Source organism: Triturus cristatus, chromosome 1_2 (genome assembly GCF_964204655.1).
Source record: "Triturus cristatus chromosome 1_2, aTriCri1.1, whole genome shotgun sequence".
Taxonomy (NCBI): domain Eukaryota; kingdom Metazoa; phylum Chordata; class Amphibia; order Caudata; family Salamandridae; genus Triturus; species Triturus cristatus.
The window spans coordinates 480,948,455-481,092,633 of record NC_140580.1 but is presented as its reverse complement, the minus strand read 5'-3'; positions in this window follow the sequence as shown (position 1 = coordinate 481,092,633).

Here is a 144,179-nt window from a genome sequence, read left to right as displayed (position 1 = left end):
TCTTACATGTAAGAAAAGGAAAGGTTGGGGCCGGGCAAGTGGGTGCACTTGCCTGGTAACATGACAGTTTAGAACTACGCATGCAGGCACTGCAGTGGTAGGTCTGAGATACATTTACAAGGCTACTCTCTCTTGTGGGTGGCACAACAAGTACTGCAAGCCCACTATTGGCATTTGATTTACAGGCCCAGGCACACACAGTGCACGTTACTAGGGACTTACCAGTTAATCAAATATGCTATTCATGTATATCATATCACAATTTATACAGCGAGCAGATGCACTTTAGCACTGATCAGCAGTGGTAAAGTGCCCACAAAAGGCAAAATGTTTGGGAAGAACCCTGCGAAAAGGGCCAATTCTAACAGCCCCCCCTATCAGGATATAATGCCATCCAAGGCCGTAGGGAGTCAGCCTTAATGGGATAGTTACCTTTCGTGCCAGGGTTTCCTGTTGACACCTTCCTTTGGAGGATTTCCACTGCTCGGCCGGGCTGGCTAGTGTGAAACATTGGGTGATGGGATGTCTCCCCCCACATGTGAAACACTTGTGTTTGAAGTTGCAACAGTGGTGGGAACAGAACATTCCAGCATGCCCCAAAGTTGGGTCCAGCTGGTTTTGGCACATAACCTACTCACTGCGGAGCGGGCTTGGGATGAAAAGACCAATAGGTGATGAGCTGGCAGGTTGCAGTGTGCATAGAGGCCTTGGACTGCGTGGACGACATCCACTTTATCCACAATTCAGAGTCTGCCCCCCCCCCCCCCCCCCCATGACTTATCCAGATTCAGAAGTACCCTCGCTAGGAAATCCTTGTCACAGCTAAGACAAGCAAAACCCCAAAAATGCACCTGGACCTTCTGAATGAAGTCAATATTTTTGAATTTGGCTATCTCCCTGTCACCATATTTCTCACAATATATGCTAGCATATATCAAGAAAGCGGATGTCCAGTTCTCCATGTTTATTGGTATCCTGGGTCTCCTAGTCAGCTCTCATTCCTCCACATCATTTTATTTTTCCCTTTTCCACTGCTTTGAGGAGAGCAGTGGGGTGATGCTTCACTGACTTAGAGGAGGAGCCGGCCCTGAGCTCTATATTTTAGCAGTGCACCATTCACATATATGATGTAATAAAAAACATTTCACCTATTAGCCCTTATGTTGTCAAAATATAGCCCTATGCAAAACACACATAAATAGTTCATTAAAAAAAATCATAATTTTGAACATTGTGGGGTAGATATAAGAACTTTACATGCAGCCCAGGAAACTCTCTCCATGTGTTGGCGCACTTTAGGCTGCCATGCACCAGTGCATACACCCTTGCCCCATGCTCCAAGGGCATTACTTCTATGGGAGAATTTGCGACTTCTACCATGTGAACAACATTTTTAGCTTTTTGGGAATATAACTTTAAGTATGAGTCCTTTAGCAACTGTTTTAAAAAGTTTTTTAAAGTTTCAAAAGCAAAATATGAGTGAAATATGAAATGTAGTTAAGCAAATTGAACATGATATTTGATAACAGATAAACATATCTCTTTATTAGGATAATTCTTCTTTGCATTTCTCTCCATGACCACCGGGAGGGTACAACAAGCCTTATGATGTCTTCGAGGTTTTTTCAACCAGCTTAGAATGTATCTATTCATTACAAATGCAATAAAGTACTCACAGCTGTAAAGGATAAGTATATTGACCGCCATGAGGTGTCATGAAAATACTATAGTGGCCAAAGTCACAGGCCAGGTGTCTTTATGAGGTCATGGAACTCAGAGGAGACTTGACTATCCTTTTAATGTACTTTTAAGGAGACAATCATCTATAGAAGAACATTTGAATGTTGAGATCTCACTTAAAGATAAATAAGTTTCACAGGGCCAATAATGACCTTTAAAAATTAATATCCATGCATTCTAATATTTGTCATTTTGTTTCTCCCCTTTCATTTTATGATATTTCTATTAGCATTATAGCTCTGCTGGCTTGGCCTACACCAGTTGTAAAAGTTACTCATCCTCATAATAGGCTTTAACTCAGTTTCAGGGCCTTTAGCAACCATCATTAGGCTATAATGTTACCTATTAAGTTGGTCTTCGTACTTCATCAGCCCCCAAAAGAGAACTCACAAGTTGTCCTAAAGTGAAAGTAGTTCATCCCCTCCTGTTTTGCTTTGAATCATGAAACTCATGGATTGGGAGTTTCAATTGTAAAAGCAGGACTACATGTTCCAGAATTCAAAGTGAAAAATAGACTAGGATTAATTGCAAACACCTACGAACAATATGAGAGCTCTGCCACCAATCAAAAGAGTGGCTTTAGTATATGACATCCTCTCTGCAACGTACTCATTGATGTTTCACTGTGGGTTTGAATGTAGAACTCACTGTGTGAGGGCATCAGCTATACTAGAAAGATGACCCCTGGCACTTTTGAGAAGTTGGGTGTGAAGAGGCTTCAAACAGTGCAAGAACCTTGAGAGGCAGCAGGAGGCTTTATGGAAAGACAGTCAAACATGACATAGTGAGAGTTTCTTAATTGCTGCAAAGGTACTGAGTGAAGTGATTGGGCTTCCTCCTCCTTATGGAAGAAGGAAGTTAGGGGTCCAGAAAATCAAGTGCAGCAAGTAATTAGGAGCCACAATTACACCAATAATTGCTTACTATTACAGACAATTAGTGGCATCATTTCGGGATTATAGGTGAGTTCTGAAATTAGATCACACTTGCAGTATAAAATAAAGAGGTCGTATTACACAAGGTGCTCCGGGGGTGCAACAGGCATTTGTGTCCAGTTTGCGCACCCCTGGGCAGTTTTGTATTACAGAAGGGGCTGCAGATGCTTCTATCATACTGAAAGTGCTGGAGCACATACAGTGCCAGCCCTTCCTCAAGAGGGTGTTCTGTCATTTGCATGGGAGCGTGGCCCTGTGCAAATGAGGAAATCCCATTGCCACTGCGCCCGCGCCAAATTACAGACATGGGCACAGAGGCAAAGAAGCTCTTAGGCGGTGCACTGACAGTGACCCACCTACTGGGGCCATATTATAGATGTGGCGCATTATCCTTGATTGCGCCAGGGGCACCTTTTAAAAGGTGTGCCCGGCACAAATGCACCCTATTATAATAAAGGTGCTGTCCTGGGGGCAGCTGCGAACTCGCACTTCCCTGGAGGCAGCGCATTCATGAGGAAAATGGAACGTCTGCTTTGAAGCCGCTCCGTGTTTTCACAGAGCAGGCATCAACCCACCTGCACTTTGTAGGGGGAATAGAGCTACCCTTCAGTCGGGTGCAGTGAGTGACTGCACCCGTCTGCAAGGGGATGTCTGGGGGTACATGGGACCCAGTTTCCCCCCCCCACCCGAGGCACCTTTTAGGTGGCGCACTGTCTGTGCTCCTCCTGAGAGCTTCTTTGCCTCTGCGCCCTCGTCTGTAATACGGCACGGGCACAGAGGCTAAAGTATTCCCTTATTTGCATGGGGCCATGCCCCCATGCAAATGAGGGAACACCCTCTTGAGAAAGCACTGGTGCTTTCTGTGCATCAGGGCTGTCAGTATTACAGAAGGGGATACACAAGCATTTGCAGCCCCTTCTGTAATACCAAAGTGCCCCTGGGGCATGCAGGGGGGCGCAAATGCCCGTTGCGTCCCCTGGGCACATGTATAATGTGGCTCCAGGTGGCGCACTGTCAGTGCATCCCCTAGTTACAGACCTCTGACGAGGGTAAAGAGGGTACCATGGATGCCCCAGACAGCCCCTTGCAGACAGGTGCAGTCACTGACTGCATCCGCCTCCAAGGGGATCTCTAATCCCCTTTAAAAGTGCTGACAGGTTGCTGCTTGAACAGTGAAACACGGAGCAGCTTTGAAGCTGCCACTCCTTTTTTCACCTGAATGCGCTACCCCCAGGGTGTCGCAAGTTAGTGGCTGCCCTGGGGGCAGCTCATTCACCATAATGTGGTGCATTTTCCTGGATTGCGCTGGGCGCACCTTTTGAAAGGTGTGCCCAGCGCGATCCAGGAAAATGTGCTGCATACATAATATGGCCCCAGGAGTTTACATAGTTATTAGTATCTCCCACTTAATTTAAATCAATAGGAGAAGGTTGTGGTCATATAAAGGCAAACCCAAAAATGATTTGAAAGCTGTGCACACCGAGGCCTAGTAGTAGGTGCACACCTGCCAATGTCTGGTCTGGGCAGAGGAATGCAGAGGAAACCCTAAAAAATAACAACCATCATATTTACTCTTCCAGGGTTTGGATTACTTTGCATTACTTTGGACTGTTATAGTGATTTCTTTAACATTATAATGTGCATTATACAGTAGGCTGCTGTACTCTTGTCTACATCTGTTCAATGACGACTATATTTACAGCTGCGGGGCACAGATAAAAATTCAGTTAATTTACAAAACATCATCTGGTCATTTTGATAACGCATCTGCAACACCGTATTTGTCTTTTCAGGGTCAGACATGTGAAGCATTATGACCAGGTATATTGCCAAATTGCCATAATAGATTATCAAAGACTGCTCTATATCGGAAAACAGAAAATGATTGTTTAATAAAGTGTGTACCGTTTCTTACACCTTTGACTGACATACGCGCCTGCGCTTCGTGAAAGACACATACAGGGGCTAATTTGAAGAACAATATGGCATTCATTTAAAAATGGAAATCTGCAAAGTGCAAACATTACAGTGTAAGGGGCAGATTTACAATAACTGGCGCATCCCTGCATATCAGCAGAGATGCGCCAGTTATTGTGCGTCACGGCTCCGCCACCATGGATGCGCCGCATTTACAATGCGGCGCACCATGGGGCAAAAACGAACAGATGCGTGACGCATCTGTGCCGTAAAGGTGGCGCATTGCTGGAGTTGCGTCGCAAGCGTGACGCAGCTCCAGCAAGGCTCTGGGGTGCCCTATCTTTACAATGCTGCATTAATCCTTACGCCTGCTTCAAGCAGGCGCAGGGTTTTGACGCAGCATTGGTTTAAAAGTGACTGAGTGAAATCTTGTAGATTTCACTCAGCCACTTTTAGGAGGCGTTCCTGTGCCGGAACGCCCCCCCCCCCTGCGCAGGAACGCCTACTTCTGGCGCAGGGCTTCACAACGTGACGCATCTCCCAGATGCGTCACGTTGTAAATGCCCCGCAGCATGGCGATGGTTTTGCGCCGCCGCTGCGTCACAAAAGTGACGCAACGGGGCGTAAAAGAGGCGCAAGGGGCTTGTAAATCTGCACCCAAGTGCTCAAGTTTAATGAATGGATCAAAACAAAATTGTTTTTTGGAGTGTACTTTGCTATTTTTCCACTTCACCAGGTTAGGAAACACCCATTTCCCCATGTGTTATACCTATTGGAGAGATAAGTGAATGATTCCACTAATCTGAAAGGCCAGTTAGCAAAAAACTCGCTACCGGTGAGTCTCCAGTTTTATAGTGCCCTTTTCTGATTTTCTGCACTGCTGCTAGTTTGCACTGAGACATGCACAGCCTGCTAGGTGCGAACATGTGACTGAGTATTGCACCCCAGAAGGATGGCTCTCGAGTGGTAGGTTACATGACTGCCGATTCGCGGCATACCCTGAAGCAGGACTGTTTCCTCCCAGGGTAAATTACTGTTGTGGACTTTTGGGAATTGTTACACATTCTATACGTTAAGAATCTCACAAAGTAGCTCTCCCCATTTATTCCGTATGCGATTATTTTCATTTAGTACTAGTATTCCACGCAGTGATACCTCACAATATTTTTGGTGACTTTTGTAGGTATGGGTGTGACGCAATGCCTTTTAGCTCCGCACTAGCAGAGGCTGTCGGTTGCAAATGTTTTTGACGCTATACTTTGCATCGAGCTGCATCTAAGGAAATCTCGGCCCAAAATGTAGTGTACGTTGGCCCCTTTTGTGCTGCTAAAGAAGGAAGCATATTCTGGATCCTAAGCACTTACCAGTTATAATTACGCTTCCACCAAAGTCATATTTATACGTTTATGCAAAGCAGAAGAAATGTTCCTCTTTCTATTTCTCGCAGATTGAAGAGAGTTTTAATTACTTCGTTTACAATAAGCAAGCAATTAACACTGCCAGTGGGTTTTAGAGCACTAATCATTTTGTTGCATGATTGGCTCTTTCCTCAGACAGGTCATAGTATATAAAGCAAAGTCACATTCATTAGTTAATCAGAACTATGAGACAAGCGACTTTCCTGTTACATTTTCAGCACTGATGAGGATCAACCCCTCCTCACTTTTCACCGGGGTCTTGATCTGGACAGGACAATCACATACATTTTCTATTGAATCTCATGTAACTTGCGTTCATTAAACGAAAATTTCAAACATTCATGGTATTCATAAATAAAACCTAATTATGACTGTCTATGACGGCCCAGCGGGCTACTAGGGCACAAAGAACTTAAAAAAACGTTTTTTCAGGATTCCCAGTTGCCCAGTCCCAACTGGTTGTGCACTGTACTCTGCACAAGAGTTTTTCTCGATCAAGGTCTAAACTCGAAGTGCCTCCCCTGACGTCTGGGAACCATTAGCGAAAAGCAGAAGAAAAAAGGTATAGTTACTTTATTGACTTTTGGGGTTCACACAGGAAGATTCATGTTATTATTCCCTGAAGGCCGTCCACCCCAAAGAATATTCTATTTGCTTTCATTGGTTTTCAGCAGCCTGGTTCTAGGATTTGTGTGTTGTAGTACCATGTAGCAATTAAAGTTGAAATTAAAAATCCCTTCCTAAATTGACAACGAAAATTGACTTTTTGGATTTTTAATTGGCGTTTGGTTTTGATTGTGTCATTTTTATTATTTCACTCTTGCACTCAATGTCTGCACCTTAAGTCTTTGGGGAACATGGAGCTTGATCTGGATGTCCCTTCTACTCCCACAGATGTTGAAATGAAGGCCCTCTGCAAGGACTGGGATTTTGAAGTTAGTTTGAATGTCGGGGGTGTTGCGGGAGGTAAAAAAGCCCTCACACCCAGGTGAGATGCCCCAAATGTGAGGAAAGAGAGGAAGATGGACTTTCAGTACCAGCGAGGATTCGAGTCCAGTGAAGATGATGGCAGTGGTTCTGAAGTGCTTAGGGGAGGTAACTATAAGGTCCACATACCAAAAGACCCGGTTCATAGTTATTTGGTGGAGGTGGCATTGATCATTGGTTTGCTACATATAAGGTGGCTTTGCATCTGTACAGAGTACCAGAGAAGGACTAGGGAGTTAATCAATGGAAGCTCATGCCCGCTGGTAAGAGGGGCATACTGTTGGGCCGATTTGCAGCTGACCAGGTTAGGAATGTCCCATAAAAGAGGCCCTCATGCACCATTTGAGTTTGATCCCAGAACAATATTGTCAGAAGTTCGGCAATGCCCAGATATTGTCACACCAATCTTGAGAGGAATTTGGAGACTTGTCCAGTAAGGCACTGGGTAGCTGGGTGAAGGGCAGTAAAGTAAAGGATTATCATTGTCTATATATTTTGAGTTGTGCAAGCACCTGCTAGACTCTTAGCTCACTATTCCTAGGGAGCTTGGGTAGGAGGCAGAACTCTGGCTCAGCATCAGAGTTCCAAGAAGGTGCATGGGAGCATAAGGGGAAGGATTCCCACACCAATTCCGAGCAAAAGAAGCAGGTTTTAGTGTGAAGATACCTATGGTACGATATTACCATTCCATGAGCTATGAATGTATAGAGAGGGCATAAGAATGGAGACTCTGTGTGTCCTATGATGTGCCCTACAGGTGAGCAGACCATGGGGGCTGCCAGTGTAGGATTGGGGGAAGAATGTGCCTCGGTTGGAACTGTAGGGTGGACATAGGGTACCATAGTGTTGCTGGGTTAGAAGGAGATGGAACTCATTGTCCACATGTCTGGTAACACTCAGAAATAAAGGAAGCGGCCTTCCACCCTATCAATGGGAAATGGGAGGAGGCTCTGCGAGACACAGGAGACAAAATAACTACAGTCAGATGTCATTTGGTATCTATAGAGCAGATCATTCCCAATGTACTCCATTGTTTGGTGAATGCTGACAATCAGGTCAGTCACCATCTTGTGTTCCTGGAGTAGGGTGGGATCTCTAGTCCTTTGAAGTTAGCTGGTACTCCTGCCATACCTATAGACCATCTGCTTTAAACAACCTAGAGTATACCATCTGGATAACGATAGTGCTCATGACCATGCAGAGATGTCAGGATTGCCTGATGGGTGCTGGGGAGCACACAGTCTATGGCAGCAACAGAGGCTCAGGTTTCTGCCAAGAAGAGAGGGGCAAGTGGTGTGGGAAACCAGCCCAATGGGGCTGAAGGAGTCCATCCCCGAATGGGAGGACCCAGTACCTACAGGGATGGTGTTAACTGCTCTGGTTGACCAGCCTGAGCTGGCAGAGTAGCAAACTGCATGAAGACCATCCCAGGCAGGGTACAGCAAAGCACAGAGTGAGTGCCCCACACTCTAGGGTCTTCAGCAACTGATGGGTGGTGGTGCCACTGGAACTTCCTTCTGCAGCTGATTCAGGACATCTCCTTGGCAGGATCTCTGAAGCAGGCCAAAACTTTGATCTGCCTGTTCACCCATTTTTACTGGTCCCAAAGGTAGATGCCTTCTGCCTGACTTATCATACCAGTGGCAAGTCAGGAGAGAAGCAGAGAGCTTCCCTCTAGAATTTTCCTGTCATAGAGACCCCCTTTAAATGGGTAGGGGTGGACATTTTTGGGCCCTTAAACTCCATAAGACACCCCAAGGGAACAGGTTACCTGGTGTTGGTGGACCCTGCCACCTAGAACACTGAGGCCATGCCCCTGTGGACAGTAAATTCACCCTTGATGGTCAGGTCACTGATGGGAATCTTTACCTCAGTGGGGTTTCCCCAGAAGCAAGTGTCTTAGAGGGGCACTACTTTTATGTCAGTGTAAGTTCATGTGGGATAAATGTTGGGTTACCTACAAGTTCTCCACACCCTACAATCCAGACCAATGGACTTATTGAATTGTTCAATAAGACCCTAAATGGCATGATTATGGGCCTCTCCAAGCCCTTGATAAGTAAGAGGGGCATCACATTTCTATGCATTCTGTTTGCCTACAGAGAGGTCCCTCAGGAGAGTGTTAGCTATAGCCCATTTGAATTTCTGTTTAGCCACCCTGTGAGAGGACCTCTCCATCTTGTGAAAAAAAGGTGGGAGGGAGCTCCCAAGAAGCCCTCACAGGATGTAGATGACTACATGTTAGCCCTCACATCCAAAATGGGGAACTACATGAAAAAGGCTAATCTAAACTAGGGGTGGGCGATAAATTATGCTCTGCTGGTGGAGTTGGTGGATTTTCCACAGAGTTCCAACAAATTCTGCTGTCCGCCATGTGACAGAGTTTTTCCTTGTGCGCAGCTCACCAACAGGAAGTTGGCAAGCACACATGAGATTTAGCATCTCCTAGCACAATTTTCAGTCACTAGAAGGGCACCCGGTGGGATTTCTCCACCACGGGCGGTCATGTGCAGTCGCGAACGTTAGCAGTCAGAAAGCTGCAGTTTGAGTAGATTATGTACTTGAGCAGAAGCAAAATCAACACAAGAAGCAGGACCCTCTGGAAAACCGCTTGGTGCAGTTGGCGCTGTTTTTTCAGTATGGAAAGAGCACCGAGTGCTAAAAATGAACATTATCATTGTGACGTGCCTAATTCCGCCCATTCACAGAACATCATATAACTCCAAGGAACCAGGTCCAGGCTGAGTTGGAAGAGATCAATACCCCATATCTAGATGACATTGCTGTCTTCAGCTCCAGATGGAAAAAACACCTAGCAAACCTGCAGGAAGTGCTTCAGGCCTTGCAGTAGGCAGGTATGATTATCAAGTCCAGTAAGTTCTAGAAGGGAGTTCAGTGGTGTTCTTGGGCCACCACAATAGCCAATCGACACGTGGTTTCTCCAGCCACATATCTAGACCATTATGGCCTGGAAACCTTCAAAAACACAGCCCTAGGTGTGGGTCTTCTAGTGTCTCAAGGGCTACTGCTATAGGTTTGTGAAGGGTTATGGGAACATTGTTGCACCCATCACTGAGCACACCTCTAAAAAGCAATCAAAGAAGGTGATCTGGACAGAGACATGTCACAAGACATTTGATACTCTGAAGGAGGCACTGTGCACTGTATCAGTCCTCAAGACAGCCAACTTCAGCAAAGAGCTTGTGGTACAAACAAATGCTTCAGTTAATGGCACTGGGGCAATTCTATCACATCTAAATGAAGAGGGACAGGACCAGACAGCAACATTCATCAGTAGATGGCCACTACCCAGGGAACAACAGAGGAGTACCACAGAGCCAGGAACATTTGCAGTGTTCTGGTGTATGAAAGAAACTCAGACTAAACTTGCTTATTACACATTTGTTGTTCAAGCAAACCACACGCCCTGAGGTGGCTGATGCAAATGCAGGACGAATATCCGAAACTGTTGAGGTAGTCAATCTCTTTACAAAGTACAGACTTTATGGTGGAACATCGACTTAGAACTAACCATATCAGTGCTGCTGGTCTTTCCAGGTTTTTCTGCCATAGTGACAAGAACTCCCATGGGGGTGAGTAGTTCTCCCTGCCTTCTGATGGAAGGCAGGGAGGAAATGACCATCTTTGGCATGATCTCCCCCCCCCCCAATTGTTGCCCTATCTGTTTTAATGAACTTAGAACCCCTTTTACTTAACCCTGCTAAAGTAAAGTACCTGTGCACTCCCTTTACACAGGGTTACTTTGGCTTATCTCTGATTGGCATAAGCGTCCCTAGTATATAGTGTAAAAAATTCACCCACAGCCTGGAAGTTAATTACCACCTGTAAACTTCAGAAGGCATTGTGATATTCATAGAGTGAGTCTATAAAACAGGGCTTCAGGCTTACCATATATAAACTGACTTTAGAAGCCTAAAAACCCGCTATGGAACATGGCAAAACAACCCTTTCTAACAGGCAGGAAATCCTGTTTTAGATATTGATAAGGATCCCTAAGTATATCTTATTACTCACAAGGTAGGGCACCTGATATTTAAAATGGAAAATTGTATGTGGTTGAAGTATGCAAGTTCTTTCAGCAACTAGCTTCCATAAGAGATTTTTACTGGCAGGGCTGTAGGTGGATCCTAGAAAATGTCAGACAAGAAGTTATAAACTTTCATCACTAATGTTAGTTGGGAATACTTATTTAAAGTCTATTTTTCATAATTCTAAAAAAAACTATTCATCTGTGAAGTTATATTTTAATAAATATGTAGGAAAAGTAGCTTTTTATAAAATTGCCTTTTCCATGCTTGAAGCGCACAGAGGCTAATTTGCATTAGCTTGCAAGCAGCTGCCCAGCTTGTGATTGACTGCTACTGGAGCAGGACAATGGCTTAGATCTGGTGAAAGGATGGTCTGGTTGCAGGGAATCAGCCAAGGAAGAACAGCTGGGGTTGTTCCAGCAACTTCATCAACTTTAAAAGGAACAGAGTTGAGGCCTGACCATTCATAGTTTGGTGTAGATACCTGGGAGATGGAAATACTGAGCTCCCCAGGCCCTCCCCTTCTCTCTGCTCCCCTCCCTCCGCTCCCTGCCCCTGCCCTCCCCTCCCCTCCCCCCTCCTATCCTCTCTTCTCCTCTTCTTTTCTCTTCTCTTCTCTTCTCCATGCTAACTGACCAAAATATAATAATGGCCTGTTAGCGGCACATTGTGGTATTATAGTGGACAAGCTGGCTGACCCTAACATATTGATCACCCTTACTAACAAATCCCTGGAGACATACGGGCTAAGCCTAACAAAATATTGGCCCATCAATGACATAATGACAAACCCTGAAATGGTGACCAGGAAATATTCTGATTAACCAATGCATGTGCACATCTGACATAATACCAGGCCAGCCAAGCCTTTTTATTTCCAATTTATCATAATTTACACTGTCTCTGGCATAATGGCAGTGAACATCTTTGCCACATGATGAATATAGTTTGTATATAATAATACCAGGACACATTAAACAAAATCTGTCTGTGAATATCCTTAATATACACAAGTGCTTAGTTGAAAATAAAACAATGGTGAGTGGGGACGGAACATGCATTTAATGACAGTAAAATAGTAATACTTTGCGATAAATATGTAGTTGTTTCGGTTCTGATTGGCGAAGTTGACAACATTTATCTAAAATAAAAAAAATATGTATATTACTGTAAAATCTCTATTTTCAGAAAGTGTCAAGCTTATGTTGTTAGGGAAATTGCTTCATTTTAGAAATATATGTTAAAATTGTTAGTTCCTGAACTGTTTTGCAGATGTTGGTGTTCCTGCATGGTTTTATTTTATGGTTTGTGTAGAGGAATGTTATCATCATTAATGATAAAACTTATCTTGTATTATCCCTAATACTGTCTGAGCCCTAGGCATGTAATTTGTCTGCTAACTGTTCTTGTAATCCCTATATAATTCAGCAGCTGCATTGCCCTGTGAACATGAAAGATTTGGGTAGCTCTGATATCTAAAGCCTATGATTGAGTGAGTCATATAATCATTAATTTGTTCACTCTGTCTCCTTCATGTAGATTTTCAGAAATAACATGTGATTGAGAATCTGCTTGAGACATGTTTACCAGGGAAAAAAAGCGAAAGATGCTGTGAACATCTTGAAAGTGGAGAGGCCATGTGACCTTTCATAGCCAGATTTTCCCAACTGCCTGCAATGCATATAGATTTTTAGCCAAATTTAAGTGGGCAGTGTGTTGAAAAATTCGACCTTTTTTCACTATTGTTTTCAGTAAAGGGTCCTCCGCTAAGACGGAGAAGCATCGCCCCACTGCTTCTTAGAAATGAAATAAAGGAAAAATAAAATGATAACAACTCGAGGTTATTATCTTTTTATTTGTTCCTGCTGTGGCGTCTAAGTGGGGCTGGGCTGCTCTGCTATCAGAGCAGGGGGAGGAGTGGTAGGCAGGAACACTCTGAACGCATGCATAAATGTTTGTCCGGCTCTCTCGGGCCGGCCAAACATTCATGAGCATTGCATGTTTTCCACCGAGGATGTATTGCAGACTGGGTGGAGAACATGCTCAGGCTCCCATTGTTTGTCTGAGCACTGAACTGCGGTCCGCAGACCAATCACAACGCTGTATTGAAGCATTGTGATTGGCTATGGGGAGCCTGGGTGTGCTTCCTGTTCTGGCTGGAGCATGGACCACCCACGGATGAGAGATTGGCTAGAGCATGGGATTACGGAGGAGAGACGCTGCAAGAAAGTGTCAAGAATGTATGTTTTTTCATTTTATTTTTATTTTACACCCACTTCCTCATCCCCCTTGCACCCCACCCCACCATCCCTGATTCGTAATGGCTGCTACTGAGTGTTTTCAAGTTTATATTGTAAGAATGAATCGCAAACCCTGGGAAAAGGTAGGCCTGCATGGAAAACAACAGACATATTAAAATATTTCATTAGTGCAACTTCAGAGCCTCTCTCGATTTGGCTTCTTAGGAGAACCTTTCATGAATCCTATTCAATGGGTTTGTGCCCTTTTACTCAAATTTTGCAAAGACCCTAAGCCTCAGCACTTTCTGCGTTTTACAGCTGTTACTCATAACGAATACAGAACTGCATAATTGCTATTGTGATGATACAAAAAACTGCTATTCAGGTTGTTAGAACTATCAGCCTTAGGGTGGTCCTCCCCCAAACTGTTTGCCCACTTACTTACCTCATTTTTGCTCACCTTAGGATTCTGTGCACTTTGCCACTGTTAACCAGTGCTAAAGTGCTTGTGCTCACTCTCCTAAACATTGTTTAATTGTGGTACATCTGATTGGCATATTTTATTTTATTTTAAGTCCCTTGTAGAGTTGTATACCATATACCTTGGGGCCTGTAAATTAAATCAAACTAGTGGTCCTACACCACTTATTGTGACACCCACTTAAGTAGTGCCTTTAAACATGTCCTAGGCCTGCTATTGCATCCTGAAGGCAGTTTTAAACTGACAGTTCGACTTGGAAATATAATCAGCTGGCCAAGCATTAAATTCCCCTTTTGTTGCATATAAGTCAACCCCTAAGGGGTAGCACATATAGCAGGGTGCATTTTAATTAAAAGTTAGACATATACTTTAAGTTTTGTATATCCTTTAAAGTTTTTCCTGTCCTTAGCCTCTTTGTGCCTGCAGTCTATCTTGTCACATGATTGGGTGTAACTGACAGTTCGACTTTGTGAATTCCACCCAGGCAGTCACACAATAGAGGTATTAGGTGTGCCTGAATGGGCCATCTGCGGGCAGGATGGGGGTGTAGGACTGAACACAGCCCCTCTTGCAACTGAATAGGCTGTTCTCTACCTTAACACAAGGGACTTATTGCCTCCAAATTGTCATTGAAGCCAGCTTGGAGACAGGGCAGGGGAACCAGGAAATTCCACGCACTTCAAAGAAATTTCCAGAAGCTTCTATTACTTTTCAGAGCGAAGGCACCAGCTACGAAAATAGAACTCTCAATCTCACTCTTCAGTTCACTTCTAGAGCTGAGGTGGAACACGCAGAGGACTGGCTGATGCTGTGATCTGCTGTGTACTCTGTAAGACTACTTTGCTGTACATGGAAGGACTTCTTTGCTGCCTAGAGCCTGCCTTGAACCCTCAGTGGCCAGGTCTGCTGTTGATCCCTGCATCTTCACCTAAAACCAGGACGGTGGAAGTGACTCCAACAACTAGTTTGTTGGCCTCTTGTTCTGTGTCACAGGGACGTAAAAGGCTCCTGTCATATTGAACCCACACATGGACCCATCCTGAGTGAATCCTGAACACCCACAAGGTGCTACACCAGCCCTGGACCCTTGGTTGTGGTGCCAAAGGTGCCTAGATAACCAAAACCCAAAACGGAAAACTTGGAAATATTTGGCCAAAACTTTCCCTAAGAACCAGGAGGAGAACAGATCCAACCTGCTTGCCTATCCACCCAAAGTGCATCGCCAGTCGAACTGACGTTGTGGCTTCTCCTGCTACTTTCTTCTCCACAGCAGCAAATCATGTACAGCAGTCCTATATCAAAGGGGTATCTGAGCCCCCGGTACTATCTTCGGCTACAGCCTTCTGCCTTATCCCAGAGGAGACTATTAACTTTCAAAAAAGAGACTAAATCCAAACATGGAAATCTTCACTGTGGCTTCGACCCAAGGCACCCAGAAGATGATGCACCCTCCTTGAACATCGCCTCCAGCCTTGCCTTGCTGAACTTTGCATTCTGTACGCATTTTTCTCAAAATGTCTTCTACGTTTTAAGGTGCTTCCTGGTTCTAATCCACTTCTTGAATCCGAACCACACTCCATCACGGTCGGGCATATTTTTCGACTTTGACCCAGTCTCACCTGACTAGATGTATGCGGTTGGAGCGTGGACCTTTAAGGCATTCATTTTTACTGAAAACTTAAATGTACTCTGTTTCTCTAAATTGGTGTGAACGTTTTTCTTGTTTTGTTTTTTCACTTTATTGGTGTTTGTAGGCTGTGTAAATAGTTCACACATTGCCTCTAAGTTAAGCCTGACTTCGTTTTGTGCTAAGCTACCCAGGGTTAAGCACATGTTAATTTAGTCACATTTTTTGGTTCACCCTGCAAGAGATTGCGGTGATTGCTTGACCATGGTTCACACCCCAGTCAATTTACAATCCAATTTCTCACATGAGTGGCTTACACGAATCAGAATTAGAACTGAAGAAAACTGCACATGCTAATACTTAACAAATGCACCACAATATACTTACTTTTTAAACTACACCGCTGTTAATTTTAGGTAGCTACCTTTCTGTTAGATTCTTCATAGAATATTCTTTAGAAGTATTATCACATACATTACAGGCAGTAGACAATACGTACATAAGGCTGAGATAACAGTAACTTATCCTAATCCTCTTCCCTCTAGGGATCTTTGGGATATCTGTCTCCAATCATCTTGTGCTGCCCAAGTCAATGGGACCTGTGCCAATTGTGTGCAAAGCAGGGCCTTACATTTACAAGACCATCCACTTACCTATTAATCAGGTCCTCAATGTTTTGCATTGTAGCACCTATGGCAATAAAATCAAAATCTCATTGAAAATTACTTTAACAGTTCTCATAGCTTATATAATCATTTCCAGATATGCCTGAACATATTAATATCTGCCATTTACATTTTTGTACTTTAAAAATATATATTTTACAACATTTGTATATATCTAAGTAAAGTATTAGGAAATAACATATATTTTTTTGCATTGTTCTCCATGAGCGTTATTAAATTGTTATGTTTATTTACTGCCTTTTTTTCCACTTTATTAGTTTTGTAGCATATGTTTTTGATTATGGGCTATTACAGCTAGATTCTGTCACGTTCCACATTCCTGTTCACAGGATCAGGTAAGATTATTTTTATATCACCTTTTGGGGGGTATAGTGTTTGGGGGGAGTGTTTAAAATGAGTTTATTTAATCAAGGTTAGTGGTTATTAGTTTTTTGTGTGGTAAATGTTAGAAAAGCGTTGATGTAGTAGTTGTATGTGGTAGGCCTCATCATATTGTATTTATGGGTATATTGTTTTTTTTAGTTATGTGTTTTTCCTATTGGATTACAATGTTTCTGTGGTTTGCCTGTTGTGTGGGGTAGTGTTTTGTGTTTATTTTACAGGTTCCTTATTGGTTCATGGAACATTTTCTTTTTTAGGATGCTTTTTTTTTTTAAGGAAACACATTTTTGGAGTTATTTTTATTCACTATTAATGAAAGAATTTTGCCATTTAGATTATGATGAAGTTTGACGTCATCATTTACAAAAATGTAAAAGTAAAGTTTTATTTTTAATTGTTAACTGGTTAGATATGCTATTGTATTGTACTATGTACGATTTATTGTTAACATTGTTTTTATGCACTAGATCATTTGCACTGAATTAATATTAAATGTTGTGGTTGTTAGAGAAGGCATTGGTGATATTTAGCATTTATTTATTAATATTTTAGGTTACAGTTCCATCTTACTAAATAATGCTGCTGGTTTATTTCATGTTTGATTTATTTGTAAGTAAAATGGTTATTATTAGGACAATTTGTAAAACGCATGGCGACCCGAAGGCATCCCAGCACTGATTGAGCAACACAGACTGTAGCCACAAGCTCCATGGGGGTTAGTTCACAAACAGAAAGGTTTTGAGCCATTTTCTGAAGGACAATTCATTATCGATTCTCCGCAAGTTTAGTTGCCACATTTTACCTGAAAGATCTTCCTCCCTTTTTAGCTCTCTTCACGGGCGGAACAACGGCCGTAGGGTGATAGGGGATCAGAGAGCTCTGCCAGGTTTATAGGGAGCAATCAGTTGTCAGGAGATGGAGGGGCCTTGAGCTCAAAAGGCTATGTGTGAAATGCACAGAACCTTGAAATGTATCCTCTGCATTTCTGGGAGTCAGTGGATGTCAACCAAGGCCTGGCATGCTAAAAGGTGTCTTGGGATATTTAGCAGGGTCCTCGCCGCCACGTTCTGCAACACCTGAGGTTTACCAATCACAGCTTTAGGAGCTCCCAGGAAGAGGGAGTTTCTGTAGCCATGGGAGAGAGTCATAGTCTGGGCTACTAGCCTCCTAGAAAGAGGGGGATCAGTTGCAGAATATTCCATAGCATTTTGAGGATCCCAAAGCAGAAGGCTGAAAGTTTATTTGATGGGGTCTCCATAGAAAGAGTTGAGTCAAGCCATACCCCCACATGTTTGACAGACGTTTTGGGAGCTGGGGGCCTAGACAGTCGGGCCAGCCAAGTGGCTTGTGAGTGTTTACCTTGCTTCAAAAAATCCTCAGCTCGATTTATTTCTATTGAGTGTGAGACAGGACTTGTCCAATCAGCTTGCTACCCTCTCGAAGCAGGACCTAAGGGAGGGAGCGATGTGCTTGCCATCCGAGGTAAAGGAAAACACCAACTTGGTGTCATTCACATAGGACACTAATGAGATCACAAAAGGTAGTATAATGTTAATAAATAATATTAATAAATAAATGAATTACTTAACTTTGAGTGTTTAGGGTTGTATCTGTTTGATTTTGTTTTGATCTGAGTTTTTGATTAAGGTTCCTGCTATGCAGTCTCGGTATGCTAGGCCTTGATTATTAGTAAAGAGTTTGACTTTGATGGTAACATGCTTGGATTGCAACATGTTTTGACTTTGAGTTGTAAAATGTTGGCGAGGGCAGCTAAGATGTCAGGGATCGATTTGTCAGAAAGCCACATTTCAGATATAATAAAGTAGATCTTGTTTGTTTTGGTTTAAAAAAATTAATATTTCAGTTTTATGCTTCCCATGCAAATGTACATTTAAATAGATGACGTGCAGAGGTTCTTTTCACCTTTTAGGGGTTATACTCGAGTCATGTATTAATGAGGAATTCACAGAGGCTGAGGCCATTACTGAATTACCCAGAGAGGTTTGTTGATGGAACAGATTTGGACTTTTAAGGATGTTAGTAAGTTCATGGCTTATAGCAGTGCTCATCTGTTTAAGAACGAACTTTCCAATTTGATATTAAGTACATTCTCAGACCAGCATAACCCCTGGCCACTGGTCCCATACTTTTGCGGACAGTGGCAGATGAGCTTGCCTCTGGTGCACCTTTGAGACACCGGCAGCACACTGGCTGAGTTAATCGAGTTATATAGCCCCCCAGTGGTTATCTCAAAAGCATGGGTGCACTAACCTCCCAAAAATGCCGCTGAAGGAGGACTCATGAAAGAGACAAACATACTTATTGTCACTCACTCTGTAATGTTTTGGTATTTCGGTTACAGGGACATATGCTAGGGTAGTTCTTTTTTTAATTTCATGGGCAAATTCAGCATTTGTTGAGTATTTTGCAGGTGTCTGCAGATGGATTGTATTTGTTAGGAGGGATTTTATTTCATTTCATAGTTCTTGATATGTTGCACTTTGTTTAGAAAAAGTGTATAGACTGTTGTTATGTTGCTGTTTTGATAATCTCCATGGATTGTGTAGATATGAGCGAATGGTGAAGGGCATGATTTGAAGATGCCATCCATCACCCACATGTGCTCTGGGTAAGATTTAGCAGCTTGGTAGGTTATTGTTAGTAGTATATATAGCTATTCTTCTCACAATGTTACCATTGACATCTAGAAAGAAATTGTCTTGTATGTGTGCTCAGATTAAGATATGTATATCCCCAATTCCTTTTGGAGCTACATGTGTCTATCTAGTTTCTTTTCCTCTTCCAGCTATGAGTCTTTTAATATTGAGACTTTTAGGGAGCCAGCCTGTAGTATTATCTAGATAATTGGGTATTATATTTTTTACATTGTGTGAGTAAGCTCTTTTGAGCTCATAGTAGCTTCTCTCAGATCTTGCAGTACCTTTCCTACTTTGCAAAGTTTAGTGTTTCTTCAGTTTTATTTTTAATATTTAGGTATTTTAGATATTTTTTAAAGTGATAGTTTTTGTAGTCGATTTTCTTTTTAAGTGTAGGATTGTGGTAGTGTGGTAGTGGATTGTCATAGTAAGGTCATAGATATTTTTGGTGATGTTTTCAGATTTTGATATTTTTTTCATAGAAGCAGTTTCTTTAGGAATAGTGGATGTTCATACAAATCTGTATCAGAGAATCTGAGCATAACCTGATCTTCCTATAAATGTGGATCAAAGCTGTGAATGTATGGCTCTTAAAGCAGTAGATATATGAAGACCAAATCATAGAAGAACATTGTTTTTCTAAACTTTTAATAACAGGATTTGAGTGTGGATATTGGATGTTCAATAATGGATTACGTTGTTTCTAGAAAAATAGAAAAAAGGCATTTTTGTGGCAAAGGACATCTCAGAAAAATTGAAAATACTTTCTGCTACCCCAATAAAGCAATATAAGCCCCCAATATAAGAACAGACCTGACTGAATATAATTAATGAAGATCGGTTTTCCAGAATAGATTATCACTTTTCAGAAGGATTGCATTCTATGATGAAGAATTTCTTGGAAGAAGGTATCTCAATTTGCTCTTTGTTTTCCTCCATGTTTTCCCATTTGTTGTGTGTTAATGGATAGCATTGATTTCTTGGTTAATTGTGATTGGACACTACTGGCCTTGTTCAGTGTTTGGCAGATGGTATACTCAGTCACACATGTGGTGAATATCTCTTCCACCATATCACAAGTGCATTGAAGCCTATGCTCTTTTATTACAGCCAGCAGGATATATTTTTACGGAGTATCCTAGCCATCAAATTCTAAATAAGGCCATAAGGAATAATAACTCCAGAAATGAATTTCAGGCTTGATTGTTCATTTCATAACATGTGTGGATCATCTAATTATTTTTCTATGATTCTAATTCAGTATTCTCATTTTTCATTGTGTTAGTGACTTTGTTCTGTTAGATGGATATGTCAGTGAATGTAAGATTTCTAGTTGCTGGGCCCTTTGTTTGGATTCTTTGAGAAAGTTCCTCATCTCGACCTGTCATTCATACCAGCCCTGATGATCAGTGATCTAAGGGTTGTGTGCAAAGCTAAGGGAATTAGCTATAGAGTCACTGCTAAAAAGGAGGAACTTTAAAATGCCTCAGCCCTTATAAAAAAGAAAAACTAGAGAGGAAGATCTTGAAGAAGATGAGGATAATGCACTAACCCAAATTGAAGATAATGGGAAGAAGGTGAAGATCAAAACTCTCCACCCTTTCCCAGACCCCTCCATCAGGTGAAAGCGACAGGAGTTACCATAGCACAACCCCTACTGGTAAGATGGTAATAAGCCTTGAGGAAAAGTTTGGCCGTCTCTTACAAGAGGAGAAAAAGATTGAGCTTGAGAAAAGGAGACTAGCCCTCAAAGAAAGAAGGGCCAAGATGGGCTTGAAGCCCAAAGATAATGGTGGCAGCAACTGTAATAGGGAAAAAGAGGAAACCTTTTATTCTAAGATCCCCAAAGAGATCGTCCCAAACATTAGCGATATTGATAATATTGACAAGGGGTTTGCAGCTTTTGAGATGTCCTGCAAAATTAGGAGGATAGGTCACTAGAAACTAGGCTCTCAACTATGGGAGTTATTGTCAGTGAAGGGCAGAGATAGACCTCTGACCCTTAATAAGGGTGTGGTTGAATCCTATCAGTATATGAAAGATACCTTGATAGAAGGATGTGGACTCACCAAAAACAAACATGGTGGAATTTGTAGACTCTTCAGTCAAAGCACTAAAATGCTGGATAAAAGGCAATGAAGCGGACACAGGATAGGCTATATAATTTAAGTATGAAGGAGCACATTTTAACTTATTGTACCACAGAAAAATTGCATCAGCATTTGGTGGGTTCCAAGTTGTGCTCTCCCAGAGAGCTGGGGAAGATTGCTGACAAATGGTGTCCAGGAAGACTCATGGTGAGAGTGCCCAGAAAAAGGGTGCTCAGACTTCCCAGAAGGGGAAGGAGGTGAGCAAAAACAAAGATAAATAGAAGGAGTTCTCAAAAGGCCCCCAAAGTTCATCTCAGGAGGGTGGGCCCAAGACTTCTCCCATACCAAAAGAAAAGGGTATCAGAGTAAGAAGTGGGACCTAGCAAAGGCTTCTGGGCAATGTCATGACTGATATCAGGCAGGACATAAGAAAGGAGATGCAGAAGGCTCAAACACGTTCCCCTGTGGTGAACATTCCAAGGGACTGGCTAACATAGGAGTGGAGCTGGAAGTGTACTCTGGAGAGTGCAGAGGATGCACTGAGGTTACTTTAGTTTCCCTGGCTGGGGTGGATAATGAATCCCAGGCTGTCTTGCCTCCAAGCCTGGAGAAATATAAACAAAGTCCAAATATCAATGGGAATGAGGCAGAGGCTCTGAAGCATTCAGATGCCTGTGTCACTATGATGGCTGCTAGACTGGTTTCCCCAGAGAAAATGATTAAGCCTGGGCGTTGAACTACGCTCCGTTCGCGGAGTTTGCGAAGTTTAGGCAACTTCGCGATTAGCGTAGAGCGCGAAGTTGCAGATTGCTACACAATCTAGCGCGTAGCGTAGTGTTTTTGCTTCCTCGCGCGCTCAATATTCTTTTTCGCGCACGCGGTAACGTCTCACGGTGTTCTGCGTTCGCCAACTTGCTTTTCTGTCCGTTCGCTTTCGCCACGAGATTTGTAATATGGCTGCCCAAGCCCGCGAGAGTGTGCGAACGCGAACACATCATTCGAGTGCGTGAGCTGACTTCCGGCGGCTGTCTTGGTAAGATCGCTATCCCGAACATGCAAAAACTACAATCTGGCGAAGAATATCTCTCTAGCTTCATAAAACCTTCTCTAAAATGATCATTTTGCTCAGAAAAACTCCTCAGATTGTGATTTTGTTGTAGTCTTTTGTGTAAGGAGTCCTTTAATTTTTTTACTCTTTTTTTCAAGAGGAAGGAAGTGCCCCTGAGTCTCCAACTTCCTGCTCCTGTCCAGCAGGCTCCTCCCAGTGCTTTGTCCATGTGCTGTTCACTTTCATTTGGATTTGGAGCTGGAAAGATCACTTTTTTGTGTCTGTCTGCTGCATCATATACCATTGGATTGGATTTATTTGATGACTTTTTGATTTGTGATTTAATTTACTACAAGTAAGTTGGAGAATTGGTGTGTTTGTTTCATTGGGGCTTGTTTGTAGTGTACCTACATTTTTCTGGGATTTTCATTTTTAAAAAAAAATTATTGTTGTGGGTGGGCTGTACTTTCAATAGGGGCCTAGTTGTTTTTCTCTGCAATTTCAGCCAGTAGGGTACCCATGGGTCCATGTTTCGTGGTGTCTGTTGAATTTCAACATCATGTAGGGCATGGATGGCATAGGATTGAAATGCTAAATGTGGCTGTGGTGTATTTCACTGTTTGTGTGTGTGTGTGAAATACCTTTGTTGGATGTGTGTGCTTGATGTATAACATCTTTCCAATCCTTTCGTAGCCCTGTTGATTTTCATTTTTGCATTAAAGCTGTGATGTTTAGCAGGCCTCCTTTGTCCATTCATAGCCTGATTCAGTTCATTGTTTTCCATGGCCTGTTGTGACTGTGAGTGGGCATGTAGCTTGTGGCAAATTTGTGGTGGTAGTTTAGTAGTGTGTGCTTCTTTTTCCTTAAAGGCCTGCATTTCTTTTCTTTGTTCCCCTTAGCTTATGCTTGTTGTTGTTGTGTCCTGGCCATGTGTGTGGCGACCATTTTGTGAAGGCAGGCATTGTGCTTTTGCCATAGGCTTACATTGTCTGTCTTCCATTTCTTGTTGTTGTAGGTGTGTAGCGGCCATTTTGTGGAGCCATCCAAGCAGTGTGCTTGCTTTTGCCATTCTGTTCCAAGGTTGTGGCCTAGTCTGCCAGTAGGTCCAGAGGTAGTCATCCTCAAATCTTTGGTGCATTATTTAAATTTACAGTTTGTGTTGAATATTTTTTTACACCATGGATGGCTTTGGATTGAATTGCAAAAGGTGTTTTTTGGGGTGGAATAGCAGTTTTTGGGTGTGTGTTAAATAAATAGGGCTTTTCAGCCAGTAGGTAACCCTAGGGATTCAGCAGGCGTACTTTCGGTAACTCTGCACAGCACGACAACACGGACTTACAGTTTTTGTCATTTTCGTGCTCTCAATATGCGTGTTTGCGCACGCGATAAAGCCTTTTTGTACAGTTCGCGATCACGAACACGCAGCATTTGCAATCTGGCAAACAATATCTTGCGAACAACATAAATCCTTCTCGAAAACGCAGATTTTGTGCATTTTGCTAAAAAAACTCCTCAGGTTGTCATTCTGCTGTAGTTTTGGAGCACGGAGTCACTTTAATTTAAAAAAATATATTTTTAGGAGAGGAAGTAAGTCCCACAGAGACTACAACTTCCTGTTCCTATCCTTTTTAATCACTTTTTTGTTATTATTGTGGTGGGTGGCCTGAGCATGTGTGTGGTGGCCATTTTGTGAAGCCACACATTGTGCTTTTTTGCCATAGGCTTACATTGTCTGTTTTCCATTTCTTGTTGTGGAGCCATCCAAGCAGTGTGCTTGCTTTTGCCATTCTGTTCCAAGGTTGTGGCCTAGTCTGCCAGTAGGCCCAGAGGTAGTCATCCTCAAATTTTTGGTGCAATATTTAAATTTACAGTTTGTGTTGTCTGTTGAATTTTTTTTTTGACACCATGGATGGCTTTGGATTGAATTGCAAAAGGTGTTTTTTGGGGTGGAATAGCAGTTTTTGGGTGTGTGTTAAATAGATAGGGCTTTTCAGCCAGTAGGTAACCCTAGTGATTCAGCTCGCGTACTTTCGGTGACTCTGCACAGCGCGACAACGCGGACTTACAGTTTTTGTCATTTTCACGCTCTCAATATGCATGTTCGTGCACAAGATAAAGCCTTTTTGTACAGTTCGCGATCCCGAACACGCAGCATTTTCAATCTGGCAAACAATATCTCGCGAGCAACATAAATCCTTCTCGAAAATGTAGATTTTTTGCATTTTGCTAAAAAAACTTCTCAGGTTGTCATTCTGCTGTAGTTTTGGAGCACGGAGTCACTTTTATTTTTTTTTAAATATTTTTAGGAGAGGAAGTAAGTCCCACAGAGACTACAACTTCCTGTTCATGTCCTTTGTAATCACTTTTTTGTTATTATTGTGGTGGGTGGCCTGAGCATGTGTGGCGGCCAGTTTGTGGAGGCACGCATTGTGCTTTTGCAATAGGCCTGCATTGTCTGTCTTGTATTCCTGACCTTTTCTTGTTTTTTTGAGTGGCCTGGCCATGTGGTGGCGGCCATTTTGTGGTACCAGCCACTGTGCTTTTTCCATAGGCCTCTAAGATTGTGGCCTAGTCGTACAGTAGGCCCAGGGGTACTACTCATCAATCATTACGGGTGCATGGAATTTAAACAACTGTGTTTGTGTTGAGCGTTAAATTTCAACATCATGTATGGCTTTGGATTGAATTGTAAAATGTGGGCTTTACTTTTTTTCGGAGGTACATTTCACTTTTTGGGTGTTGTAAATAAATGCCTTTAGTTTTTATGTGTATATGTTCGTTGTTGTTGCTCCCTGATGCTGCATCCATCCCATAAGATGCACAAAGTTTTATTTAGGGCAAACAGACTAAACTACATTTATGTTTTTGTTCTTTGCTATTCTTCTTCCTGAGTGTACACAGTACAAGTACACCAGGAGCCCTGGCCTTGTCAGTCTCATAAATGGCTATACTGTTGTTGTTCACTGACTTCTTAAAATTTAATAATTGTGACCACCCACCAGACACTAAGAAGTTATATTGTATTATTGATCTTTTGACTGGTGTTCTTCTGGCTTTTTTGCTTTTAGGTGCACAAAAGACGGAGGAGGTGTGTCATCATCGACCGTTGTGGGGCTAGACCGACGTCCTGCTGCTGTACACGACGTGACGTTTGAGTGACCTGACCAGGCATCTCTGCAACTTGTGCAACTGAGTGCTGTTTTGACATCTGAAGAAGATGCCCCCAAGGAAAGCAGGTAGCAGGCCCTCCGGTACCAAGAAAGTTGCCATGGAGAAGAAGGAACAGAAGAAGAAGGAAGTATCACTTAAGTCTGGTGTGCCTCCTAAAACCTTTTTTGGGCCACCAAAAATGACCCCACTTCCCATCCATTCATCAATCGCTAACCCTCTTCCCCCGGGCTGTGTGATTTATATTGAGGTGTGATGTGACTACATTAAATGTACACCAACAATTGATCACACGCTTGCTGGGGCAGATGAGGTGAAAGCAACACTAATTGAATTTCAACTAAGGCAGGGCAAGGATCTTCTTCTGCTTGCCCACCCATGCTGTAGTTTACTTTGTTCTACTACTCCTCCCACAGTCTCTCAGTCATGTGACTTTCGCTTTCTTTTTTCAAATGCTATTGCCAGTGTCTACTACTACCACCACAATAATGGCATCTTCTCCGTTCATTTGGGAAACCAACCATGCAGCCATCAGTGTGCCGAACTTAGTCATCAATCACAGGTAAGATAAGTTTGGTGGGAGGTATGGACTAGGAGGAGAGACTGACAGTACTGTTATGACAATTAAAAATAACTCAGTGAGGGGTACTGCATCTATCGGTTTGTGTGTTACAAAATCGGCAGATTTTTTAAATCAAACACTGGCTGTGGGCATGCAGCAGCACGGAAACAAAGTAACAAACCATGTAACTTAGATTGAATTCGGAAACCAGTAACCCACCACAAAACATTAACATTGTATAAGTAAATAGTATAAAATGTAATATCCCCTAACAAAAATGAACTATCCCACTCTGACTTAACCCACCCCCCTCCCTAACCCCAACCAATGTCCACAACAAAATGAAAGTCCAAGTCCCAATGTTCGAATGAATCCCCAACACCCAAAAACCCACCCACCAACAAAAGGAATTAAAAAAGGGGCAAATGACAAGGTCCTCTATAGCCTGCGGGCCTTCAGGTGTTTGTCCACCAGGATTTTTACCTGCTCCTCTAGGTTCTCCTCTAAGCGGGCCATCTGGCGGAGCAGCTGATGGTGAAATGCCCTGCAGTTACATGCAGGGTGGGGGGCAGCAGTGGTTAAGATGGAGGCGCGGCGGCGGTCGGCTGCCGGACCACGGCACCGTGAAACTGGAGGCAGGGCCTGACTGGGGCCCGGGGCATTGGAGGAGGCTGCAGCTGCAGCCGCCTCCTCCTCCTCCTCCGCCTGAGCCACCAGCCGGTGACATACTTCGCAAATGGCCTCCGGTTTATGGCGCCGGGCCCTGGCGGCCAACTCCTTCCGAGATGGTTTTGGTGTAGATGTGGAAGGAGTATCTATATCAAGAAAGAAAAAGAACATGTTGTAGCCAATACTCTTAGCAAAACAGAAACACTAAAATCATTCAACACATAGTGTCACAGTATCACTAACAAGCACAGTTCATAACATTTGTGATTTGGTGGTAAGTATCTCTACTCCTACTTCCTTGGACTCTAACATTTGTGGGAGTTTCCGACATTATAATCGTACTATGTACACAGGTACACCAGTCGTGTTGTTCTTATCTCTAGTTTAGCGCAATTACATAACCTTGTTGTAGCTGGCATCCCAGCTCAGACGGCTAAGCTTGCACCCAAGAGAAACAGATATGAGCCACATGATGCAGACTCACGTTAGTTTTATTTACTACTACTGTATGCAGGTGGGGAAGCTCATATTTTTGTATGACGCCTTACGGCCGGTGGCACTGGCCATACTGTCTGTTACATGAGGGCAAATGACCAATTTCACTTACACCCTGCCCTGGGTACTACAAAAAGGCTGATTATTTATCTGATCCAATGATCATTGCTTATATTCATATTATAGATGGCGATACGACATCAGGTCAGTAGCGGTCGGTGGTGGGAGTGCTGCCGGACGGTGATGTGGGAAGGTGCATGGTGGGGATAGTAAACTATGGATTAAGGACAATCACAGGTAATTAAACAATACATTAAAAAAATATTAATAATTGTTGCACGCACTGCATCGCATTCGGCGGAGCAGTGCGCACAATGAAAATAATTTTATTTATTTTTATGTTGATTACCTGTATTTGGCCGTAATACATAGTTTACTTGCCAGTGCCACCCACCCTGCCCCTCCCCATGTCACCGCCCACCAGCACTCCCACCACCAACCGCTACTGCAGAGGGTACTTTGCTTTCATTGATTGTGTAACCATAAACAACAGATAGGCCACCCTTTGCAGGCTGGCTGACCCAATTGAAAATACATTAATAGGTAGGGAGTGGTCCCCAGAGTCGGAGGAAGGGGCTTCCGCTTGATAATATATATATATATATTATCTACTGGCGGTCGCCAGTAGATAGTTATAGTTAGGACCGTGTTTCCATAGGAAATCCGCAACATTCTATTTGGAATAACTTTGGCGCCGGTTGACGAATCCTCGCGAAATTTTCAAAATAGGTGGGGCGCTCCGCTCCTACCCTGAAAGTCTCGGGGGGATTCGTCAAGCGGGGGCTGAGAAAAAAGGGGTGTCCCAAAACGCGTTTTCCCCATGCAATTTTCCATAGGGACCTTTAGTCCAAGGTACAGCCCGAACGGCTGGACAGAATTACTTGAAATTTGGCAAAGAGGTAGTCCTCAGGTCAGGCATGTGCCTTTTGCATATATGGTGTCAATCTGTTCAGTAGTTCCTGAGAAAATCAAAAGTAAAATCATATACATATCTGGGCGGAGCCTAACCACACATCTCATCGTGAGATCTGATTGGCTGTCAGTACTTCATCCAAGAAGTGTTGGCAGCCATCTTGGGACCAATATACATGATAGCACCTCATTAAAAAGCATTGCAGTTAATAGAAGGTTTTAAGACATTAGTTACATTACAAATCATTTGTTGATGGTACCATACTCATTTTAGGAATTGTGGTGTGTTCTAAGGTGATTTTACCATGTGAAAAAGTCTTCTGCTGTGATATCACGAACCATGTTTGAGAGAAAACTATTTTCTCATACTTTTCCCACAGAGGCAGGGGTGGGGGAATCATATCGCCCCACGCCAAAACCATGTTGTTTATATTGACGGGCAGGAAGATTTATGGTCTATTTATGTCCGAAGGACATGTAGACATTAATCACGTTTTAATCACGTTAAAACAACAGGCTGTGGGCACTCTGGGGCTCACAGCTAATCCGAAGCTTGCAGAGAGCCTTTGGCGGCATCTGATTGGCTAGCAGCCCATGACTGGGCTCTAGCCAGTGATTGGCTGGGGGAGTGAAACGTCACTCAGCCTCTGCAAGCAGTAGTCCGTGGCCGCCAAGAGGCTTGCAATAAGCATTCAGGTAAAATAAGCAGTTTTGCCCGCTTGAATTGTGTGATATTGTGACGGAGGTGCTGCGATTGTCTTTTATTTATATTTTTAGCAACCATGCGTGGGTAGATTAATTAGTAAAAAAGCCTAGGCCTGGCCTGGCCCGCCTCGGCGCCTCAGATGAGGACGTCAAAAAAGCGTATCGCAAGCAGGCGCGCTGCGCTACCACCGCTTCATGGGGGAAACACCCATTACAACTAATTCAGATTCACGCGCTGCCATCGCAACGCGGGTTTAACATCGCGAGTCCGGAGCCTTCATACCGCAGATGGAAACAGATCTGCAGATTAATGCTTTCAAAAGAGACATCCGTTGGTGACTTGCAATTTATAACTTAAAGTCCTAATATAGAATAGTGAGCTATTAACTTTCAGCCCATAACTGCGTAAACACACCGACAAATATACATTACACAATTGATTAATGTTGCAAAGAGGGTACATTTGGCGAAAAAACGATTCTTATTATTAAAGGAAGCTCCCAACTTTACTGTTTCTTTTTCGATACAACATACCGATTCGCAAGGAACGTAGGGCTCACGTCTGGCCAGCTGCAAAAGTGAGGGGGAAATGGCAGGGGCACGCTGGCTGACACCTTTTATATCCCACCCATACGTTTTTACAAGGGTGACGGTAAATTAGTACATTATGTATGGTTTGAAATGTACGTATTTTGTGGGAATAAATACACAGCCAAGGGGACGGTAAATTAGTACATTACGTATGGTTTGAAATGTACGTATTTTGTGGGAATAAATACACAGCCAAAAAAAATGGAAAAAAAGGGGAATAGAAATAAAAGAATTGCCGTCAGGGTTAAGGGGAGGGGGCGCAGGGGGGCAGGGGCGCGATAATATCGCTTGACAAGTTTTCCTTTAGCATTATTATTGCACAACATTCAATGGTTTACTGATTTTAATAAAGCAAAAATATATTAATGTTTCTCTGTCAGCCGGAGCCCTTAGGTTTGATGTGGAACGGGGGTAGGTGGGACAAGTGGATTTTACAGGACATGTAGATCTCAGTGGCATTTTGTCCCTTGGACAACTAGATTATTTGGAAAATTCCACACCCCTGCAGAGGTTTGGAAGGTGATCTATAAGCTAAACTGAGAGCATATTTTCTGTAAATTCACATTATCTTTCTCAGTCATGTAAGAATGAAGTCTGACATTCTCAGTAAAACATGTACATCCAACAAGGGCAGAGACTGTCAGTTGATTCCTTTGTGTTCTACTGCAGCTTCCCAGAGTGCTCTAAAGAACAACTAGAGCGCTAACAGGCTTACTTATGACAAAAGTATGGCACACCTGAAGCCATCTTGATTGGAATAAAGTGGTAACACTTAAAACATTTAATTTACAAAGGAAAAAAATGAGGGGTTCATTTTGCCATATAAATTATGATTAGTGCTGCAGAAAGAAAAACTAGGGCACATTTTGACTTCTGAAATCCTCTTTTATTTCATAAAAACATTCTGACATGCAGACTGAAACATGCACTTTGAATACCAGCAGCAGACTTGCCTGGTGAGCAGTAGCTTTACTACAGTGATCTAATGAGCAACTAGAGTGCTAACATTCAGAATTTATGGAAAATGTGTGACACATCTGAATGCCTTCTTGATGGAATCAAAGTAAAAAACTGAAAGTATTTCCTACTGAGGAGACTGCAGTAAATGAGGAAATTAGGAAACTTCATAACAAATAAATCTCCCAAGATGGCCACCAGAGACAAAAGAGCCCAAATGTAGCCCAAATATCACCCAGATGTAGCCCAAGTATAGCCCAATGACAGAATGTCCCAGAGTGTTCTTAAGAACAATTAGAGCGCTTACTGTCTTACTTATGACAAAAGTATGGCACACCTGAAGCCATATTGATTGGAATAAACTGGTAACACTTAAAACATTTAATTTAAAAAGGAACACAATGAGGGGGTTCATTTTGCCATAGAAATTATGATTAGTGCTGAAGAAAGAAAAATTAGGGCACATTTTGAGTGACTTTTCAAATCCTCTTCTATTTCATTAAAAAATTCTGATATGCAGACTGAAACATGCACTTCTAATACTAGCAGCAGACTTCCGTGGTGAGCAGTAGCTTTACTACAGTGATCTAATGAGCAACTAGAGTGCTAACATTCAGAATTTATGGCAAATGTGTGACATATCTGAATACCTTCTTGATGGAATCAAAGTAAAAAACTGAAAGCATTTCCTACTGAGGAGACTGCAGTAAATGAGGAAATTAGGAAACTTCATAACAAATAAATCTCCTAAAATGGCCACCAGAGACAAAAGAGCCCAAATGTAGCCCAAATATCACCCAGATGTAGCCCAATGACAGAAGTGTGCAAAACACTTATTTTTTGTGTATTTGCAGTTTTATATAGTGCAGACTTGTCAGGTATTGGAGTGCTTTACATGAACATTGGTTACATCGCACAAGATCAAATTAATTTTGGTTGTAGACATGGGGAGATTAAGTCATTTGACCAGAATCACAGAATGTTGAGCTGAAGCAGAAACTCCAACCTGGTTCCCCAGTTGCAAAGTCTGCAGCTCTGGAAGTAACACCACACCTTCTCCCCTTGGATGCAACATTTAATCAAGTGGTCAACTGGATAAAAAAACTAAGATTACAAATAATTTAAAAGTTCTTTGTCGCTATTTGAAAACTCAGAAAATATGTCCTCATTTTAGTTTTTTAGAGGACTAACCATAATTTTGATGCAAATAAGACCCTCTCATATATGTAATTTCTAAAGTAAATGCTCTAGGCATTACAGTTTTGATTACATCAAGATGACGTCAGGCATTCCACACTTTTGTAATAAATATAGAGGCAGATTTATGTTTCCTGGTGCATCCCTGCAAATCAGCAAGGATGCGCCAGGAATGATGCGTCACGCAAGTTTACGCTTGCGCCACACATGATGCGCCGCATTTACAATGCGGCGCATCATGGTGCAGGAATAAACAGATGCGTGACGCATCCGATGGCGTAAGGTTGGCGCAGTGCTTCAGTTGCGTCGCAAGCGCGAAGCAACTCCAGCACTGTTCCAACCTACCCTATCCCTAACATGGTGCGTCAAGCCTTACGCCTGCTTCAAGCAGGCACAGGGTTTTGGCGCATCAGCGTAGGGAAAGTGACTCAGTCAAATCTTATAGATTTGACTGAGTCACTTTTCAGGGGCGTTCCTGCGACGGAACGCCCCCCCCCTCTGTCGACACGCCCACGTGAAACCTGACGCAGGTTTTGCGTGGCGCAGGGCTTTACATCGTGACGCATCTCCATAGATGCGTCACTATGTAAATATGGCGCAACGTGGCTCAGGGTTTACACCGCCGCTGCGTCACAAAAGTGACGCAAAGGCGGCGTAAAAGTGGCGCATCTCCAATATAGATCTGCCCCATAGAATGTTAGCAATCTAGTTGTTCATTGGGATACAGTTGAGAGGCAGAGGCCAGGGGCACGGACTCTGAAAATTGAAGGCAGGTAGGAGAGTGCAGAGGCAACAATTTGACCACACTAGGCAGGCAGGAAGGGCAGTGGCAGCAGAACAGACTATGGAGGGCAGTGGAAAGGGGGGCAGGGGCAACAAACCAACAATACAGGACTGGCAAGAGAGGTTGTGGCAATATAATAGACCATTGTAGGCAGAAGGAAGAGGCAGTGGTCAAACAACCATAAATGCCAACAGACCCGTTTCAGCCTGGAAACGTCCAATGTTTTTAAGCTCAAATGGGCTTTACTTGATTTGTTTCCTGTCTACAATCTTCTCTTTTTCAATGTAACTCAAAGGGGAAAATCAATACCCAAGTTTTATTTCAAAATCTCCCTCTTACCAAGTTCAAAATGTTCGCAAGTATGGTACATTGGATCATGGTAGGCAGGAGGAATTGGGGTAGGGAAATGGACTCGGATAACAGAGGACAGAAGGGACTTTGAGAGGTGCACCAAACTGACCCTACAGGGCAGGCATCAGGGTTTGCAGCAGCACAATACTCCACACAGAGCATGCGGGACGGGAGTGCAGCACAACAATACATAGAAAGCAATAGGGAGGGGACAGGACCATGCACATGGACAACAGACAACAGAGGGGAAAGAGGCAATGGTAGCTAGCTGACCATGATGGACAGACAGGAGAGAAAGCTGCAGCATAACAGACCATAAAGGGCAGGAGGGATGGATCAGGGGCATTACAATGGAACCGACAAGCCAGGAGGGAGGGAATAGGGGTCTGCACATGGAAACAGAGGGCTGGGGGCAAGGGGGCAGGGCAGGAGCAGCAAGATGACCATGGAGGTCAGGCAGGATGGGCACTAGAAACAAGACACACCATGGAGAGCAACAGTGAGACTATGATGGCATACACACAGACCATGGAGGGAAGGTGGGAGGGGGTCAGGAGCAGCTAGCTGACCACACAGGGAAGGTGGGAGGGGCCATGGCAGCACAGAAGACCATGCATGGCAAGCGGGAGGGTTAGTGGCAGCACAATGGCTATGATGGGAAAGAAGGAGGGTGCAGGGGCATGCACAAAGGACCATGGAGGATAGAAGGGAGGGTCAGGACCTGGGCACAGACAAGAGAGTTCAGGGGAAGGGGCCTCACAACAGACCGCGCGGGGCAGGCAGGAGGAGCAGTTGCAGCACAACAGACCAGGGAGGGCAGAAGGGTGTGGCAGTAAAATGGACCATGGAGGACAGGAGGAAGGGGATAGGGGCATGGCATGTGGACAGGCAGGGTGGAGGTGGCAGGGACAGGTTACAGTCATCTGACAATGCGAGGCAGGTGGGAGGGGAGTGGCAGTTCAACAGAACACTCAGAGTAGATAGGAGTGGCAGGTCCATGGAACATGGTGGTCAAAAAGGATGGAGCAGGGGCATGCACAAAGACATCGGAGGGCAGGGGGAAGGAGAATAGGGGCAGCAAGCAAAGCACAGAGGCTAAGCAGGAGGTCAATGATGAGCCATAGAATTGGGCAATGGAGGGCAGGATGAGTGGACTGGTACATAATGCTAAATGCAGGGCAGTGGCAGCACATCAGACCATGCATGGCAGGAGGGAGGAGGCTAGTCCATGGATTCAGACAACAGAGGATAGGGAGGAGGTGGATGGGGCAGCAAGCTAACTGTTCATAGAAGGTGGGTATTAGGAACTTTATTGTTTTTAAAATGTGTTTGTGCGAACTACTTAAAATATGAACAAGTATGCAGAATAATCTCACTTTTATTCAGGAAGAAGAGGACGTTTGGGACTGTGACTCCGGGCTCACTTGGCAGAAACATCCCCTGACCATCCACCCCCCATCGCAAAATGTAATGCCCGTGAAAAGGGTAGGTGGACGCAGTGTTATATAGAACATAGTCCTGAGAGCACGATTGAAAATGAAAACTAGATATAGTATATGGTATAAACTATGCACCAAAAAGTGTGATATAAGATGAACCGGGGCGTGAAATATAATATGCAATACATTGTGCGCCATGACAGATTCATTGGAGAGCGCGAGATAGCACAGGCACTAGCACTTGCTATGTGATATGCGCCTTGGAGTGTAATATGCACAGGGCAGTGTTGTGTAACCTAAGTAGTCTCTAAAGTTGTAATATAAAATATGTGCTGGGTAGTGTAACATTGCATATGCACTGTGACAAAGATATGGATCCCAGATTGTAATATGTATGGCATAGCGCAGTGCTTTATAACATAGGCATCGAGGAAGGCACGTTAGATGGGGCAATATAACCCGTGCGAAGGCAAGTGTGGCATGACATATTCACGGGGTGGTGTTACAGTGCACATGGGCTAGAGAGTGTCATAGCATACGCACTAGCTGGTGGAATACAACACAGAGGTGTGTGGCACTCGGCGGGCACTGGTGGGTGTAACACAGCATTGGGCTCAGCCAGGAGCACGCTGTGACTCTCAAGTGAGGTTTGTCTCCTTTCCAGAGAGTAAAATAAAAAGTATTACACATCCGGCGGTGGATGTGTGTTTTATTAACCGTGAGGGGGTTTCTTGCATAGTTTGGTCGAATTTTTGTCGAATCCCCTTTGAATGGCTTGGTGTGGATGTGTATTAAATGAGCCCGTCAATAGCTACCCATGTTTGTATAAATAAACGACAAGGGTGTCTACTTGGAGAGTACCCACCAGCGGGGGCGCAGGGATTAGGCACGGTAGGGTGTCAGACATGTCAGAGCTTCACTAGCGGTGTGAATACATTCTACGTGGATTCATTGTATGCATAGTCGCCTTTTAATGAATATCACACAAATCGTCATGGTGATAGGTACATACGGTTTCTCCAGCATGTCCTAGGTGTTTCTATAAATATATTTAAAAAAAAACAAAAAAAAAAACAAAGGCCGGCCCCGGGGGATGGGGTCCCCGGGGCCATAGGTGGCCTGAGGAGGGGGGCAACAGAGCCCCCCTCCTAAAGAATAAAAAAATAAAAAAAGGCCATGTCCTGGGGGTTGGGGTCCCCGGGGCCGATTAAGGCCTTGGGAGGGCCAAATTATTTGTTTTCAACAAAAAGAATTAGGGTGCAGGCCCTGGGGGATGGGGTCCCCAGGGCTAATAAATTAGAAAAAGAAAGTGGGCCACACAGCCTTCCTTCTTAAAAATAAATAAATAAATGAACAGCATCGCGCCGGAGGCCACGCCCCCTCCTTGCAGCACTCTGCAAACGCGCCCCCTGGCCAGTTGTAAGTTGAGGAATTAATTCCCCTTCAATACTGAGGGTCCCTGAGGGCCAACTAGCCCAACAGGTATCTCCAATATGCGCCAGGGAGCTGCGTTGCAGACAGGTGTTCTGAGGCCACGCCCCTTTTTACACCTCCATGCAACGCAGCTCTGTGGCGCTTACTGGAGGTACCTAGTGGGCTAGTTTGACCCTAGGGACCCTTAGGATTCAAGGGGACTTAATCTCTCAACTCAGAATGCCCACAGGCCCTGTGGCGCGTTTTTAAGTTGGGGAAATAATTCCCTTTCAATCCTGAGGGACCCTGGGGTCCAACTAGCCCACCAGGTGCTTCTAGTAAGCACCACTGCTCTGCGTTGCAGAGAGGTGGTGCAGGCCGTGCCACTTTTTACACCTCTCTGCAACGCAGCTCTGTGGCACTTACTGGAGGTACCTAGTGGTCTAGTTGGACCCTAGGGACCCTCAGGATTCAAGGGGACTTAATCTCCCAACTTATAACGGCTACAGGGCATGTTTACACAGTGGGGAAGGGAGGGGACGGGGCATGAGGTGATGTGTTCAAACACGCCCTGTGGTGCATTTTAAGAGGTAGTTTTAATCCCCTGCCCTATTATATACTAGGGGCTTACAGAGGAGGTCATGCTAATCACAGGGGGACCCCAACACATAGTGTGCCCTAGTGTATGTAGGTGTTTTCACTGTATTCTGAGTGTCTTTTAACATAGCACTGGCTCTAGGACTGGTTAGTCAGACTCAGTTACCACCAGTATCCATCTGAAAAAGTTGAGGGTACAGGATGATTTTGCAACAAGGCTTGTTTCTGCTCTTCTGTTTGTTCTTTCTGCACGTTATACTTCTTCCTGCACTTTTCTTCGTCTTTGAAGACTTCTGTTGCTTCTTTCTGCATTTCTTTTTTTTCTTTCTGTGCGTTTTTCCTTCTTTCTTCACATGTCCTATCTCTGTAGGCATAGCTAGAAATTAGCATTTAAAAAACCTTTGAAATTCACTGAAAAAAACATAGGTTTCAGGCACGTTATAGCTAGGAATTAGCATTTAAAAAACCTTAGAAATTCACTGAAAAAACCATAGGTTTCAGGGGCGTTATAGTTAGCTGGACTTTTCACTCGTACAAAACCATAGAAATTCCCCCGTTATTGTTAGTTCAGCTAACTATACCTCGCGCGCCCGCAATGCACTGCTGATGACGTCACATATTACATCACTCATGACATGGTCAGTGACATCACTCATGACATCACTGATGACATCACTGATGACATCATCCTTGTGATAGAGTGGCAGACCTCCTCTCACCCTAATATAACCTTTGATACACACATTCAAAAATAGAAATTAAAATTTTCAAAACAATGGACATACCAATACCAGTTACAACAACCTATTCAGTAATTGTAAGATCCACATCCACTCATTCACCAACAGTCCTATACAGTCACTCATAAATGTACTCACTCATCATATGTACTCATACACCTAGACATCCTGTTACACAACGCCACTCATCCATAAAGTTACTCACACACATAGTCACTCATGCTAATAAAGAATCAAACATCCGTTTACCTGCATATACAGTTATACACACACCACCACACTTACTTCTACAGAAACTTACACATACTTAGTCTTTTTAACAATCACTTATAGAAACACATACTTATTCATACAGGAACTCTTTCAATCTCTCACTCTCACATATACTCACTTATATACACCAATAGTCACATATACTAGTTTAAAACATATGTAGTTACTCATAGAGACACTATTGAGACAGTCATTCACTCACTAACACACCCATGCACACACTCATCCACCCATACAGTCCTGCACACATGCTGTCTTCAACACATACAAACAGTGAGTCACTCATTCATGCACCTATGCACTATGTAATACCCCCCACCGAACCATACAGACATCAGACACTTATACTGATACTCAAAAAACCAACTAATAACCTATATAGACACTCATGTAGCTACTCACCAACCCATGCAGCCACTTATACACAAAGTGAGAGACTGATACAGATATTTACATATTTAAACATTACTCACTAAGCCATGTATTCACTAAGATACACTTAATCAGTCAGTTATACAATCAATTTTTCAAAAACAAATCATCCATTTAGACACTTATATACCCATTTATTCTTCCATCGACCTTGAGATATACATATATAAAACATATGTAATTTTCAGAAAAACACACATTCACTGGATGAGGTCATCAGTGATGTCATTTGAGATGTCATCAGTGATATCATGAGTGATGTCACTGACCATGTCATGAGTGATGTAATATGTGATGTCATCAGCAGTGCATTGCGGGCGCGCGAGTTATAGTTAGCTGAACTAACTATAACGGGGGAATTTCTATGGTTTTGTACGAGTGAAAAGTCCAGCTAACTATAACGCCCGTGAAACCTATGGTTTTTTCAGTGAATGTATATATATATGACGTGCTTGCAAACTACTGTGAGTCAAATGTATTCTGATAATACTACCTATATTCCCCTACGCTTTGCCACTGTGGCGCAGTTTCTTTTACATTTTCTTCAAAGTAAGACTCTCCAGTGACACTTTCCACCTATACTGTCTATTGATGATAGTACATCCAGCCATACATCCATTAAGGTAAACGTTTATCCTTCTTTTTTATATATCTCATACTTAGTTGGTTTCACCAACAACCACCCATGCTTCCGCTCCTTCCTTGCTTGCCTTGGCTTTGAGTTTGAACCAAACACCGCTGATTCTTGCTATCTAGCACTATCCACCCATACTGTGTCACCCACCCAGGCAGGCATTCTCTTTCACCTTCCACCCATCCTTCAACAACCCATGCATCTGATCTGATTACTATCAGCCATCTATGCATGCTTCCAACAACATATCCTTCTCTGCCAGCCAGTCATATTATTTATCTCGCCCGTCCTTCCACCCTTCTTTCCCTCTTTGTTCAACACATCCATCAAGGTCATTTGATCTGAGTTTGTCTTCTCCATAAAACCTTCACAGCTGATTTTGGAGTCAAATAGAAGAGGCCATTGGTTACTCAACTCACGCTGCTAATGCTAAGTAAAGGGTGTCTTCTTCAACCGTTGTATAATGTTCACTACAACTTAATAAGTCGCACAGTACAGTGAAATAGTGAACACACTTCCATCTAGTAGTAATGTCAAGAAGTATTGAATATAACTTACTGCCGCCGGCCACTGCTGCTGGCTCCCCCCCTGTCTCTCCTGCAAGTGCCGCCAGTTCTACTGCCCCCTCCGGAATGGCCGCATCGCTGCTGGCCCTGCCGGCACTGGTGGATGGTAGTGTGCCTAGAAAAAAACATCACAAATTTTTAGATGCCTGGAAACCTCCCCCTATTTTATTAGTGTTCACTTGGAACATTGAAAAAAAAGTTAATACAACATATATCAGCACTAGACAGTAAGTACAGTCAGTAGACAGACATTAGTAGTGATATGGTTCCTAGGGTCATCTAGTCCTACTCTACTCTTTTGAAAGTTAGCCTGAGCCATGTGTAACCCTTTTAGATTCATCATGTCGACTACTACTCTTTTGGCGCATATTTAATTATACCTGCCAGCTTATTGACATGTGCAGTAGTAGACGCCTTTGAGGCCACTTGACTGTTGCGTACAAGTGAAAGGGTCGAAAAACAACCCACTTATTGAGTTTGGATAGTCCGTATTGCTTAGCCATCACATACATGTTACACTTTTTGCCATGACTGCAAAATGCTTGCATTCACCAATATACTATCTAACGGCTAACGTGCAGCATTTTTCTCATATAATAGGTGGAAGATTCCCTTCTACAAACCAGAGATTTACAGAGCTTATGAAGTTATGATGCATGATGTAACCAGAATTTCTACGTTCTACGGTGAGGGGTCTTCCAGAATTCAAAAGCTCTTGTCTCTTGTTCTTGTTGTCATGCACTTGTATATGTATACTGTTTTAATCTTAGGCTTTTTGCTGGCTTATTGACGATGGCTGTAATAAATTAAATTTCATATTAACGATGTACAGAGTTTGTTACTTGTTTCAAATAAACCTTTTGAACTTACACATAGACTCTGTGATATTTGGTGTCGTGGGGTGGACTTACACAAGTGAGTGAGCAAAATGGTGTTATTATGTTCTGGGTTGACTGTCTCAGTCATCATCAACATTGTGTATCTTCTTTGTGGAGGGGGTCGGGAGTGGGACCCTAATGTGAGACACTATAGCTAGTTGGTCAGGGGATCGTGGGTTCTTCGGACTGAGGTGTGATCAGTAAGGTCCAACCTCCCATCACCAACATCCTATTTTGTTGTGCATAGTTCTGTGTGTGGCTCTGCAGAATCACTACAACAATAGTAGTATCATGTACTATCCGATCCAAAATACTAGTCAAATATCTGGTTGGCCATTTTGTTTGTGGTAATTGTCAAAGCCTCAACACTGAGAAGACTAGAAGAGGACAACCCAAAAGACAGGACACAGTGGCTAGAGCTATTGGTCAATCAGAGTTTTATTATTCCAAAGAAAACCTTCAATAAAGAGTGGGCAACTGTGCAAGCTTTGCTGCAGACAGAGTCATAGTAATAGTAGTAGTAGTAGTAGTAGTACAGAGAGTCATAGCAGAGGCAGTTAGAAGGAACTTAGTTAGAGGCAGGGATAAACAGAATTTGGAAACAGATAGTCAAGGTCAAAGAAGCTTTTGTAAAAAATAGAATCAGAAAGTGGAACCCTAATTTATAGTTCGGAAAAAAAAGATGCAGTAAAAGTTAGGGAAATATAAATGTCAATATATAACCACTGGAAGACTTACTGGGGCCAGCAGCAGGAGCCTCGGAAGAGGAGCGCTCCTGTGGTTCCCCCGCCGACTCCGACCCCGTCTTCTTGCCCCTGGGTGGTGCTGATGATCATGTAAAATATAATAAAGAAAGAGACAAACATTAAGGTTTGCTGTGAAACAAATAATAATAAATCATTTGGAAAAATAAGTCAAACAACATTTTAGGAAACAACAATTGCAATAAAATTGACCTATCTAATCAGATGGATCGACTACTGGCTTCTTCCTGCATTCACGGATCGTCTACTTATTTATGAACACTCCAGTGTTCCATAATCTTTCTGATTACAAATACTAACGAAGCCTAGTAAGTACCACCTGACCTACACCACCTATTCCAGACGGGCCAATTGTTCACTAAGTCTGCATTTCCATTTTTTTGAGCCATCAAATGCATAGATGAGATGGAAGACACATGCATACATTTGTGCATACATACATACAACAAATTGAGGGTTGGTTGCATGATTCTGATCTAGTTCTGCTACTGACTGACCATGCTAAGCCTACCACTCACTAAACAAAGTACAAAAGGTTCTACGGAGGACTGGGGTAAGCAGCACTCAGTGACAGAGGAGGCGTCACGCAGACCGCATAAAACAATTATTAACTAATACTAAGAAACTAAACCTACTATCCAATATCCATCCACCACTATTTCACAGTAGGACAATGGAAGGACTAGAGTTTCTCTAGCAAATCGCATTACCTAACTTCAGTTCTCTAAAATAAACTTACATAATCTGCACAAGCTAGCGCAAACTAAGATGCAAACAAGTAAGAGTACCACCGAGCACCTGGGTCCTTAAATCAAAGAAGATTTTGCTTTTTGGAACGTAATTTACCAGCAACGCGTAGCACGCAGCAGTAATCTTGTTGTTCGTCAAATTTAATTTATACACAATAAGTTATAATACTCACCAAGCCCGACGACCTCAACACCTAGCAGGTCCAACAGGTCCTGCTCCCGGTCCAGGATGTCGGACCACTGGTGAGCCAGCTGATTATGGGTGCGCAGGACCCCAGAGCACCGGAACACTGCCCGGCGCAGCTTCGCCCACCGACGGTGCCGGTCCTGGGTAGCGTACCCGGAGCCGGGCCTGCCGCCTGCTGCCAAGGTCAAGGGGAGGTGGCGCTGAATGAAAAACACAAGGGCGGCCACCTCGTCCTCCTCAAACAGTTGCCGGGCCTGCACCCCTGCAGGACGCATTCTGCCGCAAGGCAGGCGGCCCTTGTCTGCTCCTGCAGGTCCCTTGCCCTTGGCACTAGCTGTGCCCTTGGCCATGGTTCTGTGGTGGGTGGGAGGCGGAAAAGAAAAGTTAGAAGGGTAGGTTAGGGGGAAGAGGAAAGAAAGAACTTTATAAAAGTAAAAAAAACAGTAAAAGTAGAAATAAAATGCAAAATATAAACTTAGGCAAAGAGAGAGATAGATGATAACTAAAAGAGTCAGAAAAAATGCTTTAAATACAAAGGATTACAAAGATAAAGGGAGGATAGAAAAGTAGGCCCAGAACCATAGCATAGAGTGAAAAACAAGATGGCCGTGCCAATTCGCGACCGCGTGGGTAAGTTTGCGCGATATTTCTCGCGAACATGCACTATTCATCGTGAACAAGTAAAATGCGCTCCCGAACACGACAATGCGCATCACAAACATGCTATCCACGACCTGGAACAGGAAATAAGGCATCGCGAGTGGGCGGGACAATTGAAAAACAAGATGGCCGCGCCCATTGGCGACCACATGGGTAAGATCGCGAGATATATCCCCTGAGCATGCAAACAGCTCCCCGAACACGCTCACCGCGCTCCCGAACAAGAAAAAGCCATCGCGAACGGGCGTCCCAAGCAACTACGCAAGCTCGCGAAGCTACGCGTAGCTCGCGTAGTGCAAGTACATCTTCGCATAGCTTTGCGAAGCGCGATTGCGCGAACTTCGCCCAGGGTTAAAAATGATAGATAGCTGGTGTTAGTCACTAGGTTATCAAAGCTGACAATACGTCTAAACCCCATCCCCATCCAATGGCCTTGGTAAGCTTAGAATAGGGGCTACTGGCACAAACAATGTTATTGTGTCCCCTGCCATCCCAGTGGAGTGTCTGTTGGGAAATGATCTGAAGACTTCTGCTTGATAAGACTCATGCAGGAATGCTGGGTCTCCCTGAGTGGGTGTTTGTTACCACAAGAGCACAAGCAGCCCATCAGGGAAGTCAAATGAGCTTGGATCCTGAAATAGTGAATCAAGGCACACAAAGCAAGTTAAAGGCAAGAAGTCTGCTAAGACAGCTTCAAAGAGGCCACAGAACCTGAGGGGGGTAGAGGGAGTTCTCCTGAAGGAGAGGGCCTACTGCCTGAGGAGGGACCTGCAGCTGATGGACTCTAACCTCACCTGGAAGAGCTATTATGTGCAGGGGACCCTCTAGAGTGTACCTATGCCAAGGGCAAAAGACATGCCTAACTATTGAAGGCATTAGGCAGCAAGCTACAAGGCAAGAAAAGGGAGATGTCAATGGCACCCAGAGGGTCTACTGGGAAGATGGGCTTTGGATCACTGAGGCCAGGGATCCCAAAACAGAAACAATCAGGAGTGATGTGGTCCCCCAAATGTACAGAGAGTTTATTCTGACCTTAGCAGATGACATCCTCCTAGTTATATAAACCAAAACATGGGCCAGATGTCTGAAAATTGAAGTTGTGTTGCTCCTGTGTCACCTGTCAATCCAGTGGCAAGACAGGGACACAACCAAATACTCCCTTAATTTTACTTCCAGTGGATGCGACTCCGTTTGAGAGGGTAGGGATTGACATTGTTGGTTCCCTTGACCCTCAAATTGCATCTGGGAACACATTCATTCTAATGGTAGTGGACCATGCCATTGGTTACCCAGAGGCAATTCCCCTCAGGACTGTAACTGCCCCTGCAGTGGCAAAGGCCCATCTTGGTATCTTTACCAGAGTGGGGTTTTCTAAAGAGGTGGTCTCTGATAGAGACAAATTTCATGTCTGCATCCCTAAAACCTATGTGGGGTGAATGTGGTGTGAGCTACAAGTTTACCACCCCCTAATACCCACAGACAAATAGTTTAGTTGAAAGGTTCAACAAAACCTGGAAAGGCATGCTAATATACCTCTCTGAAAGACTCAGAAGGAAATGGGATGTCATGTTATCTTGCCTCTTGTTTGCCTACAGTGAGATGCCATAGAAGGGGGTTGGCTTCAGCCCTTTTGAACTTCTTGTTGGCCATCCTATAAGGGTTCTCTAAGTTTGCAGAGGGAAGGATGGGAGAAACCTCCCAAAGAGCCCAAAACAGGACATAGTGGACTATGTACTGGAAGTATACGAGAGCAAATAAACATTTGGAGGGCAACCAGGAGCTTATATAGCACTGATATGGCCAAAAGGCAGCACTGGTTGAGTACCAACAGGTCAGTTGGTGTAGGTGTTGGATCATGTGACCCGTAGAGCCCTGTAGGACAAGTGGACTGGGCCCATGTTGAAAAGAGGGGACAAAACCTACTTGATAATCTTGGGCCCCCATATGAGTCCTCACAGAATTCTCCATGTAAATTGCCTAAAGCCACACCAGTACAGAGCTGACATGATCATGCTCATAGTCAATGACGGAGGCCAGGAGAAGGAAAGTGAAACTCACTCTGACGTACTGTCAAATAATCCACAAAATGATTCAGTTGTGGGTGTTGTTTTATCAGACTCTCTTCCTCTGCAACAGCAATAAGACTGCAGGCAAGTCCGAGGTCAGTTTACTGAGCTCTTTTCTTTGACCCCTGGCCAGACAACATGGTGTATCCATATTCTTTGCCACTCTACCAGGACTGAGCTAAAGATTTATTATTTTAAATCCAGGACCATTTTTAGGATATTGTGGGAGTATTGCTTAGTAAAGCCCAACCAGCATCACTATGTAATAATCCACCTTGCTACGGCTGTAAATTGGTAGCTGCATCTTTTTCATCCATCCTAGTCTACCAAACAACTTCTGAATAATGTTTTTTATTTAATCACTACCGAGGAGACATGTTGCGGGTGGTTCAATGTCAACGTTATCTGTTAACAGTGTCACAAATTATAAAATGATGTGGGGTACGCTTGAATCCTCTGCAAAGAGTGTGTGAAAATGTCCCTCGGCCCAGAATAGATATAGATACTATGTGCCTTGATAAATTGAATAAGCTTGTCACCATATTAATGAAGAAAGAGTTCTCCTTAAACTCATTGGCAGCAACCTTTGACTTATGGACAGCCCATTCTTCTTCAGCGATTCAAAAACTCCTGCAAATCCAGTATCCTACTCACTTTGCAGATTTTGTGCACAGCATCTTTAATTTGTCCACCACAACTTGCATAGTGCACATTTATGTTAGTTCTCCTTAATCTCAATGACTGTAACCGTTGACATTATGCATCAGTGATTTAAAAACTCCTGCAAATCCAGTATCCTACTCATTTTACAGATTGTGTGCTCAGTATCTTGAATTTGCCCATATGGAATGGTGCATGTTATGTTATATCATATAGATTTGTAAACTGCGCTTATCAGCCGAGGGGTATCCAGCCACTGGGCAGGTGAGTAGGCTGATCAGGCTCTTATTTGAATGGCCAGGTCTTTAGTTTCTTGCAGAATTTGAGAAGATATAGGGAGGTCTTGATGTGGTGTGCAGGGTATTTGTGTGAGGTGGAGTGTTACTGAGCACAGTTGCCTGGTGCGTTGATCGAAGTTGAGGCAGTGGTTGAGGTAGGCAGGTCTGACTTCGTGGAGGTCTTCTCATACATGGGTGAGCAGTATAAATTGGTAATGCTTTTAGATTGGTAGCAGTGTAGCTCTCTGAGGTAGGGCTTAATGTGTGCAATTATGGGGGAGGGGTATGTTTAGGGTGAGTCTGGCAGCAGTGTTCTGGGTGGTCTGGAGTATTTGTATAAGCTGATTTGTGATGCTGATGTAGAGTGCATTGCTATAGTCTAGTCTGTTGTTATGAGGGCCCGGACTACGCGCGTTTGGAGTTGGTGGGGAGCCAATGGAATATCTTGCAGAGCATACATAGGATGAAGAAGTAGGAGGAGGTTATGATGTTCACTTGTTTTGCCATTGTTAGTCTGTTGTCTGTGATGATGCTGAGGTTTTTGGCATGGTTGGTGGAAGTAGACGTGGGTCCTAAGTCTGTTCGCCACCAGGAAAAGTCCTAGGAGAGATCTTGTTCCTGAAGATAAGGATTTCAGTTTTATCTGTGTTGCGCTTTAGGCAGTTCTGTTTCATCGAGTTTGTTGCATTAGACATGTAGGTGTTGAAGTTGATCTTGGTGGTTTGGTTATTGTCTGTGAGAGACAGGATGAGTGGTAAGTTATCTGCATAGGAGACAATGTTGATTCTGTGGGATCTTATGACAAGGGCGAGTGGCATCCTGTAGACATTGAATAGCATGGGGCTCAACGAAGATACTTGAGGGACTCTGAAGATGGGGTTCTTGGGTTTGAAGGTGTAGGGTGGGAGCCTGATTTCCTGGGCACTGTCAGAAAGGAAGGGGGCCAGCCAAATCAGGGCAGGACCATTGATTCCAGAGTTGTGGAGATTTGTGATGAGGGTGCTGCAGATAGGTTGAGTAGTATGAGTGCTGCAGTTTCCCCTTTGTCCATGATGGTCATGATGCAATCAGTTGCTGCGATGAGAGAAGTTTCCATGCTGTGGTTGCTGCCGAATCCACACTGCGAGATGTCTAGTAGGTGGTGTTCAAGATGATTGGAGAGTTGTATGTTAATAGAATTCTCCATACCTTTGGATGGAAAGGGAAGGGGTGAGATGGGTCTGTAGTAGGGGTGTGTGGCAATTGAGTTTTTGCTACTCCGAACTCGACTTGGAGTATGGAGTTTGGTAAAAACTCTACCATCCATCGTGAAGTGCAGTTTACCAGTGCTCACCCATACCGGGAGCATGTGGGAAGCAGAAGCCCCTCCATTAGGGCAGAGGAATGCCACCCCCGCCGCCACCCACAGAAAAATGATGATAAAATGGGTTACAAACCATTTTATTATTGTTTTCATTTTAATCACCCTCGACCCACCCCCAGGACTCTGACCAGTCTTGGGGCGGGTCCAGGGGGATGACGCTGTGGTGGGGGAGTGCTAGTGCACCCTTGTCCCTTCACTGCGCATGAAGTGTTTGGCCAGCCATTTCAGGACTGCCAAACATCTCATGCATAGTGAAGCTTTCTTCAGCCCCAGCTGCTTAGCAGGGGCTGGAGAAAGCAGGCACAGGCTCCCAGTCTGTTTGGAGCGCAAAGTCATAGCACTTAGGCCAATCATGGTGCTGCTTTCCCTGCAGCGTCATGATTGACCACTGTGCAATCTGGGAACCTGTTCCAGAAGCAGGAAGAGCACAAGGGAGCGGATGGAGAAGGTGGTGGCGGTGATCAGATAAGTTACTTTTTTTATTTTTAACATTTTTTTTTACTCTGACCCCCACCACCCCACCTTCCCCAGCTCCCTCCTCCGGCCCGCCCCACCACTTTGGCAGGGGTCGGGCCACAACTGCATGTGGTTGCATGTTGGTGCACGCTCTAGAATGGATGCACTCTGAATAATAGTGCACAAACAAGAATTGGTTGTGGCTTGCATTCCAACCCTCATGATCAACAGATAAGGAGGAGACTTATCGATGGATGTAGGCACAGCCACATACCGTCTACAAGTGCTGAGTGATTAAGCCTAGCCAGAGTCACAATGGATTCCAGTTCCAGGTTGCTGCTGTACCCCGTCGCCCCCATGCAGATTAAGAAGCTTAGTTATATATAAGAGGTCAAAGTAAAATACAGCCAAAGTAACTGATGGTTAACTGTCAAATTAACGTGGCTTTGGTTCCATGTAACTTCAAGTCCTCCTGGTATTTAGCTCCCCTACTCAGTTTTAGCATTACAAGACCTCCCTCCTCCTCGCATTTCTCTTAATAATTCATGGGGCATGCGTTTCCCCATCTGACATTTCCCTCTCCCTTGCACCACTATCTGCCCGACGGATAATTTTATAATATGTTTTTACATATTTGCACGCATCGGTGACTACTTAAAAATAAAAGCGACTCATATCTTCCTTGAAGTGCAAACCTGCTTCAGATGTGACTTTTTATTGAGTAGACTCTGAGTGAGTACTAAGAAATTTATGTGGAATGTTATCGTAGCTGGTTGTGTCAAGAGGTATCAGAAGACACCACGCGCTGAACAATGAAAGCATATTAGGCTGGATGTGCGCCGGTAATTCATGGAGATAGTTTATTGCGATTAGGTTAAAAATTGCATGGCCGACTTTCTACTAGAGAAAAATGTCATAAGGGATTTAACACTGTGTCATATGCTGGAAATGCATTGCTTCTCATCAGAGCGTTTGTTAACATATTGGCTTTATGGAGCGGTACTGCTGACTTTCCAGAAACTTTTAGAAAGAAATGGACAGTTCTCGTGTGCGGCAGTGTGGGACATGTTGAGCACAATCTGAGCTTGTGACATATGTGCAAGTCACCCCCTTTCTCCTTGGCCTGCCAAGGTATGGGTAACTGTGTGGGGCAGAGAGTTTCCTGCCTTTTTGTAAAGCGTGCACAGTCCCAGCATGGGCTTTTTCTGCTCGTAGTCTCTTTTTTCTGAATTAATGTCCTTTGTGTAACCACAGTAATTCAGAAATCTTTGTGCCATGAGGAGGGGCTGTCCTGTCATGTGAGGAGGCCCTGGGGATGGCTCCTGATCGGGTGGCCAGTGTGGTTCTGAGCGCTGTTCAAACAAATGCAGAACTGGGCAATGTGCTTACATGAACTTTTGTGACTGTCTAGGGAATGTATATTTTGCTGTTTGCAGAACTCAATGGAATCCCACTGAGTTTTAGTTAAATCTGTGGAAATGTGTGGAGTAGAACTCCGCGAGCTCCACCTACCCCTAGTCTGTGGTTGCTGAGCTTTATTTAGTCTGAGTGGGTTTTTTCAGGAGAGCAGTGATTTCTGCAAGTTTCCAGTTGCCCAGGAAGGCTCCACTATGAAGGGAAGTGTTGATTATGGTGATGAGGTGGCAGCTGATCAGAGTTTCTCCTAGGTTGAAGATGTGGTGGGTTAAGGGTCAATGGGGACCAACTGAGTGGCTATTCTCATGATTTCAGCTGTGTCTTCAGGGATGAGAGGTTTCAAGTTCGTGAACTGGTGGTCCAATTTGGTGTGGTGGGCAGTTGGTTGATGAGTTCAAGTGTCTTGCGTTGGGGGTCCAAGTTGCAGTAGATGTTGAGGATTTTGTTGTGAAAGAAATTGTAGAGGTTGTTACAGAGGTCTTCCGAAGGGGTTGATTGAGTTGGCAGTAGCTGTGTGGTTGGAGAATTCTTTGATTATGTTAAAGAACTCTTTCCAGTTGTATGAGCTGTTTTCGAGTCTAAGAACTAGGGCTGTTTTCCTTGTCTCATTGAGTTGGGTGTGGTATTTGCCTTGCGCTGACTTATTAGTGTATTCTAGCGGTGGTGTCTCAACTGGTTCTCAATTCTCTCTCCAGCTTTGGAGTTTCTGATGTCTTTGATGTACCAGCTGCCTCAGGAGTTGGTTCTTCAGTGTCTGATGTTCTTCAGGGGGTCTAGGGTGTCTGCGCTGGTAGTGATCTAATAAACTTGAAGGCTTTGATGTCAGCATGCAGTTCACCGGTGAGGGTTGGTTTGCGGACAGTCAGGGTATGATCCAGTCTTTGTCCTTAATCTTGTTTCAGCTACATCTTTTGAGGTTGGAGGTGGTCTTGGCAGAGGGGGGTTGAAGTGTGTCAATGAAGAAGTGGATGATGGGGTGGTCCATCTAGGTGAGCCGAGTGAGGTGGCTGAACTCGCTGGCTAGGAAGATGAGGCTGAGGGTGTGACCTGCATTGTGGTTGGGACCCTGAATTTTCTGGGTGAGCCTTGGATTTAGAGGCACTCAAGTAGGGCCATGGAGTTTGGAACTATTCGATCTTCAAGATGGAAGTTGAAATTGCTGAATATGAGTAGTTTGTTCTAGCTGATGGTGACAGGGATGATGAAGTCTGTAAGGAGATTGCTGAAGGTGGTACATGGTCTGGGTCTTTTGTAAGCTAGGGTGCCTTTGATGGAGGTATAGTTGCCAATCTGAATTCAGAAGGGTATGTGTTTCAGGTGTTTTCTTAAGTGGAGGTGGTGCAGGTGATGGGGTCTTTGTGTATGATGATGAGTCCTCATCCTCGTTATTCAGTGTGTCCTGGCAGGAGAAGTTGTAGCCCAGTGGATTGGCTTTGGCAATAGTGGGTGCTAATGTGGGAATTAGCTAGGTCTCTGTCAGGAGAAGATGTCCGGGTGTGCGTCTCAGCAGTGTCCCAGATCTCTATGGTGTGTTTGCTGGGGGATCTGGTGTTGAGAAGAATGCATCCCTGATGGTGTGAGGCATAAGTGGCACATGGAGAGTGTGTGTTGGTGCAGGTGAAATGGTAGTGAGTGCATGAAAAAGGTCCTACCATGGAACAGAGTGAAGACTGGAAGCAGCTGATGTGGCGACTACTGTTGTTGAGTGTGTGCAGGCTGGAAGCTGTGAAGAAGTGGCTTTAAGTCAGTCTAGTCACTGGGCATGGGCCTGGTATGGACAGACACAGATGGGCTTGTTTTTGGCATGTAAATTGTATACAAAGCAAGGGCCCCCTGTAACTGCTAGTGGTTCCTAGGACAGGGAAATAATTCTGAAAGGAAAAACAAATCCTAGGCAACACAAAACCTGCCGAAAATCAGGTAAAAAGCATGCCAACAAGGACTCGGTGTACTACCAAAAACATTTAAAAACAATGCATTTTATTCATTATCATCAATTAATTAAAATAGAGTACCAACATCAAAAACAAATAACAAGACAATGACATGGTAATCAATAAGGCCATACATATATGTTAATGTTGATTTGTATACACAAAGCCTTTTGTTATAGAAAACATATAAAAATACATAATATTATGTATTTTTATATGTTTTCCATAACAAAAGGCTTTGTGTATACAAATCAACATTACCATATATGTATGGTCTTATTGATTACCATCTCATTGTCTTGTTATTTGTTTTTTGATGTTGGTACTCTATTTTAATTAATTGATGATAATGAATAAAATGCATTGTTTTTAAATGTTTTTGGTAGTACACCGAGTCCTTGTTTATGGCATGGTCATGTGGTGGTCGCCATCAAGTAGGTCCTGGGAGAGGGCAACATGGGGCAGAGCGGGGGAAGAGGGTGGGCCTGGGGAAGGGCAGGGTACAGGATGCAAGGAAGGCACACGAGGAGATGCAGGTAAGGAGTGGGGGAGACAGTAGGCAGGAAAGAGCAGAATGGGGAAGCAGGAAATCTCTAGAGTAACTGGCGTGAAGAAAAAGTGGGCACAACAAAAGGGGAAAGAGGGGCAAAAAGAGAGAGTGCAGAGTGGAAAAACAGTCACAAAGAGAGGGAGTGGAGAGTGACTAATGCTAAGAGAGAGAGTGTAGAGTGGAAAACGGACTTGACGAAAGCTGGTGGAGAGTGGAAAAACTGTCACAGAAATGGTCTGAAGGAGGCACAAAGAGAGGTAGTGGAGAGTGTAAAAATGAACACAAAGAGGCCAAAAGCAAGAAAGTGGAAATTAGAAAATGGGCCCAAAGAGAGGAAGTGGAAATTGGAGAATGGGCACAAAGAAAGAAAAAATGTGGGAGAGAAGTGCGAGAGGATGGAACAGAGAGCAAAATAGAAGGAGCACAAGAATGAGGTGGGGCATTGAGTCAGCCAGGCCGTGTCCAAAAGTGCCTTACACTGATCGGGGGAAGATGGGGCCTGGGCACTTGCTCAATGGTGTTGCACAGCGGTCGCCATTAAGTTGTTCCTTGGATAGGGAGGGGGTGTGGGGGCTGGAGAGGGGGACATGGGAAGGGCGGAGTTCAGGAGGCAAAAGAAGGCCCGTGAGGAGATGCGGGTAAGGACCTGGGAGAGACAGGAGGTGGAAAAGCATAGGAGGGGGAAGCAGTTGGGTCAAGGGGCCCAGACTGGGTCTGCTATGCTTTTGTTGTTTCTTCTCATCATGTGCCAAGAATAAGACACAAGACAGTGAACTTTAATGTAAAACAGTGATAGAGAGAGAGAGAGAGAGAGAGAGAGATGGAGACAGAAGACGAAGACAGGGATATACATTTAGTGGCTGAATTTCAAAGTGTAAAACAAGGAAACCTAGAATCAATACTTGTATCCCTGCTTGACCAATTTGTGAGATACTAGGCAAACATTTTATTTTGCAGTCTCCTGTTTTTTATTATCAGAAATAAGCACACTTTTAAATACTTGGGTTCAGGATGTGCACTGTGCAAGCACCTCATATGTTTGATTGAAAAAACTATTATGTTACTCCATCTCTAGTAAGAATCTAGGCAACGTTTAGGGTTTACATGACCACTGACTTCCCTCTTAGTTTACTAAAGACATTGTTGTTGGGGGCGAGACGTTATTGTTTTTGAACTTTTTGTTTAAAAAATGGCACTTTTGATAAATGTCTGTCTATTCAGTGATATAATCTGATGTATTAAGGTGACTCACTTCTGCATCTGAAAGAAATACACTTTTTAAATTTTACATCATGTTTGTTGTATGATATATATGCCAAATCCTTTTATGATTTGGCTCATTCAAGACTGCTAGAGGGTCTGTCTAGACTCTGGTTCAGTTGCCTATTAATTTGCTAGTGAGCCCACCTCTATTGCGACTCCGGTTTAGTACAATGGGCCATCAGCCACTTGATAAATTGATTTGTAAAGGTGAGGACCGGAAACATGGAACACTGCCTATATGCAGTGATATGGTAACTCTACCATCAAGGCTTCTCGTAGGAGAGACAACGAAGAGTGTGTGCGGTAAAACATACAATTAAAATAGGTGAATGAAGGGCAGGGTTTTTGAGGATATTATTTTGCACATGACCATAGTCCTGAGTTCCCAGGGAGACCTACAAGGCCCAGGTGGGACAGGCAGGGGTGCAACTTCAGAGAGGTGTTTGGAGTTTGACATGCTCACAATGCATTCTTCTGTTGGAATATTGGTCGGGGATCCCTGAGTCAGGTCTGCTATATCTGTATCAGTTATTCTTAACATTCTCATTTCACTAAGTGCTTTTAATTTCTTCATTTTTTGGAGTGTAAACTTAAATAGATAATGTGTCTGGTTTACTAAAAATAGTAAATCTGTACCCATAGAACTAATCCTCGAATGGGTGCAAATGTACCTCTTTTTGGGATTCAAAAACAGTGACAGTAGGACACTTGGAAAGCTGTGCCAGTCTCGGGTTTCCAAGCATAATACTGGCAATCAAACAGCCCAAAGGTGATGGGAAGACTGCTGGCAGATAGACTAACCCGTTGCAATCACTTGAGGTTGCATTTCAAACCATCATTTTTCACCCACTGTGCCACTCAAGACAGAGGCTCACCTAGTGCAAATCAGAACTGTGTTCCTCATAGAAACAGTCCATCCTGACCATTGGTCATAGCACTCTTTCGAACTACAGCCCACTGCTTTTTTTAGTTAGGAAAATTGAGATTTCCCCCTGGATCTTCCTGACTAAGCTTTGCCCCTAGGCAGGAGGCAGGAAAGCACAGGAATAATGGGATTGGAGAAAAAGTGAGCAGAAGAAAAAGGGAAAAAGAGGAAGAAAGATAGAGAATTAAGAGCTGAAAAACGGGCACACAGAGAGAGATTAGACAGTGAAAATCGGGGCAAAGAGATAGAGTGGAGAGTGGAAAACGAGCACAAAAAGAGAGATTGGATAGTGGAAAAAAGTTACAGAAAGGGTCGAGGCAGCAAGGCCAGGAACAAAAGGGTCTTAGACTGGTCAGCGGACCAGTCTAAATAAGTGGGAGCTGCATAACTTCATGAGCACTGGATCTGATTTGTTGACTGTTTTTAAGACTGTGTCTAGTTTATTTAGTGAATTTCTAACAATCCTCCTGATCATCGGATGACAAAGAAATAAAACCAGTCCAGTATGAATTTCGAATGGGAATACCTTCAGAGAAGCAATACTGAACAGCCCTATTGTTCTACCTTGGGTATGAATGGCTGACTGTACAGAGCAATCACTGGAATCTACCTTCCACAAATTAGATGCTTCTCAAGTGAGACCAGTCATTTGGCACATACGTTGATTTAAAAACTGTTCTGGATGCTCTGTTAGAACTACTCCCATTGGAGTTTTTCTATGTGAAATAACAGCTATGACCACTAGATTTGCACCAAGCCTATTTCCAAACATAGCAGTTGCTGATTGAAAAGGATGCACAATATAATGTGCAAGGACTCTTCCAACGTTTGAGTCAACAGCCATCAAAGCATGAGCTGTCAATACCAATAAGAACCAATACACAAAAGATGTCAGCTTTCTATGATTTGCTAGACCTTCAAGAGTTGTTCCACTTCATATACCAATCTCCTTCATCGTTTCGTGCCAAATCAAAGGCAAAGGGGCAAGGCAATTAACATTCATATGCCATTTTAGGTGCCTCATCCTCAAAGGCAGAGACTCCTGGAATTCGTGGAGACTACATTACACCATCACCAGCTGAAAATAAATGAACTACGTTTAAATCATGTCTCCAGTGTGAAAGGGAAAAAGACTATTCCTGCTTTTCTAAAATAAAATGATGAGGAGTGTGCCAAATGGCAGGTTGTACTCCCTTTCTATTCTTCTATTTTTATTTATATTTTATTTTGCACCCTGCCACACTAACTATAGGCCAAATACTTTGCTTGGCTTGCTTTTCTATTCTCTATCAACCTGCTTATATGTTTAGTCACTTTTATGCAATATTCCTACTCAATGATTAATGTAATATTTAATGGAATTTTTTTCACTATTTCATGCAGTATTTTATTCACTTAGCTCAAATGTAAGTATTGTGAATTTTTATATACATTTCATATTATAGATGTCTTTAAAATGCATCTATCTCAATTAACACTTTGGGGATGTCGTGAACACTGTGACAAGACCTGTTGAGTGCTCTTCCATTTGAAAGTGTGAAGTTCAGGACACATGCAAAAGTGCCTCCTGTCTAGGCTGACATTTTTCTCTTGTTTGTATTATGGTCTCTGCCGTCACATTATGGGCACTTACAGTGAAAGTTGACAAGTTACAATTGTTTAGTTATAGGGGCGAATCATCTACACGTAAATCAAGAAGACACACTTATTGCCATACATATTTTGTTTTCTGGTGGACTTTAGGTGTTGCCATCTTATAAACAGGAGATAACATTTTCGATCGAGTGTTATAAAAGAGGACCATTAATTGGAGATGCTTTGCAATAGAACTAGCAAGCCATAAGTGATGCCGGTTTACTGTGACAAACCAGCCTCAGTTAAGGGCTGCTCTGGGAGCGGTAAAGAGAAGTGGCTTTCAGCCCAGTACTGCCTGTCATACCCAGGCAAGGGATGTGATAGAGAATAGCTTAACAGCTATTATTTGCTAAGAGAATGTATGCTGTGCAATCCATCTAAAGAAACTTAGGGGCATATTATCAAGAAACTGCATTAAAATGATGGTGAACATGGGCTTCTATTGGATTTCTCTGCGGCATATTATCAAGCCCATTATCGCTGCTTTAGCGGCTGTTTTCTGCCGCTAAAGTGGCGATAATTTTAACGCTGTGCTTGATAATATGCCCCTTAATTTATATGCTTGCTGTTTTCTACTTCTACTAATATTTGGCGCCTAAAAATTGCAATGGGGTATAAGGATGATGGAAAATTGCTATCCATGTGGGAATGTTCATCTGTTTTTTCGCTGGTCATGGCATGCGCTGCCTCATTTATTTTCACATTCTGTGTGGTTACCATTCATATTTTATGCACTAGATGTGGGTTTTAATACTAAACAATTTAAAGTTTTGTGCTGTGTTTCTTAAGTGCTAGTTTGCGTGTGTATTGAATTTTGAAAGAGGGTTTGGAGTCCCTCTGTGTCCGTGAAGTCATCAAATAAGACTAATCATGATCAATATTGCTCAGTGGGTTGTGTATAGGTCGCAGTCCAACTAGATTTCTAATTTGTGTTGGTATAGTGAACTAGGTCCTTGCACCATCGGGTTAGAAATTGAAGCCCCAGTTTGTGACATGTTAAGTTGCTGTGCATTGTAGTGATTCAATGCCCCACAGACATATGTACTGTGACATGTCCATCACATGCAGTGCAGACGTGCATTACCCTTAGGATACAGAATGGAGTGGTAGATTAGTGTCCCTTGGGTACAGTGCAGTGTAACAGGTTTGGGCCATCATAAGGTTACAGATCAGTGTTGTGTGCTAGCGGCCCTGCACCTAGTGCATTGTGATGGGGTTGGTATAACTAAGATAGAATTAAGTTGGCATGCGCCTCTAAGATGCTGTGCAGTAATACTTACGGGTTAGTCGATTAATAATTCACATATATGAATTTTTATTTTTTTATTTAGATTTCCATAAACATGTTTTGGAGATATAAATAACAATAGAAAGGCACAATCCGATGAATACCGCTCGGCGTGCAGAATGGTTCTGCACAAAGCAAATTAGTTGGAATTGTTGATTTAATCTGTGAGGAAGCACGCCTTTCTTGAATGTGTGTCCTCTTTTTGAACCACTGAAGATCCACTCAACCGCACAACTCCTTCAGTATGAATATATATTTTTAAATTGCTTAAAATCTTGCATTTAGGTTACATGTCATTTAGGCTGGATTTTCATAATAGTATTTTGGAGTGATTTCTTTCTGGAGCATACTCTGTTATCCATAGCAATAATTATTAAAATAGGCACATTTTTATATTCGTTTATATTCTCCTCCAGGTCAGGACGCAATTGACTGCAGGGCATATTTTCCAGCAGTTCCTTATCTGTTTTGAACGGCCACATGAATAATAAGTGTAAATATACTTTTAGGCAATACAAATATTTCTGCTTAGTAATTGTTATTCGTTTTTGCAGGAGGGCTTTCAATAGAAACTCGATTTTTATAAGTAATGTATTTGATCTTAAAAGTTCTTTTTTTTAAAAAAAATATAACACTGCTACATTTATTCCAGGGTTTCCTACTGTCTACTAAATTGTCACATAATACATGCTTTGATCCTTTCAAATGTCTGATTGAAATTTCAACTTTCAAACCGTTTGTCCTTGGAGGTTTTCCATACTCATGGTTTGATAGAGTACACCTTTTTCTCTTTTTTAACTCTTCGTTAATTTCGACATTACATATGATAGAATGTATACAGCTTAAAAACAAAGTTCAAAAAACATTGCTGCCCTAGGCCGCATTCTGCATCGGACCCTACGGTGAATACACATGCAGTCCTCACAACTGCAAGCAAACATCTGTCTTTTTCGGCTGTGTTGACGTTTCCCGAAGGTGAACTTGTGCACACAGAAATTTTAAATACATTAGCGTTTCCGACGCATGCAAAAGTTGTACGTGCATGCTTTCCTTCAGTATGAACTATCATCGAGTATGGATGGAAGGTAGGAAGTAAAATGGCTAAAAGGCCTGTCTCTAGCTACCACACCTCTTCATAGAAGCACATCGGTCAATCCAGTTCCATCCTCCTTTTTAGGTCTCGCTGAGCCCCAGCGCTTGCGCTGGCTCGGAGAGACATTTTATAGTTGGGATTTTTAGAGTGCTGCCTGTGGCCTAAAGCTTGAGTGCACGTGAGCATGCACGCGCGCAGCCGCCAATCACTGCTGCGCGCGCACCACTCACGTGCTTGCAGTTGCCACACGCAGCGCTCCCGTCCAAGCGATCGCGATCACTTTCGCTTTGATCGCGATCGCTATTACTTTCATTTTCACGGCCGCGCGGCCGTTACTTTTACATTAAATGTAAACAGTAAATTGTTTACCATTTCTGCCACTACTCACGTTTTGAATTATCTGCTAACAGGTATAACGACCCCAATTTTTCACTGGTTAATTGCTGTTTGACAGGTGAGGACATGGGCATTTACGATACTCATACCTTTGAGCATCACAATTATCAAGTTCCTCATTGACCGTTCCCTTTTTTTTTGTTTGTCACAGTTTCTATTTCAAACGTGTTTTTAACTAGGAAGACCCATAAAGTTTTCCAGATTTCCTATGGTGAGTTATTATTTATCGAGATATTGATGGTATGATCACATCCTTTCCAGTGGCACACTGAGTCTAAACTTCTTGTCGGTCTTTTGGGACGTTTTCCAGAACTAGTACATTATCATGTATTTTTTGTACCTTGGGTACTGATGGTCTCTCATCTTCTTTGCCCCTTACTTTGAGCACTTTTTAGTGACTTTACACACAGGCATGCCACATAAGTTGTGTTTAAGACTGATAATTACAATATTGTGCATTTTATATATCTCTAAATGACGAGGAATGCTGAAAAAGAGATCTTGCTTACGTTACCGAGACACTTCTACCCTGAAGAAGTCAGTACTCATTTTCTGTCACCCTTATTCCTGTTCTCCTTTCCCTGTTGTCCCTCACTCTTTCAGTTGGCATTGTTGTATTGGCCATTATGCTGCTTATAGGTTAAGGAATCGTAGAGGATTTTCAGCAGGTTCGCCTTCCCTGAAACCTGACAACATTAAATGATATACATAGTACATATAATGACATCTACAGTCTCAGCAATGATAACATCAAAAAAAATCCGTACAAAACCTGTTTGTGCTCCTAATTGAACACACGATGCACAAGTGAACAAGCATTTGCAATGCAATAGGTCTCGCATTTATACCAGTTTAAGCTATTGGCATTGTAAATGACAATGCTTTTTCTTTAAGTTTGGATTTTTAAAAACATAAATAAAAGGCACTGTCATTTACAATGCTAATAGCTCAAACTCTCGCAAATGCGAGACCTATTGCATTGCAAATGCTTGTTAGTCTTCCCTCAAGTGAAAGTAACTCCTACAAATGTCAGACGCCTCAGACAGCATCAGGTAGGAAGAGAAAGATAACGTTTTCAGATCTTGAGATGGAGACTCTGCGCTCTTCCGGCTCATGATGCTCAAGACCACCCGCACATCACCATGGCAGGCCATCGCTGAGAGGGCCAGTGCCAAACGCAGTGTCCACCTACCCAAAACAATCACCTAGGGTAGAAACTATGACGATTGGTTGAGCTATGGTGAAGGCTAGACAAACAGCTGAATGCCACCACCACCTTGAGACTCATGCATAAGGGGAGTTCCCTCCCCCTTTCTGAAATGCACCACAATGCCTGACATGAGATCTTGGGGATTTTAAAATATTTGGCATTGAGCGGCGTTAGGGGATTTACTGTGGAGGCTGGTGAATCTCACATACAAGAAACTGAAATGTATCAATAAGTCTTAAAGCAGAAAGAAGAAACCTAACTGCAAAAGAAAGAGGCATTGTCTAAGAGAAATGCTGAATATTGAGGCACGCAAGGGAAAGTAGTACAACTGGGCAGAGCTGGGAGGATGGCACTGCCAAGACCCAGTTGAAGATATCTGTGATTTTGATGGAAGGCAGAAGTTGGCACAAACATTTCAGGAGTGAGAGCGTTGTGGCTGAGAGAGAATGACCTTTGGCTTTCTGAACGGAGCACAAGCCTTGCCATGGATTTCTCCTTTGGAGTTACTCTTTAAAATGAAAGTCAGGATCTCTCAGTGTGGCAAGGCAGCAGGCTGTATTTAGGAAGGTCTCACCGAGGTCAGAGAGGCATTGAGCTAGGTCCCACTGAAGTAATTGATTTTGGCGGTAAAAGCTGCGATTGGGAAAGTCAAATTTCTCACTGAAACTCATCGCATTGGTCGGATACTTTTGGTGCCTTTGCCCAAGCAAGTTTTCTAACTTGCAATTTAATCTTTGTAATGGACCTTGGATTTCTCCTGTGGGACAAGGCAGCAAGTTCTGTCCAAAGAGTGCTGTACAGAGTTGGATACCTTTTTCTCGAGTTCCCAATGAAATTTATTTGCTGCTGCTGAGAAGTTGCAAGCAGGCCAAACCTGTTTCTTCGGCCCAACAAAGTTATGTTTTTGCCATATTGGTTCTGGTGGTTGGTCCCTGTTCCAACCCTTTGCAGTGGAAAACCCTTTTTCCTCAGCTCTTCGCAAAAACCTCCTAGGCTTCCAGGAGCTCTCAGGACTTCAAGGCTTTGTTCAGCAAAGGCCTTGTGGAGGGCCCAATGCAGGTCCAGTTGTAAATGGCTAACCTATTATCCAGCTAAAAGTGGTACTTCAGCTTATTTGTCCTTGTAGCCACACAGGAGGTTAGCCCACTGTCTCTTGGTGTCAACCTCTCTGACCTGGATACAAGAGTGAGGAGACCAGTCCTTCAGGGCTCCTCTCACCTTACAGCGAGCACGGTCTAGTTATCTTCTGTTCTTTCAGAGCCCCAGAAAGTGTTCTGATGAGAGTGCCTTGGGTAGCCGCATTTAGATACTGGATAGTAAGTAAGGGGACCCCTGGCTCCTCCCTAACCAATGGGGTAAAAGTTCCTAGGGGCAACCCTACCTACTTTTTCAGCAGTTCCTTTTGCCCTACTGCATTCAGTTCGACAATTCACCTTACTCCTAACTCCAAGGCAGGGAACCCTTTTCTAACTTGTGCAGAGCCTGTGTGCCCTACCAAAAGTATTCTCAAGGAAATAAGTAGCCCCCTCCTTTGTGGTCACCCAAAACTGGTTCAGGCGGTAGCTTTCCACCCACTGGGTGTGGAGCCAGCCTTACTCGGGAATGAAGGTTTTTCTTCCCCAGGTCTCACCTTACATGTTAAAGGGCAGGCCCTTTATAAGTTAATCATGTTTTCAGATCCATCTTAACTGGTCTTCCTGCAATGGTAAGAAAAATACTTCTTGCTACCCAGGCCATTGTTTCTGAATTGTTTCTGCTCAAGGAACGTTTTTCCCATCTCCCCAAGGACAAACACTGGCATACCAGGTGTTGTGTAGTCACTGGAGGATCAGGCTGATAAAAGGTAACTTTCTAAAATTCAATATTGCGAAATGTTTATTATTAATTAAATTTAACAATTACATTGGATTTTTAATAAATAAAAAAATAGACTTTGAATAACTTTTGTAGCCATTTCTATAAAGAGTTACAGTTTAAACTTTATAAAATGCCCCATGACATTTTCTAGAATGCAACAACTGCCCTGCTAGTGAAAATAGCTTTTGGGGGTTATATTCTTAAGGAACATGCCAACTTTAATTACTTTTCTTTATTCTTTAATCCGTTATTTCCATAACCATAAAAAATTACATAGGCATATACTTAAAATACGATTAAAAAATAACTCATAAGTGTATGTGATATTCCCCCTCAGTGAACTATACCAGGAGAGTTTTTCCAAAAGAAAGCTAACCAGACACGTACTCCTAAAATTGATGATGATACAATCAACAGTGTCAACCTTTGATTGTGGGCCCACCCACAAGACTCTCCGGACATAATTTATCTCCCCAAATAGAGTGATATAGGCAAAACAATTTGTTGTTCTTGAGAGTGGGTGAATTACTTTATTTTTTTGTTTTAAAGTATCCCCCTCCTTTTCTGATTTTAGGGGAGGACCCATTTTCAGCACTATAACCAGTGGTGTGGCTTCTGGTGGTAAATGGAGGACACCATTAGTGCATGTGCTCATGTTTGACAGAATCACACTGGAAGAAACACATTTGTCCGTGAGTAACATTGTACACCCCTTTGCCTTAGATCCGAATTCTGGATTCTGTTTGAGACCTTAGGCAAGGAAGGTTGGGAAACAACCAAGTGGCCCAAGGTTGGTGTATTATCTTGATAGCTAGCCGTTCACTGAAATACCACTTAACCTTGGTTGTGAGCCCTAATAGAAGAGTGGTTTTGCCTATTCATTGAAGAGACCAAATCTGACGAACTTCTGTCACTGCTCCCTTATACTACTTGCTATATGTTCTATGCTTGATGCAATCAGAGTCTTTGATGAGGAATCAATGCTATTAAGAATAGCTATGAGTGGACTGAGCAAAGGTTTCAGGGTATTCTCCAGTATGCTTACAAACTGAGCATGTGTTAAAGGATCACTTGTGTCTATCTTCAGTGATTCTTTTGCTAGGGTCTCCCCCTTTGCTGAGATCTTCCCTGTTAGACCTAGCATCCTTGGCGTGGCTTCCCCAGACGTTTTGCCTCTGCCTCCTCCTGTATTTTTAACACTGTGCTGGAATTCGTTTTTGGTGGTTTGGATGCTTTGGGCACTTTACCACAGCTGATCAGTGCCAAAGTGCAAGTGCTCCCTGGTTAAATTGTTATCCATGATTGGCATATTTGTTTTACCAGTAGGTCCCTAGTAAAGTGCACTGAGTTTGCCAGGGCTGGTGATTCAAATGTTACTAGTGGGCCTGCAGCACTGATTGTGCCACCCACAAGAGTAGCGCTAAAATGGTGTCTCAGGCCTGCCACTGCAGTGCCTGTGTGCAGTTTGTTAACTGCCATGTTGTCCTGGCCAGTGTACACACTTGCCAGGTCTGACCCTTCCCTTTTCTTACATATTAGACATCACTATTGTAGGCCCAAGGTACCTTCCTGGGCAGGGTGCAGTGTATGTGAAACGTAGGAAATGTACCAGTGTGGGTAACATGTCCTGATAGTGAAATACTGCCAATTTAGTTTTTCACTATTGGAAGGCTACCTTGCCCATAGGACGGAATGGGGAATGCTGTGTAACATATTTACCTACATATCTTCCAATAGCAGCAAAATAGAAATTTGGAATCTGTTATAACTGAACTCAGAATTTAATAACACATCTTTTAAGAAGGATGGTTTTTAAATTCAAAGTTTGGAAAAAGCATTTTTAGAAAGTGGCTATTTTCTTGTCCAGCCTTTCTGTGTGCCTCTGGCTGTTTTTGAATTGACTGTCTTTGTGAGTGACAGGGGATGAGGTGGCTCCAGGAGGCTGGGTGAGTCAGCACTAGCCTGGAGAGTCCTATCTGCATGTAGAGTGGTGAGGAGCAGCACCTAGGTCTGAATAGGGCTGTGCCTGCCTTCCACAATGCTGGCTCCACCTCCTGCGGTGCGTCTGATGGCCCTGGCCCACACTCACAAAGGAAGAAGATGTGCACTGGCAGAGTGCAACCAGAACTGGTTTGGACTGGGTCCAGGACCCCTCACACATAAAGAACAAAGACTTTTGGGGTATAAATATCTGAGCTGAAACCCCTAAACTTTAGACTAGGAAAACTTTGTGATCAAGAAGGAATCCCTACCAAAGAAGAACAGCCAAGAAAACTGAGAAAAAGTGCTGCCATTGATGTGTGTCTGGGGGCTGGCCTGCAGTTGCTGTTATTGCTGGGGAAGAGGAGTAAGGGACTTTCTGCTGTGTGCTATTCCCCTCTACTTGAAGAGGAACTGTGTTGTGTGCTTTGTCCCTCTGAGGTGAAACTGTCTCCAAGGGCCTGAGAAGAGCTGGCCTCCTGTTACTGAAACACAGGGCTATAAAAGTTTCCAAGATTTCAAGAAGCGCTGTGTGCCTGCGCTTCTACCCATCTGAAGTACTGTGTGGGGCCCGTGTTGCCTCGTATTCTGAAAAGGGAACTGCGTGTTTGCACTTCACCGCCACTGGACCGAGTTGCCAGTCAAGCGCCTGCGCATCGTGAACAGAGGCGCTGGGTGCCGCCGACCCGTGAGCAGAGGGGATCGTGGTTTGCTTATATCCCCACCGGCCCTGGAGATTGAAGGCACTGTGTGCCCACAATCACCGCCGCCGGCCCAGGAGCCGTGAGAGCACTTTGCTTGCATTCACCGCCGCTGGCCCAAAGTCCGTCTATGTCAGCACCGAGCCGCGCTGGGATTAGCCATAGCATTGAGGGATACCCAGCAACGAGGAGGCTTGTCCAAGTGGAGCCACGCTCAGTTCCGTGAAGCGCGAGGCGTCCCCTAGCAGCCAGGGCTTCCCCACGCTCATCGACGAGAGCGGAGCTGCGTCAAGGCCGGGGAGCGCATCAGAGGAGAAAGCTGCCTCACGGAGATAACAACGCGGACTGCCCAGCCTCGTCCTGCTCTCAGGTGAACGACTCAGATCCATGACCAGAGCCTGCGCCAAAGGCTATTATTAATGAGCGAACTGCCGGCGGGCCGTGTCTGGTGTGCTACAAGCTGTGCTGGCTGACGCGCACTCGCGCATTGAAGCGGGGTGATTTGTAGGACTTAAAAAGAACTGAGAAGTGGCATTTGATTACGCTTTCACACACGGTAGAGAGGATTACCGCATTTGATTTTTAAAGTGAACTTTTACCCAAGAACATTTCTAAGGAGAGACTATCTATCTATGTTGGATTTCTGTCATTATTGTTCTTGCCTAATCAGATAAAGATATTGATATTCTTATAAATACCTGTGTGGTGTCCATTTGTGGTGTTTCACTGGGTTACTGGGGGTGTTGGTGCAAATACTTTACACATTGCCTTGGGGATAAGCCTGTTTGCTCGTGCCAAGCTACCAAGGTGGTGAGCAGGGGTTATCAACAGTGTGTCTCCCCCTTACCCTGACTAGAAGCAAGGGTCCCTATTTGGACAAAGGTACTTACCTCTGCCAACTAGAGACCTCCAGATCTAACGTTCCCCCTTCTCTCCTTGCCAGCAGTGTGAGGTTTTGTGCTACAGATGGCTTTGACTACGGGTTTGATTACTGGAGCTCCTGGCTTTCTTTGACAGAGGTGAGAGCAGAGTATCCTATTGGGGGCCTATTACCTCATTAGAGTCAATCTTTAAAATGCCCTGGTAAACGCAAGGGTTTGTTGCCACCACTGTTTAATTATTGCCCTCTGCTGTGGGAGAGTAAACTGTAGCATTAGCATTAGGTGGTGCCGCTTGAGGGCTCATCAGCAAAGCCTTTTTTGTGACCACCAGCCTCTCTTCCACGCATTCAATCTCACTGTTGATTACCCCTATTGTCGTGGTCAGGAAGCTGGTGATCAAGGCAGTCAATGGGTGCTTCTTTGCAGCGGGCACAACAAATGTTCTCTTACCCATTGTTCTTACCTTATAGTTCCAGCAGTGTAAAATAAAAAAGGTAGATAAAGTAGATAAAAATGAAATCAATACAAGGCCAAGGGGAGTGGCCTGACCCGGCCTCTTGCGGTTGCTGACGAGCGGAGACGGGCCTGCTCTTGGCCCAGTCTTCGCACAGGGATGTCCCGCTCTGCGATAAGAGGTGATGAATAAAGAGTTCCTCCTCTTCCGGCTCATGATGCTCAAGACCACCCGCACATCACCATGGCAGGCCATCGCTGAGAGGGCCAGTGCCAACGCAGTGTCCACCTACCCAAAACAATCACCTAGGGTAGAAACTATGACGATTGGTTGAGCTATGGCGAAGGCTAGACAAACAGCTGAATGCCACCACCACCTTGAGACTCATGCATAAGGGGAGCCCCCTCCCCCTTTCTGAAATGCACCACAATGCCTGACATGAGATCTTGGGGATTTTAAAATGTTTGGCATTGAGCGGTGTTAGGGGATTTTCTGTGGAGGCTGGTGAATGTCACATACAAGAAACTGAAATGTATAAATATGTCTTAAAGCAGAAAGAAGAAACCTAACTGCAAAAGAAAGAGGCATTGTCTAAGAGACATGCTGAATATTGAGGCACGCAAGGGAAAGAAGTATATATGGGCAGAGCTGGGAGGATGGCACTGCCAAGACCCAGTTGAAGATGTCTGTGATTTTGATGGAAGGCAGAAGTTGGCACAAACATTTCAGGTGTGAGAGCGTTGGGGCTGAGAGAGAATGACATTTGGCTTTCTGAACGGAGCACAAGCCTTGCCATGGATTTCTCCTTTGGAGTTACTCTTTAATATGAAAGTCAGGATCTCTCAGTGTGGCAAGGCAGCAGGCTGTATTTAGGAAGGTCTCACCGAAGTCAGAGAGGCATTGAGCTAGGTCCCACTGAAGTAATTGATTTTGGCGGTAAAAGCTGCGATTGGGAAAGTCAAATTTCTCACTGAAAATCATCGCATTGGTCGGATACTTTTGGTGCCTTTGCCCAAGCAAGTTTTCTAACTTGCAATTTAATCTTTGTAATGGACCTTGGATTTCTCCTGTGGGACAAGGCAGCAAGTTCTGTCCAAAGAGTGCTGTACAGAGTTGGATACCTTTTTCTCGAGTTCCCAATGAAATTTATTTGCTGCTGCTGAGAAGTTGCAAGCAGGCCAAACCTGTTTCTTCGGCCCAACAAAGTTATGTTTTTGCCATATTGGTTCTGGTGGTTGGTCCCTGTTCCAACCCTTTGCAGTGGAAAACCCTTTTTCCTCAGCTCTTCGCAAAAACCTCCTAGGCTTCCAGGAGCTCTCAGGACTTCAAGGCTTTGTTCAGCAAAGGCCTTGTGGAGGGCCCAATGCAGGTCCAGTTGTAAATGGCTAACCTATTATCCAGCTAAAAGTGGTACTTCAGCTTATTTGTCCTTGTAGCCACACAGGAGGTTAGCCCACTGTCTCTTGGTGTCAACCTCTCTGACCTGGATACAAGAGTGAGGAGACCAGTCCTTCAGGGCTCCTCTCACCTTACAGCGAGCACGGTCTAGTTATCTTCTGTTCTTTCAGAGCCCCAGAAAGTGTTCTGATGAGAGTGCCTTGGGTAGCCGCATTTAGATACTGGATAGTAAGTAAGGGGACCCCTGGCTCCTCCCTAACCAATGGGGTAAAAGTTCCTAGGGGCAACCCTACCTACTTTTTCAGCAGTTCCTTTTGCCCTACTGCATTCAGTTCGACAATTCACCTTACTCCTAACTCCAAGGCAGGGAACCCTTTTCTAACTTGTGCAGAGCCTGTGTGCCCTACCAAAAGTATTCTCAAGGAAATAAGTAGCCCCCTCCTTTGTGGTCACCCAAAACTGGTTCAGGCGGTAGCTTTCCACCCACTGGGTGTGGAGCCAGCCTTACTCGGGAATGAAGGTTTTTCTTCCCCAGGTCTCACCTTACATGTTAAAGGGCAGGCCCTTTATAAGTTAATCATGTTTTCAGATCCATCTTAACTGGTCTTCCTGCAATGGTAAGAAAAATACTTCTTGCTACCCAGGCCATTGTTTCTGAATTGTTTCTGCTCAAGGAACGTTTTTCCCATCTCCCCAAGGACAAACACTGGCATACCAGGTGTTGTGTAGTCACTGGAGGATCAGGCTGGTAAAAGGTAACTTTCTAAAATTCAATATTGCGAAATGTTTATTATTAATTAAATTTAAAAATTACATTGGATTTTTAATAAATAAAAAAATAGACTTTGAATAACTTTTGTAGCCATTTCTATAAAGAGTTACAGTTTAAACTTTATAAAATGCCCCATGACATTTTCTAGAATGCAACAACTGCCCTGCTAGTGAAAATAGCTTTTGGGGGTTATATTCTTAAGGAACATGCCAACTTTAATTACTTTTCTTTATTCTTTAATCCGTTATTTCCATAACCATAAAAAATTACATAGGCATATACTTAAAATACGATTAAAAAATAACTCATAAGTGTATGTGATATTCCCCCTCAGTGAACTATACCAGGAGAGTTTTTCCAAAAGAAAGCTAACCAGACACGTACTCCTAAAATTGATGATGATACAATCAACAGTGTCAACCTTTGATTGTGGGCCCACCCACAAGACTCTCCGGACATAATTTATCTCCCCAAATAGAGTGATATAGGCAAAACAATTTGTTGTTCTTGAGAGTGGGTGAATTACTTTATTTTTTTGTTTTAAAGTATCCCCCTCCTTTTCTGATTTTAGGGGAGGACCCATTTTCAGCACTATAACCAGTGGTGTGGCTTCTGGTGGTAAATGGAGGACACCATTAGTGCATGTGCTCATGTTTGACAGAATGACACTGGAAGAAACACATTTGTCCGTGAGTAACATTGTACACCCCTTTGCCTTAGATCCGAATTCTGGATTCTGTTTGAGACCTTAGGCAAGGAAGGTTGGGAAACAACCAAGTGGCCCAAGGTTGGTGTATTATCTTGATAGCTAGCCGTTCACTGAAATACCACTTAACCTTGGTTGTGAGCCCTAATAGAAGAGTGGTTTTGCCTATTCATTGAAGAGACCAAATCTGACGAACTTCTGTCACTGCTCCCTTATACTACTTGCTATATGTTCTATGCTTGATGCAATCAGAGTCTTTGATGAGGAATCAATGCTATTAAGAATAGCTATGAGTGGACTGAGCAAAGGTTTCAGGGTATTCTCCAGTATGCTTACAAACTGAGCATGTGTTAAAGGATCACTTGTGTCTATCTTCAGTGATTCTTTTGCTAGGGTCTCCCCCTTTGCTGAGATCTTCCCTGTTAGACCTAGCATCCTTGGCGTGGCTTCCCCAGACGTTTTGCCTCTGCCTCCTCCTGTATTTTTAACACTGTGCTGGAATTCGTTTTTGGTGGTTTGGATGCTTTGGGCACTTTACCACAGCTGATCAGTGCCAAAGTGCAAGTGCTCCCTGGTTAAATTGTTATCCATGATTGGCATATTTGTTTTACCAGTAGGTCCCTAGTAAAGTGCACTGAGTTTGCCAGGGCTGGTGATTCAAATGTTACTAGTGGGCCTGCAGCACTGATTGTGCCACCCACAAGAGTAGCGCTAAAATGGTGTCTCAGGCCTGCCACTGCAGTGCCTGTGTGCAGTTTGTTAACTGCCATGTTGTCCTGGCCAGTGTACACACTTGCCAGGTCTGACCCTTCCCTTTTCTTACATATTAGACATCACTATTGTAGGCCCAAGGTACCTTCCTGGGCAGGGTGCAGTGTATGTGAAACGTAGGAAATGTACCAGTGTGGGTAACATGTCCTGATAGTGAAATACTGCCAATTTAGTTTTTCACTATTGGAAGGCTACCTTGCCCATAGGACGGAATGGGGAATGCTGTGTAACATATTTACCTACATATCTTCCAATAGCAGCAAAATAGAAATTTGGAATCTGTTATAACTGAACTCAGAATTTAATAACACATCTTTTAAGAAGGATGGTTTTTAAATTCAAAGTTTGGAAAAAGCATTTTTAGAAAGTGGCTATTTTCTTGTCCAGCCTTTCTGTGTGCCTCTGGCTGTTTTTGAATTGACTGTCTTTGTGAGTGACAGGGGATGAGGTGGCTCCAGGAGGCTGGGTGAGTCAGCACTAGCCTGGAGAGTCCTATCTGCATGTAGAGTGGTGAGGAGCAGCACCTAGGTCTGAATAGGGCTGTGCCTGCCTTCCACAATGCTGGCTCCACCTCCTGCGGTGCGTCTGATGGCCCTGGCCCACACTCACAAAGGAAGAAGATGTGCACTGGCAGAGTGCAACCAGAACTGGTTTGGACTGGGTCCAGGACCCCTCACACATAAAGAACAAAGACTTTTGGGGTATAAATATCTGAGCTGAAACCCCTAAACTTTAGACTAGGAAAACTTTGTGATCAAGAAGGAATCCCTACCAAAGAAGAACAGCCAAGAAAACTGAGAAAAAGTGCTGCCATTGATGTGTGTCTGGGGGCTGGCCTGCAGTTGCTGTTATTGCTGGGGAAGAGGAGTAAGGGACTTTCTGCTGTGTGCTATTCCCCTCTACTTGAAGAGGAACTGTGTTGTGTGCTTTGTCCCTCTGAGGTGAAACTGTCTCCAAGGGCCTGAGAAGAGCTGGCCTCCTGTTACTGAAACACAGGGCTATAAAAGTTTCCAAGATTTCAAGAAGCGCTGTGTGCCTGCGCTTCTACCCATCTGAAGTACTGTGTGGGGCCCGTGTTGCCTCGTATTCTGAAAAGGGAACTGCGTGTTTGCACTTCACCGCCACTGGACCGAGTTGCCAGTCAAGCGCCTGCGCATCGTGAACAGAGGCGCTGGGTGCCGCCGACCCGTGAGCAGAGGGGATCGTGGTTTGCTTATATCCCCACCGGCCCTGGAGATTGAAGGCACTGTGTGCCCACAATCACCGCCGCCGGCCCAGGAGCCGTGAGAGCACTTTGCTTGCATTCACCGCCGCTGGCCCAAAGTCCGTCTATGTCAGCACCGAGCCGCGCTGGGATTAGCCATAGCATTGAGGGATACCCAGCAACGAGGAGGCTTGTCCAAGTGGAGCCACGCTCAGTTCCGTGAAGCGCGAGGCGTCCCCTAGCAGCCAGGGCTTCCCCACGCTCATCGACGAGAGCGGAGCTGCGTCAAGGCCGGGGAGCGCATCAGAGGAGAAAGCTGCCTCACGGAGATAACAACGCGGACTGCCCAGCCTCGTCCTGCTCTCAGGTGAACGACTCAGATCCATGACCAGAGCCTGCGCCAAAGGCTATTATTAATGAGCGAACTGCCGGCGGGCCGTGTCTGGTGTGCTACAAGCTGTGCTGGCTGACGCGCACTCGCGCATTGAAGCGGGGTGATTTGTAGGACTTAAAAAGAACTGAGAAGTGGCATTTGATTACGCTTTCACACACGGTAGAGAGGATTACCGCATTTGATTTTTAAAGTGAACTTTTACCCAAGAACATTTCTAAGGAGAGACTATCTATCTATGTTGGATTTCTGTCATTATTGTTCTTGCCTAATCAGATAAAGATATTGATATTCTTATAAATACCTGTGTGGTGTCCATTTGTGGTGTTTCACTGGGTTACTGGGGGTGTTGGTGCAAATACTTTACACATTGCCTTGGGGATAAGCCTGTTTGCTCGTGCCAAGCTACCAAGGTGGTGAGCAGGGGTTATCAACAGTGTGTCTCCCCCTTACCCTGACTAGAAGCAAGGGTCCCTATTTGGACAAAGGTACTTACCTCTGCCAACTAGAGACCTCCAGATCTAACGTTCCCCCTTCTCTCCTTGCCAGCAGTGTGAGGTTTTGTGCTACAGATGGCTTTGACTACGGGTTTGATTACTGGAGCTCCTGGCTTTCTTTGACAGAGGTGAGAGCAGAGTATCCTATTGGGGGCCTATTACCTCATTAGAGTCAATCTTTAAAATGCCCTGGTAAACGCAAGGGTTTGTTGCCACCACTGTTTAATTATTGCCCTCTGCTGTGGGAGAGTAAACTGTAGCATTAGCATTAGGTGGTGCCGCTTGAGGGCTCATCAGCAAAGCCTTTTTTGTGACCACCAGCCTCTCTTCCACGCATTCAATCTCACTGTTGATTACCCCTATTGTCGTGGTCAGGAAGCTGGTGATCAAGGCAGTCAATGGGTGCTTCTTTGCAGCGGGCACAACAAATGTTCTCTTACCCATTGTTCTTACCTTATAGTTCCAGCAGTGTAAAATAAAAAAGGTAGATAAAGTAGATAAAAATGAAATCAATACAAGGCCAAGGGGAGTGGCCTGACCCGGCCTCTTGCGGTTGCTGACGAGCGGAGACGGGCCTGCTCTTGGCCCAGTCTTCGCACAGGGATGTCCCGCTCTGCGATAAGAGGTGATGAATAAAGAGTTCCTCCTCTTCCGGCTCATGATGCTCAAGACCACCCGCACATCACCATGGCAGGCCATCGCTGAGAGGGCCAGTGCCAACGCAGTGTCCACCTACCCAAAACAATCACCTAGGGTAGAAACTATGACGATTGGTTGAGCTATGGCGAAGGCTAGACAAACAGCTGAATGCCACCACCACCTTGAGACTCATGCATAAGGGGAGCCCCCTCCCCCTTTCTGAAATGCACCACAATGCCTGACATGAGATCTTGGGGATTTTAAAATGTTTGGCATTGAGCGGTGTTAGGGGATTTTCTGTGGAGGCTGGTGAATGTCACATACAAGAAACTGAAATGTATAAATATGTCTTAAAGCAGAAAGAAGAAACCTAACTGCAAAAGAAAGAGGCATTGTCTAAGAGACATGCTGAATATTGAGGCACGCAAGGGAAAGAAGTATATATGGGCAGAGCTGGGAGGATGGCACTGCCAAGACCCAGTTGAAGATGTCTGTGATTTTGATGGAAGGCAGAAGTTGGCACAAACATTTCAGGTGTGAGAGCGTTGGGGCTGAGAGAGAATGACATTTGGCTTTCTGAACGGAGCACAAGCCTTGCCATGGATTTCTCCTTTGGAGTTACTCTTTAATATGAAAGTCAGGATCTCTCAGTGTGGCAAGGCAGCAGGCTGTATTTAGGAAGGTCTCACCGAAGTCAGAGAGGCATTGAGCTAGGTCCCACTGAAGTAATTGATTTTGGCGGTAAAAGCTGCGATTGGGAAAGTCAAATTTCTCACTGAAAATCATCGCATTGGTCGGATACTTTTGGTGCCTTTGCCCAAGCAAGTTTTCTAACTTGCAATTTAATCTTTGTAATGGACCTTGGATTTCTCCTGTGGGACAAGGCAGCAAGTTCTGTCCAAAGAGTGCTGTACAGAGTTGGATACCTTTTTCTCGAGTTCCCAATGAAATTTATTTGCTGCTGCTGAGAAGTTGCAAGCAGGCCAAACCTGTTTCTTCGGCCCAACAAAGTTATGTTTTTGCCATATTGGTTCTGGTGGTTGGTCCCTGTTCCAACCCTTTGCAGTGGAAAACCCTTTTTCCTCAGCTCTTCGCAAAAACCTCCTAGGCTTCCAGGAGCTCTCAGGACTTCAAGGCTTTGTTCAGCAAAGGCCTTGTGGAGGGCCCAATGCAGGTCCAGTTGTAAATGGCTAACCTATTATCCAGCTAAAAGTGGTACTTCAGCTTATTTGTCCTTGTAGCCACACAGGAGGTTAGCCCACTGTCTCTTGGTGTCAACCTCTCTGACCTGGATACAAGAGTGAGGAGACCAGTCCTTCAGGGCTCCTCTCACCTTACAGCGAGCACGGTCTAGTTATCTTCTGTTCTTTCAGAGCCCCAGAAAGTGTTCTGATGAGAGTGCCTTGGGTAGCCGCATTTAGATACTGGATAGTAAGTAAGGGGACCCCTGGCTCCTCCCTAACCAATGGGGTAAAAGTTCCTAGGGGCAACCCTACCTACTTTTTCAGCAGTTCCTTTTGCCCTACTGCATTCAGTTCGACAATTCACCTTACTCCTAACTCCAAGGCAGGGAACCCTTTTCTAACTTGTGCAGAGCCTGTGTGCCCTACCAAAAGTATTCTCAAGGAAATAAGTAGCCCCCTCCTTTGTGGTCACCCAAAACTGGTTCAGGCGGTAGCTTTCCACCCACTGGGTGTGGAGCCAGCCTTACTCGGGAATGAAGGTTTTTCTTCCCCAGGTCTCACCTTACATGTTAAAGGGCAGGCCCTTTATAAGTTAATCATGTTTTCAGATCCATCTTAACTGGTCTTCCTGCAATGGTAAGAAAAATACTTCTTGCTACCCAGGCCATTGTTTCTGAATTGTTTCTGCTCAAGGAACGTTTTTCCCATCTCCCCAAGGACAAACACTGGCATACCAGGTGTTGTGTAGTCACTGGAGGATCAGGCTGGTAAAAGGTAACTTTCTAAAATTCAATATTGCGAAATGTTTATTATTAATTAAATTTAAAAATTACATTGGATTTTTAATAAATAAAAAAATAGACTTTGAATAACTTTTGTAGCCATTTCTATAAAGAGTTACAGTTTAAACTTTATAAAATGCCCCATGACATTTTCTAGAATGCAACAACTGCCCTGCTAGTGAAAATAGCTTTTGGGGGTTATATTCTTAAGGAACATGCCAACTTTAATTACTTTTCTTTATTCTTTAATCCGTTATTTCCATAACCATAAAAAATTACATAGGCATATACTTAAAATACGATTAAAAAATAACTCATAAGTGTATGTGATATTCCCCCTCAGTGAACTATACCAGGAGAGTTTTTCCAAAAGAAAGCTAACCAGACACGTACTCCTAAAATTGATGATGATACAATCAACAGTGTCAACCTTTGATTGTGGGCCCACCCACAAGACTCTCCGGACATAATTTATCTCCCCAAATAGAGTGATATAGGCAAAACAATTTGTTGTTCTTGAGAGTGGGTGAATTACTTTATTTTTTTGTTTTAAAGTATCCCCCTCCTTTTCTGATTTTAGGGGAGGACCCATTTTCAGCACTATAACCAGTGGTGTGGCTTCTGGTGGTAAATGGAGGACACCATTAGTGCATGTGCTCATGTTTGACAGAATGACACTGGAAGAAACACATTTGTCCGTGAGTAACATTGTACACCCCTTTGCCTTAGATCCGAATTCTGGATTCTGTTTGAGACCTTAGGCAAGGAAGGTTGGGAAACAACCAAGTGGCCCAAGGTTGGTGTATTATCTTGATAGCTAGCCGTTCACTGAAATACCACTTAACCTTGGTTGTGAGCCCTAATAGAAGAGTGGTTTTGCCTATTCATTGAAGAGACCAAATCTGACGAACTTCTGTCACTGCTCCCTTATACTACTTGCTATATGTTCTATGCTTGATGCAATCAGAGTCTTTGATGAGGAATCAATGCTATTAAGAATAGCTATGAGTGGACTGAGCAAAGGTTTCAGGGTATTCTCCAGTATGCTTACAAACTGAGCATGTGTTAAAGGATCACTTGTGTCTATCTTCAGTGATTCTTTTGCTAGGGTCTCCCCCTTTGCTGAGATCTTCCCTGTTAGACCTAGCATCCTTGGCGTGGCTTCCCCAGACGTTTTGCCTCTGCCTCCTCCTGTATTTTTAACACTGTGCTGGAATTCGTTTTTGGTGGTTTGGATGCTTTGGGCACTTTACCACAGCTGATCAGTGCCAAAGTGCAAGTGCTCCCTGGTTAAATTGTTATCCATGATTGGCATATTTGTTTTACCAGTAGGTCCCTAGTAAAGTGCACTGAGTTTGCCAGGGCTGGTGATTCAAATGTTACTAGTGGGCCTGCAGCACTGATTGTGCCACCCACAAGAGTAGCGCTAAAATGGTGTCTCAGGCCTGCCACTGCAGTGCCTGTGTGCAGTTTGTTAACTGCCATGTTGTCCTGGCCAGTGTACACACTTGCCAGGTCTGACCCTTCCCTTTTCTTACATATTAGACATCACTATTGTAGGCCCAAGGTACCTTCCTGGGCAGGGTGCAGTGTATGTGAAACGTAGGAAATGTACCAGTGTGGGTAACATGTCCTGATAGTGAAATACTGCCAATTTAGTTTTTCACTATTGGAAGGCTACCTTGCCCATAGGACGGAATGGGGAATGCTGTGTAACATATTTACCTACATATCTTCCAATAGCAGCAAAATAGAAATTTGGAATCTGTTATAACTGAACTCAGAATTTAATAACACATCTTTTAAGAAGGATGGTTTTTAAATTCAAAGTTTGGAAAAAGCATTTTTAGAAAGTGGCTATTTTCTTGTCCAGCCTTTCTGTGTGCCTCTGGCTGTTTTTGAATTGACTGTCTTTGTGAGTGACAGGGGATGAGGTGGCTCCAGGAGGCTGGGTGAGTCAGCACTAGCCTGGAGAGTCCTATCTGCATGTAGAGTGGTGAGGAGCAGCACCTAGGTCTGAATAGGGCTGTGCCTGCCTTCCACAATGCTGGCTCCACCTCCTGCGGTGCGTCTGATGGCCCTGGCCCACACTCACAAAGGAAGAAGATGTGCACTGGCAGAGTGCAACCAGAACTGGTTTGGACTGGGTCCAGGACCCCTCACACATAAAGAACAAAGACTTTTGGGGTATAAATATCTGAGCTGAAACCCCTAAACTTTAGACTAGGAAAACTTTGTGATCAAGAAGGAATCCCTACCAAAGAAGAACAGCCAAGAAAACTGAGAAAAAGTGCTGCCATTGATGTGTGTCTGGGGGCTGGCCTGCAGTTGCTGTTATTGCTGGGGAAGAGGAGTAAGGGACTTTCTGCTGTGTGCTATTCCCCTCTACTTGAAGAGGAACTGTGTTGTGTGCTTTGTCCCTCTGAGGTGAAACTGTCTCCAAGGGCCTGAGAAGAGCTGGCCTCCTGTTACTGAAACACAGGGCTATAAAAGTTTCCAAGATTTCAAGAAGCGCTGTGTGCCTGCGCTTCTACCCATCTGAAGTACTGTGTGGGGCCCGTGTTGCCTCGTATTCTGAAAAGGGAACTGCGTGTTTGCACTTCACCGCCACTGGACCGAGTTGCCAGTCAAGCGCCTGCGCATCGTGAACAGAGGCGCTGGGTGCCGCCGACCCGTGAGCAGAGGGGATCGTGGTTTGCTTATATCCCCACCGGCCCTGGAGATTGAAGGCACTGTGTGCCCACAATCACCGCCGCCGGCCCAGGAGCCGTGAGAGCACTTTGCTTGCATTCACCGCCGCTGGCCCAAAGTCCGTCTATGTCAGCACCGAGCCGCGCTGGGATTAGCCATAGCATTGAGGGATACCCAGCAACGAGGAGGCTTGTCCAAGTGGAGCCACGCTCAGTTCCGTGAAGCGCGAGGCGTCCCCTAGCAGCCAGGGCTTCCCCACGCTCATCGACGAGAGCGGAGCTGCGTCAAGGCCGGGGAGCGCATCAGAGGAGAAAGCTGCCTCACGGAGATAACAACGCGGACTGCCCAGCCTCGTCCTGCTCTCAGGTGAACGACTCAGATCCATGACCAGAGCCTGCGCCAAAGGCTATTATTAATGAGCGAACTGCCGGCGGGCCGTGTCTGGTGTGCTACAAGCTGTGCTGGCTGACGCGCACTCGCGCATTGAAGCGGGGTGATTTGTAGGACTTAAAAAGAACTGAGAAGTGGCATTTGATTACGCTTTCACACACGGTAGAGAGGATTACCGCATTTGATTTTTAAAGTGAACTTTTACCCAAGAACATTTCTAAGGAGAGACTATCTATCTATGTTGGATTTCTGTCATTATTGTTCTTGCCTAATCAGATAAAGATATTGATATTCTTATAAATACCTGTGTGGTGTCCATTTGTGGTGTTTCACTGGGTTACTGGGGGTGTTGGTGCAAATACTTTACACATTGCCTTGGGGATAAGCCTGTTTGCTCGTGCCAAGCTACCAAGGTGGTGAGCAGGGGTTATCAACAGTGTGTCTCCCCCTTACCCTGACTAGAAGCAAGGGTCCCTATTTGGACAAAGGTACTTACCTCTGCCAACTAGAGACCTCCAGATCTAACGTTCCCCCTTCTCTCCTTGCCAGCAGTGTGAGGTTTTGTGCTACAGATGGCTTTGACTACGGGTTTGATTACTGGAGCTCCTGGCTTTCTTTGACAGAGGTGAGAGCAGAGTATCCTATTGGGGGCCTATTACCTCATTAGAGTCAATCTTTAAAATGCCCTGGTAAACGCAAGGGTTTGTTGCCACCACTGTTTAATTATTGCCCTCTGCTGTGGGAGAGTAAACTGTAGCATTAGCATTAGGTGGTGCCGCTTGAGGGCTCATCAGCAAAGCCTTTTTTGTGACCACCAGCCTCTCTTCCACGCATTCAATCTCACTGTTGATTACCCCTATTGTCGTGGTCAGGAAGCTGGTGATCAAGGCAGTCAATGGGTGCTTCTTTGCAGCGGGCACAACAAATGTTCTCTTACCCATTGTTCTTACCTTATAGTTCCAGCAGTGTAAAATAAAAAAGGTAGATAAAGTAGATAAAAATGAAATCAATACAAGGCCAAGGGGAGTGGCCTGACCCGGCCTCTTGCGGTTGCTGACGAGCGGAGACGGGCCTGCTCTTGGCCCAGTCTTCGCACAGGGATGTCCCGCTCTGCGATAAGAGGTGATGAATAAAGAGTTCCTCCTCTTCCGGCTCATGATGCTCAAGACCACCCGCACATCACCATGGCAGGCCATCGCTGAGAGGGCCAGTGCCAACGCAGTGTCCACCTACCCAAAACAATCACCTAGGGTAGAAACTATGACGATTGGTTGAGCTATGGCGAAGGCTAGACAAACAGCTGAATGCCACCACCACCTTGAGACTCATGCATAAGGGGAGCCCCCTCCCCCTTTCTGAAATGCACCACAATGCCTGACATGAGATCTTGGGGATTTTAAAATGTTTGGCATTGAGCGGTGTTAGGGGATTTTCTGTGGAGGCTGGTGAATGTCACATACAAGAAACTGAAATGTATAAATATGTCTTAAAGCAGAAAGAAGAAACCTAACTGCAAAAGAAAGAGGCATTGTCTAAGAGACATGCTGAATATTGAGGCACGCAAGGGAAAGAAGTATATATGGGCAGAGCTGGGAGGATGGCACTGCCAAGACCCAGTTGAAGATGTCTGTGATTTTGATGGAAGGCAGAAGTTGGCACAAACATTTCAGGTGTGAGAGCGTTGGGGCTGAGAGAGAATGACATTTGGCTTTCTGAACGGAGCACAAGCCTTGCCATGGATTTCTCCTTTGGAGTTACTCTTTAATATGAAAGTCAGGATCTCTCAGTGTGGCAAGGCAGCAGGCTGTATTTAGGAAGGTCTCACCGAAGTCAGAGAGGCATTGAGCTAGGTCCCACTGAAGTAATTGATTTTGGCGGTAAAAGCTGCGATTGGGAAAGTCAAATTTCTCACTGAAAATCATCGCATTGGTCGGATACTTTTGGTGCCTTTGCCCAAGCAAGTTTTCTAACTTGCAATTTAATCTTTGTAATGGACCTTGGATTTCTCCTGTGGGACAAGGCAGCAAGTTCTGTCCAAAGAGTGCTGTACAGAGTTGGATACCTTTTTCTCGAGTTCCCAATGAAATTTATTTGCTGCTGCTGAGAAGTTGCAAGCAGGCCAAACCTGTTTCTTCGGCCCAACAAAGTTATGTTTTTGCCATATTGGTTCTGGTGGTTGGTCCCTGTTCCAACCCTTTGCAGTGGAAAACCCTTTTTCCTCAGCTCTTCGCAAAAACCTCCTAGGCTTCCAGGAGCTCTCAGGACTTCAAGGCTTTGTTCAGCAAAGGCCTTGTGGAGGGCCCAATGCAGGTCCAGTTGTAAATGGCTAACCTATTATCCAGCTAAAAGTGGTACTTCAGCTTATTTGTCCTTGTAGCCACACAGGAGGTTAGCCCACTGTCTCTTGGTGTCAACCTCTCTGACCTGGATACAAGAGTGAGGAGACCAGTCCTTCAGGGCTCCTCTCACCTTACAGCGAGCACGGTCTAGTTATCTTCTGTTCTTTCAGAGCCCCAGAAAGTGTTCTGATGAGAGTGCCTTGGGTAGCCGCATTTAGATACTGGATAGTAAGTAAGGGGACCCCTGGCTCCTCCCTAACCAATGGGGTAAAAGTTCCTAGGGGCAACCCTACCTACTTTTTCAGCAGTTCCTTTTGCCCTACTGCATTCAGTTCGACAATTCACCTTACTCCTAACTCCAAGGCAGGGAACCCTTTTCTAACTTGTGCAGAGCCTGTGTGCCCTACCAAAAGTATTCTCAAGGAAATAAGTAGCCCCCTCCTTTGTGGTCACCCAAAACTGGTTCAGGCGGTAGCTTTCCACCCACTGGGTGTGGAGCCAGCCTTACTCAGGAATGAAGGTTTTTCTTCCCCAGGTCTCACCTTACATGTTAAAGGGCAGGCCCTTTATAAGTTAATCATGTTTTCAGATCCATCTTAACTGGTCTTCCTGCAATGGTAAGAAAAATACTTCTTGCTACCCAGGCCATTGTTTCTGAATTGTTTCTGCTCAAGGAACGTTTTTCCCATCTCCCCAAGGACAAACACTGGCATACCAGGTGTTGTGTAGTCACTGGAGGATCAGGCTGGTAAAAGGTAACTTTCTAAAATTCAATATTGCGAAATGTTTATTATTAATTAAATTTAAAAATTACATTGGATTTTTAATAAATAAAAAAATAGACTTTGAATAACTTTTGTAGCCATTTCTATAAAGAGTTACAGTTTAAACTTTATAAAATGCCCCATGACATTTTCTAGAATGCAACAACTGCCCTGCTAGTGAAAATAGCTTTTGGGGGTTATATTCTTAAGGAACATGCCAACTTTAATTACTTTTCTTTATTCTTTAATCCGTTATTTCCATAACCATAAAAAATTACATAGGCATATACTTAAAATACGATTAAAAAATAACTCATAAGTGTATGTGATATTCCCCCTCAGTGAACTATACCAGGAGAGTTTTTCCAAAAGAAAGCTAACCAGACACGTACTCCTAAAATTGATGATGATACAATCAACAGTGTCAACCTTTGATTGTGGGCCCACCCACAAGACTCTCCGGACATAATTTATCTCCCCAAATAGAGTGATATAGGCAAAACAATTTGTTGTTCTTGAGAGTGGGTGAATTACTTTATTTTTTTGTTTTAAAGTATCCCCCTCCTTTTCTGATTTTAGGGGAGGACCCATTTTCAGCACTATAACCAGTGGTGTGGCTTCTGGTGGTAAATGGAGGACACCATTAGTGCATGTGCTCATGTTTGACAGAATGACACTGGAAGAAACACATTTGTCCGTGAGTAACATTGTACACCCCTTTGCCTTAGATCCGAATTCTGGATTCTGTTTGAGACCTTAGGCAAGGAAGGTTGGGAAACAACCAAGTGGCCCAAGGTTGGTGTATTATCTTGATAGCTAGCCGTTCACTGAAATACCACTTAACCTTGGTTGTGAGCCCTAATAGAAGAGTGGTTTTGCCTATTCATTGAAGAGACCAAATCTGACGAACTTCTGTCACTGCTCCCTTATACTACTTGCTATATGTTCTATGCTTGATGCAATCAGAGTCTTTGATGAGGAATCAATGCTATTAAGAATAGCTATGAGTGGACTGAGCAAAGGTTTCAGGGTATTCTCCAGTATGCTTACAAACTGAGCATGTGTTAAAGGATCACTTGTGTCTATCTTCAGTGATTCTTTTGCTAGGGTCTCCCCCTTTGCTGAGATCTTCCCTGTTAGACCTAGCATCCTTGGCGTGGCTTCCCCAGACGTTTTGCCTCTGCCTCCTCCTGTATTTTTAACACTGTGCTGGAATTCGTTTTTGGTGGTTTGGATGCTTTGGGCACTTTACCACAGCTGATCAGTGCCAAAGTGCAAGTGCTCCCTGGTTAAATTGTTATCCATGATTGGCATATTTGTTTTACCAGTAGGTCCCTAGTAAAGTGCACTGAGTTTGCCAGGGCTGGTGATTCAAATGTTACTAGTGGGCCTGCAGCACTGATTGTGCCACCCACAAGAGTAGCGCTAAAATGGTGTCTCAGGCCTGCCACTGCAGTGCCTGTGTGCAGTTTGTTAACTGCCATGTTGTCCTGGCCAGTGTACACACTTGCCAGGTCTGACCCTTCCCTTTTCTTACATATTAGACATCACTATTGTAGGCCCAAGGTACCTTCCTGGGCAGGGTGCAGTGTATGTGAAACGTAGGAAATGTACCAGTGTGGGTAACATGTCCTGATAGTGAAATACTGCCAATTTAGTTTTTCACTATTGGAAGGCTACCTTGCCCATAGGACGGAATGGGGAATGCTGTGTAACATATTTACCTACATATCTTCCAATAGCAGCAAAATAGAAATTTGGAATCTGTTATAACTGAACTCAGAATTTAATAACACATCTTTTAAGAAGGATGGTTTTTAAATTCAAAGTTTGGAAAAAGCATTTTTAGAAAGTGGCTATTTTCTTGTCCAGCCTTTCTGTGTGCCTCTGGCTGTTTTTGAATTGACTGTCTTTGTGAGTGACAGGGGATGAGGTGGCTCCAGGAGGCTGGGTGAGTCAGCACTAGCCTGGAGAGTCCTATCTGCATGTAGAGTGGTGAGGAGCAGCACCTAGGTCTGAATAGGGCTGTGCCTGCCTTCCACAATGCTGGCTCCACCTCCTGCGGTGCGTCTGATGGCCCTGGCCCACACTCACAAAGGAAGAAGATGTGCACTGGCAGAGTGCAACCAGAACTGGTTTGGACTGGGTCCAGGACCCCTCACACATAAAGAACAAAGACTTTTGGGGTATAAATATCTGAGCTGAAACCCCTAAACTTTAGACTAGGAAAACTTTGTGATCAAGAAGGAATCCCTACCAAAGAAGAACAGCCAAGAAAACTGAGAAAAAGTGCTGCCATTGATGTGTGTCTGGGGGCTGGCCTGCAGTTGCTGTTATTGCTGGGGAAGAGGAGTAAGGGACTTTCTGCTGTGTGCTATTCCCCTCTACTTGAAGAGGAACTGTGTTGTGTGCTTTGTCCCTCTGAGGTGAAACTGTCTCCAAGGGCCTGAGAAGAGCTGGCCTCCTGTTACTGAAACACAGGGCTATAAAAGTTTCCAAGATTTCAAGAAGCGCTGTGTGCCTGCGCTTCTACCCATCTGAAGTACTGTGTGGGGCCCGTGTTGCCTCGTATTCTGAAAAGGGAACTGCGTGTTTGCACTTCACCGCCACTGGACCGAGTTGCCAGTCAAGCGCCTGCGCATCGTGAACAGAGGCGCTGGGTGCCGCCGACCCGTGAGCAGAGGGGATCGTGGTTTGCTTATATCCCCACCGGCCCTGGAGATTGAAGGCACTGTGTGCCCACAATCACCGCCGCCGGCCCAGGAGCCGTGAGAGCACTTTGCTTGCATTCACCGCCGCTGGCCCAAAGTCCGTCTATGTCAGCACCGAGCCGCGCTGGGATTAGCCATAGCATTGAGGGATACCCAGCAACGAGGAGGCTTGTCCAAGTGGAGCCACGCTCAGTTCCGTGAAGCGCGAGGCGTCCCCTAGCAGCCAGGGCTTCCCCACGCTCATCGACGAGAGCGGAGCTGCGTCAAGGCCGGGGAGCGCATCAGAGGAGAAAGCTGCCTCACGGAGATAACAACGCGGACTGCCCAGCCTCGTCCTGCTCTCAGGTGAACGACTCAGATCCATGACCAGAGCCTGCGCCAAAGGCTATTATTAATGAGCGAACTGCCGGCGGGCCGTGTCTGGTGTGCTACAAGCTGTGCTGGCTGACGCGCACTCGCGCATTGAAGCGGGGTGATTTGTAGGACTTAAAAAGAACTGAGAAGTGGCATTTGATTACGCTTTCACACACGGTAGAGAGGATTACCGCATTTGATTTTTAAAGTGAACTTTTACCCAAGAACATTTCTAAGGAGAGACTATCTATCTATGTTGGATTTCTGTCATTATTGTTCTTGCCTAATCAGATAAAGATATTGATATTCTTATAAATACCTGTGTGGTGTCCATTTGTGGTGTTTCACTGGGTTACTGGGGGTGTTGGTGCAAATACTTTACACATTGCCTTGGGGATAAGCCTGTTTGCTCGTGCCAAGCTACCAAGGTGGTGAGCAGGGGTTATCAACAGTGTGTCTCCCCCTTACCCTGACTAGAAGCAAGGGTCCCTATTTGGACAAAGGTACTTACCTCTGCCAACTAGAGACCTCCAGATCTAACGTTCCCCCTTCTCTCCTTGCCAGCAGTGTGAGGTTTTGTGCTACAGATGGCTTTGACTACGGGTTTGATTACTGGAGCTCCTGGCTTTCTTTGACAGAGGTGAGAGCAGAGTATCCTATTGGGGGCCTATTACCTCATTAGAGTCAATCTTTAAAATGCCCTGGTAAACGCAAGGGTTTGTTGCCACCACTGTTTAATTATTGCCCTCTGCTGTGGGAGAGTAAACTGTAGCATTAGCATTAGGTGGTGCCGCTTGAGGGCTCATCAGCAAAGCCTTTTTTGTGACCACCAGCCTCTCTTCCACGCATTCAATCTCACTGTTGATTACCCCTATTGTCGTGGTCAGGAAGCTGGTGATCAAGGCAGTCAATGGGTGCTTCTTTGCAGCGGGCACAACAAATGTTCTCTTACCCATTGTTCTTACCTTATAGTTCCAGCAGTGTAAAATAAAAAAGGTAGATAAAGTAGATAAAAATGAAATCAATACAAGGCCAAGGGGAGTGGCCTGACCCGGCCTCTTGCGGTTGCTGACGAGCGGAGACGGGCCTGCTCTTGGCCCAGTCTTCGCACAGGGATGTCCCGCTCTGCGATAAGAGGTGATGAATAAAGAGTTCCTCCTCTTCCGGCTCATGATGCTCAAGACCACCCGCACATCACCATGGCAGGCCATCGCTGAGAGGGCCAGTGCCAACGCAGTGTCCACCTACCCAAAACAATCACCTAGGGTAGAAACTATGACGATTGGTTGAGCTATGGCGAAGGCTAGACAAACAGCTGAATGCCACCACCACCTTGAGACTCATGCATAAGGGGAGCCCCCTCCCCCTTTCTGAAATGCACCACAATGCCTGACATGAGATCTTGGGGATTTTAAAATGTTTGGCATTGAGCGGTGTTAGGGGATTTTCTGTGGAGGCTGGTGAATGTCACATACAAGAAACTGAAATGTATAAATATGTCTTAAAGCAGAAAGAAGAAACCTAACTGCAAAAGAAAGAGGCATTGTCTAAGAGACATGCTGAATATTGAGGCACGCAAGGGAAAGAAGTATATATGGGCAGAGCTGGGAGGATGGCACTGCCAAGACCCAGTTGAAGATGTCTGTGATTTTGATGGAAGGCAGAAGTTGGCACAAACATTTCAGGTGTGAGAGCGTTGGGGCTGAGAGAGAATGACATTTGGCTTTCTGAACGGAGCACAAGCCTTGCCATGGATTTCTCCTTTGGAGTTACTCTTTAATATGAAAGTCAGGATCTCTCAGTGTGGCAAGGCAGCAGGCTGTATTTAGGAAGGTCTCACCGAAGTCAGAGAGGCATTGAGCTAGGTCCCACTGAAGTAATTGATTTTGGCGGTAAAAGCTGCGATTGGGAAAGTCAAATTTCTCACTGAAAATCATCGCATTGGTCGGATACTTTTGGTGCCTTTGCCCAAGCAAGTTTTCTAACTTGCAATTTAATCTTTGTAATGGACCTTGGATTTCTCCTGTGGGACAAGGCAGCAAGTTCTGTCCAAAGAGTGCTGTACAGAGTTGGATACCTTTTTCTCGAGTTCCCAATGAAATTTATTTGCTGCTGCTGAGAAGTTGCAAGCAGGCCAAACCTGTTTCTTCGGCCCAACAAAGTTATGTTTTTGCCATATTGGTTCTGGTGGTTGGTCCCTGTTCCAACCCTTTGCAGTGGAAAACCCTTTTTCCTCAGCTCTTCGCAAAAACCTCCTAGGCTTCCAGGAGCTCTCAGGACTTCAAGGCTTTGTTCAGCAAAGGCCTTGTGGAGGGCCCAATGCAGGTCCAGTTGTAAATGGCTAACCTATTATCCATCTAAAAGTGGTACTTCAGCTTATTTGTCCTTGTAGCCACACAGGAGGTTAGCCCACTGTCTCTTGGTGTCAACCTCTCTGACCTGGATACAAGAGTGAGGAGACCAGTCCTTCAGGGCTCCTCTCACCTTACAGCGAGCACGGTCTAGTTATCTTCTGTTCTTTCAGAGCCCCAGAAAGTGTTCTGATGAGAGTGCCTTGGGTAGCCGCATTTAGATACTGGATAGTAAGTAAGGGGACCCCTGGCTCCTCCCTAACCAATGGGGTAAAAGTTCCTAGGGGCAACCCTACCTACTTTTTCAGCAGTTCCTTTTGCCCTACTGCATTCAGTTCGACAATTCACCTTACTCCTAACTCCAAGGCAGGGAACCCTTTTCTAACTTGTGCAGAGCCTGTGTGCCCTACCAAAAGTATTCTCAAGGAAATAAGTAGCCCCCTCCTTTGTGGTCACCCAAAACTGGTTCAGGCGGTAGCTTTCCACCCACTGGGTGTGGAGCCAGCCTTACTCGGGAATGAAGGTTTTTCTTCCCCAGGTCTCACCTTACATGTTAAAGGGCAGGCCCTTTATAAGTTAATCATGTTTTCAGATCCATCTTAACTGGTCTTCCTGCAATGGTAAGAAAAATACTTCTTGCTACCCAGGCCATTGTTTCTGAATTGTTTCTGCTCAAGGAACGTTTTTCCCATCTCCCCAAGGACAAACACTGGCATACCAGGTGTTGTGTAGTCACTGGAGGATCAGGCTGGTAAAAGGTAACTTTCTAAAATTCAATATTGCGAAATGTTTATTATTAATTAAATTTAAAAATTACATTGGATTTTTAATAAATAAAAAAATAGACTTTGAATAACTTTTGTAGCCATTTCTATAAAGAGTTACAGTTTAAACTTTATAAAATGCCCCATGACATTTTCTAGAATGCAACAACTGCCCTGCTAGTGAAAATAGCTTTTGGGGGTTATATTCTTAAGGAACATGCCAACTTTAATTACTTTTCTTTATTCTTTAATCCGTTATTTCCATAACCATAAAAAATTACATAGGCATATACTTAAAATACGATTAAAAAATAACTCATAAGTGTATGTGATATTCCCCCTCAGTGAACTATACCAGGAGAGTTTTTCCAAAAGAAAGCTAACCAGACACGTACTCCTAAAATTGATGATGATACAATCAACAGTGTCAACCTTTGATTGTGGGCCCACCCACAAGACTCTCCGGACATAATTTATCTCCCCAAATAGAGTGATATAGGCAAAACAATTTGTTGTTCTTGAGAGTGGGTGAATTACTTTATTTTTTTGTTTTAAAGTATCCCCCTCCTTTTCTGATTTTAGGGGAGGACCCATTTTCAGCACTATAACCAGTGGTGTGGCTTCTGGTGGTAAATGGAGGACACCATTAGTGCATGTGCTCATGTTTGACAGAATGACACTGGAAGAAACACATTTGTCCGTGAGTAACATTGTACACCCCTTTGCCTTAGATCCGAATTCTGGATTCTGTTTGAGACCTTAGGCAAGGAAGGTTGGGAAACAACCAAGTGGCCCAAGGTTGGTGTATTATCTTGATAGCTAGCCGTTCACTGAAATACCACTTAACCTTGGTTGTGAGCCCTAATAGAAGAGTGGTTTTGCCTATTCATTGAAGAGACCAAATCTGACGAACTTCTGTCACTGCTCCCTTATACTACTTGCTATATGTTCTATGCTTGATGCAATCAGAGTCTTTGATGAGGAATCAATGCTATTAAGAATAGCTATGAGTGGACTGAGCAAAGGTTTCAGGGTATTCTCCAGTATGCTTACAAACTGAGCATGTGTTAAAGGATCACTTGTGTCTATCTTCAGTGATTCTTTTGCTAGGGTCTCCCCCTTTGCTGAGATCTTCCCTGTTAGACCTAGCATCCTTGGCGTGGCTTCCCCAGACGTTTTGCCTCTGCCTCCTCCTGTATTTTTAACACTGTGCTGGAATTCGTTTTTGGTGGTTTGGATGCTTTGGGCACTTTACCACAGCTGATCAGTGCCAAAGTGCAAGTGCTCCCTGGTTAAATTGTTATCCATGATTGGCATATTTGTTTTACCAGTAGGTCCCTAGTAAAGTGCACTGAGTTTGCCAGGGCTGGTGATTCAAATGTTACTAGTGGGCCTGCAGCACTGATTGTGCCACCCACAAGAGTAGCGCTAAAATGGTGTCTCAGGCCTGCCACTGCAGTGCCTGTGTGCAGTTTGTTAACTGCCATGTTGTCCTGGCCAGTGTACACACTTGCCAGGTCTGACCCTTCCCTTTTCTTACATATTAGACATCACTATTGTAGGCCCAAGGTACCTTCCTGGGCAGGGTGCAGTGTATGTGAAACGTAGGAAATGTACCAGTGTGGGTAACATGTCCTGATAGTGAAATACTGCCAATTTAGTTTTTCACTATTGGAAGGCTACCTTGCCCATAGGACGGAATGGGGAATGCTGTGTAACATATTTACCTACATATCTTCCAATAGCAGCAAAATAGAAATTTGGAATCTGTTATAACTGAACTCAGAATTTAATAACACATCTTTTAAGAAGGATGGTTTTTAAATTCAAAGTTTGGAAAAAGCATTTTTAGAAAGTGGCTATTTTCTTGTCCAGCCTTTCTGTGTGCCTCTGGCTGTTTTTGAATTGACTGTCTTTGTGAGTGACAGGGGATGAGGTGGCTCCAGGAGGCTGGGTGAGTCAGCACTAGCCTGGAGAGTCCTATCTGCATGTAGAGTGGTGAGGAGCAGCACCTAGGTCTGAATAGGGCTGTGCCTGCCTTCCACAATGCTGGCTCCACCTCCTGCGGTGCGTCTGATGGCCCTGGCCCACACTCACAAAGGAAGAAGATGTGCACTGGCAGAGTGCAACCAGAACTGGTTTGGACTGGGTCCAGGACCCCTCACACATAAAGAACAAAGACTTTTGGGGTATAAATATCTGAGCTGAAACCCCTAAACTTTAGACTAGGAAAACTTTGTGATCAAGAAGGAATCCCTACCAAAGAAGAACAGCCAAGAAAACTGAGAAAAAGTGCTGCCATTGATGTGTGTCTGGGGGCTGGCCTGCAGTTGCTGTTATTGCTGGGGAAGAGGAGTAAGGGACTTTCTGCTGTGTGCTATTCCCCTCTACTTGAAGAGGAACTGTGTTGTGTGCTTTGTCCCTCTGAGGTGAAACTGTCTCCAAGGGCCTGAGAAGAGCTGGCCTCCTGTTACTGAAACACAGGGCTATAAAAGTTTCCAAGATTTCAAGAAGCGCTGTGTGCCTGCGCTTCTACCCATCTGAAGTACTGTGTGGGGCCCGTGTTGCCTCGTATTCTGAAAAGGGAACTGCGTGTTTGCACTTCACCGCCACTGGACCGAGTTGCCAGTCAAGCGCCTGCGCATCGTGAACAGAGGCGCTGGGTGCCGCCGACCCGTGAGCAGAGGGGATCGTGGTTTGCTTATATCCCCACCGACCCTGGAGATTGAAGGCACTGTGTGCCCACAATCACCGCCGCCGGCCCAGGAGCCGTGAGAGCACTTTGCTTGCATTCACCGCCGCTGGCCCAAAGTCCGTCTATGTCAGCACCGAGCCGCGCTGGGATTAGCCATAGCATTGAGGGATACCCAGCAACGAGGAGGCTTGTCCAAGTGGAGCCACGCTCAGTTCCGTGAAGCGCGAGGCGTCCCCTAGCAGCCAGGGCTTCCCCACGCTCATCGACGAGAGCGGAGCTGCGTCAAGGCCGGGGAGCGCATCAGAGGAGAAAGCTGCCTCACGGAGATAACAACGCGGACTGCCCAGCCTCGTCCTGCTCTCAGGTGAACGACTCAGATCCATGACCAGAGCCTGCGCCAAAGGCTATTATTAATGAGCGAACTGCCGGCGGGCCGTGTCTGGTGTGCTACAAGCTGTGCTGGCTGACGCGCACTCGCGCATTGAAGCGGGGTGATTTGTAGGACTTAAAAAGAACTGAGAAGTGGCATTTGATTACGCTTTCACACACGGTAGAGAGGATTACCGCATTTGATTTTTAAAGTGAACTTTTACCCAAGAACATTTCTAAGGAGAGACTATCTATCTATGTTGGATTTCTGTCATTATTGTTCTTGCCTAATCAGATAAAGATATTGATATTCTTATAAATACCTGTGTGGTGTCCATTTGTGGTGTTTCACTGGGTTACTGGGGGTGTTGGTGCAAATACTTTACACATTGCCTTGGGGATAAGCCTGTTTGCTCGTGCCAAGCTACCAAGGTGGTGAGCAGGGGTTATCAACAGTGTGTCTCCCCCTTACCCTGACTAGAAGCAAGGGTCCCTATTTGGACAAAGGTACTTACCTCTGCCAACTAGAGACCTCCAGATCTAACGTTCCCCCTTCTCTCCTTGCCAGCAGTGTGAGGTTTTGTGCTACAGATGGCTTTGACTACGGGTTTGATTACTGGAGCTCCTGGCTTTCTTTGACAGAGGTGAGAGCAGAGTATCCTATTGGGGGCCTATTACCTCATTAGAGTCAATCTTTAAAATGCCCTGGTAAACGCAAGGGTTTGTTGCCACCACTGTTTAATTATTGCCCTCTGCTGTGGGAGAGTAAACTGTAGCATTAGCATTAGGTGGTGCCGCTTGAGGGCTCATCAGCAAAGCCTTTTTTGTGACCACCAGCCTCTCTTCCACGCATTCAATCTCACTGTTGATTACCCCTATTGTCGTGGTCAGGAAGCTGGTGATCAAGGCAGTCAATGGGTGCTTCTTTGCAGCGGGCACAACAAATGTTCTCTTACCCATTGTTCTTACCTTATAGTTCCAGCAGTGTAAAATAAAAAAGGTAGATAAAGTAGATAAAAATGAAATCAATACAAGGCCAAGGGGAGTGGCCTGACCCGGCCTCTTGCGGTTGCTGACGAGCGGAGACGGGCCTGCTCTTGGCCCAGTCTTCGCACAGGGATGTCCCGCTCTGCGATAAGAGGTGATGAATAAAGAGTTCCTCCTCTTCCGGCTCATGATGCTCAAGACCACCCGCACATCACCATGGCAGGCCATCGCTGAGAGGGCCAGTGCCAACGCAGTGTCCACCTACCCAAAACAATCACCTAGGGTAGAAACTATGACGATTGGTTGAGCTATGGCGAAGGCTAGACAAACAGCTGAATGCCACCACCACCTTGAGACTCATGCATAAGGGGAGCCCCCTCCCCCTTTCTGAAATGCACCACAATGCCTGACATGAGATCTTGGGGATTTTAAAATGTTTGGCATTGAGCGGTGTTAGGGGATTTTCTGTGGAGGCTGGTGAATGTCACATACAAGAAACTGAAATGTATAAATATGTCTTAAAGCAGAAAGAAGAAACCTAACTGCAAAAGAAAGAGGCATTGTCTAAGAGACATGCTGAATATTGAGGCACGCAAGGGAAAGAAGTATATATGGGCAGAGCTGGGAGGATGGCACTGCCAAGACCCAGTTGAAGATGTCTGTGATTTTGATGGAAGGCAGAAGTTGGCACAAACATTTCAGGTGTGAGAGCGTTGGGGCTGAGAGAGAATGACATTTGGCTTTCTGAACGGAGCACAAGCCTTGCCATGGATTTCTCCTTTGGAGTTACTCTTTAATATGAAAGTCAGGATCTCTCAGTGTGGCAAGGCAGCAGGCTGTATTTAGGAAGGTCTCACCGAAGTCAGAGAGGCATTGAGCTAGGTCCCACTGAAGTAATTGATTTTGGCGGTAAAAGCTGCGATTGGGAAAGTCAAATTTCTCACTGAAAATCATCGCATTGGTCGGATACTTTTGGTGCTTTTGCCAAAGCAAGTTTTCTAACTTGCAATTTAATCTTTGTAATGGACCTTGGATTTCTCCTGTGGGACAAGGCAGCAAGTTCTGTCCAAAGAGTGCTGTACAGAGTTGGATACCTTCTTCTCGAGTTCCCAATGAAATTGATTTGCTGCTGCTGAGAAGTTGCAAGCAGGCCAAACCTGTTTCTTCGGCCCAACAAAGTTATGTTTTTGCCATATTGGTTCTGGTGGTTGGTCCCAGTTTCAACCCTTTGCGGTGGAAAACCCTTTTTCCTCAGCTCTTCGCAAAAACCTCCTAGGCTTCCAGGAGCTCTCAGGACTTCAGGGCTTGGTTCTGCAAAGGCCTTGTGGAGGGCCCAATGCAGGTCCAGTTGTAAATGGCTAACCTATTATCCAGCTAAAAGTGGTACTTCAGCTTATTTGTCCTTGTAGCCACACAGGAGGTTAGCCAACTGTCTCTTGGTGTCAACTTCTCTGACCTGGATACAAGAGTGAGGAGACCAGTCCTTCAGGGCTCCTCTCACCTTACAGCGAGCAGGGTCTAGTTATCTTCTGATCTTTCAGAGCCCCAGAAAGTGTTCTGATGAGAGTGCCTTGGGTAGTAAGTAAGGGGACCCCTGGCTCCTCCCTAACCAATGGGGTTTAAGTTCCTAGGGGCAACCCTACCAACTTTTTCAGCAGTTCCTTTTGCCCTACTGCATTCAGTTCTACAATTCACCTTCCACCTAACTCCAAGGCACTGAACCCTTTTCTAACTTGTGCAGAGCCTGTGTGCCCTCCCAAAAGTATTCTCAAGGAAATAAGTAACCCCCTCCTTTGTGGTCACCCAAAACTGGTTCAGGCGGTAGCTTTCCACCCACTGGGTGTGGAGCCAGCCTTACTCGGGAATGAAGATTTTTCTTCCCCAGGTTTCACCTTACATGTTAAAGGGCAGGCCCTTTATAAGTTAATCATGTTTTCACATCCATCTTAACTGGTCTTCCTGCAATGGTAAGAAAAATACTTCTTGCTACCCAGGCCATTGTTTCTGAATTGTTTCTGCTCAAGGAACGTTTTTCCCATCTCCTCAAGGACAAACACTGGCATACCAGGTGTTGTGTAGTCACTGGAGGATCAGGCTGGTAAAAGGTAACTTTCTAAAATTTAATATTGCGAAATGTTTATTATTAATTCAATTTAACAATTACATTGGATTTTTAATAAATAAATAAATAGATTTTGAATAACTTTTGTAGCCATTTCCTACAAAGAGTTACAGTTTAAACTTTATAAAATGCCCCTTGACATTTTCTAGAATGCAACAACTGCCCTGCTAGTGAAAATAGCTTTTGGGGGTTATGTTCTTGAGGAACATGCCAGCTTTAATTACTTTTCTTCATTCTTTAATCCGTTATTTCCAGAACCATAAAAAATTACATAAGCATATACTTAAAATACGATTAAAGCATAACTCATAAGTTTATGTGATATTCCCCCTCAGTGAACTATACCAGGAGAGTTTTTCCAAAAGAAAGCTAACCAGACACGTACTCCTAAAATTGATGACGATACAATCAACAGTGTCAACCTTTGATTGTGGGCCCACCCACAGGACTCTCCGGACATAATTTATATTTCCAAATAGAGTGGGATAGGCAAAACAATTTGTTGTTCTTGAGAGCCGGTTAATGACTTTATTTTTTTGTTGTAAAGTATCCCCCTCATTTTCTGATTTTAGGGGAGGACCCATTTTCAGCACTATAACCAGTGGTGTGGCTTCTGGTGGTAAATGGAGGACACCGTTAGTGCATGTGCTCATGTTTGGCAAAATGACACTGGAAGAAACACATTTTTCCAATGTGTTAGACCGTGAGTAACATTGTACACCCCTTTGCCTTAGATCCGAATTCTGGATTCTGTTTGAGACCATAGGCAAGGAAGGTTGGGAAACAACCAAGTGGCCCAAGGTTGGTGTATTATCTTGATAGCTAGCCGTTCACTGAAATACTACTTAACCTTGGTCGTGAGCCCTAATAGAAGAGTGGCTTTGCCTAGTCATTGAAGAGACCAAATCTGACGAACTTGTGTCACTGCTCCCCTATAGTACTTGCTATATGTTCTATGCTTGATGCAATCAGAGTCTTTAATGAGGAATCATATTCTCCAGTATGCTTACAAACTGAGCATGTGTTAAAGGATCACTTGTGTCTATCTTCAGTCTTTCTTTTGCTAGGGTCTCCCCCTTTGCTGAGATCTTCCCTGTTAGACCTAGCATCCTTGGCGTGGTTTCCCCAGACTTTTTGCCTCTGCCTCCTCCTGTATTTTTAACACTGTGCTGGAATTTGTTTTTTGCTGATTTAGATGCTTTGGGCACTTTACCACAGCTGATCAGTGCCAAAGTGCAAGTGCTCCCTGGTTAAATTGTTATCCATGATTGCCTTATTTGTTTTACCAGTAGGTCCCTAGTAAAGTGCACTGAGTGTGCCAGGGCTGGTGATTCAAATGCTACTAGTGGGCCTGCAGCACTGATTGTGCCACCTACAAGAGTAGCCCTAAAATGGTGTCTCAGGCCTGCCACTGCAGTGCCTGTGCGCAGTTTGTTAACTGCCATGTTGTCCTGGCCAGTGTACACATTTGCCAGGTCTGACCCTTCCCTTTTCTTACATAGTAGACAACACTATGGTAGGCCCAAGCTACCTTCCTGGGCAGGGTGCAGTGTATTTGAAAGGTAGGAAATGTACCAGTGTGGGTAACATGTCCTGATAGTGAAATACTGCCAATTTAGTTTTTCACTATTGGAAGGCCATCTTGCCCATAGGACAGAATGGGGAATGCTGTGTAACATGTTTACCCGCATATCTTCCAATAGCAGCAAAATAGAAATTTGGAATCTGTTATCCCTGAACTCAGAATTTAATAACACATCTTTTAAGAAGGATGGTTTTTAAATTCAAAGTTTGGAAAAGGCAATTTTAGAAAGTGGCTATTTTCTGGTCCAGCCTTTCTGTGTGCCTCTGGCTGTTTGTGAATTGACTGTCTTTGTGAGTGACAGGGGATGGGGTGGCTCCAGGAGGCTGGGTGAGTCAGCACTAGCCTGGAGAGTCCTATCTGCATGTAGAGTGGTGAGGAGTAGCACCTGGGTCTGAATAGGGCTGTGCCTGCCATCCACAATGCTGGCTCCACCTCCTGCGGTGCGTCTGATGGCCCTGGCCCACACTCACAAAGGAAGAAGATGTGCACTGGCAGAGTGCAACCAGAACTGGTTTGGACTGGGTCCGGAACCCCTCACATATAAAAAACAAAGACTTTTGGGGTATAAATATCTGAGCTGAAACCCCTAAACTTTAGACTAGGAAAACTTTGTGATCAAGAAGGAATCCCTACCAAAGAAGAACAGCCAAGAAAACTGAGAAAAAGTGCTGCCATTGATGTGTGTCTGGGAGCTGACCTGCAGTTGCTGTTATTGCTGGGGAAGGGGACTGAGGGACTTTCTGCTGTGTGCTATTTCCCTCTACTTGAAGAGGAACTGTGCTGTGTGCTTTGTCCCTCTGAGGTGAAACTGTCTCCAAGGGCCTGAGAAGAGCTGGCCTCCCGTTACTGAAACACAGGGCTATAAAAGTTTCCAAGATTTCAAGAAGCGCTGTGTGCCTGCGCTTCTACCCATCTGAAGTACTGCGTGGGGCCCGTGTTGCCTCGTATTCTGAAAAGGGAACTGCGTGTTTGCACTTCACCGCCACTGGACCGAGTTGCCAGTCAAGCGCCTGCGCATCGTGAACAGAGGCGCTGGGTGCCGCCGACCCGTGAGCAGAGGGGATCGTGGTTTGCTTATATCCCCACCGGCCCTGGAGCTTGAAGGCCCTGTGTGCCCAATATCACCGCTGCCGGCCCAGGAGCCATGAGAGCACTTTGCTTGCATTCACTGCCGCTGGCCCAAAGTCCGTCTATGTCAGCACCGAGCCGCGCTGGGATTGGCCATAGAGTTGAGGGTTACCCAGCAACGAGGAGGCTCGTCCAAGCGGAGCCACGCTCAGTTCCGTGAAGCGCGAGGCGTCCCCTAGCAACCAGGGCTTCCCCACGCTCATCGACGAGAGCTGAGCTGCGTCGAGGCCGGGGAGCGCATCAGAGGAGGAAGCTGCCTCACGGAGATAACAGCGCGGACTGCCCAGCCTCGTCCTGCTCTCAGGTGAACGACTCAGATCCATGACCAGAGCCTGCGCCAAAGGCTATTATTAATGAGCGAACTGCCGGCGGGCCGTGTCTGGTGTGCTACAAGCTGTGTTGGCTTACGCGCACTCGCGCATTGAAGAGGGGTGATTTCTAGGAGTTAAAAAGTACTGAGATGTGGCATTTGATTACGCTTTCACACACGGTAGAGAGGATTACCGCATTTGATTTTTAAAGTGAACTTTTACCAAAGAACATTTCTAAGGAGAGACTATTTATCTATGTTGGATTTCTGTCATTATTGTTCTTGCCTAATCAGATAAAGATATTGATATTCTTATAAATACCTGTGTGGTGTCCATTTGTGGTGTTTCACTGGGTTACTGGGGGTGTTGGTGCAAATACTTTTCACATTGCCTTGGGGATAAGCCTGTTTGCTCGTGCCAAGCTACCAAGGTGGTGAGCAGGGGTCTTCAACAGTGTGTCTCCCCCTTACCCTGACTAGAAGCAAGGGTCCCTATTTGGACAAAGGTACTTACCTCTGCCAACTAGAGACCCCCAGAACTGACATTCCCCCTTCTCTCCTTGCCAGCAGTGTGAGTTTTTGTGCTACAGATGGCTTTGACTACGGGTTTGATTACTGGAGCTCCTGGCTTTCTTTGACAGAGGCGAGCGCAGATTATCCTATTGGGGGCCTATTACCTCATTAGAGTCAATCTTTAAAATGCCCTGGTAAACGCAAGGGTTTGTTGCCACCACTGTTTAATTATTGCCCTCTGCTGTGGGAGAGTAAACTGTAGCATTAGCATTAGGTGGTGCCGCTTGAGGGCTCATCAGCAAAGCCTTTTTTGTGACCACCAGCCTCTCTTCCACGCATTCAATCTCACTGTTGATTACCCCTATTGTCATGGTCAGGAAGCTGGTGATCAAGGCAGTCGATGGGTGCTTCTTTGCAGCGGGCACAACAAATGTTCTCTTACCCATTGTTCTTACCTTATAGTTCCAGCAGTGTAATATAAAAAAGGTAGATAAAGTAGATAAAAATGAAATCAATACAAGGCCAAGGGGAGCGGCCTGACCCGGCCTCTTACGGTTGCTGACGAGCGCAGACGGGCCTGCTCTTGGCCCAGTCTTCGCACAGGTATGTCCCGCTCACGTCCCTCAAAGCGGAAGCCCTAGGTGGAGAAGTATGCGTCTCCAGGCGTGGGCTGCATGACATTGGTGGCGGCTTCCAAACTCGACTCTGGGACCTGTGGTCCTGCCCTCAACAGCAGCAAACAAACAGGCGTCATGTGGAGCGGGAGCCACAGGCAGAGAAGTACGCACCTCAAGGTGCGGGCTGCGTGAACTTGGTGGTGGCTGCCACACCTGACACTGAGGCCTGTGGTCCTGCCCCCTCCAGCAGCAAATAAACAGGCGTCCCACGATGTGGGAGCCCCAGGCAGAGAAGTACGCACCTCCAGGCAAGGGCTGTGTGACGTCGGCAGTGGCTGCTGCACTCGACTCTGGAGCATGTGGTCCTGCTCCCACCAGCAGCAAACAAACAGGCTACCAGACCACCAGACTGCCATGCATTGTATCCACAGCTGCAGCCTCTCTACAACTGGCACTGTATCAAAGGTATCCTGGATGGTGGAGGCAGGAGCAGGGAACAAGTTCCCACCCCTGAGGAAGTAAAGAATCTAGAAATGATCTGCTGTGGCTTCTTTTTAATACCCCAAACCTGACCTCTCAAAACAAGAGTGCAATTTCCACTTTAGGAAGTCAGCACTCAGCTAGAACAAACTGGAGCACCACAGACAGAATATGGAGACACTTGCTTTTATTTGTTGCATAGAGCATCAATACTTCTTTTCTTCCTATGGCCTATTCATCTTCTTTTGTATTTCACCTCCGTGACTCATCCAAGCGATGCCTTGAAGTGACTCTCTTGTGTTTTTCCAACCAAATCCACTCTGCACGTTACAAATGAAAATCCCACATCCTTCTTGGTATGTAGATGGAAGAAACCTTAAATGTGTACAGCAGCAGTAAAAAAACTGATAATATCCCACAGATAGACATTTGAGTAAGGGGAAAAAAATTCCCAAATTATATATCTCCACCTAAGGGAATCGCTCTGCCAGAGCTTTGCATACTCATAGGAAACATGAAACTCACCCCCCATCAACCTCCCATGCCCACTTTATGGGCATTTCCACTGGTGGCACATGTCTTTCCTGCTTGCACACTCACCCCCACTCTCAGGAAACATGGCTTGCTAGCAATTGGGAACAGCAGTTATTCTCACTTACTCTCTTACTCTTGCACACTAGTCTGTTCTCCTCCTTCCAGAGCACCAAATGAGATCTTGTCTGGGCCTCCCTCTTAGCAACATAGAGATAAACATTAATTCAGAGAAGCCTCAACAGTCAGGATGCCAGCTATAAGCAGAAAGTATGTTATTAAAAATAAAAGACTCACAAATGATGTACGGAATGCGGATCAAAGCAAATATTTTCCCCCAGTCGAGAGATCTGGGTTAAATCTATTGTTATTTTGTTCACAATGACACCTCAGTTTAGACCCACCCATATGCAAATCAGTCTTGACCATGCTCCTCATGGGAACAGTCCAGCCCGAATTGCCAAGCCAGGTCCTCCCTGGAACAGAAACAATCATCCTGGGACCAGTTTCAGGATATCCCCCTTCAGCAGCCAGGTTAGCTTGAATGCAGTGGCACAGGGAGCCTGGGACCCATGTCTGGGCATACCCGGTGCACTTAGGGTGAGAAACCAAAAGACACACAAACGATGGACAGATTGCGAAACAAATCGAACATTCACCACCAGTCAAGAGATCTGGGTTAAATCCATTGTTCTTTTGCTCACCATGCCACACATGTTTGAACCCAGCCATATGCAAATCAGTCTTGACCCTGCTCCTCATGGGAACTGTACAGATTGAACTGCCAAGTCAGGTACTCCCTGGACCAGAAACAAGCATCAGGGACCGGTTCTGGGGCATCACCCCAAATCAGCCAGGTTACCTTGAATCCAATGGCACAGTGAGCCTGAGACCCACATCTGTGGATACCCGCCGCACCTAGGGCAAGAAATCAAAAGACACACAAAGGACGGATGGAATTGAGAACAAATCAAATATTCACCCCCAGTCAAGAGATCTGGGTTGAATTTGTCATTCTTTTGCTCACCATGCCTCCCCAGTTTAGACCCAGACATATGCAAATCAGCCTTGATCCTGCTCCTCATTGGAACAGTCCAGCCCAAAGTGCCAAGCGAGGTCCGCCCTGGACTGGAAACAAGCATACTGGGACCAGTTTTGTGGTATCACTCCTCATCAGCCAGGTTAACTTGAATCCAGTGGCACAGTGAGCCCGGGACCCACGTTTGGGCATACCTGGCGCACTTAGGTCGAGAAAGAAAACTTTCCACACTCCTTCCATCATTTTATTTTGTGATGTTGCTATGTTATTAAAACTATCCTGTGGCTGTTTGTGTGTGTGACTGAATATGTATATATATGTGAGAAAATGTGTGTGTCTGTACCTGTATGTGCACATATGCATGTTTGCCTTTGAGTGTCTGCATGTGGACATGTGTGAGGAGTATGTGAGTGATGTGCCCAAAGCACACACTGGCAAAACACTGGGCCACTGTCATAAATGTAAATGACATGCAGCATGTAGTCACTAGATCAATCTTTTCAGACACAGTTATGCAGGAAAGGGTATGTGGCATTCTGGTTTATGGCAGCTGGTGCATCATATCAAAGTAAGGTGTGTAGTTCAGCAACCAGGTCAAGGATGTGCCTTAATGGTCAACCTAGGCAGACCAGTATTTAGTTTCTAGAAGCGAGTCTATTGGTGCCTGGCAACACTTTGCGTGGCAAGGTTTGTCTGCTGTTGTTCTTTTGACTTGATCAACCTTTTCCCCACACCTCATTTCATTTCCTGTTTGTCATTTCCATTGTTTTGCTTGTTCTCTTAGTCCTCAGTGCCTTTCAGATTCTGTTATCGGTCATTTCTCCACCTGTTAGACATCGCGGTTTTCCGGCTCCCACTCCCTCCTTTTATCAATTTCTCTTCATTCATGCTGCCCTGCCAAACAGTAACTAGTGAGTACAAACACCAAGGGGCCACAAATTGAGTTATATTTTTTAAGTATTATATCTGTTAACAGTTAGAGATCTTAAATTTCCCCATGAGATTATTTACTCTCTAAAAATTAAAGAGGATGAAAATTTAAAGAAATAAATTAAAGAAAATCTGCATTGGCAGTTTATCTGGCATTCTTTATTATCGGGTATATTATTTGTGCTCAAATCAAATGGGAAGCTGAGACCCTGTGAGGACTGCAGAGAACTAAGTGACATTACAGTGAAGAACCAGAATCCACTGCCATTAATCTCAATATTACTGGATCAAATTAAAGAGACAATATGTTTTCACCAAGTTAGAAGGGTTGGATGGAGCCGTGGAATTCCATGAACTTGCATAAAAACTCTGTGAGATGCTGCAGAGTTCCGCAAACGAGTGAAAATTGCCACGGCATGCTGCTCGCACAGATTGTTTGTGCCAGGAGCTTTTTCTGCACTGAAAAATCAGCTGGCAGAGCTTTACCTTTGGCTGGCAATTTAAATGGCATGTGTGGTCCAACCATCAACAGGAGAAAGCCCATATACCCTGTTGAGACATGGGTGAGTGTAATAGCATACAACAATGCCTCAAACGGTATTACTATAGCAATAGTTTGTACCAAGTAAATTAATTAAGAAGAAAAAAGAAGAGAAAAACACCAAGGGTTGACTATTGCTGTCTGTATTCATTGACAAGCATAAAAATAAGTAAAGAATGCAATAATATCATTACTTTCTGTATGTGTAATCAATATAAAGGGCATTTCTTGACACAAACACATCTTCCAATACCTGCGCAGCCTCCACTGGCTCCCCGTCGGAAAGAGAGTAACCTTCAAGATCCTCATCCACGCCTACAAATGCCTACACAACACCGAACCCCAATATCTCAATGACAGAATCTCCTTTCACATACCGAAGAGGAACCTACGATTAGCCAACCTCACCCTTGCTGAAACCCCGCGCATCCGCAGAGCAAGAATGGGCAGAAGATCCATGTCTTACATCGCGGCCAAGACCTGGAACGAGCTCCCGGTAGACATCAGACTCGCCCCCAACCTGTAAATCTGCAGCATGACCCTCAAAACCTGCCTCTTCAACTGACCGGCATTTCGACTGACCGTAGCTGCCCCCCCCCCAGAGCTTTGAGACCCTTAGGGGTGAGTAGTGCACCTAAAACCCCCTGATTGATTGATTTCTGTAAAATAATTCCATCCGGTATTCATGTTTTGTTCCATTTTAGTTAAAGTACTCTCGCTGTCTATTTTCACTTTGTCAGGTGCCTCACATATGCCGTTCACTTTTGTTCAGTTTGCTCCTTGCTTGCCAACATCTAGTTGCCGAGTGCGAGTCAGGAAAATCCACCTCCCAACGAGATTTCTCAATGCGGGCCATCAGATTTCTCAACGTGGGTGGTTGCAGATGATCATGACCTATTGCATTTAGAAACCTTCCGTTCACGTTGAGAAAGCTGCCGCTCGATTAGAATATTTATTCGAGCGGCATGAAAAGAAGCAACACCCTCTTGTGCAGCGCATGGTGCAGTTTGTGCTGATTTTAGCGTGCGGGACAAACAGCCAACGCTGAAAATCAATGCGAATTGGATGACCAAACACAATATTCCGCTTGTAGAACTACGCGTAGGGCGGCTGAGTTTTTCAGTCACTTCACAGAATTCTGCCTAGCAGGACTCTGCAAACACCAGCCAGGCCTGATTTAATCATGAGCGTTATGTGTGCATTTCATATTGATTATTGATTCATATTGATTACACATACATAAAGTAATTGTATTATTTCTGTCCAAGTTTATTTTTATGTTTGTCAATTATTACAGACCGCTATAGTCAACCCTTGGTGTTTTTCTCCTCTTTTTCTACGTATTTAATTTACTCTGTGCAAACTATTGTTTTAATAATATCTGTTGAGACATTGTTGTATGCTATTACCAGTGGACTGCCTAAGAAAAAACAACAATGCCTCGGGACTAATAATGTGACATGAATTTTGACGAGAAGATAAATCAAATATCTCCTCTTCTGGGAAATATTCTTTCTCCAACACAACCTTTGTTGCTATGTTTTTGTGGCCGAGTCAATGGCAATTCCAATAAACACAATTTTTTAAGAAAAAAACACAATTTTAACTATTGTTTGATAGTGTAAGTATAAGTATATTTATTTTATACCCCACTTCTTATTCTCTTGATTTCATAGAATTCTTTTCTTGGATCTATATATACATAAACATATACAATATTTACAATACTTACATACGACAACTCTCCTCAAACATGTACATATCAACAAATAGCCCTGTTTTCAACCAGGATGCCTATGGGCTTATTTTTTTACATCATTCCATATACCGAAGATCACTCTTTTCGAGACACTTTGAGATTTTGTTATTATAACCTCCAAATTATTAAAGTGCTCTTTTCAAATTTATCTATAACACCAAACAAAATCCAGCGAGTGTCTTCAAAATAAATTTCGACGCGTTTCAGCCAAACAACTTTTTCGGCCTCATCAGGACTAGGGCATCAAAAACGTATAATTTTGTACACTTCAACCTCTTGTCTAACTACAATCTTCTTTGACAAGGGAACGTTCTTTTCCTTCTTACTTTATGTATTTCTATATATATCTCTTGGCGAGCTTGCACGTTAATATTGAACCGTAGCGGAAGACTCGTAACCTTTACTGTTTTCCGATATGTGGTAGGGCACTTGTAAAAACTTTGAATTTCAACTCTCCATCTCATCCACGGTACAGAATTACCACCTTCCGTCTCTCTCCTTCGTGCAAAAACAGGGCTATTTGTTGATATGTACATGTTTGAGGAGAGTTGTCGTATGTAAGTTTTGTAAATATTGTATATGTTTATGTATATATAGATCCAAGAAAAGAATTCTATGAAATCAAGAGAATAAGAAGTGGGGTATAAAATAAATATACTTATACTTACACTTTCAAACAATAGTTAAAATTGTGTTTTTTTCTTAAAAAATTGTGTTTATTGGAATTGCCATTGACTCGGCCACAAAAACATAGCAACAAAGGTTGTGTTGGAGAAAGAATATTTCCCAGAAGAGGAGATATTTGATTTATCTTCTCGTCAAAATTCATGTCACATTATTAGTCCCGAGGCATTGTTGTTTTTTCTTAGATTGTTTATATACCCAGATGCCGAAGGGTTATAGTTTTGGGTTTCCCCCTGTTTTTGAAGAGATTACCAGTGGACTGCAGCACCTTATGACAGTGTGAATATGGCTTCACACCTAACATTGTAGCCTGACTGACGCAGTTGTTAAAATGCAGTTCTACTTGTCAAAATTAACCCTATTACTATGTTTAAGTCTTCCTATTAAATATTAATGTCACCCCTAAGTAGGCCCATTAGCCCCTAAGCAGGGTCCATTGTATTGAAAAGTAGGACATGTAGAAATGTAGTGTTTAAACATGTCCGTACAGTGACTAGCACCTAAAAGCTAATTTCACTGTGGAAGGGCCGGGTGTTCCTTAGGGAAACACTGGGATGCGCTATTACACTTAATAATGCTATCTGTGGTTAGGAAACACATATAAATTTAATTCTTGAACTCTTTGTAATATTTATTAAAAGCCCAATTCACAGATGAAATGGAACATTTAATAAATATTAAGGAAAATGGCCTTTTATTAAGTTAACATTTCACTACCTAAAGTCTCTCGAAGCTAATTTGCAATAGGCTACAGCTGCAGCCCTCTAAGTGTTCATATCCTGAATGAGGTGTAAAAACTGCTCCTAGAGCAAAGGCCAAGGCCTGGGTGAGGGGACGGTAGGTGTTTCTGTTCCTCAGGCAAGATTACCATTTGTGAAGTGCACATGAATTTTATTAACCTCAATGACACTTGCACAGACAGACCCCTGATTTGTTCCTCCAAGCTGCCAGGATCTAATATCAGTTGGGATGGAGCTGACCTGTAATTGGTTTGAAGTGACCAAAGAGGAGGAATTGCTCTGGGGTGGGCACACAGGCTCTGCACTAGAGGAGAAGTGATTCATTATCTTGAATTTAGTCAGAGAAAGGGTCTGTGAGACTATTTGCAGTAGGACACACGGGAAATACTTCAAAGGTGGGTAGGGTAACCCCTGGGAATATTTACCTAATTGGAAATGGAGGAGCCTGAAGTCGCCCCCACCTACAAGCAGGTGACAACCATAAATATGGCATCCTCAGTACCCTCCTCAAACACTATTGGACCTGAGGAAGATTGGAAGAGGACAAAACTGCTGTCTGAGACATGAGAAGAGCCTCAGTGGTTTGGACAGGGCAAACTAGTGGACTCCAAGGATTGCAAGGTTCAACTCTTATTCAAGCTACAGGGACACAGCAAACTAGAAGAGATATTCCCTGAAGATTTCCAGCTCACAAGTTACAACTGGACCTTCCTAAGACCCTGCTGGTGGCTTCTGCAATGGGTGAGTCCTGAACTCCAAGCACTCTAAGCTGCGGCACTGGAACACTTGGCTGGGTCTGGGTGAACTTCTCCTACCACCCCATAACTCTTGGGACATAGAAACATTTTGGCAATAGAGACCTCTGGAGAATCGGGACAAACCTGTCAAAATGATCTGACCAAGGTGAGTTACAGCAGGGCTGAAGATCCAGGTTTCTCCTGCCCAGAGCTTTTCTGCAGCAGCAAATTCAATTCAGCAAGATCTTGCGGAGAATGTATCCAGCCTTGTGGAGCCCTCTTTGGTTATAGCTGCATCCTTGTTCTGCTGAAGGAATCCAAGCTCCAGACAAGTGACTCTGTGCAAATCAATCAATCAATCAATCACAGCATTTATAAAGTGCACTATTTACCCGTGAGCGTCTCAAGGTGCTGGGGGGTGGAGAATGCTGCTACTGCTCGAAAAGCCAGGTCCTGAGGAGTCTTCTGAAGGTCAGCAGGTCTTGGGTCTGCCGTAAGTGGGTGGGGAGGGTGTTCCAGGTCTTGGCGGTGAGGTGGGAGAACGATCTGCCGCCGGAGGTTGCTCTTCGGATGCGGGGGACTGTGGCGAGGGTGAGGTTGGCAGAGCGGAGCTGGCGGGTGCGGGTGTAGAAGCTGAGTCGTCTGTTGAGGTACGCTGGTCCTGTGTTGTGGAGTGCCTTGTGTGCGTGGGTGAGGAGCTTGAAGGTAATCCTCATGTTGACGGGGAGCCAGTGCAGGTCTCTCAGGTGGGGTGTGATGTGGCTGCGGCGAGGGATGTCGAGGATCAGGCATGCAGAGGCGTTCTGGATGCCTTGAAGCCGTTTCAGGAGTTTGGCCGAGGCTCCTGCATAGAGGGCATTTCTGTAGTCCAACCTGCTGCTGACGAGGGCCTGGGTGACCGTTCTTCTCGTTTCGGTGGGGATCCACTTGTAGATCTTGCGAAGCATGCAGAGGGTGTTAAAGCAGTAGGAAGAGACGGCGTTGACCTGCTTAGTCATGGAGAGGATGGAGTCGAGGATTACCCCTAGGTTACGTGCGTGGTTGGTGGGTGTTGGGGCTGTTCCCAGTGCATTCGGCCACCAGGAGTCATCCCAGGCCGAGGGGGTGGGTCCGAGGATGAGGACCTCCGTCTTGTCCGAGTTCAGCTTCAGTCGGCTGTTCCTCATCCATTCGGCGACGGCCTTCATCCCTTCGTGGAGGTTGGTTTTGGTGGTGTGGGAGTCCTTGGTGAGGGAGAAGATCGGCTGGGTGTCATCAGCGTAAGAGATGATGTTGAGGTTGTGCAGTCGGGCGATGTGGGCGAGCGGTGCCATGTAGATGGTAAACAGCGTTGGGCTGAGGGACAAGCCCTGGGGTATGCCGCAGATGATCTTAGTGGCCTTGGAGCGGAAGGGGGGGAGGTGGACGCTCTGTGTTCAGCTCGAGAGGAAGGAGGTGGTCCAGTCCAAGGCCTTCCCAGCGTCGTGGAGGCATAGGCGTAGTGTGCGGTGGCAGACCGTGTCGAAGGTAGCTGACAGGTCCAGGAGGATGAGGGCCATGGTTTCTCCGTTGTCTAGCAGGGTCCTGATGTGGGCAGTTTCGGTGCTGTGGTTGCTGCAGACCCCAGATTGGGATGGGTCCAGGATGCTGTTCTCCTCGAGGTAGCGGGTCAGTTGTTTGTTGACGGTCTTCTCGATGACCTTTGCCGGGAACGGGAGCAGGGAGATGCAAACAAAAATATCTTCACTGGACAAAGAAGCCAAAAGTATCCAGCTGGTGAGGGATCTTCTTTGGGTGCGAATTTTGAATTTCTCTAACTCTGAGCTTACCTGCCAATTACGAATGGCTTCCTAGGGACCTTCCTTGATGGCTATTTGACCTCATGGAGTCCTGCCCCGCTGAAGATTTTGGACTTGCATTTTTCACACTAAGGGGGTGATTAGGATGGAGGGCGGATCACCACCGTCAGCCTGGCAGTGGTGATCTGCCTGCCATCGTACAGTGATTTCCCCACCCCCAGATCACAATGGCGATGGGTAACGTGGCGGACGGAAAGTCCGTACGCAGCTTTTTTCACCAGTCAGCAATCGTTACGATTGCTGGCCGGACGGAGCTGGGACAATAATATGGTGCCGGTGCCTAGCAGGCACTGCCGTCCATATTAGGATGCAGTGCATTTGCAGGCCTTTCCATGGAAGGGCTGGCGGGGATTTGCTTTGGTGGCCTGTAGTGGGCCCCCGGGGTGGTGGGGGGTGAGGGCTACACTTGCGGTGTACCTATGGTACTCCCTACATTGCCATGCAGCCTGCCACGTTGTGCATGGCAATGCACAACATGGCATTTTAACATTGCGGCGGGTGCTGCAGCAAGCAGCAGCCACCGCAATGTTAAAATACCAGATGTGACCGCTACGGTGTCGGTTGCATCATGATTGGGGTGGTGTGACCGCCGCATGGCAAGCGGGCGGTCCCCTTACCACTAGGGTGGCAGGCGGAGTAAAGTCCGCCCGCCATCCTAATCACCCACTAAGTCTCAAGGTATATCCCCCAACAGGGACACATTTCATTCCTGTATCAGACCATTGCTTCAACACAGTCTAACTCAGATCACATTTAGGTCCCAGCCTATTGTGACCAGTTGACTTTGTTTGGAGCTTAAAACTTTTTTAACATTTATTTTTTTATAAACTTTAAAAATTAACGTCTCTAATATCTTCTTTTGGATTTTTGTCATAACAGTGTCTTTTTATTTATTAAAATTTACTTATTTTTCTAAAGCTTTTTGGGATTTTTTTTGTATTGTGTTTTGACTTCATTACTGTTTATAATTTTATACTGTTTATTACTGTTTTGGTACTGCATAAACACTTTACACATTTCCTTTAAGTGAAGCCTGTCTGCTCTCTGCGATAGCTACAGAGGGGTTGGGCACTGCCGTCCATATTAGGATGCAGTGCATTTGCAGGCCTTTCCATGGAAGGGCTGGCGGGGATTTGCTTTGGTGGCCTGTAGTGGGCCCCCGGGGTGGTGGGGGGTGAGGGCTACACTTGCGGTGTACCTATGGTACTCCCTACATTGCCATGCAGCCTGCCACGTTGTGCATGGCAATGCACAACATGGCATTTTAACATTGCGGCGGGTGCTGCAGCAAGCAGCAGCCACCGCAATGTTAAAATACCAGATGTGACCGCTACGGTGTCGGTTGCATCATGATTGGGGTGGTGTGACCGCCGCATGGCAAGCGGGCGGTCCCCTTACCACTAGGGTGGCAGGCGGAGTAAAGTCCGCCCGCCATCCTAATCACCCACTAAGTCTCAAGGTATATCCCCCAACAGGGACACATTTCATTCCTGTATCAGACCATTGCTTCAACACAGTCTAACTCAGATCACATTTAGGTCCCAGCCTATTGTGACCAGTTGACTTTGTTTGGAGCTTAAAACTTTTTTAACATTTATTTTTTTATAAACTTTAAAAATTAACGTCTCTAATATCTTCTTTTGGATTTTTGTCATAACAGTGTCTTTTTATTTATTAAAATTTACTTATTTTTCTAAAGCTTTTTGGGATTTTTTTTGTATTGTGTTTTGACTTCATTACTGTTTATAATTTTATACTGTTTATTACTGTTTTGGTACTGCATAAACACTTTACACATTTCCTTTAAGTGAAGCCTGTCTGCTCTCTGCGATAGCTACAGAGGGGTTGGGCTCAGGTTAATTTAGTCACTTTAGTGGTTCACAATGATAAAGATAGTATTTGTTGCTTAAGGTGGAAAGTCATTCTGCTTAACTACTAACCAAATTTCTTACAGAACTGCAGAACATCACTGCAGATATGAACACTACTCAACCTGAGAATGTTAAAGAGATCCAACTGTTCCAAAGCTTAACGTTCTGTAGATATCTCATGGACAGTTTATCTACTATTTTAATACCTGGGAAGATTTGTTTTAATTGTTTGGTTAGTTAAAGCCTTTACAATAGGATGAAACAATCGCATGGCAAGTAGAAAACCGTCCACAAATAACAAGGGTTAACATTTTAAAAGTAATAGGATTAAAAATGGCTGTATTGATGTTTTTGATCAACTAAAGAGCAAGTGCCTGCTTAAATCGCCATCAGGGGGCTTAGGCAAGAACGATTGATATTGCGAGACACTTTGCTTTATAAAATTAGCTCATAGTTCGCTATAAGTGGAGCTGTCCCACAGAATTAAATTAAATGAATCTGGCATCGAGTGCAATCGCATAAAATCTGATTTGCCATGTTACCCTCACTGATAGCCTTTTGCATGCTCTGTGATTCTATGTGGCTGGGTTGAACACTCCAAAAAGTCTGCTCTAGGTGTGGCCCCTGGTCTGATAGAACATTGTGCACTTTTGAATGACTCAAGGGGATGCGGATTCCCAGTTGTGGCTGACGTGCCGTTGTAGCTTAGGTAATTGTGCTTTTAGTTTTAGTATCCTTCCATGTGCCACACTGACTATTTTGACACCTAACGTTCAACTTATCAAGACAAAAGATCCATTGAAATTAGAAACTGAGCAAAAACTGACATTTGATAGACAGATACTCACTTTTACTTGGGCTCCTATTCTGCAACAGCCTGACATCAATCTATTCTTCATTCTTGTGAGAAACTCCCTCTTTTTGCGTGAACGCGCACGCTTTTTGCTGAACTGTATTGCTGTTTTTTAACTCTGTACACTGGGGCACTGCTGTTCAGTCCATATTGTATTTGCTCTGAGCCCTAAAACATGGTAAAATTGACTGATCCCCATTTGCCATATTTAACTTGGTTGTAAGGCCATATTATATATCACGGCAGAAAATACATCAGTGGCATGGATAAAAGTTAAATGTCACCCTTGAACAACAGCACATGTTGGGCCATCTGCAAGGAAAACATGCCTTGAGGTCTACCTTTGTATCCTGATTCCTGCAGCTTTTCAACCTTTAAACCCTCTTTGTAAATAACCTTTTTTTGGTAGGAAAGAACCATACTTATAAATAATAAATAATTTTCTCCTATGTACCTTGTATCTGTGAGTGTTGGTATTCTGTTAATATGAAATGGCACTATGATTTGAGTTTGTGCTATCATTAGCTTGCCTTAACACTGTCCTCCGTCTTGCCCCAACGTCACAGGTTAACAATGCATCAGCTCAATTGTACAGCTAAACTAACAATAGTACTGTGAGACTGTGTGAATCCTAATGCACCTTTATGTTGAGAGAATCTTCAAAAGTATTCAATAGTAAAATATTTCTTCTAAGATGTTCTCTATTTGGTCCAAACCATGAGAATCATGTATCTCCATTGAATGTATGAACCTTTGTGTCTAAAGTCCTATTTAAGAGTGTGGATTTTTCTAGTAAAAGGAAACCCCCTATTTCCTATCTAAGAAGGCAAATGTAGGCTGAATTTCATTTAGAATTGCACTGAGTTCTTTGTGCTTATGATTTATAAGCTTTGTTGCTAAATTTTCTCCTGGCATCTCTTCCATATTTTGCAAATTAAAACTTATATGAAGCATTAAAAAGAGAACATTTGTCTGTCCTTCTTAGGACAATGTTTCAGCATCATTGAATGAGTCCTTCTAAATAAAGAGATGGTTACAGTTGGGAGTGCAAAGTCCTTATCGGGACTATACCGCTCCCTGTCCTGGATGTTGGTGTGTCCAATGAATTAGTAAAGGATATAGATTTTAGCACCTAGGTATGCCGCAATGTGGAATGCCTACTATTTAAAAGTGGTGCATGCAAGAATTTTGTGTTGACATTAACCTATATTGATTAGCCCTCAAAATCTATCTTCAAACACAGGGCAGTAGTGGCCCTCTGAGAGAAACTGAAGTTCAACATAAAATATTACCTCTTATCTCTTTGGTTTGGGCTAAGCTAAAGAAATGATTCAACCACAGTTTTTCATGTTTATTTAAAATCAATGTCCCGCTTGGAGCATCTAATTCAGCCCCAGTGTGGTCATTCCGTAATCCCACATAGGTCTTGATCAACGATGAATTGTAATTTTAGTTGCATTTATATAGCACTTACTACCCTTGATGAGGAGTCAAAGTGCTCTTTGGCGAGTAGCACGCTACTCCAAAACCCACAAAGGAATAGTGGTGGAGATTAGTATAAGGGAATATGAGTTAATTTGAGCAGTGGACATGCACGTTTGTTGGTTTGGATTGAATAATATAATGGAGAGATAGAAGAGGGAAGAGTCTAGTCCTGGTAAGATGAAATTTGGGATGAGTCAAAGGAGGCATACATGAGGGAAGAATTTAGAAAGGGTTTTTGGGAGATCATAGTAATAAAATGAGGTTTGGGGTGAGCCAAGGAGAAACAGAGGAGGGAAGTGTCTAGAAATGATTATTTTAGAGATCATAATTGTAGAACGAGGTTTGGGATGAGTCAGAGAGTAGAGGTAGAGAATATATTGAGAGAGGTAGAGGTTAGACAGAGTAGTGCATTGGAGAAAGTCAACAGTATTTTTGTTTTCTACTCTAGTATTAAAGTAATACATGTATTGAAATATAACTACATCAAAAGGGTATACATGTAAAAGGAAGATAATATAACAGACTTTTTAATTCGCTTTAATTTTAATTTTATATTTTCCTCAATATTTCGCTAATGAAGCACTAGTTGATAAAATAGTTATGATAATATTTACACATTGTGGTAGATAAATAGAATAGAGACCCCTGAGCGAATTATCAAATAACCGGTAGCGGCCAGTGGTGGGAGTGCTGTGGGGCAGTGGGGCGGGGGAGGAGCAGGGTGGGGGGTAGTAAACTACGGCATACGGCCAAACAGAGGTAAGTAAACAAATAAATAAATAAAACAAATGTCATTGCGCGCGCTGCATTGCCAAATGCAAGGCAGCGCACGCAACAAAATTCGTTTTTAGAATTATTTATTTGCTTACTTACATCCATTGGGCCGTATTCCATAGTTTACTACCCCCCACCCTGCTCCACCCCTGCCCCGCCCTACCGCCCCACAGCACTCCCACCACAAGCCGCTACTGCAAATAACTTATATAAAAACTACGCAGTGACCTATATACATGTCGAGCATAGAATTATATAGCCCTTTGTTAAGCAGACCTAAAGGATATCTAAATATTTTTTAAACTATTTTTATTATACATATTTGTACAAAGCTATACACATAGCTAGATGCATACATATAATCAAAATATAAATGTCTATATACACAGTGATATGCGGTATATTAGTGTTTGAGTATGGTGGTTATGTAGGAAAGGGACATCTCTTGAATAGTCTCCTCAGATAAGATGATTATCCTTAGATCTTAAGCTTGGGGGTTATGAATTTGAATTCCACAGTTATGGCTGATTGAACAGAGAAAGACGTACCACCTGTTTTTTTTCTTGTATGGTGGGGTTTTGAGGCGAGGTGCCAATCTGGAGTGGATGTTCCTTTGTTGAATGTACCTGGGGATTTGATTCCTGATGAAAAGTGGTCCTGTTCCATGTAGTGCTTTGCGGGTGAAAGAAAGCAGCTTGAAGGTAGTCTGGCAGTTGAGTTTTGAATCCGTTGTAGTTTTAGCTGTTGATAAAGATGATCCATGGTAGAGGCCTAATAAGTTTAGACAGTACAAGACAAATAGTAGCCTGGACTTTGAGTAGAAATTTCAGGTGGGGGAAGATGCAGCTCAAAGTTTTCATAGTAATGAAGCTTGATCTTGCTTATTTGTTAGCTTGGGATTTCATTGATAAATGGAAGCATATGGTAATTTCAAGGTGTTTTACTTCCTTAGATACTTTAGGAGGTGGTCCCAGATCGTCAGTGGCTTCTGATCGGTACTTTATATTGTCTGGATACTTTTTGCCCTGAAATTTTAAATTCTACATTTTAGAAGTTCATATCTCTGGATCCCTTTATAGGATTTTAGTATTTTTGCTGTCATTTTTCTAATTAAATGTATTTCCATTTTTAAAAATTGATTTAGGGATTTTTATTGTTATGTGTTTTGAGGTTTCAATTGTTTTGGGACTGCTAAATGCTTTACATACTTTTCTTATGGGCTCATGGGTTGAGCCTAGAATTATTTAATGAGCTTCTGGGTTGCTCCCAACAAGATTTTGGACACATTACTTGGGAAGGACTTGCATCCTTCGCTACAAAGAACCCATTTTCTTACTTGGACCATTCAATCTCACCAATGATAGCAGCAACAACTGAACAGTGAGTGGGGTGGAGAGTGAAAATCAGGACATCAGAAGAAATCACCCCATCAATAAAGCCATTTATTGTAGGGCTGTAAACCATGACTTCGGGGCAAAAAGAGAATAAAAATGTTATCTTGTGGGAAATCCTCCACAAATGGGCTAGAAATCTGGTAATCTCCAAACGATGAGGAAGACAAACAGAAGACATTGAGCCATGGATATGTCAAGGCACCTACACAGCCAATTCCCTGCCAACTCTAATATCAAGCATAATGCCAGGTGAAGAGCATTATCATCTGCAAATAGACCCTGGGTTGTAGAACCTTTTCATTTCCTCTGAAAATACTGAGGGGCATATTTACAGGCCCCTATAGTCACCACAGCGTCACTTTTCAGGAAGTTGCAGTAGCGGTAGGGGCTTGACCTTATTCACAAGGCAGTGTTAAGACACTTTATGTGGCTTAACACCGCCTTGTGAATAAGGCCTGTTTCACACTATAATTAGCATGAATGGGGTGGGCAATGGGTGTTGCGATGGGCACTACCACAACACCCATTGATTTTGACGCTGCCCCATATTTAAAATGGCATTGTAAATATGGGACAGTGCCAAAATTAAGACCAGGGAAAACCTGGTCTTGAACAGGTGCAACAAGGAGAAATATTTTATTTCTTCTTGTTTTTGCTGTTTCTATGCTGCATTAAGCAGCACACATAGAAGTTACAAAACACCATTTAAAGATTGTTTATGTGCAGGAAGGGAGACCTTTCTGCACATAAATGATCTTCCCCTCAACGCAGACACCCTTGCACTATGGTGCAATGGTGCTGGAGTTAGCGCTAGGCTGCTAAATTTAGCACCAACGTAGGGGGAAATGCAGGGCTGCACCATATTGTTGTAAATATGGTGTATCCCTGCGTTTCAGAAATGGCACAGTGTGGCGTTAATACAGGGAGGCTACCCCCTTGCTCCGCTACTTCATAGTAAATGTGCCCCTGAGTGGGACAGGCATAATTCCTGAGACAAGGGACCATCAGTCTTAATGATTCTGCCATTTAATTGTCCTCACCTCAATGAAAACTGCTATCAACTACAGCATGCATATGTTCTTCTGTCCAAAGGAGACACTTGGCTGCAACCTGTGTCAAGGCCTTGCTACCAGTGAACCCTGCATACAAATAGGACCTTGGTCATTGTGTTATTTGTTTTTAGAGCCACAAATATGTTCTACACAGATGGGAGGAATGCATGTATTGTTCCTTTCTCCATAGACCCTCAGAAGAGAGAGAGGGAGAGAGAGACCAATTCTGCTCTCCTACTGTTAGACCTGTCAGCCTTAGGGTGGTCTTCCCCCAAACATTTTGCCTGCTTTGTCTCACGTTTTGCTCTTCAGTTTTGTTGGCCTCAGGATTCTGGGCACTTTATCTCTGCTAATCTGTGATAAAGTGCACATGCTCACACCCCTAAAATATGGTAGCATTGGTGTGACCATAGTTGACATATTTATTTTACTTCTAAGTCCCTAATAAAGTGCACTATATGTGCCCAGGACCTGTAGATTTTATGCTACTAGTAGGCCTACAGCACTGATTATGTCACACACTAAGTAGTCCTTCAAACATGTCTCAGACCTGCCACTGTACAGCCTGTATGTGCAGTTTCACAGCCACGTAAACTTGGCACTTAAAACCCCTTGGCAAGCCTTAAACTCCCCTTTTATTACATATAAGTCACTCCCAAGGTAGGTCCTATGTAGCCCATAGCGCAGGGTGCTGTGTAAGTAAAAGGCAGGACATATACTTTTTGAATTTTCATATCCTAGTTGTGAAAAACTCCCAAATTAATTTTTCAATACAGTGTGGCCTACTCCTCTCATGGGCTAACATTGGTGATTACTTAATATATCTATTAAGTATAATTCCTGATTGAGAAGGAGTAGGATAGTCATGTTTGCTACCTATGAACTTGTAATAATACACCCTCTTTAATTGTAAAGACGAATGTATCATAACAAGTTTGAAAATGCCACTTTTAGAAAGCTGTGAAAGCTACAAAACCCAAATACATGTCCGGGAATACCAAGTGCACTACAAAAGGGTCACTTAAAAAAAAAGTGCACATAAATTCTGAATTAATTTATAAAAATATAATACAAGTTGAAACCGTTCTTGGAATGTGACACCAAGCATGAATCACTGCATCCATTCATTTGAATAAATCATATAAAATTAAGCACGGTTCAATCTGCTTTATTCTTGTGGTTTGCAGATGAAATTCAATCCTTGTAGAAACTCATACTACTTAAAGTCAGCCAAATAAGTAATACAGTTGTTTCTCCCAATACATTTCGGGCTGATACACAAGCCCTTCTTCAGGGGAATCTAGAATTAATTAATAAACTGATTTTACTACATGACTTTGCAGTTACAAGCCTACATACAACGTGACTCAATGGGGCGATGCTAAAATACTACATTTAGATAAAGAAAGAAAACAGAGGAGTTTCACAGTGTGTCTTCATGCAATCCCAAATAATTGAACTACAAAGAAAAGATCGCAAATGCAGTAAAAGAATCTACACTCTGCTGAGTAATTGGCCAAATAAACGTATCAAATGCCAGAGATAAAGTGCAAGACGGAGCCATAACAAAAACATAAGTCTACCGGGGTCAAAACCATGCTCAAAGGAAAGTGAGTCCAGAGTGAGCACCGAAACCATGCCCAACTAGACTGCCAAAATAGCCAAAATAGTGCTCTGTGCAAAGTAGTTCTGGTGATTCCGAAGAAAATTTCTAAAATGCAGATAAACTAACCACACATACATCAAATGGTGGAATACGAATGGGCACTCTTGAGACATGAAGGATTACAAACTAACAAGGTTTTTCTTCTTGAACTCCTTCATTTTTGTTTATTTCATAGTTATTTTAAATAGAAGGACCATTTGTTTCTTTAAGCAAACAGAACCTCTATGGGTTTTTTAGGGGCACCTAGCTATTCGAATATTTTCATGTTGAAATTTGAGATGGAACACATACTTTTGGACAACAATTGGACCAAACACATGATTATTTGTCGTCGTTTTATAGACGACATTTTAATCATTTGGAATGGGCGACAGACTGATTTAGAACACAACATCATGTAATTGAACAACAAAAACCCTGGAATTAAGTTCACGTTCAACATTTATTCTCAGAGCATAGCCTTTTTGGACATTTACATTAATCTCCTAGGCACCACCATCACCACCAGTGTCTTCAGGAAACCTACCTATTGCAACAATGCATTGTTGTATCATAGTTTTCATGCTTGGTCCCTTAAGCGGCACCTTCCATATTCACAATTTACTAGGATCAGGTGTATCACTTCAGATCCGGACTTGAGTAGTCAGACACTTCAAGAGTACAAACGGAAATTTTCAGCATGGGGTTATCCTAGAGAGTTGATTGACCAAGCCGAAAGTCGGGCATTAGCCCTAGATAGAAGAAGCCTCTTAACAAAAACCCAAAAGAGTCAAGCAACATCCAGGGAGGTGTTTGTTTCCGCCTATTCTACACATTCCCATCTGATTAAAAAGATTATTTACAACGTTGGAATTTACTTCAATCTGAACCAGATTTCAAGGGTATTTTTTACAATCCCCCGTTATTTGCATATTAAAGATAACGCAACCTCAAAGAAATTTTGACAAAACCTCCAGCCACTGTGCAAACTTTACAAAAAGGCATGTCTAAATGCATGAATTGCTCACATTGTAATAATGATTTTTCGGGCAAAAGTTTGCCACATCCACGATCAGGGAAAAAGATCATGCTTAATTTTAATGCTAATTGTAATAGCCATCATGTCATATATGTGATTAAATGTCCATGTGATCTGCATTATGTCGGGAAAACAGAGAGGTCCTTAAGAACTCATATTACTGAACATAAGAGCAGAATTAGGACCAAGACAATGAGCTCCCCGTTATCACAACATTGGTTGTCACACCACCATACGATTGCGCAACTAAAATTCTGTGTGTTAAAAATGATTAACTTTTAACCTGTTAGGGATACATCTAGAGTTTTATCTCAACAAGAGACATATTGGATATGGTTTATGGAGACTCTGTCCCCGAAAGGGCTGCATGATAAATTTGAACTATCATGTTATTTGTGAACTTATTCATGTGATTGCATTTTCCATTAGTATGATTACAGAGTTCGTTATTCAAAAACCTTTTAGTTGCAGATTCCATGTGTCTGCTCTTCTTAGAGAGGATGTTTTTTGTATTAGATCATTATTCATCTTGTTTTTATTTCGATGTATAGATAATATTGTTTATGAAATATCATATTTTACATATTTTACTGCTTGGTAAGCAGATAGGATTGATGGTTGTATTAGTATAGGTTCTTCTGTTGCACAGCTATGTCTTACACACATGTTTCTTCATTAGTAGTGAGGTTTGTTTCTCTCTCCACCTTGTCACTTTTTCAATTTCAATGTAAATGATCTGCATGGCAGTATTCACTGCAGCACCTTTTTCATTTTTTTCATTTCTCTGTCGTCGGGTTATACTTTCTAACTTTATTCACTCGTATGGTTTTGACACACTCTAAATCTCTAGTCCTATGTTCATGGCTATTACGGACGTCAGTGACGTCCTGGCCGGCGTTGTTGAAATGCCCGCAGTAACATATTGAGATTTACATGCTGTCAGCGTTATCTTTCTGATGTACTTGAACTTCTTTTGGATTATACACTCTGGTAAGAGATTATTTTAGTACTGATATCTAGTTGTTTCATCACAACTTGTCTTAGGAATGGTGGCGGACAATTCTTTTGTCATTTTAGCCGCTGTAGCAGGTATCCTGGCCAGTGTTGCTTAAATGTTTATAACAACGTATTGAGAACTATACGCCATTGGTGTTATCATTCGTATGCACCCAAAGTTGGGAATTACGCCCTTTGGTTCATGTACCCTGGTAAGAGATATATTCAGTGCTTATATTGAGTTGCTTGGTTACACTACTTCGTAGTATTGGTAGCTGATTAGCTTTTTATCATTTTCAGCCGGTGCATCTGGCATCACGTTTTGAGTTGTTTTCTTATTCCACCATTTGAGGTATGTGTGGTTAGTTCATCTGCACTTTAGACATTTTCTTTGGAAACACCAGAACTACTTTGCACAGAGCACTATTTTGGCTATTTTGGCAGTCTAGTTGGGTACGGTTTTGGCCCTCACTCTGGACTCACTTTCCTTTGAGCATGGTTTTGATACGGGGTAGACTTATGTTTTCATTATGGCTCTGCCTTGTACCTAATCTCTGGCATTTGAAAAATTGATTTGGCCAATTACACAGCAGAGTGTAGATTATTTTACTGCATTTGCGAAGCAAAGCACAGCCCCACTTGCACCTGAATAACCTGTGCCCTGCCTCCTCAAAATAGGCTTAACAACCCTGTATGTCAGTGCAGCCAGCTTGGAGTCAGAGCAGGGGAGGCAGGAAACTCCTAGAATGTAAATACTGGACCTCATAACCCACCACTTCAGTACACTGCTGGACTTGTGGATACTCTGCCAAGAAAATGGACTGCTGTGATGCCAAAAGATTGCGAATCTGCGGGACTGCTGCTCTGAGAAAACTGCTTTTCTGCTGTGCTTCCCTTCCTGTTGCCTGCTGCTTTCTTCCTGGGTTCACCACTTGAACCCGGAGTGACTCAAAGTGCATGACTGCTTGCCTCCTGTTCGGCAGTCTCAGGGCCATCAAAGACTGCCTGCAACTTTTCATCCAGCACCTGGATTCTGCCAGTTATGAGTCCCACCCTGCCAGTCCTGGACCCTTTGAAGTGGGCCTAAGGTGTTCTGCCTTCTGTCAGAACCAATGCAAATCAACACCGCATCAACCACACACCAGCATTTAAGGTACTGCATTACACAGGCTCAAGTGGGTCCTCTAGCCAGCCTTACTCCCTCACGGTCAGCCTGAACTTGTGACTTTGTCCTGGTCTAGCAGTACCAGATAACCACAGTTGGCGCTTTTCACTTTTATGATCTAGTTTTACCTAAACCTTTAAAATTTCATATCTCAGTATCTACCTACAGGATTTTTGTTGTTTAGGTCTTGTTCTATTTACTACACTAAGCACCTCATTACGATCTTGGGCGGAAACTTTCCGCCTGACACCGTCTCGGATTTGGGAATCGACCGACTCGTGGTCAGCGATTCCGCCCAACTGATTATGATTAGGCCTGGGCTAAAATTCCGTTCCGGTCGTGGAAATTGCGATAATTTGACATTTTCGCGTTCCGCGTAGAGCGCGAAAATGTCAAAATTTCCGCAATCCGCATTTTACAGGAAATGTTTTGCTTGCTCGCGCTGTAAAATAATACATTCTCGCGTGTGCGCGATCGCCTTACCTGAATCCCTGCGTTCGCCGACAAGTTTTCCCGATCCGGACGCGTTCTCCATGAGATGTTGGATTGTTGGTAGCCATTTGCGCTGTCTCGTGACAGTTCGCGCCCGCAGTGACGTCATTCGTCGCGTGATCACGTCTTTCTTCTCTCGATCATGCACCGCGAGACAAGTGAAAACAAGATGGCTGCGCCCGCGAGCAACCACATGGGTAAGTTGGCGAGCCGCGACCATGCAGAAAATACCGCGAACGGGCAGGAAAAAAACGTCCGCATCTTTGCGATATTTTTGCGTGTTTGCGGAGATTTTTAACATTTTCGCGATAATTTGCGAAAGTGAATTTCTCAAATTCCGCCCACCTCTAATTATGATGCAACTGAACACTGTTTGGTCAGAGTCTCATTGATCCCTGTGGGAGCACCTGTTCCGACCGACAACACAGGTTCCTACGAAGAAACAGGATGATTGAGGAAAACCCTGCACCCTGTAGCAGGCCCCCCATGGTGCCTGCCACACAATGCAGGATTTTACAGGGGGGTCCCTTAGGTATCCCCACGACCCCCAACCGGAGGCCTCAGGATGAAGGGGGCCCTGCTACGGTCCCCCAAAGTCACTTTCTGACAGCCTTTTTATGTCAGACAAGCCAAATTGGAAAGGCTGTTGCGAATCCACATCGTAATCAGTCAGTTGGAAATGCTGTCTGTAGAGGTGCGTGATGCGGTTCCAGTTGACACAAATACTCCGAAAGTGAGTCGGAACTAAATTGGAACAACCGCACGTTTTCCTTTCAGACCGCGAACATCGTAATCAGTCGTGCAAATTGTAAACCGACCGAGTCGGTCGGAAGGGTTCCCAAGTGGTCTAGGAGATTCCGACTGTTGGGCGGAGGCTTTCCACCCAACATCGTAATGAGGCCCTATTTTCTATTTTTCTAACAGGGTGAGGTATGTTTTTGTGTGGGGGTTTCACTGTTTTACTGTAATATGTTTTGCACAACTACTTTACACATTGCCTCTTAAATTAAGCCTGCCTGCTATGTGCCAAGCTACCAGAGAGTTAACATAGGTTAATTTAGGGAGTGGAACTGACTTACCCTGATTGGAGTGCTGGCCCCTACTTGGACAGGGTGCATACCTCTGCCAACTAGAGACCCTATTTCTAACACCCACTCAGTTCCAATGCAGTTTTGATCATAATTACTGGGTCCAGACTGCAGACACACAAGGGTAAAACCATTCTGTAGATGCTTTAGAACCATCCACCATAAAGAGACTTGGAAATCTCAATTTGTTCAATGACCTTGAGCTTGTACAGTGGGAGGCTGGATCTCATCAACAGAGAATGAGTCTTCATACAAGACCCAAGTGAAGACCTACCTAAAAGACAACACTACTGCTGATGTTTCAAAGAAAGGCCACAAGCAATTAAGGAGGGGAAACCTGGAATCCTCAGGCTGATGACTCAACTCATCCTCCAAAGAAGGGACTACTGCTCACATACAAACTTCTATCTGCATCCGTCTCTCAGGCAATGCAAACTGCTGTGCCATCAAGGCACTCATATGCACCTTGATATAAAAACTCCGGTACTGAAGCAGGGATACCAGTCATACATTTGTCTAAAATCTTCCCTGATACCTTGTAAGTCCTGAGTTGGTTCTAGTCTGAATTTATTCTGATGTATTAGAAATCAGGTCCAGTTAAGAGACAGTCTTCTCATCTGACAAGGTCTGGATTTTCAAGCTAGCATGGACCAGCCAAGTGCCAGGCAAGTGTTAAAAGGTATTCTTTGTTCTGAAAATAACCCACTGCTGGTGCCAGAAAATCTTGGAGCAGATTTGAGTCTGAATGGAAAGACATTGATTTGGAAGTGGCTGGAGAAAATCACAAAACTTGAAAGATTTTATGACGGGGACAACTGAAAATGCATTGATAAGCTTCCTTCAAGTCAAAAGTAACCTAGAAATTCTCCATGCATGACTCCGAATACTACCCTGGAGTGTGTTGTCCTTGAAGCAATTAGTCATGTCAAATAGATTGACTCCATTCAGATTGACAAAGTGGAAACCACCTGTGATATTCCTAACTAGGAAGACAAAGGGGAAACCACCTGTGATCTTCCGAACTAGGAAGACATGACAAACTCTTTCACAATCCCTCTTGGGGAACTTGAGAAAATACCCTCTTGTCTGAAAGGCAGTGAACCCCATCTAATAAAGCCAGTTGCTATAGTGACAAAGTAGGTCAAAGAGCTACATGGAACAAGACTCTGGATGCAGCGTGGGAAATTAAACATAGTAATGTTGCCAAACCACATCCAATCCCTAAACATCTAAAAAAAACATGCATCAAGACCCTTAAAAATATATTCACCCCCCACCACAGGATCTGAGACAGGTAGACTCTGCTAGTCAGGAGTGATTAGATTTGGATGGTGAATCAGAAGGTGTTTTAGAGGAGAATCTCCATGATTGCCCCTGAAATAACAGGCTTTAACAGTGGGCTAGGCATTTGCAAGGCAAAAATAGACCCTGGACTTGAAAGATGCTGTATAGGACTACAGACCTTTAGAGACCACGGTGAAGGGAAGTGGTATATTTCTGGTTCTTAAAGGAATTGTGAAGAAGGTGTTCAAGTTGGTGACCAAACAGTGTATGTTCTAAGGAAGACAGTCCACAACAGACTTTTGAAGACCCTTTACCTTCCATTAATCCAGAAATGATTCCTTTGAGCTGGAAGAGCACGGGATGCAATGGCAGTGGCTCTCTGTGTATCAAAGGAAGCTTCTTCTAGAATTTGAGCCTTTAACCCTATTGTTGTCAGGAGTTAAGCAAATCTTCTTCTGACAGGATGAAATGGACTGAAGCTGCTGACTAAGCTATGTGAAATACCTGAAGAATATGTCATAGCCCTCAGGCACATGCTAAATCTACAGTGTGCCTTACACAGAGCCCCATCCACCATGTTATCCAATGCATCAAAATTACAATAGTCTTCCATGACTAATGATGAGCAACCTGCCGAATTAGGTAACATAGGATCACATAATAATGTTAAAGGAAAGTCTGGACCATCAATCAGATATAGCCTACTCAAAAACTGTGGGATGGTGACCGTCTCAATCTCGTTCTATACCTGAAGAATGGAATCTATTCCAAAGTAAAGGCCATCACATCTCTGCTTACTCCAATGTGTCACACATACATGGTCAATGGTGAGATGTAGAAACATGAGACCACCTCCTACATTTCCTTTCACCATAGGAAGAGGTACTCAAAGTCAGGCAGCAAGGCAGGGAAATTACAAAGAAATCCACCCACAACCACAAGCTTGGCAAGGATTGTCACGTCTGAGGCACTAGCCGATTCTCTCTTCTTCTTAGGTTCTTAGGCCAGCAACATTAAAAGGGCACTGCGCGTAGGGGAATTACATAAAAAAATGTCTACAATAACTCTGCAAAACAGACAAAAAACATCATGTACGATGCATAGTGGTCCTTAATATAGGATACAGGATACCATGGGAAGAGGATGGATTCCATTATGTAGGTATTGCATTAAGAAGTGTTGGCAGAGAGATGAGTCTCCTGACACAGAAGGATGGGGATGAAGAAGCAGTATGAGGAGATAATGGGCATCCTTATAAACAAGATGGGTGTAGCTGTAGAAGGTCGGGTTTCCTGGCCCGTTTGTTTTAAAGAATATTTTCGAACCCCACTCTCCGGCAGGCTTTTGAATGCACCACCTTTGTGTTTTATGCCCAGCAGTACTTTGAGCTCAGAGAAGTGAGAGTGAAGATGCAGAGTCATTGTGTCATGTGGCTAGTGTAGTGATGCTACATGCTCCTGACATGTAGCTAGTTCCAGTTGAGCCCCAAAAGGACATTGTTAGAACAATAAATGGTAGAGCGGTACAATCCTAGAAGAATGAGGCTTGAGGCGAGGGGGTACTGGGTCAAGTACTAAAGTAAAGGTTTCCCAGATGGTCTTCGTATTGTAGACAGCCATCTTAGCCAACACATGGTTTCCAAAGTGCAATGCAACACTAAAGAGCTTTGGCAGCTTGTGGTCTTGATTTATGTGTACAGTTCAGGGATGAGCATGAACCTGAAGCATATAAATTACCATGTGATTTATGTTACTATGCAAGGGGTAAACACATTTTCTGAGACGGGGAGGGGAATCTCATGTTCAAAGTCCTTTTGTGGTAACAAACTCAGTGATGCACTTAGTCAGAGGATTTGCAGCAGTTAAAGGGCTTTTCTTTATGTACAAAAGCCAGTTTACAAGTTGGAAAATAATTTCTTACTTGTAGAAGGGCTTTTTGGACCCTGTCCAAACAGGATGGAACGTGAAAGGCGTATCAATGCTTTGTAATCTCAATTCCAGTCACAAACCACTGATCAGACACAACGCTTCTAAGTAGGAAGTATCTGATTCATAAAGAGAAACAAGTCCCCTTTGAACCCCTTCCACTTTGTGAATCTTGAAATAAACTCAGTGAGAGTTGGCAGCAGCCCTGTCAGTGCTACCCATAAAAACGTTTTTGTTTTTTTAAACTACGTCCTGTTTCCTTTAGAGAAAATGGGCTCCTTTTTTTTTTACTAAACATTTATTTAAACACCATGATAGACATGGTGGTTTGCTGACCCTTGAAGGCCACCATCTCTGTGACTATGGCTAACCATTAGGGGGTCGCACATTGCGACCTGCCTAATTAATATTCTTTAAGGCAGATCATTCTGTGACATACTGTGATTCAGCATTTTCGAATCCCACATACTTGTACATAGGTTGTTTGCAAAGTCAGAATTAATTTGCAAAAAAGTCCATGCACGGTTTCAGACCACTTTTTGAGAATCAATTCTTAGTACATGAGGCTCTTCATTATTCATGTACATTCCTTCTAATTGAGTAAAGTCCTTAAAAAGATTGTGAGCCAGAGGACTATATTTGGCAAATGCTACCTTATTTCCTGGTGAATTTAATAGATTTAACAGTAATAATGTTATAATATGCGGTTTCACATAAACATATTTTAGAACGTAATATCTTGATAGGAATAAGGACGAAAAAGTAGGTTTAAAATATCCCATGTACTCTTAACACCTGAACGTGTCTTACTGCTGCTCTTCGTAGGTAGAGTAAGGCGAACATAGCCAATTAGGCGATAAACCCCATCATCTGAAATATAATCCCGTGGCTGTTCATGGAAACCAAAGCTATGCTGACAAAACCCAGCCAGCCAAAGCCTGAGCGCACGCGGCATAATCTGGCTCCTGGCGCCACATATCTTCTCGCCACGACCCTTTAGATACAGTCAGTCCTTTTCAGTATTTGAATAAGAATGCAGGTAATTATGAAATCATACATATTAAGTGAAAAGCATAACTAGCTTACTGCCTTTGGCCTCCGACTGAGTTGGATTTTATTTTGAAAGAATGCTTCAGATTTTCTATGTTGGAAAAAATGTTTTACGTATTGAGACAGGCAGTGCAAAAAAACTTTCAAACAATTTATGATTTTTTGTACAATGTTTAAATATTTGCCTCCATTACCATGATAGATATATATTATGACCATAAATTATTGTTAAAATGCTAAACAATTACATAATGTGAATAACTAATGTGAAAAACGACTTAATTAATCAAACTTAAGAGGGTGAAAGGCCGCATCCGTCCACAATTAATCATACCTTTGACCCTCAAAAAGCACATTTATATCTATTAGGAAAGTGGAAGATCCGAAGAACATCTCTAACGTTTTTGCCGTGCCTCCGAGGAGGTGAGCGGACAAGCAGAGCGAAGTATTTCAAAATAATGTAGTGTGTGCTCTGCAGATATACACAGGACCCATGTCCTACCTTATTTTGCTAACGCAAAGGACCCCTTCCCCTTTGAGAATTAGTTTAACATTTTCAGATGAGGTAGGCAGTATTCCAAAGGATCACTTCCACCTCTCCTTGAATCTTAAAAAAAACATTTTTTTTTTTTAATGTAGCCCACTTTACTTTAATGGAATTCTGTGTGAAAAAAGCAAAGGGCTAGGTGTACGAAGCATTTTTGCGGTCCCAAACGGCCTGATTCGGAGAATTGAGAAGTGCGACCGCAAAAATACTTCTTGGGATATCCAATGCCCAAATTGTGATTCGGTAACTTGTTACCAAATCGCAATTTGCGATCTGCAATTCAGTATTTGGAACAGGCGCGCAAAGGGCTTCAGGCCCCCCGTCGTGTGTGTCAGCCCGAGCTGAGACAGCTTCCTGGGCTACACACAGACAGTTTCAAGCTGTTGTGGTCTGGCGTCTGTCTTACTGCAGCCGCACTCGAGTACTTCACAGGTCTTTTAACCCGTTCCCCGCTCATGACGGAACCACTCCGTCATGAGCCACGGGCGCCGTGTGCTCATGACGGAGTGGTTCGGTCATGCTGCGGCCGTTGGCGGGCGCTCCGCCCACGCGGCGCTAATTCCCCGCCTGTGCAGGCGATTAGCGCAAGTGGGTGGAGTCATGACGGCACCACTCCGTCATGAGCACAGCTCGCCCGTGACTCATGATGGCGTGGTTCCGTCATGAGCATAGCGGCGCCGCAAACCCCCCAGCGCTGCGTTGGAATTCGCGCCGCAGCGAAGGGGTTAAAGACCATTTACGTGTTGACGAGGCTTTGTTGTTCTTTCAACCCTTCTTAGAGCTCCTGCATCTTCACTCTGCAGATTGCTGGAAGAATTAGCCCACCCTGAAATTTGACTCTAGTAGCGCCTTTGATTTGGAAGGGACATGTTGATGACGTCCCATCCTAATACCAAATTGGCATGGTATGTACAAATCTTTTGAGACCAAAATGCAGTCACAAAACATTCTCAATGTACTACCATTTGAAAGACCCCTTCCCCTTTGAGAATGGGTGGCAAAATATTTTTAAAGAGTGGGCTACTCTTAAAAAATTTCACTTCAAAGTTGAATTTATTTCTTTTTAAATGCATGCAATTTTCCTTGAAGGATAAAGGGCTCCGTTTAACAAAATAAAAAGGAAGTTGCTTTATTTAAAAGCTGTCACAGATATGGTGATCTGTGGACCCCAGCATCCCGACTTCCCTCTGATGGCAGTTAATTGAGTGGGTCACAAATTGCAACCTACCTCATTAATATTCATGAGGTGGGTCTTTTGCAACCCACTTTGAATCGCTAATGAAACTCAAAAGAGTTTCGTACATTAGGAACAACAATTTCCTAATTGCATTCACAAAAAATAGCAATTATGAAATCGCTATTCTAATCTTTGGACATCTAGCTCAAAATTATTTATTTAAAAGCAGTCACAGGCATGGTTATATGCCAAGCTTGCAGGCCACAATTCCTGGAACTGCAACCAATTGTGGTAAGTCACAAATTGCAACCTGCCTAATGAATATTCCTTATGCTGGGATGCAAATAGGTTGAAATCCCAACTTGAGGGTTTGGCACAGTTGCAAACCATTAATATTTTGCACACTGGCTTGGGATTTCAAAGGGACATCCACAACATGCGACTTCCAAATATTGAATTGGTACCTAGTCACAATCTCATATTATAAGTGCACAATAATAAACCCTTACTGGCTACAAAAATGTGATTCGTACATTGAAAAATCAATTTTTGCAATTGCCAACTCCAATTAAGAGACTTTGGGACTGACAAGATGGATAATATATCTGGTCCATAGTTATGATCCTATTGGTCTCACACAATGTATAATGGTATTTAGCATGTAAGGTACACATTGTGACCTGTGGATTCTGGATAAGGGACAATGTTCAAAGAGGTAGCAGTCAAGATTTGATGTGGAGAGTAAGATAGTTCCAGATTATTGGACTGTAATGCAAAGTGAATGATGCAGCATCCTGAGTATCAGAGTGTAAGGCATTTTCAATTCAATTTATTTATTATGATTTGGCACTCCGAAGAGGGCCACATAAACAAAATACACAAATACGGATACATATTCCCAAAAATATAAAAATTGCAGCACTCTCTGCTGAGAAAGACAGACTAGGACACAGACCTCCACATTTCATCAATAAATAGCTAAAAAACTTTTAAAAAAGTTAAAAATGTTGAAGCAAAACATTTCATTAGGAGGGGTAAATAAAGCCTGCAAAAAAGAGTTCATATCCAAAATTCCCAATTGCAAACAAGTAGATCTTAACCATTTTAAAAGAAGAGGACGCAATACCGGACATATAAACAATACATGATTACGATCCTGTGCAGACATATTACATAAATTACATACAGGGGAATACCCATACCATTTTGCAAAAAGAGTGTTAAGTGGCAATAGATCCTGCCTCAAGAGGAACCAAAATCTCCGAATGCCATGAGGTAAATTCCAAATAACATAAGGTTGGACAAACTTCCTTTGGTATGAATTAGTCAGATATACACCTCCCTTCTTAGCTTCCATGGTCTTCCTGTCCAACATAAAACAAAGAGTCCAGGAAGCCTGTTTCAGAAGAGATTTTAGCTGGGAGGGAGAGATCACAAAAATAGAGCTCTCATCTAATTCAAGAGGAGCTACAGCTTTTCTGAAGTTTTTAACAATTTGAGAGTACTCTTTAAAACTTCCCAACAATTCCCCCCTGAGAAGGGATCTCAGAGTCCCCTTTTCACCTCTAGCGAGGCAGGCGACCCATCGTACTAAAGCAACTAGGCCCTGCACCCAACAGCTGCGAAGACCAAACTCAAGTCTGCACGCAGCGACAGAACAAGCAGAATTGAGAGAGGTTATGGACCTTAATAATTTTCCTTCAACCGTCTGTAGAAAACCCCAATGCTTTAAATCAACCACTTCTATTCCATACAAAAGAGTTGATGGAATTTTTGCCCTATAAACCTCAAGAAAACAAGCAAAGTGTCTTCTCCCTGTGGCGGAATAGAGAGCACTCAAACTTTTACCTTGGGACAGGGCTTTACGAGAATTGTTATCGATATGAGGTTTCTCACTCAGGTTTGCAGAAATTATTTTTCCTAAAAAGGTATATGTTTTAACCACCTCCAGTTTCTGACCGCCGACAAACCAGCCAAAGTTCTCAAATTTGGATTTTTTCCTCCCTCTAATGCACATAATTTTACTTTTTGTGGCATTTATCCTCATGAAGTGGGTCTCTGCAAAATGATGTAAAGCCTGCAGACGATTAGCTAAACCTTTAGGAGTTAAATCTAGGATAAGAATATCGTCTGCATATAGGAGGCAGGAAATAGAAGAGCCCCCCACTACCGGGGCTATGCCAACACAAGATGTAAGCAAGGCTGGAAGCTCAGCAATATACAGGGAGAACAATAGTGGTGCCAGAAGACAACCCTGTTTTAATCCATTAATAGATGGTATAGCCCGTGATAAGCCCCTTTCTCCACCCTGAAGGACTCGACACCGAGTGTCAGAATGTAAGGCTCGGACTAGATATAGTAGAGGTGGGGGCATACCCAAAGCTGCTAACTTTCTCCACAGTAAGGGACGATCTACTTTGTCGAATGCTGTGGAGAAATCAATAAAAGCTGCATACACTCCTCCTCCCCGAACTCTTCCATATTTATCCAAAATAACCTGTAGTGCTGTAAGGTTATCCAAAGTGCCATGCTCCTTGCGGAATCCGGTTTGTTCGAGGGGTAGTATCTGATTCACCTCAACCCACTCAGTGATTAGGGATAAGAGACATTTGGAAAAAACTTTTCCAATAGCATCAAGAAGGGCTATCTGGCGATAGTTCATTGGCTTATCCCTATCGCCTTTTTTAAATAAAGGAACCAAGATGCTCCCTTTCCAAGAAGAGGGCACAGTTTTACTAAGGAAGCACGCTCTAAATAAAGGAAAAAGTATCTTGCTCCATAGAATAGGGTTTAACTTCAATATTGAAATAGGAAGTTCGTCAGGGCCCATTGCTCCAGAAGAACGCATATCTATAATAGCTCTTTCAATGGTTTTCTCTGAGGGAACTTCAATGGGAAATTCAACATCTCTAATAGCACTGATGGATTGCTCACTTTTCAGAACTACACCATTCCCTGCATAAAGGGTGGAAATAAAGGAGATCCATGACGATTCAGCAATAGGAATAGGGAGAGGCCTAACTCTGACTCCACAACCTTCACCAATAAGGGACCAAAATTGTCTGACTTTGCCGTGGAAGACAGCCTCCCGTAGGCTTATCCAAAGAGAATCCTCTTTTTCTTTTTTTAGTTTCTTCCTAATTCTGCTTCTCCTTCTTCTTAACAAATATATTTTGTTTTTTATTTCAATGGATCTGCACAGGAATTGCTCCCGCACTAATCTATTTATTTCCTTATTTAAAGAGATAATTGAACTAGGAACATGAGTCCTTTTTTTGAAAGAGGTTGATTTTTTAGCAACACAAATAACCTCCTTCATAAAGTTCTCAAAATAAATCAGTTCAGAACCCTGCCAATCATTCAGTTCTGAAATAGTTTTGCCTAAAATACACTCCAGGCCCTTCTGGGCTTTAAAATTCCAAAAGCATCTTCCTGAGTCCTTATGAAAATTAACTGTATCACTATTAAGGGACCAAGAGTCGGAATCCGGAAGAAATAAAGAAAAGTTTATAGTAATCATATTATGGTCACTAAAAGAAGTCGGTGAAACCACCAAATCTTTTACTAAGGAAAAGATACCATAATCAGTGATTACATAATCCAGAATTGACTGGCTTTGGGAGGTTCTATGAGTGTATTTTGCAGGGACATCAGAAGGGAGTCTACCGTTCACTATTATCCCCTCAACGGCAGACAGTTCTTCCAGCAGCAGCTTCCCTCTCTTATTAGTTTTAATTTTATTAGGGAAAAGAATCTGAGGGATATAATATGCTTCTTCTTTGCATTTATTGCTAAATAACTCTAAACTGGAGTTAGAGACCTTACAATTAAAGTCACCTACTAACAACACCTGGGGAGGCGGATCTAGCGTTTTAATCTGTTTGATATATGAAAAAACTTGCTTCTATAGGGAATTAAAACGTTCATCCGGGGGAATATAAACATTTATTATTACCAAAGAATTACTGTTACCCCTGCTGATAGAAGAGCGGAGGGTCACCGCCTGGAAAAGATTACTTGGGTCAACATAATGGGTAAAATTCCAATTTAATCTATTAGACAAAAGGCACGCGATCCCCCCTTTTGCGTGCCCTTTCTTAGAAGGCAAAGCCATTGCCTCGAGAACAAAATACTCTCTCCCTCCGCACAATCTACTGACACACCAAGTCTCTTGGATGCAAATAATACTAGCTTTTAAAGAAAATAAGTATTGTAATTTCTCGGGACTATTATTTATCCCGGCAGCATTCCAAGAGATGACTGTTAAATTATTGCTAAAGGTGTCGAAAGAGTTTAGGATTGACTACGGATTTAGTTGCCAAAACACCAGGAAACCAGTTCCACAGTAGGTTATCTTCTATTGGGGGAAAATTCTGAATTAACGAAAAAAGGCTTGACTTGCGTCACCAGACGTATATTTTTCGAGACCGTGATCTTTAAATCATCAGTTAAGGTGGGAAGACTGTCTTGAAGAATACCCTGCTGAGAGGATCTATTATGAGGAAAGCTAATTCTCTCAGAGGGTAGAACAGGTAATACGTCAATTCCCCTACACTGAAAACTCTCAGCCTGTTGCAAAATAAGATTAACTATAAGTTTGGAAAAAACTTAACCCTAATAAAGGGAGCGGTGACTGATCCTGATATAACGACTAGATCAATATCGTTAGATTGAATTAATTTAAGGCTCTCTATATCATTAAAATATTTGAGTAGCCAGGCTCTATTTAAAGATAAATCTGAGTCAAATAACGATAAAAAATCAACAGTCAAGGTGTCTACAAAAGCTTGTGATATTTTTGTAGGTCGATAATGCGGCCATACCGCACCGCCACCCGGGGCATGAAAAGCAGGGGCGGAAGGATCAAGAGGAACAGACAACGAGGAGGTCAACCCGGGCAACTCTACCACTAGAGGAGAAATTGCCGACCCTCCTGCGTCCAATTGGGGGTCATTCCCGGAAGAGGCTGGACAATCAGGGGGGAATTCTGTGCCCAAAACTGAGGGCTCCAAAGTGTCAGGAGAGTGGGCGACCACCTCCCTACTCACAGATCCTCCAGAATTTTGGGCCTTGATATTTAAAACCTGAGAATCCTCAAAAATTATTTGTCTCTGCCTTTTCTTCCTATGTTTACGGATTGGTTTCCTCTTTTTTCCTAAATTCTTTCTTTGTTTTCTGATTTCTCCTTTTGCAACCACCCCTATCCCCTTCATTTCAGGCACAAATATAGGAAATAGCTCTTTTTCAGATTTTTCAGTGACGACCTCTATACTTTTTTCTTCAATTTCAGGGACAAAAATCTTTACACAATTAGATAGAGGTAATTTAGAAGCTAAAGAGGGCTCATTTTTAGGGGAAGGCACGGAATTGTTTTTAACTAGATTTGCATTTACGGTTAAGGGATCACCACCTAACACATGCTCCTGCAGACCTATTTTAGAAACTAAATCAGGGACCTTTTCCGGAAGTTTTAACAATAAAACATTTAATATCTGAGTAACTGATTCCAGAATACAGTCAGAGCTTCCCACAAATTTACTCAATAACTGTAAAATGGAAGCCAGCAAATGTTCCAATACAATCAAGGATTCAGAAATCGGTTTTTCCACTTTATAATAACCGGGAGGATCCATGTGACCAATGCCAGATAAGTTAAGGAGTGGGCTCTTGGAAATGTTATACTGCGAGAAAATATCTGGTGATTTTAACGAGGGGGTACTACTGTAAAGCAAAAGACCAGAGGGAGTAGCACCAACCGGGGACTTAAAAGCTTCAGGTAATTTCAAAGAACCATCAGCTAAGTATCGACCGCAAAGCTCCAGGTCAACACTAGACAGCTGGGAATCTCCCTTAGTGTCCACCTTTAATTGTGAGCCTCCCATAAGATCAATGGGTGATAACCCTTTACAAATAGCTGGCCCATTATTATGTTGCCCAAACTCAAAATTAAAAGAAACACCCTTATTGACACAAAACTTATCAGGGGGTACTGGGCAGGATTTTTCTGTAGTCACAGAGACCGCATGATCTTTATTCCCCACTTGAGAGCCCATCTTCTCCCATAGTTGTGGCAATTGGCATTGACCCTTTAATACCAGGTTACTTGCGGACTTGTTACTAAGGGGGTTGGATCTTGATAACGTACAGGCCCTTCCCCCTAATAATCTCCCCGAGCGTAACTTTTTTGCCGACATCTTTGTACGTAAGGGACAGAAAGCAAGCAAAACCCCGAATGAGTGGGATTAATAACAATTTAAACAATAAATAATGTGAAATTTGAAGGTATGCAACGAAGAATACCTGATCAGCAGCAATGCGATACACGCGTAGCACTAAAATACAATAACAGTAAGTTTGTACAATTAAATATTAATTAATAGGCCCAGCCCCGCAAAGGATTCTGGGGACCGTAGTCCCGCTGCACACGGCGGCCGCGGGGATTAGGACTGCGGCGGCGGCAGGGGGACAACGATAACTACAACAGCAGCTTGGGTCCAAGGACTCCACACAAAGCACAACCAAGGCACAGGGAAGATATGTTCGAAAAATATCCACAGCAGGCAGAGCACACCTGCTCTGCAGGGACTGACTGATAATTTATGCGCCTCTGTGCGCAAAGCTGCTGACGTTGGCGGGTTTCCCCCGCTAAGGATTCTGGGGACCTAGTCCCGCTGCACACGGCGGCCGCAGGGATTATAACTGCGGCGGCGACAGGGGGACAACGATAACTACAAACAGCAGCTTAGGTCCAAGGACTCCATACAAAGCACAACCAAGGCACAGGGAAGATATGTTCGAAAATATCCACGCTTCTTGTTTTGAACTTGGACATTAATTCCCCAGAGCAGAGAGGAGCATGGAGCAAAGAGGAGTCGGTCCTGCCGTGGCCGAGAGCGACAGGCACCACAGCCCGCTTTCACAGTCTTCCCCACATGCACCTCTCACCTCCTCCGCTGTCCTCTGCCGCCAGCAATCCCATTTTACGGGGCCTCCGGCAGTTCAGTCCAGGCCGTGGCACCAATATGTAGTGGCAGGGCTGAGTAATTTCAGCGGTGAAAATCAGCAGAATCCAGCAGGGGGTCGGGCTGGGTGATCAGGTGACGTTCCGGCTGTAACCGGGTCCAAGCAGGCAGGAGAACTGTCTGAAACTGACCAGAACTTTCCGATGGCGTTGGTGACCGCGAAGAGAGCGGATGAGCGGTCGTAGAGAGCGGATGAGCGGTCGTAGGTAGTAGGTGAAAGTGACCGGCAGCAAGCCGCGAGCTGTAAACCGCGAGCTGAGAGCAGCTGAGAACAGCGGCGGCAGAACCAGTAGCGTGGCTCCTCCTCCAACAAAGAACAACAGGCATTTTCCTGAAGCTGTATCTGTAAGGAATTGGGAAATGAGGCAAGCGAGTTGCATCTTAATTTTTGCTCACACTGTGATCATGTAGAGTTGATATGTAAAAAATAAGTCTCATGGCCTAGTGTTTGAGGCTGGTGTTCTTGACCTAGTTAGTTTCAGTTCAGGTAGTATTCAGGTATGTGAGAAATATTACTGCACAGTTCAAAACATCAAATGAAGTGTATGAATCTCTGGGTCACATGTTATCAGAGTAGGCAAAAAGTGCAAGCTGATTTGACGAAGGCACTGTGGTGCTTGAAAGGGGGGCAAGCAGAGAAGGGATATCTCATAGAGATATGGAGCATCTGAAGAATAATTATTTTGTTATTGAACTAGAAACCTTTCTACTGCAGTCAGCCATGATGTCATTTCAGTCCTCTTATAAAGGCTATGGGACTGATTATGAGAGGTCCATAATTACCGATTTGCGCTGTAACTTGTTGAATTAAGGAATGTAAGAGCCACTGAGAAACCATGACTCATATTGAATATTTCTCCTGCTAAAAACAGATTAAATATCTGGGTGAAATCAAACCCCAGGATTGTGTGAAAGCGTACAGGAACTGAAGCAGAAGGCCACATTCCTATATATTAGTCTAATTTCTCAGGGTTATTGTAATAAAGTGTAGATCCGCTTTAGTTGAAGCAATGAAGGTTTATTATCTGATACAGCGGGATCAGCAAGACAGCACCAACTGTTCAGCCATCGTCTCTCTCTCTCTGGAATGAATGATACATCATCCGATGCATCACTCCATTCCATGACATAGAGAGAATTCCAACAGTACAGATCATAACACATTCCCTCCCCAATAAAATAGAACAAAACAAAACATGTTAACAATACAAGCTCATTCCCATAAAAGTACAAAAGACAACTCCACAATATGGTAACTTGTGAAAAACACAGCATTAATTAACATAGCAAAATCAGTATAAGCACTAGTATAAACACTAGTACCAGCACTAGTACAAACACTAGTACAACACATACTCCCTCATTCTAACAGGCATCCTTCTACACCTTGGAGGATGATGACCGGAAACCCCTCCGTTAAGAACACCCCCTCCATCAGAGCAATCCCCATCAGGCAAAGCAGATCCAGGAACCTCCACATTCTGGAAACCTCTAGTGTGTTTGACTAGTCTAGACATACTCCACCAGCAGTCCGTGTCAACCTTCACCGCATTTTTCCTGATGGCAACAATGGTAAAGGGACCCAGAAATCTAGATCTGCCTTTATAGGTATGTTTAGGATTCTTCACCAGCACTTGGTCACCAACACACCATTTTCTATATTTCACACTCATTCTAGAATCATAACTAGACTTATACTTGTTCTGATAATTAGAAATTCTGGTTTGTCTTGTGGCTGCAGACATACCATCTCCAATACATGGAGGCAGCCAACTAGGATTCAACTTGGAAGAAGCTTTCCTCCCTCTCAAAACCTCAAAAGGGGACCTTAGAGTAACAGCATTCGGTGTAGTACGATGAGCCCACTAAGTATCTCTCAAAACCGAACTGAAGGGTAACTTCAATTCAAGAGCTCGTTGGGCACAACCCTTAACCACTCTATTCATCCTTTCGGCTAACCCATTAGCCTGAGGCGAATATAAGGCTTTCTTCTGATGAGTAATATTAAAATCTTTAAGAAAATTACACATTTCATTAGATACGAACTGAACTCCATTATCAGTAACCAAAAACATAGGAACTCCTTCAGAAAAAAAAACATCCTTAAGAAAGTCTATCACTGTTTTTGTGTTAGCCACTGACACACACTTGGTGATCACCTACTTAGAGGTATAGTCCACAAGCAAAAGAACGAACCTCTCAAAAGAAGGTAGCAGCTCAAACGGACCAACTATGTCCAATCCCAACTTCGACCACACCCTATCAGGAACCTCAACCGGAGACAGGGGAGCATTGTTGGGAGTGTGAGATTTGTCATTGGAAGCACAAGACAAACAATCCCTAACCACACCCTCAATCATGCGATCCATGCCAGGCCACCAGTACTTTTCCCTCACCCGGGCTTTCGTCAGACTCCTACCCAAATGGCCCTCATGGGCAAGGTTGACTATTCTGTCCCTGAAAACACTGGGAGGAATTACTCTATCACCTCTTATGAGATTATCGCAGCAAAATGATAACTCTCTCACAGCCCAATAGGGTCTCATGTTTTGATCCAAGACCTTATAATCAGGCCAACCATGACTAACCCATCCTCTGAGAAGGGCAAAATCCTTGTCACTACCTACACCCTCCAACCACTCTCCAGACGAAAAAGCAGACTCAGCAACCCAAAATACACACTCAACTTCACTGCAGTCTGAGGTGTGACTAACTGGTAAGCGAGAAAGACAATCTGCGGACTTATTACTCAGACCGGGTATATACCGAACAATAAAATTAAACTCTTGGAGACCCTCACTCCAACGCTTGAGCCTGGGTGTAGTGTGCTCACTTTGGCGGCATGAGAAAACTTGCACCAAGGGACGATGATCCGTTCGGACCAAAAAAGGAATCCCCCAGAGATAGAACTTAAAATGTTGTACCGCCCAGAACACACCCAAAGCTTCTCTCTCAATACATGAGTAATTAGCCTCCGCATCCTTAAGAGCTCTCGAGGCAAAAGCAATTGCTCTGTCCCCACCATCCACAACCTGAGAAAGCACAGCCCCTAAGCCTTTAAGACTAGCATCCGTTGTCAGAATGGTTTTACGATTAACATCAAAATGTCCTAAAGTGGGCATCTTACCAATCTCACTCTTAATGCAATCAAAGGCTTTTTGACAATCATCAGACCAGGCAAACTGTGTCCCCTTTTTAAGCAGAGCCCTGATAGGTTCAGCTACACTTGCAAATCCTTGTATAAATTTAGAATAGAACTCAGCGAGTCCCAAAAACGATCTCACTTGGTCCTTGTCTTGAGGAGTGGGAGCTTTCACTACACTTTCAGCGAGTTCCACCTTGGGTTGGATGCCCTCTCCAGAGATCACGTGGCCTAAATGTCACAGAACTCAACCCCACACGGCGCTTTTGTCTCTAAACTGTAAGTCCAGCATCTCTCAATTTCTCTAGCACAGCATAGAGAGTCGTACAATGTTCTCTCTCATCTTTCCCATATATCAAGATATCGTCTTAAAAAACATGACGTTAGGTATATTTCCGAGCACCTTTTTCATAACCCTCTGAAAACATGCCGCCGCAGACGCCAACCCAAAGGGCATCCGCAAAAAGCGGTAAGCCCCCAAAGGTGTCAAGAAAGATGTAAGGTGTCTCGAATCCTTGTGCAACATAACTTGGTGGTAGGCCGAGGATAAATCCAACACACTGAAAATCTTAGCTCCTTTGAGAATGCTGAGAGATTCAGATATATTAGCTAAAGGCTGGCGATCCACCCAAATCCACTCATTCAGTCATCTCAAGTCCACACACATCCTGACACTTGCCCCCCCATCCTTAGGGCCAAGAACAATGGGGGCAAGCCACTCTGAGGCTTCAATTTCTTCAATAACACCCAAGTTAAGCAACCTATGCAACGCAGCTTTGAGTGGATCAACCAACGAAGTTGACGTAGGGGAATTGATGCTTAGCCGTGTTGCCTGTCCCCAATCAGGTGAAATCCCATCCTCGTCACCAGTGTAATAAAGTGTTGATCCGCTTTAGTTGAAGCAATGAAGGTTTAGTATCTGGTACAGCGGGATCAGCAAGACAGCACCAACTGTTCAGCCATCGTCTCTCTCTCTCTGGAATGAATGATACATCATCCGATGCATCACTCCATTCCATGACATAGAGAGAATTCCAACAGTACAGATCATAACAGTTATCTTGTAATGCACCAGTATTTCTTCATCCTAGAAGCGAAAGTCCTGTCATAGTTTATCCAGTGCAGTTGACACTTAGATTTGTGTATCATAAGAATACAAAATTAAAAATAGTTCAATGTCTCTCAAGGAGTCCATGAGTAGTGGCAATCCAGTGTTTTTTTCCTATGTTTGACTGGAAATCAACAAACCAAAAGAGGGTGTCGCTCTGATTCTCATCACAGATACAATGAAATCAGGAATGATGTTGGTGGCTAGTCTAAGGAGAGGCAGATGATAAAAGATTATCATCTGCTCTGGCCATAGTTTTTCATCTCATGTGGCAAGGAGACCCAACTCTGTAACATGTCAATGACAAAATCTGATTGGTGTGGGTTCTTTAGTTGGACAACTGGGCAATCAATTAGAGGCTGGAGGATGCTTTGCAGCAATCCAAAAATAGTGGATGTGCTATCCACCAACTTTGTGTTTCTACTGCCCCATTTAGAGTTGTGAAAACCATTGGTTGGTGCTGGTGGAACCTCAGCTAGCTCTATCAGAGGAAACCTTTGTCTCAGCCATCCACCCAACACAGGCCCACTGAACAACCAGTGCTCTAACTCTGCTCTTTATGGAGATGATAGTCACTGGATTTCCCTGGGTGGGAATGACATGGGATCTTTTTGATACAAAGGGCCTTTGCTGACCAGGTGGGATGGTAGGCTAACCACAGGTTCTTAATGACCCCCCCAAAGTCAATCTAATTTCTTTAGTTGCTTGTGAAGTCATAGATAGTCTGGAAAGGGTTAATTTTTATATTGTAGCCATTTGATAGAGGGTTGCTTTAAATAGAATTTTGGAACACTATTTATTAAAGGAATCACTCAAACATGAAGGTGATATGGATTAAATATTTCTGTATATGCACACAGTTTGGGGAAGATAGTTTGAATGTTACCAATACAGACATGGTCTGTAAGAAAAACACAGGGAAAGTTATTGACAGTGTTCAATGCCATGGGAGTTGATTTAAGAATACCTGTAATTGGCACATGGTTGGTGCGATACCTAGGTTTTATATACTGAAATGTGTCAGGGGTTTGTTGAAGAGATGATCTGGGACTGTTTTCCTTGCTGGATATTGTTCCCTTTTATTATGAAAGTCATGTTGATGATGTTGAAGAGCTCTACCAAAAGACTGGAGGAAAATGTATACAGGAAGATCTTTGTACCCATATTGGTGTCATTGATGAAACTGGTGATTAGAATGATGAGATAAATATAAAAAAAACAATGTGGTATATTAGTTAATAAAAACTATAAATGTACACCATACAATTAACCACAATATAAAAGTTTAAAAAAATACAAACACAAACTTTTAGACACATAAAATCAAGTTCACCATGACAACAGTTGGGGAGCCTAGAACAGGACCATACAGAATTCATACTATAAAATGCATAATTGAAAGAGCCAAGAAGCATGATAGATGCATGGGTGTTAGCAAATATAAAATCAATGCAGCCATAGCATCAAAAAAGCAGCATGTTTTTAAAACATCACATAATACATTAAAAATATTTTACAAGCTCCTATAGATTTTTCACTTCACAGAAGTAGCAAGTTTTAACTTCTAGGACATAGCCAAAATATATCATACTGTAAAGTGTGTAGAGTGAAGAGCCAAGAAACCTGGTACAAGGTCAGGAATAAGCATATATACATCCATGTGACAACAACAACATGTGGAAACCACAGTGCAAGATCATATATTTGCATATATACTGCACATAAGGTTTAACAAACCTATTGCGGATGCCTCCCACAGAATACAAAGGTTATAACCTGAAACGCAGATACATTGACTCCTACTGCAAAGTGCACAGTTCATAGCAAAGTGCTAAGTGCAACCGGGTCCTGTGACCTGTATGAGATGAAATATTTCTCAGATCAATACTAATTTGCATAACACTGCCATTACGATGCAGTAAATCTTATATGGAACCTTCCCCAGGGTGGCAGCAGGTTTTAACCTTAAACATTCAACAAAGTACATAGAGCATAACAATGTGCTAAGTGTGGCCAAATCCCCTCCTGACACTAATCTACTTCTGTTTGTCTGGGGACTCGAACAGTACTAGGCCAGGATGAGATGCTAGTTTGCAGAGGCATAGCCATAAACTAATGTTATTAGAGTGCACTCAATGAGTCCTAACAGTGGTTAATGTGTGAGTTGACTTAAAGCTTGCCAAAAAAGGGCCCACATGACTTGCCTGTGAACAATCAACTAATAAGTCTTATAGATAGTATGCAAAAGCTTTTAGCAAGGTAATCCTGGGTAGACTGTAGGATTGACTAGCTGCCAATGAGATTCTGACACCCCTCCAAGCAGGCTTTAGAGAGTTCACAAGTACAATTGATCAAGTGTTCCATTTACAAATGTTGTACTGGACAGTTACATTGAGAGGGGGATGACTTTTTGTCGTGTTTGTAGACCTGCACTCTGCCTTTGATTTGGTACCAAGATCAATGCTTGGCAGGTCCTGTCTGTGATGGGGTGCACAGTTATTTGCTAGATATCATAGTCAGGCTGCATATCAACAACTATGCGCAGGCCCGGCATGGTAGAGCAGGTGAGCTTACTGATTCCTTCCCCATAACCAGAGGAGTCAAAGAAGGGTGCGTGTTGGCCCCCACATTGTTTATATTCTATATCAATGGCCTTGTCAAATTCCAAGACCAGTGTTATAATGATGCTACACCCAGATTAGCATACATGAGGGTTCCTGCCCTGATGTTAGCTGATGATACTTTATTACTCTCCAAATCTCCAATGGGACTCCAGAAGCTATTGGACCGGTTTGAATGTTTTTGCCAAATGAGGGGATTGGAGATTAACATGAGCAAAACTAAGGACATGGTCCTGAATCCTGGGCTTGCGACCGGGGCACTTTCACCTTAGCAGGGGCCCACTGAAACGTGTGCATACATTTGTGTATTTAGGCTTCACACTGACTGAGCATCTGGGGTGGCAAGCCCACATAATGCAGCAACGATTAAAATCGGAGCAAGTAGCGGGAGGTATTATAAAGTTTTCACACAGCTCACAGTGCTGTGCGAACCTGCCAGCCATATACATTTATAATCTAAATAACTAGGGGACAGCTGCACTATGGTGCAGAGTTGTGGGGATATCTGGACATGACCTAATTGACAATGTTGGAAAATCGCTTTATACGTCAGTTGGTGGGTGCATCTGTAAGCATGTATCAAAAACAAGAGGGGTGACTGAGAGCTCGTTGTGGTCCAGTACCTGTGCTCCCTATGCTAATCACAAACCAAACAAAGGGTAACTGTTCCAGGTATGGGCGCAAATAGTCACCCACAAACAAGAGAAGGAAGGGAGAGGAGGAAGAGAGTAAGATCCTAGGTCTAAATCTCACATACTAGAGGCAAGCGCAAGTCTTGTCTCGTGATGTCCTCACACACCCCGAAGGATGTCATGCTTCATCATCGGGCATTTGCTCCTCATTGGGCCGGGGCTGCAATGCCCTATGGGTCCCCCAAAGGGTCGATTTAGAGGAGATCTTTTGTTTTTTACTGCCGTATGATGAGTGTGAAAAAGAGGGATCTAAAAGAACAGTGAGTGGGTGAGCGAATAGTAAAACTGGCTCAGGGATACCAGAGTGTGTAAAATTTAATGTATAGGTTCCCTTGTCAGGTTAAAAAACCCGTAGGTCATGAGTTACTGATAGGGCGTAATGTGCCTTAGTAACTAGAGGTTGACATGTTTCGTGCCATCTAGGTGGTCAGAACGATCCCTGGCGCTTCTTCAGGACCAAATAGCGTGAATAAAAAAGTGAGTGGAAGTGGTTGGATCTAGAACCCTAATAAATCGGAGCGATCCAACCTTGAGTGCAACTACAAGGTGGCAATAACTTTATTGAATGGCCGCTCCTGTCGCACCCTAGTCTAGGATAGTTGGTTGCTCCATAGGCTAGCGCGTGTGGACGCCCACACCGTAACAGAGGTTTCCTGCTTCGAAAACATCCCTGAAACCTGTGTTTTTTACAGTGAATTTCTAAGGTTTTTTAAATGCTAATTTCCAACTATAATGTCCCTGAAACCTATGGTTTTTTCAGTGAATTTGTAAGGTTTTTAAAATGCTAATTTACAACTATAACATCTCTGACCCTGAAACATTTTTCTTTTCAGTGAGTTTCTAAGGTTTTTTAAATGCTAATTTCTAATTGTAATGTGCAAAAAATGGTTTTTCAAATTTTTTAAACTTTTATAAAAATAATGTGATGTTTTCTCCTTCCTAAAATATGCTTTTACCTTTTAAAATAGTGGATTAGTGTACCGATCGTGTACCAGTCACGGTCGCGAATCTAAGAATTTTGCTGCCATATAGCTTAAGTCGCGTACGATTCATGTTGTGTAAACGGAGGGTGCACGGTTCTCGACCACACGGGACGTCACTTACGTATTTTCGGGGGTCGCACCAGGGGCGCAAATCCATTGCAAATCTTTAAGTTTTAAATCTATATATATATAACTTTTATATGTATATTATAGCAAGAGATTATTTATCATAATTGGGTTCAAGAGTGCATCTGTGAAAGGCTGTATGGGTGAGTGAGTGTGTGTATGGGTGTTTTGGTGAGAGAATGGATGCCTCAGTGGTACATGTGTGAGTAACAACATATGTGAAAGGCAGTATATGTGAGTGTTGGAGTATATAAAGGTCTATATGTGAGAGTGAGTAATTGTGAGAGTGGCTGTATGGATGAGTGTTTGCTTGTATCAGTGATTGTATTAGAGAGTAAGCATGTGTTAGTATTTGTATGAATACATGAGATGGTGTGTGTATAACTGTATAGGTGAGTAAATGGGAGTGTGATTGATTCTTTGCATTACTGACTAGGTGTGTGAGTAACTCTAGATGAGTGGTGGTTTGTGAGTGTCTGTATAGATGTAGGAGTGCATATGATAGTGTTGTATTGATGAGTGACTGTATGTATGAGTGACTTTATGGGTGAATGAGTGGATGTGTGTGTAGACCTAGGAATCACTGAGTGGGTATGTAGTAACTGATATTGGTGGGTCTATGGTTTCAAAAATGGTAGTCTGTATTTTAGAGTGGGTGTATCAAAGGTTATATTAGGGTGTGAGGAGGTGCATCAGATGATCACGTGGATGATGTCATCAGTGATGTCATTTGAGATGTCATCAGTGATGTCAATGACCACGTCATGAATGATGTAATATGTGATGTCTTCAGCAGTGTATTGCAGGGCCACGAGTTATAGTTAGCTCAACTAACTATAACGGCCGAATTCCTCTGGTTTTGTACGAGTGAAAAGTCCAACTAACTATAACGTCCCTGAAACCTGTGTTTTTTTAGTGAATTTCTAAGGTTTTTTAAATGCTAATTTCTAACTATAATGTCCCTGTAATCTGTGCTTTTTTTAGTGAATTTCTAAGGTTTTTTTTAAATGCAAATTTCTAATTATAATATCCCTGAAACCTGTGGTTTTTTCATTGAATTTCAAAGGTTGTTTACATGCTAATTTCTAACTATAACGTCCCTGAAACCTATATTTTTTTCAGTTAATTTGTATGGTTTTTAAATGCTAATTTCTAACTATAACATCCCTGAAACCTTTTCCTTTTCAGTGAATTTTTAAGGTTTCTAAATGCTAATTTATAATTGTAATGTCCCAAAAATGTTTTTTCAAAATGTTTAAACTTTTATAAAAATAATGTGATGTGTTCTCCTTTCTAAAATATGCTTTTACCCTTTTAAAAAAAAAATTTAAAGTGGATTTGCGTAGCGATCGTGCACCAGTCACGGTAGTTGCGCGAATCTAAGAATTTTGCCGCCATATTGCTTAGGTCGTGTACGATGCGCGTTGCATACCCGGAGGGTGATCGGTTCTTGACCCCACGGAACGTCACGTATGTATTTCCGGGGGTCAAGCCGGGTGCGCAAATCCATCCCAAATCTTTAAGTTCTAAAAGTATATATATATATAACTTTTATATGTATATTATAGCAAGAGATTATTTATCAAAATTGTAAATATGATATACATGTAAGTGAAATAAAGATATATTATAGTTAAGTTATTATAGTTAACGCATGCACGAATCCCATGTGGCTGCAAAAGAAACAATTTTTTTGGTTTAGAAGCTTTCTATTCTAGAACTTGAAGGACCCCACCCAATTTTTTCATTCCTCCAGGAGCATCTTTTCAAGAAACACCTCGTGGGTTTTCTGTGCCTCTTCATTTGATTTTTTTTTTTCCAAGAGAGTAAATGGCATCTCAAAGTACAGCACAGGATATTCCTGCAGATGAAGAGGAAGAACCCATTAAGACAAGGAAGGAGAGTATTGTGTGGGCTTTCTTCTCTATCCCAGAAGGAGAAAAGAAGGTGAATGCTCACAAAGTCACCTGCATAGTTTGCAAGAACATCTTATCTCGTGGATCTGAAAAGAAGTATTCCTGTGTGACTTCATCAATGCTCAAACATCTTCAGACCATGCACCCAAACAGTATTGTGCGTGAACAACATCAACGCCAAATGCAAGAGTCTCAGCAAGATAATCAGGTCACAGGACCTAGTACTTCTATTGGATCCACTACATCCACCCAAATTATTCCTGCATTTGCAAAACTGGAACAGCACTGCATAAAGTGCAAGAAACTTCTTGGTGCAGGTGAGCAATCTGTTGCAGCTGTTGTTGTTGCTGCAGAGAATCCTCATTGTTAATTTCCTTTTTGTTTTTGCAATGAGATTCTATTGCGAAATATTTTGATTTTTTTTAGTTAATTTCCTTGTTTTTTTCAAACTTTTGTTTACAAAAACACCAACATTTATAAACAAATAGACAAACTTGTATGTGTTCTATGAATTACTGCAAGGGTAATGTCTGATTTATTGTATGAGTGAATAAGTACTGTCTGAGTAAATGAATGAGTGCAGCAGTATTGCCTGAGTCATTGGATGAGTGCCTGGATAGTGTTTGAGGGAATGAATGAGTGCAGCAGTATTACTCCTTGAGTGATTGCATGAGTGTTTAGGTAGTGCCTGGCTTATTACATGATTGCATGTATAGTGTCTGGATGACTGGAGGAGTGGAAGGGTAGTGCCTGGGATATTCCATGAGTGCATAACTAGTGCCTGGGTGATTGCATGACTGCAGGGGTAGTGCCTGAGTTATTAATGTAGTGCATGGGTAATGCCTGTATGATTGCATGAGTGCAGGGGTAATGTCTTGGTGAATGGAGGAGTGGATGGGTAATACATAGGTGCATGGAAGAGTGCATACGTAGTGCCTGGGTGTATGTAGGACTGCATGGGTAGTTCCTGGGTGATTGTAGGAGTGCTGCAGATGTGCCTTAGTGCATGTATGACAGCATGGGCACTGACTGAGTGATTGAAGGAGTGTATCGGTAATACTTGAGTGATTGTATGAATGCAAAGGTAATGTCTGGATGAATGGATGAGTGCATGGGTAGTGCCTAAGTGATGAGACGAGTGCATAGGTAGTGCCTCGGTTATTTTATAAGTGTCTGGGTAGTGGCTGGCCAATTGGAGGAGTGCATGGAGAGTGCCTGCATGACTGGAGGAGGGGAAGGGTAGTGCCTGGGTTATTCCATAAGTGCATAAGTAGTTCCTGGTGATTGCATGACTACAAGGGAAGTGTTATTGAAGGAGTGCATGGGTAATACCTGTGTGATTGAGTGAGTGCATGGTCAATGTGTGGGTGATTGGAGGAGTGCATGCGTAATGCGTGGGTACATGGAAGAGTCCATGCGTAGTGCCTGGGTAGATGTAGGCCTGCATGGGTAGTGCTTGCGTGATTGCATGATTGCTGCAGAAGTGCCTTAGTGCATGTATCACTGCATGGGCATTGCCTGAGTCATTGGATGAGTGAATGGGTAGTTCCTGGGTTATTAAAGGAGTGCATGAGCAGTATCTGGGTGAATGCATGAGTGCATAGGTACTGTCTATATGTTTTTATAAGTGCATGAGTGCTGCCTGGCTAATTGTATGAGTACAGTGCTAATGTCTGGGCCATTGGAAGACTGTAAGGGTAGTGAGTGGGTGAATAAAGGAGTAAAAGGATAGTGCATGACTAATTGGAGGAGTGCATGGGATATCCCTAGGTGCATTAAGGAGTGCATTATTAGTGCCTGTGGGATTGCATGAGTGCATAGGTAGTGCCTGGATGATTTTATAAATGCACAAGTACAGCCTGAGTGATTGAAGGAGTGCATGGGTAATGTCTGGGTGATTGCATGAGTGCAGGGGTAATGTTAGGGTTATTGGAAGAGTGCATGTGTAATGCCTAAGTGATTGCATGAGTGCAG